This window comes from Panthera tigris, chromosome A1 (genome assembly GCF_018350195.1).
Source record: "Panthera tigris isolate Pti1 chromosome A1, P.tigris_Pti1_mat1.1, whole genome shotgun sequence".
NCBI lineage: Eukaryota > Metazoa > Chordata > Mammalia > Carnivora > Felidae > Panthera > Panthera tigris.
This window is the reverse complement of record NC_056660.1, coordinates 142,415,896-142,537,791: the sequence shown is the minus strand read 5'-3', so window position 1 is coordinate 142,537,791 and position 121,896 is coordinate 142,415,896. Positions and strand designations below refer to the sequence as shown.

General features: G+C 39.2%; 2 protein-coding genes, 2 long non-coding RNA genes and 1 pseudogene across 5 annotated transcripts; 4 read left to right on the top strand and 1 right to left on the bottom strand.

Annotated features, from left to right (window-relative positions):
• Nucleotides 1-3,607: 3,607 nt before the first annotated feature.
• On the top strand, nt 3,608-6,499 carry LOC122239482. The gene is made up of 4 exons (XR_006218670.1): nt 3,608-4,050; nt 4,970-5,636; nt 6,204-6,372; nt 6,461-6,499. It is a non-coding gene; the product is annotated as an uncharacterized LOC122239482 (long non-coding RNA).
• Nucleotides 6,500-7,127: 628 nt separating this feature from the next.
• On the top strand, nt 7,128-31,717 carry LOC122239483. Of its 2 annotated transcripts, none has more exons than XR_006218671.1 (3): nt 7,128-7,354; nt 7,860-7,946; nt 31,326-31,717. It is a non-coding gene; the product is annotated as an uncharacterized LOC122239483 (long non-coding RNA). The 2 variants fall into 2 exon arrangements; XR_006218672.1 differs by lacking the exon at nt 7,128-7,354 and adding an exon at nt 7,521-7,754.
• Nucleotides 20,349-114,837, bottom strand: JMY (junction mediating and regulatory protein, p53 cofactor). Its single transcript, XM_007079982.3, is given in 12 exon segments — nt 20,349-21,055; nt 25,434-25,744; nt 27,640-27,844; nt 27,847-28,239; nt 29,600-29,695; nt 35,327-35,413; nt 38,363-38,550; nt 39,265-39,430; nt 53,556-53,725; nt 61,749-61,899; nt 74,482-74,655; nt 113,245-114,837. Coding segments are annotated over 11 exon segments (2,967 nt in total). The 5' UTR covers nt 114,274-114,837; the 3' UTR covers nt 20,349-21,055; nt 25,434-25,436.
• Nucleotides 88,502-89,671, top strand: LOC102955688 (annotated as a pseudogene).
• On the top strand, nt 114,272-116,520 carry LOC122230585. Its single transcript, XM_042956565.1, has 4 exons — nt 114,272-114,290; nt 114,392-114,655; nt 114,816-115,149; nt 116,475-116,520. Exons 1-4 carry the CDS (start codon nt 114,272-114,274, stop codon nt 116,494-116,496), a joined length of 639 nt encoding a protein of 212 aa, XP_042812499.1. The 3' UTR covers nt 116,497-116,520.
• The last annotated feature ends 5,376 nt before the right edge of the window (nt 116,521-121,896 follow it).

Sequence of the window (121,896 nt, the reverse complement as noted above, 5' to 3'; positions counted from 1 at the left end):
CGAAGGGACACGTGCACCCCCATGTTTATAGCAGCACTATCAACAATAGCCAAAGTATGGAAAGAGCCCAAATGTCCATCGATGGATGAATGGAGAAAGAAAATGTGGTGTGTGTGTGTATATATACATATATATATATATATATATATATATATATACATATATATATATATGTATATATATATGTGTGTGTGTGTGTGTGTATATATATATGTATATATATATAATGGAGTATTATTTGGCAATCAAAAAGAATGAAATCTTGCCATTTGCAACTACGTGGATGGAACTGGAGGGTATTATGCTAAGTGAAATTAGAGAAAGACAAATATATGACTTCACTCATATGAGGACTTGAAGAGACAAAACAGCTGAACATAAGGGAAGGGAAACAAATAATATAAAAACAGGGAGGGGGACAGAACAGAAGAGACTCATAAATATGGAGAACAAACTGAGGGTTATGGGAGGGGTTGTGGGGGGGGGGTGGGCTAAATGGGTAAGGGGCACTAAGGAATCTATTCCTGAAATCATTGTTGCACTATATGCTAACTAATTTGGATGTAAATTTAAAAACAATTAAAAATTTTTAAAAGTACTATAGATAAAAAGAGTCATGCATAATAATATTGACAATGGAAAGCAAACATGAATTGATTTTTAAAAATTTTATTGATTTAAGTAACCTCTACATCCAGTGTGGACCTTGAATTCATAACCCCAATATTGGGAGTTGCATTCTCCCTGAACTGAGCCCCCCAAGTGCCCCCATGAATTGATATTTTAATTAGAATTTTGTTTTGCTTATGTTTTGGATTAAGAAAGAGATGTGGTCAGTTAATGATTCTATTCTATTGTTTTATTGCAAACAAGACTGAGAAAGGGAACAAGTATTTCCACACTGGATTCTTCTTGAATGAATTCAAGCGAAGTTTCATCAAAATGAAAAACTGCCAAGTAGCTTTGCATTTGGTAAAGGTGTGAGATTGCATCCACAGAGGTGCTGATTTGCTCCTCCTCCAGAAGGACCAGCCCTTTGAATGTGCAGTGCTGGCCTCAGGGGGAGTGTCTGCAAATGTCTGTTAAGTCCCAGGGACTTGAGGGGTTTTGTCAGAAGCTTATGCTAAACACTATTTTTTCCCACCGGATTCTAGGTAGAGAAACTATGTCATCCAGTGTAGATGACTAGATCATTTCTGAAAAATTTTTAAAAATATTTATTTATTTTTGAAAGAGAGAGAACATGAGTTGTAGAGGAGCAGAGAGAGGGAGACACAGAATATGAAGCAGGCTCCAAGCTCCGAGCTGTTGGCACAGAGCCCGACACAGGGCTCGAACCCACGAACCATAAGGTCATGATCTGAGCCAAAGTCAGATACTTAAACCGACTGAGCCACCCAGGCACTCCATAGATCTTTTCTAACTGACAGTCCACAAGCCTAACATTGTGAGCCAGCTCCCAGCTGTGCAGCTCTTCTCGACATTTCCTTCTGTGAAGAACCCTGTGTTCTCGTGTTTGCCCTGTAGTGTTCTTGACACTTGTGATTTGCCAGAATCTTTACCCTACCTTGCAGCTCTGTTTTTGGTGGGCGCCTTTATCTCCTCAGGCCTCAAGGTCCTCCTCTCCAGATGAGGGATAGGATCTATGACCTATTCCAACCTCTTCTTCCATCTCTAGAATATTCAATACATAAAGAGAAGGACTGAGTTAAGAACCAATGCCTTTAAAGTAACTGGGAAGTTTCTCTCATCTGAGGGCTAAGGGGCACTTGGCAATCACTTATTGTTGTCTCAAAATTTTGTGAACTTTCCTTAAACATACACTTATGTTCTAGCCTTTCTTCTAGCTATTGACTCCAGAGAAATAAAAACATGTCCAAAGACTTGCACATGAATCTTTAGGTTAATATTATCTATTCACTTTTTTATTGAAGTACAGTTAACACAACTACATTACTTTCAGTTGTACAACATAGTGATTCAACAAGTCTGTACGTCAATGCTGTGCTCACCCCAAGTGTATCCAGCATATGTCACCACGCCATTACAGTATCATCGACTACATTCCCTATGCTGTGCCATTTGCTCTCGTGACTTATTTCATAGCTGTAAGCCTGTATCTCCCACTTCCCTTCATCCATTTTCTTCATCCCTCACCCTCACCTTCTGGCTACCACTCAGTTTATTCTCTGTTTTTATGGGTTTGTTTCTGCTTTTTGTTCATTTGTGTTTTAGAGTCCATATATAAGTGAAATCATACGGTATTTTTCTTTGACTTATTTCACTTAGTATAATACCCCCGAGGTCCGTCCACGTTGTCTCAAATGGCAAGATCTCATCCTTTGTTATGGCTGCACAATATTCTATTGCGTGTATGTGAATGAGTGTGTGTGTGTGTGTGTGTGTGTGTGTGCGCGCCATATCTTTATCCATTCATCTATTGGTGGACACTTGGGTTGCTTCCATGTGGGTTGGATATAGTAAATGTTGCAATGATAGGGTGCATATATCTTTTCAGATTAGTGTTATTGTAGTCTTTGGGTAAATACCTCAGTGGAATTACTGGATCATGGGTATTTCCATTTTTAATTTCTTGAGGGACCTCCATACCGTCTTCCACAGTGGCTGCACCAACTTACATTCCCACCAACAGTGCACAGGGGTTCCTTTTCCTCCTCTTTCTTGCCAACACTTGTTGTTTCTTGTGTTTTTGATTTTAGCCATTCTGAAAGTGTGAAGTGATAACGTATTAGGGTTTTCGTTTGTATTTCCTTGATAATTACTGATGTTGGACATGTTTTTCATGTGTCTGTTGGCCATCTGTATATCTTCTTTAGAAAAATGTGTATTCAGGTCCTTTGCCCATTTTTAATTGAATTATTTGGGGCAGGGGGGTTAGTGTTGAGTTGTGTAAGTTCTTTATATATTTTGGATGTTAATTCTTTATCAGATATGTCATTTGCAAATATTTTCTCCCGTTCAGTATGTTATGTTTTCATTTTGTTGATGGTTTCCTTCGCTGAACTTGCACATGAATATTTACTCACAATAGCCCCAAACTGGAAGCAACCTAAATGCCCATTAACAGATGAATGAATAAACAACATGTAGTGTATCCATACAATATACTACTATTTCGCAATAAAAAGGAACAAACTACTGATACATGCAACATGAATGAATCTCATTCTGCTGAATGAAAGAAGCCAGACACAAGGATACAGGCTGTATGAGTCCATTTATGTAAAATTCTAGAGAATGCAAACTATTATAGTGACAAAAAGCATTTCACTTGCTGCCTGTGGACGGCAGAAGACAAGGGCTCTTTTGGTGGTGAACGAGATGTTCTGTGCTGTGACTAGGATGGTAGTTTCATGGGTGTCCACAACTGCCAACATTCATCAAATTGCACACTTTAAACGGACAGAACTTATATGTAAACCATTTCTCGAGGGTACTGAGGAAAAATTTTTGTAAGCTCTTGACTGTTAAATCTGAGGCTTGAAGAAAATAATTACTGGGCAACGGAGAAGTTTTGTGGGGCTATGACATCACAAAAGGGTTAATAATCTTAAACATTCCGGAAAGCCCTTTAATTTCTGGGCAGCGCATATGAATTTGTAGTGCAAAAATTTTACCTTCTGGTTTCCGGTGAGCCTCAGACAAAGGACTGCCTTGAGGACTTAGCAGGGCCCTGGGCTGGATGAGCCAGCCTGCTCTTTCTCCAGCCTTGTGCAGATTCCTGAGAGCCAGCTGGCTCAGCAAACAAAGGCCAGGTCTCCTGTCTTTTTAGCATGTCAGGCTTCTTAAGACCGATTTTCCTTCCCTCCGCCTGAGGTGGTATGTGTCCACCTGGGGAGATTCCGTTCCACTTTTTTGAAACTAGAAAGCTGTAGGCCACATTCTTCCTTTATAGGCCACCTGGAGCGACCTATTTTAGTTGGCTCCACTTACAGAATCACAGGATGTGAGAAATCACAGGATGTTAGAAAGAACTTGAGAGATCGTCCTGGCCAACATCCCAAAGGAGGAAACGGAAGTCCAGAGAAGGTTAGTGACTGGCATAGGCTCACACAGCCAGGGCAGGACTATCAATTACTGTCTTCCCAGGTGTCTCTGCTTCCTTAATGTTGGCTCTGACTTGCTGAGAAACTGCAACCCAAGATCCCTGGCTGTCAAAAACTAGGTCCGAAACCCAAGATCGACTTCAGTGTGCGGTACTTTTTTTAAGAACGAAAGTTGCAAAATGGTTGGATTCTAGCTGGAAGAAAGGCAGCAGAGAGTCAGTTCTGACCTCCTATGAGGAAACATAAGGATCAGACCTCAGCTTGGGAATGAATGAGAGGCATTTATGATTATCGTAGAACTTGGCAGCACTTACAAAAGCCTGTTCCATGGTGGAAGCGACCGTGTTAAATTTCCGTTCTCATTTGCATTTATAAAAGTAAAATAAAAGTATTTCTGGGATAGGAACAATCTTTGTGATTGGGAAATGCCTCTTGGTCATTATTGCTCTTTTCACTCTTCATATATTTTTCCTTGATGGCTATTGAAATAGCAGATATTTTAAACAGAGAGAACATTCATCATGGCGGATTCTTGAAGTTGAATCCGATTCTTCCAGTGAAGTAGCCACTGCCAGAAAGTAAATGAGACCTTTCTGGAAGCTCCACTAACAGTCCCACATGGCTCTAGTTTTAAACTAGAGTTTGGCAGGCCCAGGTCTCGGTGTCCTCAACCCTCTCCTCTCGCATCTGGCCCATAGGTGCCTGGGCAGGAGCTGGGGTACAGGCGGCTGAGGATTCCTTGGGGGTCGTGCCGCTCTTTCCCAGTGGTATCCCAGCAGCACCCTCAATGCTGGTGTTGGTTTGGGGGGGGGGGGCGCAGAGATGACAGCCATGTAGTTACCAGTGGTCTTGGACCTTTGCATTGCTTGCTGTACTGGTGACATGTTGTGTTCTTCATGCAGATTCCCCAGAATAGAAGTTGCAGAATTTGGCAGAATGATTAGGGTGGAAACTTCAGGAAGAAGACTTCGGGTTGTTAGAGAGAAGCTCCCCACTCCCTAAGCTGAAGAAGAAGCATCCGCACACCCTGCTTCCACCCGGGGACTCCCAGATTGCCACACAATAGCACCTCCCAGAGGTGTCAGCAGTGGTGAGACCCGCCCTTCCCAGAGATACTGTTTTCTGTGCCCCTTTTCTTGCCCTGGTGGTCATGCTGTGTTGTGGCTGCAGCGAAAACCTTTTGTGTGTCAGACATGATGGGCAGCGTGGACAAGTCACACTGGTGCCCAACACCTCCCACCACTGAGCACTGTGAGGGCAGAGACTTGGTCTTCTTTGCAACCTATCTCTACCCCCTCACATGGAGGATATCTGTATACCCACAAGGACATACCATCAGCGTGCAGCAAATCTTGCTGAATGACAGACAAAGTGACATGTTGAGCAAGTGGATGATGAAAGTTTCTGACCTTAAATGTGGACTAATCAGATAAGTGTACTAGTGATACAAGAAATCACGGAAGATGCTGTGGGAGAAGAACTGAAACTTCTTCTAGAAAATCCATTAATGACCAGAATAGATCTCTGGCTTTTTTCATGTGCGTTGGATAACAACCATGGAGAATTGAGGTGGGTACTTTTCACTTCACCTCCTCTAATCCTGTGATTTGAAATCATTACCGTCATTGGGGCCACAGGTATTTGGGGCACCTGGACTGGCTAATTTATTTTCTCCTCCATTTTCTCTTTATTAATTATAAATGTGGTCTTTTACTTACCTAAGAACCAGGGATAGGACAGCTATTTCGAATCATCTTAATTTTTATTTACTTTTTTTTTTAACTTTATTAATTTTGAGTGCGAGAGAGAGGCAGAGAGGCAGAGAGAGAATCCCAAGCAGGCTCCATGTTGTCAGCACAGAGCCCGATGTGGGGCTTGATCCTACTAACTGTGAGATCACGACCCGAGCCGAAATCAAGAGTCTGATGCTCAACGGACTGAGCCACCCACGTGCCCCTCTCGTACTGTTTTTTTTTTTAAATTAGCATACAAGTACGCTGTCGTGTCTCTTACTTTAAGGTTTACCTTTAATCCTCAGACCTATCAGTTGATTTCTTCTTTTTCACCGAAAAACTCTGAAAAAAATGGTGTCTTCGTGAATTTGCTCCACTTCCTAACTTTCCACTTGCTCTTCAGATTCCTCCATTGTGGCTTCTGCCCTGCCTGCTCCACCAAAATCGCTCTCTCCAAGCTAACCAGGGACCTCCAGCTTGCCACACCGGGGGGCATTTCTGCCTCTTCTTACTGGCACGCTCCTCACGGGACCAGCTGAGCATCCTTCTCTTGTACATGAAAGAAAATCCAAGTGAGTGTAGCGAGAAGAGTAAGTTTCTTGTACTGTTTTTCATTTTTAAAAGACTATTTTTTTTTCATGGCTATTTATTTTGAGACAGAGAGAAAGCATGAGCAGAAGACAGGCAGAGAGAGAGAGAGGGAGAGAGAGAATCCCAAGCAGGCTCCAGGCTCCAAGCTGCCAGCGCAGAGCCCAACGCGGAGCTCAAACTCAAGTACCGTGAGATCATGATCTGAGCTAAAATCAAGAGTCGGATGTTTAATCGACTGAGCCACCCAGCCTCCCCTCTTGTACTGTTTTTTTAAATAATTTTCTCCTCTCTGCTTTTTTCTACTCCCCAACGTCAGTCAGATATTGGATTAGCTGAATTAACCCTAACTATATTCTCTGTTGTTCATCTCTTTAGCTGTTTATTTGGCTCAATGAGTTCCTGCCCTCTAGCTTTTAAACCTTGCATTGAATTTGTCATATCACCTGTCACGGTTTTTGTTTGTGTCGTTCGTTGTTCTCAGAATATTCCTTTTTTTATTGCAACACATTCTTATTTCATGGGTGTAGTATTTCACCTTTTCCCGATAGAAGTAACTTTTTCCCCCTAGTCTCTGAATTGTCTATTTTCCAAGAGTTACTTTCCTTAGTTTGTTTTGGTCCCTCTCCATTGTGTGGAGATGTTCTGAAACTGTCTCTCCAATTCTAAGCAGTGTGTTCACATTCTACAGCAAAACCCTGGGGCGCTGGGTGAGGGATGTGGGGTGGAGCAGGCTGGCTGGTGGCTTTGGGGGGACATTGACCGGTCGGAGGCCAGCTTTGTCATCTGGTGACCCTCCTCCCATCCCCACATACAGATATCAACATGGGGTGGTCTTTTCTCTGCAGCCTTTTAGTTCCTCCAGAGAGGGATCTTCCAGATGCCTCTGGTGGCTATAGATGGCCAGCTGAGGCCCATCTCCTAACCAGGCAGGAGAAAGCAGCCAGGGGCCGCCTGGTTCTGAAGGTAGATTGTAACTTAATCCTCCAGCGTTCGGTGTCACCCTTGCCCTCCTCTTGTACTTGCGCTTAGATTCCAGATCCTTTCTGACTTGTTTATTCCAGACAATGAGCCTCTAGGTTCTTGGCTGGACAGGGGGCGGGAGAAATGGGGGGGGAGGGGGAATCTGTCGCGCCTGTTTGAGACGTTTCGCGCTCTCCTTTGCAGCCTCCGCCTTCATCCCCACCTTGCAGGGGAGGCGGTATCTCCACACGCCAGGCCCCTCTAGCTCTTGGCCAGTACTCCCCGCAGACTCTCCGGCAGCTCCCTCCCCGGCTGAGTCATTACTCACCCTGCTTCTTGCAGACGCTGACCTTCCTTGTCCCTAATTTTCTCTTTTGCTCTTCTTGATTGCTTCACTGTCATGGTAGGGATTTAGGAAGGAGTGTCAGTAAAAGCATGTTTCAGTCCATCATATTTAACCAGAAGTTCTTTGTCATTCTTTACATTTTTGGATGTTTTGATTCTTTAGGATTGTATTCCCACAGAACATCAGAAAATAGAAATTCTGCATTTTTCAGTGACACCCAATTTGCTCTACAAAAAGTAAAGCATGAAGGTAAGGGTTTGTTTTTGTTTTTGTTTTTTACTGTTAATATAAAATGTTGCCTCTTGTGTAATATTCCTTTTGTGACATGTGAATGAAATTACATTCCCTTAAAGAAGGTTCCCTTAAAGAAGGAAACATACAGGATTATTGCTGCCTTTCAGATTGTCCAGGAGCAATCTACTTCTAATCTCAGATGTTCTTGCTTCTAGCTTCCTCAAATCTTTGAGGTTCTTTGTGGGAAATTTTGGTATCCTCTTTTCAGGAGTATATAGCTAACGTTTACGTATGTGCAAGGCACTCTTCTATTTAATCCATGTAGCTACCGAATGAAGTTGATATTACGGTCTCCATTTTACAGATGAACCGATTGAAGCATGGAGAAGTAATCTGCCCAAATTCACACAGCTCAGCTAGGTGTCCTGAGTCGCAGATGTTGACCACTGTGCCATATGCCATGTTGCAACATCTTTGTATGTCACGAACTTGTTAAAGACCTGTCCACCTACTTCAAAGGAAACTCATGATATTAAAACACAGAGGAGTTCCTGTCTCTCCCTCTCTCTCTCCACACACACACACACATCCACACACACACACACAGCGAATTAAAAGGAACAGAGAACTGTGTAGACCAGAAGTTTGAGATGAGTTTTTTTTCCCTCCATTGGAGCACTAAATTTGCTCTGATTTCCTGGCAACTAATGAAAAAAAAAAGTGAAATGTTAGATTATATGGTTCTCATTGTTTTGTAGAGCAAGCATGCAAATTATTTTGCAGAGAAAAGTTTTTGGCAACTGAATTCTAGAAGCAATTTCTAGAATTCTAATAAAAGAATTCTATATTAAGGTTTTTTAAAAATCTTTTTTATTGTGAAATGTAATACTCAGAAAAATACATTAACATAAATGTACAGCTGACTGAATTGTTGGAAAGAGAGACACCACCTCCCCCCACCCTGGTCAAGAAATAGAAGCTTCACAGCCCCAAAGAAGCTCTCCTTGCCCACAAACATGACCATTATCATAATTTTTATGACAATCATCTCTTTGCTTATTTTTTTTTTTTACAGTTATACTACCTAAATAGCACACACACTGTATTTTTGCCTGTTTTTTTTTTTTTTTTTTAATCTTGATATGATTAGAATCACACATTATTCTTTTTGGCTTCTGTTGTTCAACTTTATGTCCGTGAGATTCATCCAAACTGGTCTGTGTAGCTACGTTCATTTTTATCGCACTATGGTACTTTACTTGGCTGTACGACATTTAGGACTCTCCCACAATTTGGCTACTCACTAGCTGGTGGACATTTGGGTTATTTGGGTTGTTGGCTACTATGGAGAATGCTGCTGTGAGCACTCTCATGTGTGTCTCCTGACTGAAGTGTGTGCATATATCAGCTGGGTCACAGGGCGAACATAGAGGATGTTTTTGTAGAGGATGCCTAGTGGTCTTCGCAAATGGTTGTACCATTTAAACCACCGCTAGTAATGTATGAAAGTTTTCTAAATTCTTTTTTTTTTTTAATTTTATTTAATGTTTATTTATTTTTGAGAGAGACAGAGACAGGATGTGAGTGGGTTAGGGGCAGAGAGAGAGAGGGAGACAAAGAATCCGAAGCAGGCTCCAGGCTCTGAGCTGTCAGCACAGAGCCTAATGTGGGGCTTGAACTCATGAGCTGTGAGATCATGACCTGAGCCGAGTCGGACGCTCAACCAACTGAGCTACGCAGGTGCCCCCTGAAAGTTTTCTAAATTCTTGAGAACACTTGAAATGCAGTCTTTTGCATTTTAACCATTCTTGAGGGTGTAATGGTATCTTAGTGTTCTCCTTATTACTTGTGACGTAGCCTTTTTTGTGTGCTCACCTTTTGAATCTCTTCTATGAATTCACTGCCCACTCAAGCTTCATGCCCAGGTTTCTACCACATTGTCTTCTTTTCCTTATCAGTTTTTAAACAGTGATAGCTGTTACAAGTTTAATTTTTACCTGATACCAGTATATAGAAATTGTTGATACCCAAATACTAAATCTTATCAAGTAATTCTTACTAAAACTCTTAATAGATTTTTTTAAATTTTCTACATACATAACCATAAATGTGCCCAACACTGTCATTTTCTTTCTGATCCTTCACCTTTTCTTTTTCTTGCCCGACTGCAATGTTAGTTCCCCTGATAGGGTGGTGAAAGGAAGCAGTGACAGAGGCCACCCTCGTCTTCTTCACAATCCGAAAAGGAGGCTCCATTGTCTGGTAGTGCATGAGGCCTGTTTGTCACTAGAAAAGAGAAATATTAGAGCAATGTTTATGGACTCTTCACTGCTTCAGGCTGAAAGTGATGCTTATTACTGCTTCTTTCATTTCATTGGACAGACAGGACCAGTTATGTAGCTCTTCTAACTGCACGGGTGCTAGCAAATGTAGGGAGAATCTGTAGATTACCTGGTTAGCAGAACCGTGACAGAGGATAAGGGGGGACCTACTCAAGGATGGGTGGGACATCCTCATGAGATGATATCTACATGGAAACCAGAAGGATGATGTATTCATTTCCTAGGACTGCTGTATTAAAGTACCAGAGACAGGGTGTCTTAACCAAGAGAAATTTATTGTCTCACCTGTGGTCTTTAGATGTTAGAAATCCAGAATCAAGGTGTCAGCAGGGGTAGTTCATTCTGAGGACTGTGAGGGAAGGATCTGTCCAGGCCTCTCTCCTCGCCTTGTACATGGCCATCTTTCCTGTGATATCTCTCCACATCATCGTCCCCCATGCATGTTCATATCTACATTTCCCCACTTACACAGATACCCTAGTGGATTGGGGCCCACTTTAACTTGACTACCGCTGTAAATACCCTATCTCCACCTTCTGAGGGTTAGGCCTTCAACGTATGTACTCTGAGGAGACAGATAAGTTGGTCATACTAAAAGGGGGGGAGAACAATTCTAGGAAGAGGACAGTTTGCCTAGGGCCTAAGATAAGAAACAGATTATTCATGTGGCTAGAACTCAGCAAGCCATGGGGCTGGTAGGAAGGGTCAAATCACAGCCAGCCTCGTTGGCAGTCCATAGGAAGACTTGCAATTTTATTCTAAGTGCAGTGGAAAGTAATTGGAGGTTTCTGTGGAAAGAGATGTGATCTAACCACTTTATGGGTGGAGAATATTGGAAGGTGTCAAGAGTGGCCACTCAGGAGGCCAGTGCAGTAGTTTAGTTGAGAGATGAAGGTGGTCTGGACAGAGAGTGATGACAGATGAGGGTGGTAAGGGACAGAGAAAGCAATGGAGGGAGGCCAGATATAATTTGGAGCTAGGCTTCATAGGACTTGTTGGAGAATTGGATGTGGAGGGTGAGGGTAAGAAAGACAGCAAGGAGAACTTGCAGTTTCCTAATTGCAGAACTGGATGAAGTGTGGAAGATGGGCAACCTGGGAAGGGTTGGGCTCAAGTTTCGACAAGATGGGGGTCAAGGGCACCATTCTGGACATGTTATATATGAGATATGCATGGGGCATCCAAATGAACAGACCATTAGGCAGCTGAATACATACAGATCTGGTGTTCTGAGAAGAGGTATAGATCAGAAAAAAGAAAAAACAAAAACAAAACTGGGAATCATCTAGACACATGTCATTTAGAGCCATGGGAAAGAGCACGGCTAACTAGGAAGAGAAAACAGTTATGAAGAACGTCTACGAACATTTAGAAATAGGTCTGTCTTCTTATCAACCATCCATGAAAGCCAAGGTATAAAGTCATTGTACTTGTATCTAATGCAGTGACTCACTGAACCCCTAATGCTGGGGTTGGTGAGGTAATAGGTCTAGTAACCCGCCTCCTGAGGACTCAACATAATGTGATACCACAGCTGAGATAACACGAGAGATTTATAGTTGACATTAGAAAACCTTCCAGCAAGTGCTGGGTCACAGTAAACTTATGGTTGCACTTTATGATGGTTGTCGGGCAACAGAGTTAACATTTCAAATGGTGTGGAACTGACCCATATATCTGCCCAGAGGTGGGTCACAGAGATAGTTTTAAAAAGTAATTTTAAAAAGTAATTTTTAAAGGTGGATCTGAACCACTGAAACACTTGAACATTTACTCAGAGAAGATCCCACAGGTTTTGGTTTTTCTTTAAGCATGAAAACGATCATTTTGGCCTACAACATGGCTGGGATGTTGGTGCCAACCGGACTACTTCGACCATAGAACCATAGTATGGCTTTTGCACAATGGAATTTTGTGTGTGTGTGAGGTTTGAGAGACAGCACACGCGTGCATGTGTGCATGCTCACGTGGGAGAGGAGCAGAGTGAGGGGGAGAGAGAATCCCAAGCAAGTTCTATGTCAGCACGGAGCCCGATGCCGGGGGCAGCTTCATGAACCGTGAGATCATGACCTGAGCCGAAATCCAGAGTTGGAAGCTTAACTTACCCACCAGGCGCCCCGCATAATGTAATTTTGAAAAAGATGATGTCACGATATGCTCTTGACGGCTACATGTGGTGAGTTTCTTCCCATCTTGTTATTCTTCTCCCAAGTCACTTAATGGTGTTAATTTATTCTTCTAGCTTAAGTATATATTTACACACTACCACACGAAAATTTAAAAATTCAGAGTAGGGCTTATTCTAAATCTTTCATAAGAAGTTTTAAGAATATAGGATTGATTCCTGCCAGACTTCGTTTCCTTTCCATTAAAAAAAAAAAAAAAAAGGTCGCAAACAACTTAAGGTTTCTTGCACTTTTCCAATTTCTCATCATCATTGGTTACAAAAAACCTCTGTTGATGGAGTTCAGTGCCCTTAGGGATAAATAACTAATTGTTCGTGGTAGTAAACTATTCCAACAGAAATCAACTAGCAGGTTTAATTGATGTAAGGCTTTTCTTCAAAAACCATCATATCCATAGTCTTGCAATGACTTGATTAAAGCATTAAGATTATTTCAACATAAAGGGTCTCCAGATCAGAGAGAATATGCAAGGCATTTACTGAGAGTTGAAAGAGCTCAAGTTGGCCCCAGTCAGTGGGGATGTTGTAGAATCATGTGGATAGAAAGAAATTGCTGAGACTAAAAGTGTCAGCATCTGCAGTTTAGAGACCTAACTGGATGGAAGTGAGAGAACTGTGTAGGCATATATGTATGTGGGGATACAGATGCTCCTGTGACTCCCCTTGTAGAAACTGTGTTGTGGGGAACAAGTTTCCTGCATCTACACTGCCTATTAGTCCTATGACTAACCATAATTATAGTCCGTGACTGACTTTATTTGAAGTCACATCTTGATGCCTTTGACTTTTTTCTGCCTCTTGAAAATTTTCATTGGTTTTCTCTAGCACATCTCAAAACAGGAGACTCAAGTCTAGTATTAGCTTAGAATGAGCTCTTTTCACAACAGTCTAAAACTAAAGCTGAACACTAGTTGAACCTTATAGGGTTAAGAGTGAAATTGGAAGTTGCTGTGGGGAATAATGGGTTAAATCAAAGCTGCCACTTAGTAGCCGTCACTATGGAGAACATCTAAACCTTTTTATTCCTTTTCTGTGCTTCAAATGAGGAATAACATTTGTAGAATTGTAAGGATTATATTGGCTTCTCTAATTCTTCCTCTTACACCTTTTTAAAAAATATGTATTTTTAAGAGAGTGTGCAGGTGAGCAGGGGAGGGGCAGAGAGGGAGACAGAGAATATGAAGCGATACTACACTGACAGCAGGGAGCACAGGGGCTCAAACACCAACTGTGAGACCTGAGCCAAAGTTGCATGCTTAACCGATTGAGCCACCCAGGTGCTCCACATCTTAACTTTCTTATTCCCCTACTTCCAGTGTTCTAAGAATGTTGACACATAGGGATGGTCATAGTTGCCTACATGCTTTCCAAATTAACAAGGGATGGAATTTAGATGGTGTCGATGTAAGAGAAACATTTTAGGCAGACACGTACAGGTAGAAAGGCAGGAGATGAGCATCTAAAATGGAAACAGTAGGACTAAAGGCTTGGAAAGGAGACCAAAGTCTGCCCACTGAAAGCCTTGTATATTGGCACATGTTTTACTGGCCAGAGGCAGGAAGTGTAGGACTGTACTGACTGCCCTGCAAACCTGGCCATTGGAATTAGTGACAGGGATGAATGTGAAATCAGAAAGACGCTTAATGCCCTGAGTATATGGAGTCATTCATAGCAACTGCCAAGAGCAGATGGAGGAGGCAAGAGGAAGAGAGGTAGCTGTGATTTGGAGAGACCCACGTGAACTCACACTGATTTTTGAGAGTGTGCGCCCAAGTGAGGGGCCGAGAGAGAGGGAGAGAGGGAGCGCAGAGCCTGGAGTGGGGCCTGTGCTCACGCAAGAGGATCTTGTTTTCTGGTTAGCAACAGAGTTGTGGTATCTTGTCTCTGTGCAAAGGGTATCCATGTAGTAACGTGGCAGAGGGACAGACGGCTTGGGAAATATGATCAAACTTTATTATCCATCAGTAACTGTTAGCATGTGATGGAATGTTGCTATTTTTGCACCAAAGAATCTCAAACCTCTCCCAAACAGCTTGAGCAAAGAATTCACAAGGTTTTCAACCAGCTTATGGAATTCAGCAAGGTCAGGATGTGGGACAGTTGCAAAGGACTGAGGAATTCTGTCGGGCCGAGATTTCCACGTTTTGTGTTTTTTTACCTGTCGTAGTAAAGGTGGCTAGTCCAACAGAGGGGTCACCCACTGAGGCTACCCTTAAGCCACCACACCATGACTTTCCTAAGGATGAACTAGATAATAGGATTCTTCTGAAGTCTTAAGAGTTTAATTCAAGAGGCAGAGGTGATAACTTGTCAGTTTGGCTAGACGTCCTCTAGTAATCAAACCCTTTGGGCTAGTTTCTGATGTATGTGCAGACAGAACACATGGAATTAAGGCCCCTTCCTTCAGAGAAATTTCTCACTTAATACAAAATTCTGAAGCTGGAAGAAGTACCAAATTCTACTGTGTTCAGCCTGTCATTTTAAAAATGGTAGTTTGGGGAAGGAACAAATAAATCACTTAATACCAGCCTGTGAACCTTTTCACATAGCCCTAGTAATAAAAAATCAGCAACAAAAATCCTCTAAGGGGGCAAAACTGATTTCAACTGCACCGGGAGAGATGGAACTGGAGCCCTTATTCAGGGACCAGGGTACCATCTGGGATCTAAGTCCCTTTAAGGACACCTGCCCTGAAATGTGTGCCTTGTGTATGTCGGGGGCCGCATCAGGTCAGCACTGGATAAGGGTATCTGCTGGGTTCCATTTAGGTCAGTCCCATGTTTAAGTGTAAAACCAATAATCTCAATTTAAATGGTCACAACTGCTTGCTAAAATGAAAGGTATTTAAAGACCTTCCAACTTTGAAAGCCAACATTGCCCAACGATGTGGACAGCTTTATAGATCACATAAATAAGGCTGTTATTATCACAAATTCAGCTACCGTTAAAACACTTCATTATAAATACTCAGGAAGAGGCACTGGTACAGGGGTACACCATCTCTGAAGCCTGTTTATCATCTTATAGCAAAAGCACACCACCAATGCATTTTTTTCTTTTTAAGTGTATTTATTTTGAGAGAGGGAGAGAGAATCCCAAGTCGGCTCCACACTGGGGAGGAGGGCTCGAACCCACAGATGGTAAGATCATGACCTGCACCAAAATCAAGAGGCGCTCAACTGACAGAGCCACCCAGGTGCCCCACCAATGTTATTTTAAACAAACAAAATGAAGTTAACTCAATAAATATCTTTTATTAAAGAAAAAGAGGAATATTGTTAAGCACCAAAACTGTATGTTGTTACATTGCATGTACAAGAGAAGGTGACTGCAATACTTGCTGTACAAGTACTTAACTCTGAAGTCGTAAGTGTAAAAAACAGGAAATACAAAGCAGTAATTACAATGCAGAAAAGTTGCACTAAAGAGCAAAAGGCAACAGTCAAAACAATTATTGGAGATTTCAGAGTATTGCTATAAATGCCTGCTTAGTTTTTTCTTTGTACTTTTAATACTTTAAAATATTAATGGAGCATATAAGTATTGTAAATTTGCAAGAGTGGCATTTACAATACACTGTGCATACTTCCATCTAATGTACGGTGTTAAAGCCATCTTTAAAAGCCAAGCACAATGTGCTAGTGTTTTGCTTCTACCATTATAATATTGCACAAAGCTAATAAAATAGTGAATTGGTCTGCCATTGTAATTTTCATTGAACCAGAAAGGCTAAAAAACATGTCAGTTTCATTAGCCCTTATGGGCTTTCATCATGCAAAATGATCTGTAGCCTTCGAATTTTCACAAACAATATATATATTATGGTTTCACACTTGGCAAGACATACAGTACAGTAAGAAACTCAATGAGACAGTGTTGATTCTGTCCGAGTCAAAGAAGTCAGAAGTCACTGTCTGGGTTGTATCGTCTACCCCTCTTGGTTCACAATTGAAGGGAAAATGCCATCTTGTGATCATGAAGACTTCTTAAAACCAATGTAATTAGTATTGGGAAAAGCTGTAACTTGTTACACTCTGATAGTTAACCATAGAACATGCAAGTTAAAAAAAAAAAAACAAAAACCCAAACGTCCCTTGTTAAAATTCAGCTCTATAACCAACACCCATACCTTTCTGTATACATCTAAAAATCACTTTGCACAGCCTTTCCTATCCACCCTTAATTCCCCCAAATTGAGGCACTCTTATAACCGACTTTAAAAAAAAAAAAAAAAAAAAAAAAAAACCAGAAAAACTTTCCCTTACCTCTCAAAACAAATGACTGCTTTGAGATTCAGTGTGAAAGAGTATTGATATAATATTTAACATGTCAACCTCAGAGGTATTTTCTGTACATGCACCTTAGTGGCATAATTAAAGAGGGAAGGGGAGAAACATTTAGAAATTTGGATTCTCAATTAAATTCCTCAAATACCAAGCTGTACATTTACTGTGGGCAAAACATTTTAGAATGAACACATCTTCAAAATAACCCAATGGGCAAACATTTCTCTCTCTCTCTCTCACACACACACACACACACACACACACTCTCCAAATTCCCTCTCACTGTACAAAAAACCTCTGTTTACATACATGATAGTTTAGGCAGCAATATAAACTCATTTTTTAAGAAAAGCTTTTAAATTAGATTATTTATAGGATAAAAAATACCATTGCTTTATTTTACAAAGCAATTTAAGCAGAGGTTCCTCCTCATGTGCTTTAACTAAAGAGCACTTTGTAGCAAAGTTCAGAAGTAACTACTGAATTGTTCAGCAGCACTAAATCAATGCAACACGCTCCAACAGTAAGGTGCTTCTACTTTTTTTACCTCTTCCCTCTGAAATCAATCGTGCTGGCCCATCCTCTAGCACTAAGCATAGCTCTTCTAAGCAATAAAGGTGAAATAAAATCTGTTTATAATGCACATTTAACTTTACATTATCATTTAAATTCAGTGCAAGAGTTAGGGACAACTTATTAGGGTTTCTGTTCTCCTTATCAAATGGTTGCATGTTAACAATGCATCTGCCACGATTTTTAAATGTTTTACAGCTGTTCAAGAAGATTTCTTAAAATAAACCTGGTTAAAGCATATGAAATTTCAACTTCCTGATAAGGCCGTCATGGACCCATTAGTGCTTTACAGATTGCTATCTCATGATACTTTTTTTTTTTTTTTTAAACCTGTACTTAGTGAAAGAAAAACTTGCCTTAGGCTAAAAGCACGGATTCACATTTATACACAAACTCAATGAATGCAATTAAAAAATGGCATCTTAGGGAATGTATAAAATTGTGTTAATTGTATCCTGGTCCCATTCCAAACAGAGGATGCTGCCCGTTCATTTTTGTTCCACTGATATATGAGTTTTAATTCTTGGTGCCTGCTATGATCTAAGTATGCTTTACAATTTAACACTCTTATCGCAAAGTGGTCGTGCCATGTTACCTAATATTGGTACACAGTTCAGCTTCGTAGAAACAAGGATTTCCACCCCCACCCCCCTCATTATACAGAGTAAATGAAAGTGCTGAAGATTTTCTATGGTTTCACGTAATGAGAAAAAACCCACATTCCCACTGTGGAAATCCTACACCTGATCCACTCTTAGAGCTGTGCCTAGTTGTTTTAAAAATACACATTAAGAAATCTTTCAGTTCTGCAATGAAGAACTAGGGAATGATTGTTTTCAATACTAACCACCAACTCAAAACCTATAAAACATAGAGCAAACAAGACAACTGCTCATCTTTTAAAAATCCTCTTTAGCCAGGCCTTTTGTCACACTGCTACCCCACAGTACCCCCCATATTGGAGATGGGTAGGAATACGTTTTCTGTGTGCCACACTGGTTATATACACAACAGTTTGAGTATTAAGTGGCACTCAAGTGGGCAGTAACATTAGCCTTACAATACCCCCAAGTTATCTATTTGTTTCCCCACTTAAAATATATTGCAGTCTAGACTGATAAATCAACTCGTAAACTGATTCGGCATAAGCAAGCAGCTGTTTGTGTATTCTTATGACAAATGATACACTGAGATAAAACTATCAAATATTTTAAACCATATAAATAGTACAGGCAAGTCCAGTACTTGAAACATGATCACCTGTAAATGTCATCCTAACTAAATATATAAAACCTTAATGTAAAGCGCAAAAATGCTCATTTTTTTTTTAAGGGCAGGTGGAGAAAAGGGGAATTTAACCATGCTTACATAATTTTGTTGGGTTCCAAAACCTCCTTAAAATTAACAGGTTGGGGGGAGAAAATAAAATTAACACGAGGATTCAACTGGTAATGTCATCTTGGACAAATGGACTGGAGTTATTTGAAATTTTAGCATTATTTACGAGAACTCCAAAGGATGGTGATCTGTACTAACTTGTACTTCTGTGGAAGGAGGAATTGGAATCTTAAGGACAGAAGATACGTGTACTGGAAAAGTTACTCAGCAGAGAATAAGCACAGCTGGTTGCTAACAAGACCGCACTTTAACCTGCTCATCATCAAGTGAGATGCCCTTCATGGAGTGCCACAGTGGGATGTGCTCAGAGGTATGGATGCACCTCCGAAGGATTCACAGGGGTCTGTACCCCTCCAATATTTGCCAGAGACTTACTAGAACATGGCTGTGAAAGACAAGTCCCAAGACCCATTTCTAAGAGAACCTGTCTTTTGATGGAATCCCAGCTCTAACACTAAATGGGGAGCAATTCCTGGCATAGAAAAATCCCAGTGCTTTTGCTGTACGTTTAATATTAGGTTCTCTTGTATTTTTCAGAATGTCAATGGATGAAAAAACGAACTGATCCATAAGCATCCAGAGGTTTGAAACTGATACGTGATTTTTTAAAGGTTTGCAAATTTGCTTAAAAAAAAAAAAATCAAACCAATCAGTCTTTGGTTGAAAAGAATGCTTCAGTTCTGTACTGAAGGAAACGGGAGGAGGGGAGGGTCCACACCCACCTCCCCACTGTGAGATGAACATTAAAATATATATCTCGTGTACAGATGTAATCTTCCAAGATAAGAAGTGGGAATAAAACATGAATAAAATATGAAACATGTGAAAATGCTGTGCAAAAGCTCCTACTCATCAGTAAGCAGGAAGTTTTCTCCTTAATTATTTTAAAGGAAGTAACATCTTAAAGGGACAAATCTGTGAGCATTTTTTTTCTCTCCATGAAAACCACTTTATACACGTTCAAGGACTTTTACTCTAGGACTGCTTTTCTGGGTCTAGGCCAGAGAAATGCCTCAGAAAAAATAAAAGTTCTTTTTGGTTCCTCAGTCCTTAACTCCCTTCATATAAAGGCCAACATGTGTCTTATACAGAATTACACTCTACAGAATACTATAGACTGGGTCCAACAGATCTACCTTCGGTCAAGACCCCAGCAGTCCTGCTGATAATTCATAATGGCTCCTTTCACATAAATGCATCTTTCAGGACTCCAATACAGCAAAATCAGCACCTAGAACTTTATACCTATGTTTTAAAAAGTCTCCTGACAGTAACAAAGGCTCTCTCCCAAAATCCCACTCAAAACATGTGAGGACAGTAAAATGCCAGCCCAGAAGGCTTTTCTGCCTGTCTAGTTTCTGCATTATTTGTAGAGCACATTTCACTGCGGAGCGTAACAAAGAGAAACTTAAATGTGCCCGTTACAAAGATTTAAGATCAGCATCCCTATTATTGAATCCTCTTTTTTGATTCTGAATAGGAAAGTCATGTTGCGTTACGCTAATCAAGCAATCGTTCAAACAAAAAGACTAAAAATAATTTGAAATATTATCAAGTTACAAAGTATTGCTTTTCATACACAAAGTTGCACATGAAATTCAAACTATTATAAATTCACAATTATGAAGAGCTATTTAAAAGCATGGAAATTTTTACTTCAAAACCTTACAAAGTGTAAGAGTGTGTGGTCTTTTAAAAATATGCCATGGTAAGTCTATCATGTTGTGGTAAACACATTAAATGCATCTCTGTGGTTATGTTATCTTTTCAGATGTTGAACATCTTTAAAATGTGAACATTTTCAGTGCATTTCCACCTGATTCTTTCCAATTCCTGTCCTATAGCTATCATGATACACTTCTTTTTCAGAGTGCTGCACTATTTATATAAGCTGGTATGGAAGAGGTGCGGTCTTTTCAAGCAGAGGACTATTCAGTGCACTTAAAGATGGATTTCAAAGCAGACTCAATACAGCTCACAGTAGATCTCTGTCAACCCAGTGTTCTTCCAACTCAGAGCAACCCCTAGCTTTACTGGCCACTACAAGGATGTAACTGGGTGGACAGGAGGGGAAGGTGCTTAAAAAAACCAGGCATGTCCAGAAGGCCTTTTCTTCACTGCATCAGGAGCACTGCACATCTAAAACTCATGTTAACCACCAACTACTGGAATGACTGGAAAAGTGATAACTTGCCAACTGTGCCTCCGTTTTTTCACACCACTGTGCCAATACACTTTGCATCTAATGGAATCCAATTAGGAAATCGCATGTTTAAAATTTTGTTTTCCAAAACAGTAAGAACTGATCTTCAACTGAATTTTTTCTTTCTGTTGAGTCACCTGTTTAGAAAAAAAATAATACAATGTATTAAAAAATGATGGCTTATTAAGGTCAGTGTGTATATATATGTTCCCACACAACTTCTCTAACACCCAGATGAACACTGATAAATAGCTTAGAAATACCCATTTGTAGAGATAGCATACAGGAGACACTTTTTTTAAAAAAAAGATACATTTCTATTCATAAAACAGTAAAAATGAAAACAAAATAACCCGAATATGGATTTTGATCACATAAGGTTGTAGGGTAGATTCACTTTTATTTCTTCTAACATTTTATGTCAAAACTATATGGTAAAAAGGAAAAAACAGTCTAAAATATTGGCGTCAAACTGCCAGCGTAGTAAGAATTGTTAAATGATATTTTAAAAATTCACTAGACTGTGAGTTTTTGTTCTATTGCTATTTAGAGGATAGCATTAGTACTGGTCTTTAAAGGGATCCTTGTGGTAGGGCTTTTTAAGTTTCAGAATAGTTGTGTTTGAGATCCATGGCTTACATATGGCATAGGAATAATTCTTTGAAAGACCTACTTGGCAGATAAAAACAGACATGCATTATTAGTTCTACGTTATTTAATACTATAGCTACATGTGGCTTTTGAGCACTTGAAATGTGGCTAGTCTGAGAAAATGGATTTTTAATGTGATGTAAATTGAAATCTGAAGCAGCATAAAATATTTGTTCATTAAATATAATTTTATTGTTTTGGTAAGACATTTCACATTTAACCACTGAACACTTATCATCAACACTGAGATGTGCTACTAGTTAAAATACACACTGGATTTTGAAGACCCAGGTACAAAACAAATGTGAAATACCTCGTGAATTTTTGATAGCAATAACATGTTGAAACATACGATTTTGGATACATCATATAAAATAAGTATTAATGAAATCAATTTCACGTTTCTTTTTACCTTTTTAATGTGACTTGAACTGTTTAAATTCCATCCATCCCTCAAACTGTATTTCTAACAGACAGTATTGTCATAGTTACTTCATAACTTTATGAAGGAACCCACAGAAAACAAAATAGAAAATAAAAAGCTTATATATGTATTTCATTCCGTTTAGAAATTTCCTTCAAGGACACTATTACCTATGGCTATCCCAAGAAGAGTTTTCAAGAAAGACAAAGCAGAACAGGATATCTTCACTTTCTATTTCATGAAGTTTTGAGAAATTATTTTATTTATTTATTTATTTAACAAGAGACAAGAGTGTGAGCAGGGGAGAGGCAGAGAGAGTGAGAGAGAGACACAGAATCTGAAGCAGGCTCCAGGCTCTGAGCTGTCAGCACAGAGCCCGACGCGGGGCTTGAACCCATGTATGTGAGATCATGACCTGCGCTGAAGTCGGGACACTCAAGCAACTGAGCTACCCAGGGGCCCTGAGAAATTATCTTCTTTGAAGAGCTAATGGTTTAAAATCTTAAACTAGGGGTGCCTGAGTGACTTGACCAGTTAAGTGTGCAACTCTTGATTTCAGCTCAGATCATAATCTTACAGTTCATGAGTTCTAGCCCTGCCGTTGGGCTCTGCGTTGGCAGTGTGGAGCCTGCTCAGGATTGATTCTCAATCTCCCTCTCCCTCTGCCCCTCCCCCCTGCTCTCTCTCTCTCTCTCTCTCTGAAAAAGAAACAAAATCTACAAAAAACTGATTAATAGGAAATACAAATTATAGCCTGTTTATCCATCTGTAGAGAAGCCATCTAAAAGTTCAGTCTTTAAAAATGATTTCCCAAGGGGCACCTGAGTGGCTCAGTTGGTTAAGTGTCTGACTCCAGCTTAGGCCATGATCTCACAGTTCGTGGGTTCAAGCCCCACATTGGGCTCTGTGCTGACAGCTCAGATCCTGGAGCCTGACTTTGGATTCGGTGTCTCCTCCTCTCTCTGCCCCTCTCTTGCTTGGCCTCTGTCTCCCTCTCTCAAAAATAAACAAACATTAAAAAAAAAATTTTTTTTTTTTAATGATTTCCCAAGACCACAAGACAAGGCAGTGAGAATAGCTCCTTTATCACTGCCTGCTCGAATTGGTAGGGATTACAACTAGTCTATGGTTTGCTTCTGGTGTAGGATGCATTGTTTTTTGTTTTGTTTTGTTTTTAAGTGACTTTGCAGATATCTGAGCTCATACATATTCTGGGACCATTTCATTGTTTCTCTCAATATTCTAACACATACAACAGTCATAAATAATCGGCCAAAAAAAGAGTTTTTAGGCAACTTTCAAAGTGATATTCATCCTGGGCATATTCTTAACGCCTGCTGTAAGGGTAAATTAGCAGTCCAAAGCTATAAATAACCATGGAGGCACTTGGACATACAAAATGCTGCTGCAATGTCTATGTCTTGGGCAGGATCCGGTGAGATGGCAGAAAACAGAAATGATGGGCTGGCCTGAGCAACAGCAGGTGGGTCACATACCCCAACTGGGCTACTGTGGGCAGCTGTATCAAAAGGACTAAACACTCGCTTATATGAAGGCCCAATCTGTGCTAAGATGGTAGTTTTAGGCATAGGCTTAGCAGCTCACTGAGAAGCTTCAAGCAGGAGACAAGACGACAGGTAACAAGCACTGTTAAGTGGGAGACAATCTACAAGATTGAAAAAGATTCCCAGTCACACACCCTGAGTCTCTAGCACTGAGTATACACAATAATATATTTGCTATCTTCTACAAAGCATAGTGTACATATGTTAAGCACAAATGGTTTGAAATTATTTTGGGACTCGAAAACACTGAATCATACAACATGATAATTAGGGCCTCTATAAATAACAGGGGGAAAAAGATACCAACAGCCCAATACCCATGGCATAACACTGGTGCTATCAAATGTTGTCTGGAGCATAACCACTTATTGAGATTTTTCACCCCCATTTTGTTAAAGCTACTGACAGTAGATCCTGAAGGGAAGTGGTACAGATGAGAGTATAACACAGGAACATCTAAATTTTCCTGATGGCCCCATGCCCAAAAGGAACAAGTGAAACTGCTTTTAGTAGTATTTTATTTGATATATCCAAAACAGTATCTTTTAGCATGTAATCAGTATAAAAACCTTAATGACATACTTTACCTTTTCTGTATGGAGTTTTCAAAATCCACATGTACGCCTGCATGTACCTCAGATCTACTCAGAATTCATGGGAGTGAAAGCCAGGAATCTGCATTTTTAATAATCTCTCAGGGAATTCTTACCATCAGGCATGTTTAAAAAGCACTGGCTAATAAGTAAGTTTATTATTCCTTTATCTATTCCCCTTCCAGAACTATGAGTCTTCCCCAGTTTGGTGAATATTGTGAAGCCCACAGAAACAGTCCATCAAGAGAGCAATTAAGATGCTTAATAGAATATATCTGCATAGTTGCATTACAGTTTGCACAAATAATATAATTTCAGTTATGACTAATATCAGTTCTCTATATACTATATATAGCATGTTATCTTTACTGACTCTATTTAGCAGAATTTGTGCCACAGTACTATGTAATTAGCTTCCTAAAATGTGGTAGAGTAACAACTCTATTACTTTAGGAAAATGTCCAATGTGTAGCCAATACCATGGGCATACCCAATAAGGTATGCATACACTTATTACATGTTTGTTGTTTTAGCTGCAATTTTATCTGGATTATGCAGTAACTGTGATAAGCCTTAAAATGATAATTTTAACCTTAATTTTAAAGGCTTAGAAAGCTAAATAACCAAACAATGCAGTAATTTTTCTGGATTGATCTCAGACAATTCCTCTCTGGGCAGCTAAGCAGATATCACAATTCAAGGTAGCAAGCACCTGAGTGGATCAGTTGGTTGGGGTCCTACTTCAACTCAGATCATGATCTCACAGTTCCTGAGTCTGAGCCCCACATAGGGCTCTTTGATGACAGCTCAGAGCCTAGAGCCTCCTTCAGATTCTGTGTCTCCTCCTCTCTCTGCCCCTCCCCCACTCATTCCCTCTTCCTCCCTCTCTTCTTCCCTCTCTCAAAATGAACATTAAAAAAAAAAAAAATCAAAATTCAATATATATAACAGTTTGTACCTGAAATACTTTGGTGAGGAAAGAGCTTTTGGGTTTTAAAGTAAGAGTAAGACTGCCACCTTACTGGAATCAGTCTATCCTCTTTATTTGGGCTATACTGTAGAAATTTTTAATGAGCAGGTATAAACCTGGCATTTATATAACTATCTTTGAAAAGTGCTTTACTGTTTGTTAGGTTTCTAGAAACTACACAAAACCTGAAGTTTACAGATCTATGGTCGATTCTATAGCTGAGCTATATAACAATAAACCTCATCAATAAAATATAACAGACCTCATCATCCACTATTAGTGAATGCTACTAAAGAAATTAAGACCATTTACTTGTTAGTTTTCCCAATCTGTGCAGGGTAAAGCCTCCTCTTCATCCTCTGACTCAGGGGACGCTTCTTTGATTCTTCTAAGAGCTTCATGGATGCTCCGTGTTAGAGGATCTGTGTCAGGCAAAAGTGTGAAGGATTCTCTCAAAACTTCCTTCTGTACCTTCTTCAATTTCACCCCTTTCCGTATTTGTGCCAAGATATTATTACTATCATCTTCATCAGGAAAAGGAGGCAGAGTTCGCTGTTCAACCTTTTTCAGATGAAAACTACCACGCTTCAAGGAAGCTAGCACCTCATCCATGGGTGAGCTCACTTTATAAAATGAAAGAGAAGAATTACAGTTAGGATCACAATTAGAGTCAAACTGATAACCTCTAGACTTTAGGACTGTGATAGCCAAGGACACTGAAAACAAAATGAACCATGAACCATGGACAGGTGTGCCAAAAACACATGAAATACCAATTGTACTTGTTTTAAAAAAAAAAAAAAAAAAAAAAAAAAAGCCGGGGCACTCCTGGATGTCTCAGTCGGTTAAGCCTCCAACTTCGATTCAGGTCATGATCTCACAGTTCCTGAGTCCGAGTCCCAAGTTGGGCTCTGTGCTGACAGTTCAGAACATGGAGCCTGCTTCAGATTCTGTGTCTTCCTCTCTCTCTGCCCCTCCCCCGCTCTCTCTCTCTCAAAAATAAAACCTAAAGGAAAAAAGCCAGACTCACCTTCCAAATTAGTATTTTTATAATTTCCCCTTAAGACACCTAAGCAGACTGGGAGCTGGGAGGTAGTCTTTAGGAATTTCATAGCTGAGACTCCCAAAGGCACCAGCACAATCTAAATTCAGAGAGCAATTTGAGTTACAAATGTAATTTTAAAGAACTAAGTTTTGATCCAGTATGGTTTTTTTTTTTTTTTAAGAGATTTTATTTTGTTTTTGTTTGTTTTTTAAGTAAACTCTACTCCTGATGTGGGGCTCAAATGCACAACACTGAGATCAAGAGTCACATGCTCTACCGACGGAGCCAGCTAGGTGCCCCTACTACGATGATTGTTCTGTTTTACCATTTAGTTGTTTTACATATGAAATTCTACTCCAGTTATGGTAAGAAATATTTTACTAAACGGTCTCTCAGATTAAAATGTAATATGCAAATTGTTTTATATAATGTTCTCCCAATGAAAGCTACAGAGAGGGATTATTCTCTGTTCTTTTCAAAAAGAGCTTTATTAAGGCATATCGGACACACAATAAATTGTCTATATTACTATCTTTCCTCTTTTTTTTTTTTTTTTTAATACAAAGAGTGTATCAAGGCCCTCAATAAATATGTGACCAAATGTTGCATGGTCCTGCCAAAGCCATCTTAGTGTTGACAGCCCTTCCCAACTGTCTTACTTTTTCTGTGAATACTGTGCTTGTATTTCCTAGGTTTAAAATCAGATTTTTGGGGCACCTGGGTGACTCAGTTGGTTAAGCATCCAACTCTTGGGGTGCCTGGGTGGCTCAGTCGGTTGAGCGTCCGACTTCAGCTCACGTCATGATCTCACGGTTCGTGAGTTCAAGCCCCGTGTCAGGCTCTGTGCTGATGGCTCAGAGCCTGGAGCCTGCTTCGGATTCTGTGTCTCCCTCTCTTTCTGCCCCTCCCCCGCTCATATTCTGTCAATCTCTCTCTCAAAAATAAATAAGCATTCAAAAAAATTAAAAAAAAAAAAAAAGCATCCAAGTCTTAATTTTGACTCAAGTCATGATCTTACGGTTGGTGACACTGAGCCCTGCATTAGGCTCTATGTTCACAGCAAAGAGCCCGCTTGGGATTTTCTCTTTCCCTTTCTCTCTGCCCCTCCCCTGCTTGTGCACATGTGCACTCTCTCAAAAATACATTTAAAAAATGACAAAAATGAAGTCAGATTTTCTTCCTAACACAAAAGGAGCCACTTACTATGTATTACCAGTTAGATTAAGTACCACCTCAGAATATATAATTTTTAAAACATCCCTAAGAGCTCAAGAAGGTACACATTTGTGTCTAGACTCATTTGTTGATGTGGGTTGGTAGAATTCTGCCAGGCTGTGACTTTGAAACCTATTTGCAATCAAATAATGCCCAAAGTAAAATAATGTTTTAAGCTTTGTTGGGTCCTATGAAATAAAAGGGCCTTTGATTATGACTCACTTTACTCAACAGATTAAAAATGTGTTTCTAACTTACCTCTCCTCCTCTGCAAACCTTCAGCAGTCTTTTTGAGCTTCTTCCTGGCACTGACCAGCTGACTACTGTCAAAGAGATGTGCTGAGGGGGCACTCGCAGACTTGGGGATCCTCTTCTCGTTCGCCTCTGTTCTAGGCAGACCTTTCTCCAGTGTCTCTGGGGAGGTGTCTTTAGCAACAGGCAGAGGTGGTGGGGGGGGGGGGGGGGAGGAGGTGGTGGCGGGGGAGGTGGTGTTGGAGGAAGAGGTGGGGGGAGTGGATCTATGGTAACGGAACCTGGTTCGAGGTCAGTATTATTCAAAAGTGGAAGAGAAACAGTGGGCGGCAGTTCAGAGGTAACACCACTGAGAGGTAATGAAGCGGCTTCAAGTTGTGCTAGCGAAGTATCTTCAAGGTGTGCGAGGCTTTGGGCTTCTGTTTTGTGTGATGACCCAAGCTCGCCTATTCCTTCCTCTGCCTTTGCACTTTTCTCTTCTACCTGTAGTGCTCCTGGCAGAGAGTCACACTGGTCCTCACAGGGCACAGGACTGGCTGTGCTTCTTCTTCTTGCATGAGCCAGTCGCAATCTGGTTGATTTAAGTATGACTTGGCCAGGGTACCTCTAAAAAAGTAGAATTGATTGTAACTGGTCAAATTAGTTTACAACAATCTATGAACTGATGGCTATTTTCTCCTTCAGGTCCAAGATGTTGTTTCGGAGCTGTTGTGATTTCAGGGGGAAATTCTTTGATACGGTTATACAGAAGACCAGAATACCAAAGCATAATCCCTTTCAACAGCCGTCATCCAACTCTATTTGCTTATCAAATCTTTTATCAAGGCCCTATTCCCTCTTATCCACTTAAGAAGTCAACTATTCAAAATTACCACAGGATTTAAAAAAGATCTTTAATTAGTGAAATCACTAGCTTAAGTGGAAAAATAATAGCAATATAAAATATCAAACATCAATGCTATTGGGGCGCCTGGGTGGCCCAGTTGGTTAAGCGTCCAACTTTGGCTCAGGCCATATCTCATGGTCTGTGAGTTTCAGCCCCATGCCAGGCTCTGTGCTGACAGCTCAGGGCCTGAAGCCTGCTTTGATTGTGTGTCTCCCTCTCTCTCTCTTTCCCTCCCCCATCTGCACTCTCACTCAACATTAAACATTAAAAAAATGGTTTTAATACATGCCATTGGTATATACTAAGCTATGGAACTATTAGTTTCTTACATGTATCTTCAAATGCTTACAGATTAAAACATTAATCTTTTTAAAAAGTTTCTTGGCATTTAAAAAAAAAACTCTCAAAACAGTATGTACATTTTATGATGGAAGGAGAGGGAATAAAATTTTTCAAGTACTGATATACATAACTCTCATTCTTTTATTATAATAAAACCTAGCATTAATGGATTTGGTGAACAACATTTACTCAACACAGGGTGGTCCACAACCACCATATACTCTCTTCACTATAATACTACAAGGATTTCATCAAGAGCTTCCTGCACCTATAAGGTGATCCCTCAGCACAGACAATAGAAGTAGATTCCTGAGCACTTATGACAACTGCCAAACCATTTCTGACGTAAGCTGATCCATTCTCTAATTCTGCCACTGGTCCCTCCCACAGATTACCACCATAAGGTTACTGAATGTGTTCTGGTGACAAGTTCATGCCTAAAATGGACAGTCACTTGTGAGCCTATTAATTTTATAAAACTCAAGAAGAATTCAGGTTTGGCACAGGCCCTGACCACTCCTCTTACACTACTAAAGTGGAAGGCCAACAGCACAAGAATATTAATTCCAGATACAACTGGAAGAAGGGTAGCCCTGTAATCAAACATTAATTTAAAATTTTATTTTCTAAATAATAAAAGGGAAAACCAAGTTTTTATCATAATCTTATAACAGGAGTGTGTATGCAGCTCTGCTTAAAAAGCAATGAAAAACAACAGATGGGCCACACTTTTATTACCTGTTTAAAAGTTCGAAGTCTGTCCAAAGTTCTTTGTCTCTCTTGGCTAACCCAGGCACTTTTTCTTTCTTCTTCATCATGTAATTTTTCTCTCTTCTGATAAAAAATTAACAGTAATTCCATTATGATGTGTCCCATTCATTTTTATTATTAATAGGGAAAAAAGAGAGCTCTCCCAGTTAAGTAAAATGGATAACTCCAATGAATGATTCATTAAACAGTGTTTATGGCATGAAACTACCAGTTTTAAATAGAAATCATGATTTTAAAATCCAGAATGATATGCTGACAAAAACAATACTGTTTCATTTTTGCATTTACCCACAATTAAAGATGTTTGCGCTGAAATAAAGTCAAATTTTCTCTGAACTAAAATTGTTCCTGTGGGGTTGTGGCTTAAACAGCTTAAGTGTAAAATACCTGTAGCTGCTATATTCTGCTAAATTAAATAGTTGACCTTAAAAACAAAATCAGCAACCACCTGGCCAGTAATTTAGACACTGCACATTAGTTCAACCAACATAACCAGCAGCTAGAAAAAGTATCTTGCATTTTACATGAATGACTTGGCTCAATATCACCCCTTAAAGTTGGGAGTTATCAGCACAGAAATTTAAAATTTTTTCCCATGTTAATGCTAACTAGTGCAGCAACTGTGGAAAACAGTATGGAGGCACCTCAAAAAATTAAAAGCAGAGACTCCTGAGTGGCTCAGTCCAGGGAGCCACCCGACTCAGTTTCAGTTCAGATCATGATCCCAGAGTCGTGGGATCAAACCCTGCATTGAGTTCCACACTGAAAGGGGAGCCTGCTTAAGATTCTGTGTCCCTCCCTCTGCTCCTCTACACCACTTATGCATTTTCTCTTTCTAAAAAAAAAAAAAAATTAATAAAAATAGAACTACTGTATTGTCTAGTAAGTAATTCCACTGCTGGGTATTTAACCAAAGAATACAAAAACACTAACTCAAAAAGAGATACACACCCCTATATTTATTGCACCATTATTTACAATGGCCACATTATGGAAGCAGCCCAAGTGTCCATTAATGGATAAAGAAGGTGTGGTATATATACATGGAATGGAATGTTACTCAGCCACAAAAATAATGAAAATTTTCCATCTGCAGCGACATGGATGAAGCTACGGAGTATAATACAAAGTGAAAAAAAATCTGAAAAAGACAAGTATATGATTTCACTCATCTGTGGAGTTGAAGAAATTTAAAAAATGAGCAAAGGAAAAAACACAAATCAAGAAACAGACTCTTAACTACAAAGAACAAACAGATGGTTATCAGAGCAGGTGGGGGGGGGGGCGGATGAAATAGGTGAAGGGGATTAAGAGTACATTTCATTTATCACGACGAGCAGTGAGTAATGTAAAGAATTGGTGAATCACTATACTGTACACCGGAAACAAATAGAACAGTGTATATTAACTATACTGGAATAAAAAAAATTATACTGTTCAAACAATGAAAAGATATCTAATTACATCTCATTTTGCAGAATATTAAAAGGCTATCGAGCTATGCAGATAGGTTTGGCTTTTATTCCTACTTTGTTTTAAAAACTTGGAGATACCTCCTACAAGACCAGTTAATGTTGTGTGCACAGGACAGTGGTCTCCAGTGTGTCATTAACTTGTCTCTCTTCCATTCATCCTGTTCAAATTCAATCTTCCATTATTCCCTTACATTACTACCTCTCTTCTTCCCCACCAGCTCCTCTAGTCAGAGTTACTGCTTCATTTGTCGTGGATGACCACATCGGAATCTACAGGGCGACTTGAATCTTCAGGCACAAAGTGAACATCCTGTTTCAGAAAACTCTGTTGCACACTCATCACCTGGTAAAGTCACTAGACTTCCACAATAAACAAAGACTGAATATTCAGGCAGAAGATGGGTTGAGGGAAGGGAGACCTCACGCCTCTCGACAGCAACAACATTCAATGTTTCCAGAAGTTTGACAGAGAGAAAATATGGCACTGTGACCTAGACAAACTGTTTCTGACTTAGAAAGGAAATGGACAAGCATTCCCAAAATATGCCAGAACACAGTATGATGACCATGAAACGTTCCGGAAGTAGTACCTGCATGAACGTTAACTAACTCCAAGAAAAATCAAAATAAAGTCAGGAATAGAAAAGTTGTGATAATCTATTTTGGTATTGATTTTTTTTCACGTTTTCCTGTATTGCTTTAATCTTTTATAATGATGATGCATATCTCTTTACAAACACAATGAGGTTTCTTTTTAAAAACGTATAGGAATGGCAGAGAAGCACTTTTGCAAGCCAGTAATTAAAACTGCTCATAATCGAAGGATTTTTAAAGTAAGAGTCAAGAAATTTAGAATGTTTTTATAAATATATATATATATGTATACACACACACACACACATATATATACATACACACAGCAAGATAATTACTCAGAAAAAAATTCACCTTGCTTAGATAATAGGACAGTATTACAAAATATTAACTAAAAAGCAAGAAAACTTCATCAATTCACAGAGTAAAAAAGATAGCATGTAAAATACCATCTAAGAGAGGGGCACCTGGGTCCCTCCGTCAGTTAAGTGTACAACTCTTGATTTTGGCTCAGGCCATGAACTCATGGTTCGTGGGATCAAGCCCTGTACCCGGGCTCTGTGTTGACAGTGCAAACCTCCTTGGGATTCTCTCTCCCTCTCTCTCTGCCACCCCCCCCCCCCCACTTACACTCTCTCTCTCAAAATAAATATTTAAAAATATACCACCCAAGAGAGTAAAATGGTAGGGGAAAAGCTGCTTAAGATAAGGAAATACCATTCTTCCATGAAATGCTTACCAATTATGTGTCAGCCAGGCCCTATATTAAGCCCTAGGAGAGAAGCAGGAATGAGTAAGTGGTGGTGAGGTAAGTGGCAGGCATGTTAAGCAGAGAGGGTTAGCTGTCAAGCACCAAGGAAGAAACTGACCCTACTGGAGGAGGAGGTGGTGAAAAGGAGGATAGTTCCTAGAAGAAAGCACAAGCAGTAATCTCTTAAACATTGGTCTTAGCAACATTTTCTAGATAGGTCTCCTAAGGCAAAGGAAACAAAACCAAAAATCAACTATTGGGGCTACACCAATATAAAAAGTTCTGGCAAAACCATCAACAGAACAAAGAGGCATCCTATTGAATCGAAGAATATATTTGCAAATGATATGTCCAATAAGGAGTTAATGTCCAAACTATATAAAGAATAGCAAGGAAAATAATAATCTGCTTTAAAAATGGGCAGAGGACATGCAAACGGCCAACAGACACATGAAAACATGCTCAATGTCAGTAATTATCACTAATCATCAAGGAAATACAAATGAGTACCAAAATGACGTATCACCTCACACCTGTCAGAATGGCTAGAATCAAAAAGAAGTAACAAGTGGTGGCAAGGATGTGGATAAAAGGAACCCTCATACACTGTTAGTGGGAATGTAAAATGGTACAACCACTATGGAAAATAATATGGAGATTCCTCAAAAAACTAAAAATAGAAATACCCTGGGGCGCCTTGGTGGCTCAGTCGGTTGAGCATCCAACTTTGGTTCAGGTCATGATCTGATGGTTCGTGAGTTCAAGACCCACATCGGGCTCTATGCTGTCGTTCAGAGCCTGCTTGGGATTCCTAACCCCCCCCACCCCCCACCATATAAAAGTCAGCTGCTTTCTAATATACTAGCAAGGAACATCTACTAGAGTTTGATATTAAAAACTATTTATATTACCATAAAAAAAAGATTTAGGCATAAATCTAATAGTTTAGGTATAAATCTAGTAAAATATAATAAATGGGGAGCTATTCCTTGTTTACACATAAGAAGACTCAATATTGTTAAGGTGTCAATTATTCCCAAACTTGACCTACAGATCTGACATAATCCTAAGCAAAATCTCAGTCGCTTATTTTGTGGAGACTGACAAGCTGATTGTAAGGTTTCTTTGGAGAGGCAAAAGACTTAGATGCGAGAACACAGAGCACAAGAGATCCAAACACAGCCAATCAACTGATCTTTAACAAAGGAGCAAAGGCAATCCAATGAAGAGAAGTAACAGCTTTTTCAACAAATGGTGTTGGAACTACTAGACATCCACCAAAAAAAAAAAAAAAAAAAAAAAAAATTAGCCACAGACCTTACACTCTTCATGTACATTAACTCAAAACAGATCACAGACCTGAATGTAACATGCAGAACTATAAAGCTCCAGCAACATAACCCAGGAGAAAATATAGATGACCTTGGTTTTGGTGAGGAGTTTTTAGATACAGCACCAAAAGTACAACTCATGAAAGAAATAACTGACAAGTTGGACTTCATTAACATTAAAATTAAAAAGTTCTATTCTGCAAGATATGTTTTCAAGGGAATGAAAACACAAGCCAGAAATAGGGGAAAAAATACTTGCAAAGTCCAGAATACACAAAGAATTCTTAAAACTCAGTAATAAGAAAACAACCTAATTAAAAATTGAGCAAAAGATCTGGACATAACCTCAGCAAAGCAGATGGATGACAAAAAAAGCATTATGAAAAGATACTCATCACGTGCCACTAGGAAATTGCAAACTAAAATAACCATCACGTACCACATGCCTATTAAGGGCTAAAATACAAAACACTGACAACACCAAATGCTGGTAGGGATGTGGAGCAACAGGAACCCTCTCGTCCACTGCTGGTGGCAATGCAAAACAGTACAGCCACTCTGCAAGACAGTTTGGCAGTTTCCCACAAAATTAAATAAACTCTTACATTATGATCCAGCAAATATTGCTCCTCAGGATTTACCCAAGAGATGAAAACTCATGTGCACACAAAAACCTGTATCAATGTTTACAGCAACTTTATTCATCACTGCCAACCCTTGGGAACAACCAACATGTCTCAGTAGGTCAATCGATAAACTATGGTACCGGGGCACCTGGTTGGTTCAGTCAATACAGCCTGTGCCTCTTCATCTCGAGGTTTTGAGTTCAAGCTCCACACTGAGTATGGAGCCTACATAAGACAAATTTTAAAAATAAATAAAGTGTGGTTATCCAGACAATGGATTACTATTCGGTGCTAAGAAGAAATGAGCTATCAAGCTATGAAAATGCATGGAGGAATCTTAAAAGCACAGTACTAAGGTAAACAAATCTAAAAAGGCTACATATTGTAGGATTCCAATTAAACATTCTGGAGAAGGCAAAACGGTGGAAACAGTAAAAAAGATCGGCGGTTGCCAGGGGTTTGAAGAGAAAGGGAGATGAATAGATGGAACACAGGACATTTTGAGGGCATTAAAAAACATTTTGTATGATATTATGATGGTGGATTCATATCGTTCCACGTTCGTCAAAAACAACAATAGCACCAAGAATGAACTCTAATGTAAACTCTGGACGTTAGGTGGTAATGATGTATCAGTGTTGGTCCACTGACTGTAACAAATGTACTACTCTTTGCTTGGTAGGGGAAGCTGTGAGTGTGTGGAGGTATATGGGAACTGTCTATTATCTTCTGCTCAGTATGTCTCAAACTGCTCTTAATGTGTGTGTATATGCATACGTATTGAACTGCAATTATACATATATATGGAATTAATGCTAATATCTAGTTGTTTACATTTTCTTATTCTCTATAAATTTTATCCACTTTGAGACAGGTAAAAAACCAGTTTTGTTCTAATTCTCCGAGTCCAAACTTACTAGTTGTACTGTGTGATGGGCTCTGTATTCATCTTCACTCCGAAGGCGTTGTTGGAACTTTTCATTGTGTTTTGCAATACAAATTTCCTATAAATACATAAAATGTGTTTTAATATAACTGAAACCTGAAAGACTCAAAACACCACACCAGGGCTTATTTTATTGGGTTTAATTTTAATCTTAACATGGTTTTCTACAGGAAAACACCAAACAATAAGCCACCTCTGATTGCTCAACTGGAGTACTGAAGCAGCATGAGCCAAATCATCAAGATCTTTAAAAAAAAAAAAATATATATATCAACTTCTCTAGAACTCATTTCTCTCCCTCTCTCTGTCTTTGATGGGGAGGGATGGGACAAGACAGAGTTGAAGAGGGTGTCCTTAGGTAATCTCACAGGTCTCTTTTAGTTCTGAAGTCTGTGGCCAAAAGATTCTAAGTCTTATTGTAGTCTTTATCTTTTTTAGGGAATCTCTACACCCAATGTGGGGCTCAAACTCACAACCCCAATATCAAGAGTCACATGCTCTACCCACTGAGCCAGCGAGGCCCCTTATTGTAGTCTTTAAACTATGCTGAGCAAGAAAAAAGGATTTACAACTTTTGGCTTAAAGTCTGTGTTCTTAAACTTTGATGGGTTAAAAAACATGACGTTGCCTGGAGGGCTTTAAATAATAACATGAAATCTGCATCTTATGGTTAGAGAATTCAGAAGGAAAAGAGACTGTCCAGAGGCACCTGGGCGGCTCAGTTAAGCATCTGAATCATCATTTTGGCTTAGGTCATGATCTCATGGTAGGTGGGATCAAGCCATGCATCAGGCTCTGTGCTGACGGAATAGAGCCTGCTTGGGATTCTCTCTCCCTCTCAACACCTCCCCTGCACATGTTCTCTCTCAAAGTAAATAAAGATTTAAAAAAAAGAAAGAGGGGAGCCTGGTGGTTCAGTCAGTTAAGCGTCCAACTCCTGATTTCGGCTCAGGACATGATCTCTCACAGTTCTTGAGATTGAGCCTCACATATTTGGATTCTCTCTCCATTCCTCCCTGTTAGCACTCTCTCTCTCTCGCTCTCTCTCAAAATAAATAAAAACATGATAATAAACTAGGAACTATGTGCTTCTTTACAAAATAATGCACTATTATCTGGAAACTTTATAGTAGCGTCATGCTAAGTCTTCATTTTCCCTGGGTCTTCCTGGAGAAGTATTCCAGGTAAAAAGGTGGCCATTAGTTTCCAACACTCTCAAAACTATACAAACTTTTAACCAGAGAAAGTGATATGATAAATGATCTTTTAAGCTGATGAACCAGCGTTTAAGGCATTTGTATCATATTTTTCACCCACATTGGGTTGACTCTAAGGCCTAACCAGTATGAATGAAGAAATTAACCTGTTTGGGGCAGTCTCCAGGGGATAACAAAGGTAGTATTGTATATAAGTAACAGGATATAGTGATACAATGACTCAGACTTCTATGTCACTCAGACCTAAGATAGACTTCTACCTTTGCCCCATATTAGCTGTTTTTCCTTGGGTGATCTGTTTAACTACCAGTAGCCTTGATTCCCTTGATTATAAAATGAGGATATAGGTCCATAATCCCTTATTTTCAGACTTTAGAAAGATGGTATGTTACATATACAGTATCCATTAACTCCAGCAAGATCTGAAGTAGCACCCTATAAGACTAAAACTAACATTGTTGCAGTGAAACATATGAATAGTCAAAGTAAGAGAGACTCTCAGATGGACAGCTTCCTCTCAGCTCTGGGTTTGTCACCACATCAAGTATGAGAATGTTTTTGATCTGTGGAGCTTTCTCAACTTTAGGCAAAAGAATATTATCTCATTTGACTATTGGTAGCATTAAAGAAAATAAAAATGCATAAAGAATATTCATCTTTACAAGTGTATTCACAGTGGCACCTGGGTGGCTCAGTCACTTAAACATCCAACTCTTGATTTGGCTCAGGTCATGATCTCACAGTTTTGAGACTGAGCCCCAAGTCTGGCTCTGCACTGGGCATGGAGCCTTCTTAAGATTCTCTCTCCCTCTGCAACTCCCCTGCTCACTCTCTCTCTCTTTAAAAAAAAAAAAAAGAAAAATCTAATCACAAAGTACAGACTTCAAGTCGTCATGGCATAGCCAGAGACCATCATTTTTTCAAGAGGAAAGGCAGGGCATGACTTAAAGTCACAAGTACTCCCCTGGGTATGAAATCCTACCGAGGATGCTGGATAGACCAAACACCTTGTGACAGTGAACATGTTGACATGTAGACAAGGAATATAGGACGTTGTTACACAGAAAGGCATACTTTCATTTTTTGTATCATAGAGGTTATCTTCTCATTATCTTTCTTTTTAGGACTTAGTGTTTCTAGTTTCCTCTCTTCTCAGCCATCTTTTATCACTCCTTTTACCCCCTGTAGTTCTCCCACCTCAGGTGGTGAGTGAGGGCTGGGGGTAGGTATGGCAGAAGGCAAGACCATTTAGAGCCCCTGACTCTGTGTGATGTGATGGGTTGCAGGAGGTCTGAGGCTGCTGGTCTAAATGGGCATATTCTCCAGGAGTGAACTTCCCTACCTCAGATTTAGATTAATAAGAGTGAAGAGTAAAGAATATGGATTAATTTCTTTATATATAGAATTCCTTAAAGACTGAGATCAGAATCAAGACATAATTATACAACAGGACTGGCCTCCTTAAATAATCAGGAGCAGAGAACTGCATTACATGACATCCTGCAACCCTGTCCTTTACCAGAGTCACTTATGGGGTGTCAGAGGTAAATAGCACATCATCACTGGCTGTTCTAATGTGTTTAACAAGGTGGTTTTCTCAGAAAACTCTATAATGTTAACATAATGGCTTGAATATTGACAAGAAGTAACTCTCACTTAGTTTTAAAACATGTAAGTGCTAGTGACAAATCATGTTACAATTATTAGATATGGGACAAGGATTAAGTATGACTAACAAAAAGTCTTAAAACTAAGGCTATATATTTGATAAATAACCTAAGCTATTATACCTTTTTATTTCTGAGGTAGGCTTTCTTGGCTGAAACTCGTCCACGCCTTGCTTCCAGCTGGCGTGCTTTCTGCTGAAGTTTCTGTAGCTCTTCTCTCTGTAAGTGCACAGACACTGCCATCTCTTCCTTCTCCAGCATGGCCTCCATGCTTTCGTAAGTGTCGTAATATACCACCTCATCTCTCTTTTCTGTAACAAAACAGCAACAAGGGGTAGTGGTTAAGAGCAGGAACTCATGGAGCCAGAAAGAACAGAGTTCTAAGCTACTTATTAACTCTGTAACCTCAGGCAAAGCCGTTACCTCTTGAGCTTCTTTGTAAAATAGCAATTGTTAGGAAATATACCTTCTAGGGTGAGTGTGTGTACAAAGTGCTCAGCAGTGTGTGGCACAGTTAAATGCTCGATAAATGTTAAGTATCATCATCCCTCAAATTCAAAATTTTTCTGGCTGAAACAACCTTACAAAGTGAGCATTTTACAAAGGTAATAGCATAGTTGCATTGCTGAGTCTACTAAATAACTTGAGTTTCAGAGCTCCTTTAAGAGGTTTTACGTTGGGGTGCCTGGATGGCTCTGTCGGTTCACTGTCTGACTTCAGCTCAGGTCATGATCGCACAGCTCTTGAGTTTGAGCCCTGCATCAGGCTCTGTGCAGACAGCTCACAGCCTGGAGCCTGATTCAGATTCTGTGTCTCCCGCTCTCTCTGCGCGACCCCCCCGGCCCCTCCCTCTTCTCCCTCTCCCTCTCAAAAATAAACATTAAAAAAATTAATAAATTAAAAAATAAAAGGCTTTACACTAAGACATTCTTAGTCTCAACAGAAGAACCAGCTGATGACTATGTGTATTTCCCCTATGTATTAATTTTTTTTCCTGGATTTATGTGGTTGAATGCACACCATACCCGATATAAGTCTTTTGATGCTTTCCAGTTGTGCGGTCAATAGTAACTCTTCACACTTCAGGATTTCAAACTGTACTTCATACAACTGAAGTTGCAGGTCATAATAATCAGCTTCTAACTGATCCAGCCGAGCTATGGCCTCTGTACCACCCTGCAAACTCTGCATCTGCATTGAAAATAAAAATAAGAACATTTCTAATTGGTTGGGACAAGGAAAACAAATCAGGTTAGGATTAGAAATGAAAACTAATCATACAGCATAAATCCACGAAGCAACTGTTCCAAGAAAGAACCTTATAAACAAGAAGATTTTTTTTAAAAGACAGAAAAACAGCAATAATCGAAACATATAGTTTTGGAAATAACTAGGCAAACATGGTAAAAAAATAACGTTTTTAAGTTTACTCATATCACAGGTCATATTTAGGATACTATATTATTCTAATTATTCTGACATAAATATTAATAGTGTTCTTTCCTCTCAAAAGTGGATGTACTAACCTATGCAGTTATTCCTTCCATATATGAATGAGATTATGTATGAATGAGTAAGATATGTAAATAAGATTCATCCATACTCAGATAGTTATAACCAGGGGGTAGAAGTCTGGTCACCCTACACATCCAGAGCTGTGAGCTGTGTTTTGCTCCATGGTCACAGCCTCATTAGCTTCTAGGAGCTGGTCACTGGGGGAGCAAGGTGAACAGCAGGACAGAAATAACTGTAGGAAAACCCCTGCAATCTACTAACAATGATAACTATTAGTATCTTTACATAAATGCAGTTAGGATCCTACATCCAACCTAAGGTGAGACTGAACGGTTACCACACAGGTCTCATAAAGTGGTGGGTGTTCTCGTATGAAGTTTGCTTGGTTGGTCGGTTGATTAGTTTTTGGTCCAGAAAGGAGAGGGAGAAGAGATTTTGCCAAGCAACCGAAGAAAATTACTATGAACAAAGTATGCTTCAGATACTAGTCCCCAACCCCACTATTTCCATGGATTCCTACTTGGATCTGTGAAGAAAGATGGCTCTAAGGAGGAGCTGACAGAATGGCTTTTCAGGAGTCATTGAAGGACAGGCATGTGAGAGAGTAAAGCATTCCTCTCAAAACATCTAAGAATATAGTACTACCACTTTAGCATATTAAATGTTCATGCTTAGAAACTGCAGGACACGGTCACAGGTATCAGTGTGCCCTGGAAGAACAAGCAACACTAGTGAGGAGGCCCTGGCCTCAAGTGGCATCCCAGGGGATGACTGCCAAAGGGGGTGGAGGAGAAACAGAGGAAAAGGAGGGAAATGTTTGTGAGCTCCTCTGAGGGGTCACCTGGGGCTCCCAGAATACCAAGGAGATACTTGGCTGGTACCCTCGGGACAGGCTTGGCAGCAAAGACAGTGAATTCTTATGGCTGCAAAATGATCCCTTCTGTCTGATGAGGTTGGTGAATCGTGTTAGCACATAAAGACAGTATGTTTAAACAAGAGTCCAGCCTGGGGCACCTGGGTGGCTCAGTCAAGTGTCTGCCTTTGGCTCACGTCATGATCTCATGGTTCATGAGTTCGAGCCCTGTGTCGGGCTCTCTGCTGTCAGTGTGGAGCCCCTGTTCCCTCTCTCTCTGACCCTCCCCTGCTCTCTCTCTCTCTCACTCAAAATAATAAACTAAAAAAAAAAAAAAAAAAAAAAAAAGACTAAACAAGAGTCCAGCCTTTCCTTTAAATTCTAGATATCCAACACAGTCTTACCTGAAGACTAGAATATTTTTTAGCATATAATTTCAAGGTCCTTTATTTTTTTTAAGGTTCATTTATTTTGAGAGAGAGGGAGAGGGAGAGGGAGAGGGAGAGGGAGAGGGAGAGGGAGAGGGAGAGGGAGAGGGAGAGGGAGAGGGAGAGGGAGGGAGGGAGGGAGGGAGGGAGGGAGGGAGGGAGGGAGGGAAGGAATCCCAAGCAGGCTCCATGCTGTCAGTGCACAGCCTGGCACAGGGCTCAATCCCACAAACCGATCCTACGAACCGTGAGATCATGACCAGAGTTGAAATCAAGAGTTGGATGCTTAACCAACTAAGCTACCCAGGTGCCCCTCAAGTTCCTTGTAAACTGCAAAGCAACACTTAGCCTGTAATCTAAATGTGCAATGGTATACACTTAACGGTATACATTTAATAATAATCAGGTTAAGTACCGTGCTCTTTCATAAATGTTATAAAATTTTTACATTGAATATTTAATGAATTGTAGGCCAATGATCCTGCTGCATTAGGAAATATTTTATGAGTGACAAACAGTAAATATGGAACAAACCACAAGATTCCATTACAGTGTCTCATGGAGGAGAATACTGACAAAATGAAATCCTGGTGTTTTGGTCCTAAGTCATAAAATATGAACGTGTCATTTCTTGTCTGAGACTTTCAGTCTCACTATAAATTACAAACATCCCTTTGCATACAACCTTGGGCTTCTTATCTAGCTCTGGAGACCAAAGCTCCAGAATGCATATTCCTCTGTTATTAGCACCCATACTTTCTGTGAGCACAGCATACAAACATGCGAAATACATAATGTTGGGGTGCCTGGGTGGCTCAGTTGGTTAAGCATCCAACTCTTGGGTTTTGACTCAGCTCATGATCTCACAGTTTGTGAGATCAAGTCCCACGTCAGGCTATGCACTGACAGCGCGGAGCCTGCTTGGGATTCTCTCTCTTCTTCTCTCTCTGTCCTTCCTCTGCTCACACACTCAGTCTGAAAAATAAATAAAAAAAAAACAAAAAACAAAAAAAAAACTAGTGAGAAGATTAAGCTTTAAAAAATAAATAAAATACATAATGTTAAAGGTTTTATTCTCTGGAAAATTATCATCAGTTAAGATAAAACCTTAGTGTGTATCAGTCTAAAACCTTCATGAACAGTGACACTGTTCAGATCAAGTCTGGAACTATTAGTTCCACCATCACTATCTCTAGTTCTCTCCAGCTGAAAGCAACCATTTGTCTGCCGTGTTCATATCACTGTGCTAGGGCTTCCCCTATACTCTACAAGTTTGACTCTTGTCCAATACTTTGCTTAAGGAAAAGAAAGCTGAAAGCCCCTTGTTGACATACTTTTACACTGTCAGCCAATATCAAATATCAAACTGAGAAAGGAAGGGGTGTATTCTTACAAGAAGTGACCTCATCGCCAACTTTCTGGTTTACTGAGTTCCATTCAAAGCAAGGAAGTCAAGAGGTAGATCTGCTATCGCAAGGTACAAAAATGAAAAAACCTCAGATGCAGAAGTGCAGGCAGAGGATCTACTGAATCCCAACCTCTGAAAGAACAAACAATGAAGCATTGGTGGGCATCATGACAAGTAAAAGGGTTGTAGGGACTGCAATAGAGAGGATTTTTTATGGGATAAACTAAGGAGAGAGAGATAAGAGACAAGGGAAATTTGGGAGGGTAAAATTGTGCTCTAAGGTTTATTTAAACTTTGACATGGAGGCAGTGAAAGACATGCAGAGTTATACGAAGTGTATGCTGCTCCAAATCCCTTCCCTAAAATATCTTAATTTCCAAACTGATTTTTCTCCTGGTATCTAATTCAGGGAACAGGCACAGAACTAAGGGAATGGGAATCAAGAGTACAAACAACACTAATTCTGGACAATGGAACAATGCAGAGAAGGTAGGTGCCATAGTTGGGGCACCTTTGTTATGCCCGGGGTCACTGCTTCCCTGGGCAATAAAGAAGCCTAGAAAGTAAGGTAAGTGCTCAAAGGAGACAATCAAATGCCAAGTTTTCACACTTTGCTATCTTGAAATTTTATTCAGTTCAACTTTTACCTTCTGAACAAACTTCTGGTATCAGGATATCAAGACCCTCAAAACAAACTGCCTTCCCAGTGTAATGCAGGTAATACCAGCAACATTGTGCCTGACCCAATCCTCCCAATTCCTAGAAGAATGGCCTTTCCACTAGACATAAGTAGGGAGCACCACTCTAATAAATATGGAAAAGAAAAAAAAAAGTTTTTATAGTAAATCTAGCAAGGAAATGAAGTACCAATCAACATCCAACATCCAACATCCACATAAGGACATTGTACATTACTAACCCCACTGATAATCATTCCCACTATGCACAATAACAGTGGTGTTCTTGTTTCCTATTTTGACTATACTATACCATGAAACAAGACATGAAGCAATTTATACAAACTAATGATGCCCCTATCTTGCCTTTCACTCTACTATGCTCGAAAAACTCCATGACATGTGAGGAGCTACAAAAATTAGAACTTTCAGAGTATCTGTGGGTGGAGTCATGCATTCAATAAATTCTCACTGGGCACCTGCTGGCTTGTCTGAGTTATGGAAAGTATAGCAGTTAGCAATAAATGAAATGAGGGTTCAGTCATCATCAAAACCACGTACCGCACAAGAGACATAACATTAAAGGCAAGCTCAGCAAGCTGTCAGTCAAGACTAGCCCTTTTACTATGTGGCAAGGATGAAAAGTACATGAGGATTGGTACAAACAAACCTGAGTATATGAGGTTCTACCAATAACAGCTTCACAAATATGGAGAATACATATAAACACAAGGAATTATCTAGAATTCCACATTTCAGAACTCTTTGAAAACTAAAAACAGCCATAATTTCTTTGATGTCAAAACCTAATCTCGTAATCCATTTGTAGGAAGCTATCCAGAAATGATGTGAATCCCTATTTATTCCATTTGATGAAAGTATGTTTCATTAATGGAATAACAACACTTGTCTGAAGTTATATGTCCTAATCTGTCTAAAATTTGGAAAACTTAGAACTCTAATAAAACATATCTGGCCTCAGAGATTTGAGACAATGGCTTATAGGCTTGTAGTATAAAGGGTTATGTTTTAGATTTAAGAGATAATATACATAAAACACTAAAGATAGGGCCAGAAACATTTTTAAACTTTTCTATTTATTTTTTTGTAATTAATATCAAAATATATTAAGATGACTAAAAGAGAATTTCGTAAGTAATATAAAAACTTTTACAGTATTACCTAGCTTTTTCTACTTCAAGACTTTGAAATTTCTAACATATAGATACAGAACAGACTATCTACATGTTTGTTAATAAATTAAAAACAAAAAAAGAGAGTCACTACCTGGACTAGCACCCTAGCTGCCCTACCTCTGTTCAGACTGTGTCCATCACACCAAAGCTTCTTGCTGTTGAAACTTCTTGGCAAGGTCCATTTGAAATACAACTGTCTGAAGCATGGGAATTGTATTTTTCCCATCTTTCTATTCCCTTCCTTGATACTTGCATAATATGTAACACAGATTAGAGTAATCGTGTCTAAGATTTATGGAGTTCTTACTCTATGTGCCAGGCATTATGCTAAATACTTTATATACATTAACCAATGAAATCATCACTTTCCTAAAAGGTATCTATTGATCTTATTTCATAGAGAGGTTAAGTAATTTACCCAAGGTTATGTAAGTAATAAGTTTGCAGAATCAGGATCTACATTATTCTGTCCAAATATGGTAGCCTAAAGTTACATGTGGCTATTTAAATATAAATTAAATTAAAATTCTGTTCCTCTGTCACATAAATCACTTTTCAAGAGCTCAATAGATAGATCTGAGTAGTAGGTACACTACTGAAAAGTGCAAATATAAAACACATCCATTGTTGTAGGAAGTTCTACTGAATAGCACTGTTGAGACCCTAAGCTTAGGTCCCCTAGGGTATACTATAAATGCTCCATAAATACTTAATGATTTAAAGAGAAATGACATGGGGGAATATAACCTTAAAAACAGTTTAGCTGTATGATTTTAGAAGAATAACAAAATTATGGATAGTGAGGATGCAGCCTCAGGATTGGTATGTATTTAGCTCAACATTCTAGCAGTAGATGTATGTTCATAGAGAGGAACTCAAGGAATCAAAGTTTCTAAAAAACGTATGGCGAATGGTTGGCATTCTCTGCCAAGAAAAGAAAGCACATTGATACCTTTCTTAGAACGTTCAACAAGGAAGGACTGTCATCCAAAAAGTTTTCTGGTTAATTCTCTGTTAAGCAGAGAACATGCTAAACGAGATGTGATTGTATTTTCTGATGTTTCATCCTAGCATCTCAATCTTGGCATCTCCTATTTCAATTAATAACTACAAACAGAATCCCCTTATTTCATTAATAATCCTTATTTTAATAATACTTTTTACACATATACTATTCCTAACCCTGTGTCATTTTATGTATTTTCGTTTTGTTCTGTGGCTGTGACTAATTAAACTCACCCTGGGTTCTTTCAAAGGTCTTGAGCCAAAGAGACATCAATGTTTTCAGGAGTTTTTGATGGGAAAATTTGAACACCAGTGGCAATCTGGGATCAAAGGTTCAAGTACAGATGATTTGCAAACCTGTTAAATTTGTCTGCAGAACTGTAAGTATATGCATATTTCTCTCAGTAAAGAGTTCCTAGGTTTCAAATTCTTTTTTATAGAGAGCGAGTGAGCAAGAGAGCACAGACATATGCAAGTGGGAGGGTGGGGAAAAGGGACACAGAGAATTGCAAGCTGGCTCCATGCTCAGAGCAGAGCCCAACAAGGGGCTCGATCCCATTACCCTGTGATCATGACCTGAGCCGAGGTCAACAGTGAGATGCTCAACCAACTGAGCCACCCGGGCATGCTCGTCCCCCCCCACCGCCTCCCACACACACACCATGCCAGCTTTCAAATTCTTAATAGTGCAGGAGTCTGGGACCTCAAAAGGGTAAGAATGACTACAATCAAGATCCAGAAACATTTATAAAGGAGACAGATTAAAAGAAATGGTATGTACTCCTAAAGCATATTTAAAGGAGTTAAAGAATTTAAATGTCAAATATAGTTTTGCTTATGTAGGTATAATTTAGTACTTAAGAATTTACAAGTTTAGCACTACACATATCAATTATTACTAAATATTTTTTAATATCTGATTTTTTTTTAATTTCTGATTTTAACTAAAAAAAATTTTCTTAATGTTTATTTATTTTTGAGACAGAGGGAGACAGAGTGTGAGTGGGGGAGGGGCAGAGAGAGAGGGAGACACAGAATCTGAAACAGGCTCCAGGCTCTGAGCTATCAGCACAGAGCCCGATGCGGGGCTCGAACTGATGCGGGGCTCGAACTGATGCGGGGCTCGAACTGATGCAGGGCTCGAACTCATGAACCGTGAGATCATGACCTGAGCCAAAGTCGGACACTTAACCGAATGAGCCACCCAGGCACTCCTCTGATTTTAATTTTTAAAGTATTTTATATTGTCACATCAGGAAGAAGTTTTCTCTTTAAAAACAAAAACAAAAACAAAAAAAACAAGACACAATATACTGTATTTTTTTTTAAAGAACAAAAGTCTCCCCATAATTTAAATAACAGAGCAGTACTGTATTATCAAGTGTTCAATGGAAAATCACCTGTTTGGGATGGACTTAATTCATATTTGCTCTGTTTCTCATGAGTAATGTGGTCACCTTAAATTAATGCTAATAAAACTGGTGTAGTACATCATAGATATACATAAAAAACACAATATGTACATTATATACACTCAAGCATAAACCTGGCAAGAATGACTGGTATGTTTACCAAACCCTTTGAAGAATTTAAACACAATCCAGAACATTAAGAAGGAGACCATTAAGGTAATGGGGTGGCCCCAGGGAAAATGACCCCACAGGTAATTATCCTAGACTCCTGGGGCCCATTTTAGCCCAGCCCTTCCTCTACAACCCTAGACCAACTCCAGTAAGAACAATGTTCTTACAATAGCAAACAGTCAGAAATCTTACCCTAAGCAGTTCTTTTAGGCACTCTATAATTCACTGTCAGCCTGGTTAGAACAACAAAGCTAGCACATGTGATAAAGACAAAGAATGGTACTCAACTTCCCAGGCAATAAAATGCTAGGATTAAAACACACACACACAAACCAAAAACCAAAAACCAAAAACCAAAACCTAGGATTTTACGTTTTAAAAGTTCTGGAACTTAGTATTTCAGACAGCTTGTGACATAAATGAGAAAGCTTACTAGGAAAAGGAGATTGCAATAGAAATGCTTCAGGGGAACATGAGTAGGACTGAAATCCTTGCAAAGAGATTCTGAATACAGGGTGAAAAAGTTCCAGGACAAGACAAGTTACAATTTTGCCTTTAACACTAGTAGCAAATAAAATATAAGGGGAAAAAAATCACAATTTAAAGTCATTAACAAAAAGATTTCTTTCTAGATCATACTCATTATACATTATAAGCTATCTCACTACTTTTTAACAAGAGTAGATAAGCATATGCACTTTTAAAATGTCAATAGGGACCAACTTAGCCAAAAAAATTTCATACAGCTGTACTAATAAAAGTGGAGACATTTTGTTTTTCCTTAGAGACTAAAATATACTACTGCCACATATAGCCAGTGTCCTAACAACCAATACAGTCAATCCATAGAATGGGAGCAAATATTTTCAAATTATGTATCTTATAAAAAACTTGTATATAGAATATATAAAGAAGTCTTTCAACTTAGTAATAAAGAAAACCACAATTTTAAAATGTAAAAGGTATGAACAGATGTTTCTCCAAAGAAGATAAATAAGTAGGGAATAAGCAAATGAAGAGATACTCAATATAAATACCATGAGGGAAATGCATCTAAAAACACAATGAGATACCACTTCACACTCAACCAAGATGCCATAATAAAAAAGACACATTTTAAGTGTTAATGATTGTGTAGAACAAGATGTGTAGAAATTCTAACTGTTGTACACTGCTGTTGGGAACAGTTGCTTAGGAAAACAGTCTGACAGTTCCTCAAAAAGTTAAACAGCAGTTTTCTCCTAGGGACATACCAAGATAAATGAAAACCCTATACTTGACAGGGTTCACAGCAGCATGGTTCATAATATCTCCAAAAGCAGAAAGAGTCCAAATGTTTATCAACTGATGAATGCACAAAATGTGGTAATAACAATGTAAAGATCATTCTATCAAAAAACTAAATTAAGCATGCATGGTTTCCCAAACAAAAACTAAAGCAGTTGTTGACCACACTAAGCCAACCCTGAAAGAAATCTTAAAAGGGGACTGTGGGTGTGTTGGGGGAGAAGGACAACAAAGACTAGAAAGGAACAGAGACACCAACTTTACACATAACACAAAGACTCTGAATTCGTATCTATCAATAGTCACTCCAAATATAAATGGACTACATGCTTCAATCAAAAGACACAGGGTATCAGAATGGATAAATAAAAACAAGACCCATCTATATGCTGCCTGTAAGAGACTCATTTTAGACCTAAAGACACCAGAAGATTGAAAGTGAAGGGACAGAGAAATATCTAGCATGCTAATGCACATAAAAAGCCAGAGTAGCCATACTTGTTATCAGACAAACTAGATTTTAAACCAAACACTGTTAAAAGAGATGAAAAAGAGGCATTACATCCTAATTAAGGGGTCTATCCAATAAGATCTAATGATTGTAACTATTTATGCCCCCAATGTGAAAGCACCCAAATACATAAATAAATTAATAATAAACAAAGAAATTCATTGATAAAAATACAAAAGCAGTAGGGGACTTTAACACACCATGTACAACAATGGATAGTTCACCTAAGCAGAAAATCAACATGAAAGTAATTGCCTTTTTTTTTTTAAAGTTTATTTATTTATTTATTTGGGGGGGGTGGGGGGAGAGGGAGAGGGAGAGGGAGGGAGGGAGAGAGGGGGAAGAATGAATGAATATGAATGAGTGGGGGAGGGACAGAGAAACAGGAAAGAGGATCCAAAATGGGCTCAGTGCTGACAGCAGACAGACTGATGGGGGGCTCAAACTCACAAACCAAGAGATCATGACATGAGCCAAAGTTGGATGCTTAACTGAGCGAGCCACCCAGGGGCCCTGAAACCATGGCTTTGAGTAACACATTGGACCAGATGGAGTTAACACATATTCTGAACATTTCATTCTAAAGTAGCAGAATACATGTTCTTTTTGAGGGCACAAAGAACATCCTTTAAGATCTCCTACTGGGTAACAAGCCCTCAACAAGTACAAAAAGACTGAGACAATACCACACATATTTTCAGACCACAATGATATGAACTTGAAGTCAACCAGAAGAAAAAATTTGGAAAGACCACAAATAACATGGAGGTTAAAGAACATACTACTAAAGAATTACTAAAGAATGAATGCAGTGGCTCAATCAGTTGAGTGTCGGACTTCGATTCAGGTCACAATCTCACAGTTCGTAAGTTTGAGCCCTGCATGGGGGCTCTCTGCTGTCAATGCAGAGCCTGCCTGGGATCCTCTGTTCCCTCCCACCCCTCTCTCTCTGCTGCTCACCCACTCACGTACTCTCTCTCTTAAAAGTAAATTAAAAAATTAAAAAATATATATATACATATATTTATTTATTTTACATATGGCCTACTGGTGAAAAGAAAGTGACTTCATGTTTTTCCAAAAATGACTTAATGACATAATGTATGATACAATACATTGCTGACAGTGCAGAGCCTACGTGGGATTCTCTCTCTCCTTCTCTCTCTGCCCCTCCCCTGCTTGAGCTCTCTCTCAAAATAAACATTAAGAAAAAGAGCACCAACTGAACAGTTGTGCCTAAACCATGAAATGTCATTATACACCATATAGGACACCATCTTAGGTTCATCCCTAACACGAGCTTTAATCTTCATTCATTTTTAAAACTACAGGTGACCCATGAACAACAAGGAGATTTGCTTCTTCTAATAGTTAGGAAAACTATCAGCAAATGACCATGTTGATTGAATACCCTTTCATAAGAAGCCATCTGCCCCTGATGAACACAGATGCAAAAATCCTCAACAAGATATTAGCCAACCAGATCCAACAATATATTAAAAAAATATATTAACCGCAACCAAGTGGGATTTATACCTGGGCAGCAGGGCTGGCTTAGTATCAGCAAAACAATCAATGTGATTAATTCACATCAATAAAAGAAAGAACAAGAACCACATGATCCTCTCAATAGATGCAGAGAAACCATTTAACAAAATACAGTATCCTTTCTTGATAAAAACCCTCAAGAAAGAAGGGATAGAAGGAGCATACCTCGAGACCATAAAAACCATATATGAATAAGACCCACCGCTAATATCGTCTATAATGGGGAAAAACTGAGTTTTCCCCCTAAGACCAGGAATAAGACAGGGATCTTCACTCTCACCATTGTTATTCAACATAGTATTGAGTGTATTAGCCTCAGCAATCAGACAACACAAAGAAATAAAAGGCATCCAAATCCGCCAGGAGGAGGTCACACTTCACTCTTTGCAGATGACCTAATACTCTATTATGGAAAACCCAAAATATTGCACCAAAAAACTGCTAGAACTGATCCATGAATTTAGCAAAGTGACAGGACATAAAATCAATGCACAGAAATTGGCTGCATTCCTATACACCAACAATGAAGCAACAGAAAGAGAAATCAAGGCATTGATCCCATTTAAAATTGTACCAAAACCCATAAAACACCTAGGAATAAATCTAAGCAAAGAGGTAAAAAATCTTTACACTGAAAACTTATGAAAGAAAGCTTATGAAAGAAATTGAAGAAGACACACACAAAAAAATGTAAAAATATTCCGTGCTCCTATCCAGAACAAACACTGTTAAAATGTCAATACTACCCAAAGCAATCTACATATTCAATGCCAATACCTATCAAAATAACACCAGCATTCTTCACAGAGCTAGAACAAATAATCCTAAAATTTGTAAGGAACCAGAAAAGACCCCGAATAGCCAAAGCAATCTTGAAAAAGAAAACCAAACCAGGAGGCATCACAATCTCTGACTTCAAGCTATACTACAAAGCTGTAATCATCAAGACAGTATGGTACTGGCAAAGAACAAACGCTCAGATCAGTGGAACAGAATAGAGAACCCAGAAATGGACCCACAAACATATGGCCAACTAATCTTTGACCAAGCAGGAAAGAACATCCAATGGAATAAAGACAGTCTCTTCAGCAAGTGGTCCTGGGAAAACTGGACAGCGACATTCAGAAGAATGAACCTGGAGTTTCTTACACTGTACACAAAAATAAACTCAACATGGATGAAAAACCTAAATGTAAGACAGGAAGCCATCAAAATCCTTGAGGAGAGAGCAGGTAAAAACCTCTGACCTTGGCTGCAGCAACTTCTTACTCAACATGTCTCCAGAGGCAAGGGAAATGAAAGCAAAAATGAACTACTGGGACCTCATCAAAATAAAAAAGATTCTCAACAGCAAAGGAAACGAACAGCAAAACTAAAAGGCAACCGACAGAATGGGAGAAGATATTTGCAAATGACATATCACATAAAGGGTTAGTATCCAAAACCTATAAAGAACTTATCAAACTCAACACCCAAAAAACAAATAATCCATGAGGAAATGAGCAAAAGACATGAATAGACACTTCTCCAAAGAAGACATCTAGATGGCCAACCAACACATGAAAAAACGCTCAACATCACTCATCCTCAGGGAAATACAAATCAAAACCACAATGAGATACCTCCTCACACCTGTCAGAATGGCTAACATTAACAACTCAAGCAACAACAGATGTTGGTGAGGATGCGGACTAAGAGGATCTCTTTTTGCACTGCTGGTGGGAATGCAAGCTGGTGCAGCCACTCTGGAAAACAGTATGCAGGTTCCCCCAAAAAACTAAAAATAGAACTACCCTACAACCCAGCAATTGCACTAAGTATTTATCCAAGGGACACAGGTATGCTGTTTCGAAGGGACACATGCACCCCAATGTTTTATAGCAGCACTATCGACAAGAGCCGAAGTATGGAAAGAGCCCAAATGTCCATCGATGGATGAATGGATAAAGAAGATGTGGTATACATATACAGTGGAGTATTACTCGGCTATCATAAAGAATGAAATCTTGCCATTTGCAACTACGTGGATGGAACTGGAGGGTATTATGCTAAGTGAAATTAGTCAGAGAAAGACAAATATCATATGACTACACTCATATGAGGACTTTAAGAGACAAAACAGATGAACATAAGGGAAGGGAAACAAAAATAATATAACAACAGGGAGGGGGACAAAACATAAGAGACTCTTAAATATGGAGAACAGAAGGTTGTTGGGGGGATTGTGGGAGGGGGTATGGGCTAAATGGGTAAGGGGCATTAAGGAATCTGTTCTGGAAATCATTATTGCACTATATGCTAACTAACTTGGATGTAAATTAAAAAATTTTTAAAAAGGCCATCTGTTCTGGTCAAATTTAATAATAAAGTGTTTAACAGTGTTTAAAGATAATGGCCTCAGAGGTAATAAAAATATTGTAATTAATGGTTTCAATATTTTCAAGCAAGACTGGGGGGGGCGGTTATTCCACATTGCACTGGACAGTATGAGGATACTAAAACCACTGATGAACAGGACGATAATGAAAAAGTAAATTTTAAAAGATCATTTAGATAAATTTTAAATATGTCTATCAGCAACCTTTTCAAGGATTTGAAAAACTGGTCTTTTTTTTGGGGGGGGGGAGGGTTCATGAAGAGGTCTTAAATTAAGTACAGTCAAGAAAACGGACCTCTTTTGAACCTGTTTTGTGTTCAGTAATAAAATGGGAAACTCCAAAAGGTAATGGTTCTGAATTAGGATTTTTCTTTATTGCTCTGGGCAGTGCAACTTTTTAAATAATTGTCAGAGCTTTAAGGGGTGTCTGGTGGCGGTTAAGTATCCGACTCTTGGTTTTACCTCAGGTCACAATCTCACAGTTTCACGAGTTCAACCCCCCATGTCAGGCTGTGTGTTGGCAGCACCAAGCCTGCTTGGGATCGTCTCCATCTCTCTCCTACCCCAGTTGCAAGGTCTCTGTCTCTCTAAACAAACAAACCTTTTTAGAAGATTTTAAAAAATAACTGTCAGACCTTTGAACCTTACAGTACAAAACATTTAAAAGACAACAATGAAATTCTAATGTCAACTTTTTAAATAGTGTACTGCTGCCTACAGTCACACCGCGACGCTTATGAGAATACCTTATACGTCTCTTACTAGTGGAAAACTCAAATCAGAAGCCCCCATCTTGAGTACCATCTCATGGAAACACTGCAAAATTAACTGCCTACAGAGTCAGAAAATGCCAGTCCTGTACAAATACAAAAATCAAATAGCAAATCTTATCTTCAAATATTATATATTTTTCTGATGGTTTTGTTACCTCTTCTTTGAGTGCATGTTTCCTCTGTTCCAAACAGATCTCTTTTGCTCTCATCATCTGCAAAGTCTCCTTAGAAACAGCATACTGGAGCTTTTCCATTCGTTCTGCAGCTGCTGCCCACGATGCTTTACCAAATTTCTTCTGATCTGCTCGCATTCGATCGTACACAGCTATTAATAATAATTTTTTAAAGAGACATTAAGACGTAAGACAACTTGATACTAAACAGTTTGAAAGTTTCAGACTTCACTAACCACACACTTAAACATACAAATCCTACTCCCTTAGGTTTCCTATATAGCAGCTCTAAAACACAACTCAACAGTATCTTAGATTCTAAAATCATCACTAAGAAATCTAAATAATCATCCTCAGAAATTTCTGAAGATAAAACTGATTTGTCAGATTTTAAGACTTTTGTTTAAAATATGTATTTTGAGAGAGAGTAAGCACACAAAAGCAGGGGAAAGTTTGGGGGGGGGGGGTAGAGAGAGAAGAGGAGAGAATATTAATCCCAAGCAGGCACTGCACTGTCAGCAGGGAGCCGGGTATGGGGCTCAATCCCATGAACTGTTGAGATAATGACCTGAGCGGAAATCAAGAGTCGGAGTTGGACGCTTAACCCAATGTGCCACTCGGGCACCCTGATTTTCAAACTTTTAAAAATATTCTTCCATATGTTTAGTGTCATTAAATTCTAAGTTTTTATACTTTATTCTACAAAGGTTTATACTTTTTCCTGGGTATGCTAATTGAAATCAGTCATAACTATTTAAGATTATTTATTTAAATCCATGTGTTAAATTTGATCATCCTGAGTCCTCCAAAAATACTACAATGATCTGATGGAGCAAAAAACAAATCCTAGATGTTATCATGGAGCTTACTCAGAGGTTAGAGCTGGAACGGCACAATCAAGACTCAAAGAAAACATCTAGTTTCATCTTCCACCTCCCCCAAAAAGAAAAAAGAACTTTTTATTTACAACAACAGAGCCCTATGTCAAGAGATACTTCTTGACATCAAACAGCTAGTATCTTCTAGTTAAAGAAGTTTATCACTAATAATATAGTACAGTAGTGGCTTATCCTGGGTCCTTACACAATAAAACCATCCTTATGCCCACCCACTTTAACAGGTCAGAGATACACTCGTTATAAAAGAGGTAGGCAATGTGATTAGCACTGAACATCATCTTTAAGTCAGTACACACTGATTAGTAGTATCTTCTATATGTCCAGAGGTAAATGATAATTAATTTTGTACTACCACTGTGTCCTAACCATCTTGTGCAAGGAAGTATATCTCAGTAATCTTTGTCTCAGAGTTTTATGAAATCTTAAAAAAAAAAATTTTCCAGTAACACAAGTACATACGTAAAACTTAAAACTGTACAGGCAGGGTTATAACTAATAAGAGCAGTTTCTCAGGCTCAGCTCTTCCCTACCCCCTAGTCTCAATGCCCAATGCTTTTAATTGTTTCTGGTGGTTATTTCAATTAAAAAAAAAAATACTGCTCTTTATGAATTTACAATTAAAAACTATCTTTTGAGTTCCTATTAGATAAGAAATTTTGCTGACTTACAATCGCCTCTGAATATAGTTAAATCAATTATTTTGATTTGTTTTCCTGTGGCCTTCAAGTGCTAACACAAAAGGGTTAATTTTTTAGTGCATAACTTTGCTCTGAATCTCAGTTTTAGGCGAACAAAATCTATTCATGTTGGCTGAACAAATGATTCTGCAATTTTAAATTTCTGACCATCTTTTAAAACTGTATTTTAATATTTCTGCAACCATAAGATCAACACAGTAGTACAATGTAGGGAGGAAAATGGATTTGAAGTGAAATAATTTTGAGTTAAATTCCCAATTCTACCTATAACTGACACATAACTTTTGGCAAGAAACTTAATTGTTCTTCGGTTCAATTCCATTGAGTTAGAAAAGGAAATATCGTACCTAAGTCTAAAAGCCTTTGTGGGAATTGAGAGAATGACAGTTACTTAAATGTCTCTTCCACTTCACATGGCACCATCAATTCCTCTCTACTTTAGTCTGAGGGGTAGCTCCCTGTCCTAATTCAGTCTCATGTTTTACCTACCACAACAGCTAGTCAATAACTTAGTCTTCTAATACCTTGACTAGAACATATTCTTACATCTCACTGTTAACTCACTTCATTTAGAATTATTCTCCAACATCTCAGAAATATGACAGTAATAAAGAAAATTGTGAGTGTACGATGTTTGCAATACCCCTAGAATAGGGGTGTCTCTACAACAGATTCTTCTCTCCTTATGATGGCAAGAAAAAAGATTCTTCCTAAGGAGACCATTTACATTATCAGAATAACAACTCTATTATAATGGTCTACAAAGATCAGTCAATGTAAATAAAAAAAAAAAAAGGCTCTGAAGGCAATGCAGTTCTGGTATTCACAAAGTATCATGTTAAATCTGTAAGAAAAAAAAAAGTTTAATGTGCTAACATGTATACTTGTCAGAAATGAGCCAATTTAAGATGTTTTTAAAAGCTGAGCAGAAATTGGGGTGCCTGGGTGGCTCAGTCAGTTAAGCATCCGACTTTGGCTCAGGTCATGATCTCACTGTTCATGAGTTCAAGCCCCACCATCAGGCTCTGTGCAGACAGCTCAGAGCCTGGAGCCTGTTTCGGATTCTGTGTCTCCCTCTCCCTCTGCCCCTCCCCTACTTCTGCACTATCTCTCTCTCAGAAAAATAAACATTAAACAAAAAGCTTGGGGCGCCTGGGTGGCTCAGTCAATTGAACGTCCGACTTCAACTCAGGTCATGATCTCTCAGTTCATAGGTTTAAGCCCCACGTCGGACTCTGTGATGACAGCACAGAGCCTGAACCTGCTTCGGATTTGGTCTCCTTCTCTCTCTACCCCTCCCCCAGTCGTGCACGGTCTCACTCTCTAAAAATAAACAAACGTAAAAAAAAAAAAAAAAAAAAAAAAACTAAACTAAAAAAAAAAGCTAAGCAAGAATATATCAAAATTAGGTTACATGTGGCTCTGTATAAGAAAGAAAAGAAGGGGCTGTTTTACTCTTCCTCTAAAAAGAGAAATTAGAAAGTCAACCTTGTTTTTGGAAACAAAGGAGGACTTTTACTCTCAGCAGCATAAAGCCAAAGAGAGATCTTCACTTCGTTTCTCTAACAGGGGGAAGGAAACACACTCAGGAAAGGAAAATTAAAAGTCCAAGCAAATATGTGTTTGGGTTCAAGGGCTTCCTGCTAGGATAAAGTCACCAGAATTGAGGTATAAAGAAGGCTACAGTGACTCTGATGAATTATTTGAAATCCTAGAATGATGTTAATCATATGTAAAAAATGTTTAGATTAAAACTGGAGAAGCACAGTATAAAGAACAATCATCAAAACTGTAAAGAACCAGAACCAACAAACTATAGGCCATATATGAGAACATATAATCACTGCAATCATGTAACAAACCATATATTAAAAAACTGATAGGCACACAAAGTGGCTGCAGAGGCAGTAGGATTACAGATGTGTGTGGGGGGGTTCCCCTCTAATATTCTAAATTTTCTGTAATGATGATATATTTTTAGCATAATGCAAACTTTTTTTAAATATTAAAAAGTGCATCTAGAAAGCAGACTCTAAACCAAATAGTATACATACAACTATTTCATATAGTTTACAGTAGGAAATGACATCTTTAAACATTTAAAGGAACTACCATTAATGTTTTAATGTATTGTTCTCTTAATTTTGTAAAATTAAAATTTTAGTTTTTAAAATTATCTTAATGCTCTAAGTTAAATACTCAGGAGTGGGACTGCTGGGTTATATGGTAAGCATATCTTTAACTTATATAAGAAACTGCATTCACTTTGCAGATTGCCTGTACAATTTTGCATTACCACCAGCAATAAAGGAAGGGTTCTTGTTACTCTGCGTCCTTTTCTGCTTTTGGTATTGTCAGTATTTTTTATTTTAGACATTCTAATAGGTGTGTATTGGTATCGCATTGTGGTTTTAATTTGCATTATACTAATGACTAATAGTCTTGGACATATTTTAAGTGCCATCTTTATCCTCTGTTCAAGCCCTTTCCACAGTTATTAACTGAATTGTTTTCTTATTGTTTAGTTTTAAGAGTTCTTTATATAGTCTGGATACAAGTCCTTTGTCAAATGTTTTTTGCAAATATTTTCTCTCGAATACTATCTTTTCATTCTCTTGGTAGTACCTGCCAGAGTAAAAGTTTCTAACTTTGGTGAAATTCATTTTATCAATTTTTTCTTTTATGGTTCATACTCCTCAATTACTTTAACAGTTTGTATTTGTAGTGCCACTGCTACAAACTCTGCTTAACTCTCTAGGTTACTAAGATTTTTCTCTTAGTTTTCTTCTGGAAGTTTCACAGTTTTCATTTAGATTTATTTTGAGTTCATTTTTGTACAAGGTGTGAGGTTTTGGTCAAGGTTCATGTTTCTACAAGTGGACGGCCAAGTGTTCCAATACCACTTATTGTTTCCCACTGAATTGTTTTATCAAAGAGTAAATGTCCATGTATTGTACATTTATTTCTTATTCTCCATTCTATTCCATTGATATACATGTCTATCTCTTCCATTAATACCATACCACAGTAGCTCTATAATTTGTAAAGTCAGGTAATGTGATTTTGCTTGTGGTTTTCTTTTTTCCTAAACTGCTTTATGTATTTTAGTTCCTCTATGCCCTTTCATGTACATTACAATTAGCTGGTTTATGTTTACAAGAAAAAGTCCTGCTGGTATTTCCATAGGTACTATAGGTGTCTATACATCACTTTGGGGAGAATGGAGATCATTACTATGTTGGATATTCCAATATGTGAACACAACATGTCTATCCATTTACTTATGATAAAGAAATCAAAGACCTGTTATGTAATTGTAAGCATTCAAATTCTGTACATGTTTTGGTAGAAAGTCACTTGTTTAACGAGTTTTAAAAAATAGATTCCATACAGTTTTCGACATAAACAATATTAACTAAAATGGGGACAATTTTATTTTTCTTGCCATATTACAATATTATATTATGTTGAACAGGGGTGGTGTTAAGAGTAAACATCCTTGACTTTGTACCTATTTTAAAATGGGGGAAACAATTCGGCCCTTCATTAAATGTGATGTTGGCTACAGGGTTTTTGTGGATGCCTTTTATCGAGTTATGGAAGTTCCTTTTCTATTCCTAGCTTGCTGAGTGTTTTCAACACACAGGATGTCCTATTTTGTCAAATGCTTTTTCGGCATCTAGTGATATGACTGACCGTGCAAGTTTTTTGAAAAGACTAAAGCTTCTCAACCTCAACACTTGTGACATTGTGTGCCACAAAATTCTTTGTGGTAGGTTGGGCCGTCCTGTATAACATAGGATGTTTAACATAATCTATGGCCTCTGCTAGATACTAGTTAACACCCTGTGTAGCTATGACAACCAAAAAGGTCTCCAGAGACTGCTAAATGTCCTTTTGTGATACATTTATCTCTAGTTAAAAACCACAGCTTTAACCTTCAATTTGGTGGATTACACTGATTGATGTTCAAATACTGAATCAAGAAAAATCCTACTTGGTCACAAAGGTTAATTTCTTAAAAAATTTGTACAATACTTTAAGTTTGCCAATATGTATGCAGGATGCTGATCTGTAGGGTTTTTTAATACTGTCTTTATGTAGTTTAGGATTTAGGATATTGCTGATCTCAGTCATATAAATTCGAAGTATTCCTTCCTCGTCTGTATTTTTGGAAGATCTTGTGTGAAGCTGGTCCTACTATTCAAATGTGGTAAAAATTTGCCAGTGTACCTCTTTAGGCATAGAGAATTCTTTTTCTAAAAGTTTTAACTACAAATCCGATTTCTTTAATAGTTATAGGGATATTCAGGTTATTGATTTCATCTTGAATTGATAATTTTATCTTCCTACAAAAAATTGTTGCATTGGACGGTGGGGGGTGGGTCCAGTCAGTTAAGCATCTCACTTTGGCTCAGGTCATGATCTCACAGTTGGTGGGTTCAAGCCCTGTGTTGGGCTCTGTGCTGACAGCTCAGAGTCTAGAGCCTGCTTCGGATTCTGTGTCTCCCTCTCTTTCTGTCCCTCCCCTGCTGGCACGCTGTCTCTCAAAACTACATGAACATTAAAAAAAAGAAGAAATTGTTGCATTGAATCAGATTTGCTGGATTTGAATGCACAGAGTTGTCTGCAATATTCCCTTATTATCTTTTTGGGCAAGGAGCACCTGCCTGGGTGGCTTAGTTGGTTGAACACCCGACTTGGGCTCAGGTCATGATCTTGTGGTTTTTGAGTTTGAGCCCTGTGTCTCACTCAGAGCCTGGAGTCTGCTTCAAATTCTGTGCCCTTCTCTCTCTCTCTGCCCTTCTCCCTTTTGCTCTCTCAAAAATTAACATTAAAAAAATTTTTTCAATAAAACACCCAGAAGTGAACTGAGAATTGTGTAGAATCTAAATTAAAAAAAAAAAAAAAAATATGAAACTCTCCCGAAGAAAACAAAAGATGTAAATAAAATGGCAAGATATACAAACTATACGATTTTTTTCAATCATATTAACATAAAAATAAAGTATTTACTCTTCTCATTAATATTAAAATCTGCCTGTCAAATTCTACAATATTACAGTTCTTATCAGAATTACATTAATTTTGGGGTGCCTGGGTGGCTCAGTCAGTTAAGCATCCAAGCCTTGATTTCGGTTCAGGCCATGATCTCATGGTTTGTGAGATGGAGCCCTACGCAGAGCCAGCTTGGAATTCTCTCTCCCTCTCTCTCTCTGACTCTCCTTTACTCATGCGTACTCTCTCAATCTCTCTCTCAAAATAAATTTAAAAAACATTTAAAAAATAAAATAGGGGCGCCTGGTTGGCTCAGTCAGTTAAACATCCTACTTTGGCTCAGGTCATGATCTCACAGTTCATGGTTTCCAGCCCCGCATCAAGCTCTGTGCTGACAGTTCAGAGCCTGGAGCCTGCTTCAGATTACATGTCTCCCTCTCTTTCTGCCCATCCCCCACTCATGCCCTGTCTCTCAAAAATAAATGAATGTTAAAAATAATTATAAATAAAATAAATAAAATAAAAGCTGGTGGTGTTTACAAATATAATTTGTATACAGAAAGTTAAAATTTAGGAATACTTATAACAGATGTCTTTTGAGTTAACATATAACATAAATATAATAAAAATATCAATGAATATAAGAATCTCTTATTCATCAATAGAAAAAAACAGCATACAAAAATAAGCAAATGTATGACTAATTGGAAATAAAGGATATGAAAATAGCATTTATTACATGAAAACAAAAAAGATCAACTTAGTAATAATCAAGGAAATGCAAAATTTAAAAACACAATACTATTTTTCACCTAGCAAACTATTTTGTGTATGTGTGTTAGTGACAATGTCAAATGATTCTGAAAAACCAAGGAAAGCATTCTCCTTTGGCACAGTGACATTCTGAAGGAATAAACTGCTTCAAATAAACCTTTTAAGCAAGTGTGGATTTGCTGAAGGAATAACCTAAAAGCTAAACTGTGTTAATGTCAGGTAAAAAATTAAAACAGCAAATAGCAGTGGTTTTAAACAGCTATTGAAGGATTTCTGTGGCCCCGTGGAAGGAAGCGGGAAGAAATGGACCTTGACAGACCTTGCCCTATGTATCTCTTCATTTGGCTTGTCTTGATTTGTATCCTTTAAAAATGGTAATTGTTTGTGCTTTCCTGAGTTCTGTGAGTCATTGTAACAAATTATCAAACCTAAAAAGGCTGTATGAACCCCCAAATTTGTAGCAGTTGGTGAGAAGTGCAGATGACCTCGGAATCCTCTATAATTCCAAGTTGTATCTTCAATGGGGGCAGTCTTGTTGGGAACTCTGCCTTTAAGCTGTGGGGTCTGTAATTTGTTAGTCAGAATTGAATTATGCTATAATAATACCCCATTACTATTTTTTCAGGTGAGGTATATGTAAACACATGCCCCAAAAAGAAACTTAATTTCTTGATAGTAATCTTTTTCAATGGCAAGACTATGAATGGTCTTTATACACTTTTCTACAAACCTGCTGCAAACATAAAATATTTAAACCACTCCTTTCCAAAAATATCTAACAAGGATAACTTTACTAGGAAACTCACCTTTTTGTGCTTTAGCTGTTATTTCAAAATATTTGACAGTAAGATCCTGAATAGACAAAACAGCCATATGAGCTTTTCGCTGCCAATCAGCATCTTCTTTTTGTAGACTTTCAATTCTTCGGGGACCCAGATAGTCATTCTCCATAGAAATCTTTAGAGGAAAAAAAGAAAAATTAAGAAGTCTATTTCTTTATTCACTCCTTAAACATTTACTGAATATTTAGACATCAGGCATTGTGCCTGGTGCCAAAACAAAGAACGTTTGTATTTTCTTGCTCTAGAGTATAAGCTATTAATTTACAAAACAATTAACCCATTATGTTAAAGACATATTTTTTTAAATGTTTATTTATTTTGAGAGAGAGTGAGAGCAGGGGAGGAGCAGAGAAAGAATCCTAAGCAGGCTCTGCACTGTCACCACAGAGCCTGGTGCAGAGCTTGAACCCACAAACCACGAGATCATGACCTGAGCTGAAACCAAGAGTCGGATGCTTAACAGACTGACCCACCCAGGTGCCCCTAAAGATATTTAATACAGAAATTTGTTTCCCATTCCTCTTTATATTCTTTTTCATCCTTCCCCTCCTCCAAATATAAGCAAAGGACATACAGCAAATGTTAAGATGTTATTTTTGGGTGCTGAGATAACAAGAAATGTATTACCTCCTTTATGATAGTTGCATTTTCAGGTTAAGAATTATTTGCGCCTCTAGGGGTGCCTGGGTGGCTCAGTCCATTAAGCGGCCAACTTCGGCTCAGGTCATGATCTCACAGTTCATGGGTTCAAGCCCTGTGTCAGGCTCTGTGATGACAGCTCAGAGACTGGAGCCTGCTTCGGATTCTGTGTGTGTGTGTCTCTCTCTCTCTCTGCCCCTGCCCCATTCATAGTCTCTCTCTCTTTGTCTCTCTCTCTCTCTCTCTCTCTCTCTCTCTCAAAGGTGAATAAATGCTAAAAAATTTTAAAGAATTATTTGTGCCACCAAAATACTTATAACTGACATAAATAAATAAAATAATTGAAAACTCAACTTGTTAAGACTGACAATAAATAAAAAATCAGTCCATCTATCTACTAACAATCTCTGGTCAGAAACAATAGACAAAAATTCACTACTGCTTGCAAGAGTTACAACTAAAACAAAAAGACAAAGAAAAGTTGAAAATCGAATTATGGACAGGGAGGTACCAGATGAGCACTAAAGTAAAATCACACAAGTGACAGTGCTCTCCATCCTGCTTTATCATACAGTGAAAAAAGACCGGTTAAAAAATTAAATGGGGGGGGGGGGGCGGTGAGGGTCATCTCGGTAGCTCCGCTGGTTAAGCGTCCAACTTTGGCTCAGGTCCTATCTCACAGTTTGTGGGTTCGAGCCCCACAGTGGGCTCTGCGCTGACCGAGGGGATTCTGCTTGGGACTCTCTTTCTCTCCCTGCACCACCCCCTTTCAAAATAAACTTAAAAAAATTAAATGAGAAATTAACACCTTACTAGGATGATGAAAAAAACAGACAAAGATATAAACTCATCCCTGGCACAATTCTGAAAAACTAATCAACTATCATGAGCCACCAAAAAATTTGTTTAAAAAATTCAGAAGTAGAATAATACAAGCCATATTCTCTAAATGGTGCAATAAACAAATTAAAAGAATAGCCTAAAGCCAAAATAAAATTTTAATCACCAGGAAATTTAACCTACAGGAAGGTTAACATTTGGTTTTACTCTTGAATAGAGGCGGAAATATATGAAAGAGCACATAATATAGAGCCCAGCACACACTGAGTAATGTATTAGCAGTGTTATGAATGGACAATGGCAAGCCACAAGGAGGGATCAAGAATGACTAGGGAAAAAAACTTTCATGTGGAACTGCCACTTCCTCAAAAAGTGAACAATGGAGGAGTGGCTGGTTTCAAAGGGGAGCAGATCAAGCATTTGATTTTACATATGTTAAGTTTGATTTTGCAAAGGTCATGGCTAGAAATATAAATTTGACAGATGATATTTATAGCCATGAGAGTGAATGAGGTTATCTAATGAAGTCAGGAGAAAAGGGCTCATGATGGAGCCCTAAGGAATTCCAACATTGTGAAACTGGGAGAACAACATACAGAAACCAAGCCAGAGGGAGTGGGGACACCAGGAAAAGTATGGACTCACGTAACAGAAATTAACCTTGTGCAGCACCGCTTGGGGGTCAAGTAGGGTGACAACTAGTATCCCAGATCTAACAGCATTAAGATCACTGAACTTAGCAACATCGGTTCTGAAGTATAGACAAACATCCTTTGCCTATTAACTCCCATCACATCCTCAGATCTCAGTTCTGGACATAAAGTTACTAGTTCATGAACTCTTCCCTGACTCCCCATTATAACCTCTTCAGTGCAACACATTTAACTTTCTTTCTTTCATAGCATTTACCATAATCATACTTTATATGATTTCGTGAGCTTTAAATATTGTTTTTTATTATTTTTTTAAATGTTTATTTACTTTTGAGAGACAGAGAGACACAGCGCAAGGCAGGGAGGGTCCGAGAGAGAGGGAGACACAGAATCTAAAGAAAGCTCCGGCCTCTGAGCTGTCAGCACAGAGCCCGATGTGAGGCTCGAACTCACATCTACGAGATCATGACCTGAGCTGAAGCCGGGCGCTTGACTGACTGAGCCACCCAGGCACCTCCTGTGAACTTTAAATATTAACTGCTTCCCCCTTTCAAAGTTCCATGAGGGCAGAGAATACATTTTGTGTGTGTGTGGCGGGGGGGGGGGGGGGGGGGGGGGGGGGGGCGGTATTAGGTTTTTTAATTTTTTTGCTCTTCACTAGCACAATGCCAGGCATAATCCAGGCAATCAAATGGATGAGTAAATTAAAAATTCACTCTACACCTGTTTTTGATGAGGAGAGAGATGTAGAAGTGTGTATAAATAAATACTCCTTTGACTGATTTGTCTGAGTAAACAGAAAAAAGGGTGGTGCTAGAAGAAGACAAAGCTTAAGGGTAGACCCTTTGCTTTTTGTTTTCTCTAATGAGAGATCACGGATGAGTAGTGACAAGAAATATCCAGCAGAGGAAAAACAAAGATACCAGGGGGGAAATGGGGCTAATTATAGAACATGGGAAAGGACAGGATTCCAAGTACTGGTGTAGTGATTTGCTCTTGGTAAATGTAGGGGTAGTTCCTCCATGGACATAAAGGAAGGCAGGTTTTGGATTTGGTAGAAGGATGAGGAGGAATTCCTGTTTGATTACCTCAATTTTCCCCTGTGAAGAAAGAATCCAGAAAATAGGTTGGTACAGAAGAGGGGAGGAGAGAAGATACAACTTGGCTGCTTTTAGATAGTAGGATGACAAACCATTTAGAAAGACTCAATAAGTAAACATTTTTTAAAAAGTAGCCAGGGTTAGTGTGGTCATGGTGAAAACAGGCAGAAACTCACATACTGCTGGTAGAACTATAAGCTCATGAAAAACTTCTCTGGGAAGTGTTTTATGATACCATACTCATGGACAGTATTTTTTAAAATACCATTTTCTTACCTATTTAAGAAAATGTCTTCAAAGAATAATAACTAAAAATGTTAATTGCAGTGCTGTTCAAAATAAAAAAATGTGTTCCAAATATCTAATAATAGAGAATGTTACTTATGATACACCTATAAAACAATTATGTACAAAAATAATGCTTATGAAGTTTTTAATAAAGGAAAATGAATGTTTTAATATTAAGACAAATCAAATCAGACATAATTTCAACTACATAAAATAATGTCCAGAAAAAAAAGAGAAAATATGTAGAATGTATTACTGATATCTTTTGTCTGATTATGGGTGACTATTTTTCTTCCTGTTTAAAATTTGTACTTTCCAAATCTTTATTGTATCTGTGTTGCTTTTACAATCATAAACTAAAAGGGTTCAAAACCATACCAACTAGACAAGCTGAAGGTTTGTATCCCAGAGGTTTCCTACTTCTGGCCAAGCAAATAATGAGCTCCTGTTTTCATATATGAGGACCAGCAAGAGGCAAAATTCTAAGACTTACCTCTTTTTTCCAGTGTGTGTAGGAGGGAGGGGAAGTGGAGATATGATCAGAACCTAAATGTCTTCCTTAATAGTTGGAAAACAGAATTTTGTGAGCTCCATTTCTGGAACTACAAAAATAGTGCCCAGTATAGACAATTAACTCAGTAGCAAAAGTTTAGATTCTTGATACTGGATTCCCTACTCACCTGGACTCGATTTTTTAAACTCACAGAAAACGATTACTCTATCTCCAATCACATACTGCTAAAGTTAAACATATATACTACTGGATGTGTTTTTTTTTGTTTTTTTTTTTTTAAGACTTTACTATGGCTAATATTTGGATTCATTCAATTATCTAACTTGAATAAAGAACCCACTGTACTGGGTGCTTCAGGGGAAATACTGTGAGGCACACAATCTCCTCCTAAGAAACTGAACAATCTAATTGGAGGGTGGGGTAAGCAAAGATATCTGTGATGTAGAGATCTGTCTTCAAATTAGCAGACCTGGGTCTGCTATTTATTAAGTGGGAGACCTTTGACAAAATCACTTAACATTCAATTATTCGTTCAAAATGATGACATGCTGTTTTCCCAGTGCCAGCATCATACCAGACACTAGGGACAGCAATATGTATTCAGCCTAGTTGAAGACAGAGGAACCGCAATAAAGAATTACAACAGAGTATGAAAAAATATCATGATCAAGTATACCTAAGATACCATGGCAAGCACCAGCTGTGCAGGGTGCAGTACTGAGTCTGGGAACAAAATTTCTAAAAGGAATTGTAAGTAAATTCTTAACAAATAAGTAGAATTTTATCCAAGTATTAAAAATGGTGAAGGATGTCTCTGAAAAAGAATAAAGGTATTTAAGACCTTTAAGAAAAATCAAAGGTTTGGAGGGAGAGAACTCATTTAGCTGTTTAGATCAGGATATACTTTACTGAGGTTCAAAACTACAGAGGGCTTTTTGAAAGAGGGGTATGATTTTGAGAGATACATATGGAATATATATACAGAAAGAGAACCACCCAAAAGGCCTACTGGAGGCAAGAATTAATCTCAGCAGAAGCCTAGAGGCAGTTTAAGTTCAGTGTGTGGTCACAGACAGTCCAGCATGGTTGCAGTTTAGGTAAAATAGATAAAAATAATGGGAGATAAGAATAGTGAAGGAGGTTGTGATCACTATTAGGGGGTCTTTAAATTTAAATGTCAGGCAAAGGAGTTTATAGGTGGTTTGACAGGCTAAAGGAAACCACTGTGGGATTCTTAGCAGTAAGTGGTATATTTAGACATTAGCTCACATAAAAGGCCCCCAAAAGGGGCACCTGGGTAGCTCAGTAGGTTAAGCACCCAACTCTGGATTTTGGCTCAGGTCATGATCTCACAGTTCATGGGATCAAGCCCTACACTGGGCTCTCAGCTGATAGCACAGAGTCTGTTTGAGATTCTCTCTGCCCTCTCCACCACCCCCCCCCCTTGTTGGCATGGGGGCACACACTCTCCCTCAAAAATAATTTAAATAATTAACTTAAGGGGGGAACCAGAAGACTTGTTATATATCCAACAAAACCATCAAGGTTTGTGCTTTGTTACAATTACCTCTGATTTTAAAACACTCAAATTAAAAGGCTTAAGATTAACATTCACAAGATTGGAATAGAGATTTAATATGTTGAATACTGCAGCCAAATTTTTAACGTTTACTCAGTACATTACGTTGGAAGTCCTTTTCTCTCTTTTTTTTTTTTTTAGTTTATTTTAATGTTTATTTTTGAAGGAGAGAGAGAGCAAGCGCAATCAGGGGAGGGTAGAGAGAGAGGGAAACAAAGAATCCGAAAGGCTCCAGGATTTGAGCTGTCAGCACAGAGCCTGACATGGGGCTCAAACTCACAAACCTGTGAGATCATGGCCTGAGCTGAAGTTGGATGATTAACCAACTGAGCCACCCAGGCTCCCCTAGAAATTCTTTTCAAAGACATGATTAAACTTTGTGCCCTTTAAAGGACTTGGTTTATCGTACCTAAGGCCATTGCTAGGTTACTAGGGTTTTTTTTTTCTAACTTTAAAAGTTTGAAGATGTGTGTAAATTCTTGTCTATCAGTTCCCAAGTTCATCCTTATGCCTTTTGATGCTGGGGTTAGGGCTCTGTAAACCACATTTAAGCCTTGTCAATACAAAGGGTTTAAGGAGGGAGAAGACATATGCTTCTTCCTACATTTATCACTTGACTTTCTTGTTTGCTACTCCCCTGAGTATCACCACTGACTCACATCTTCATTCCAGCATCTGCAATTACTTCCTGAAGCAGTTAACAGAATCCAGTTTATAGTTTCTCACCCTTAGTAGAACTAGCCTCACTTTGTGGCCCCTAAGGCCATCCAGCACCAGCCTACCCTATTCTTAGAAATATGGGTCTCTCCACTGAGCTCAGACACATGAGCACTTGACAAGCAATGCTACCTACCCCAGACTTCAACTCCACACAGTCCATTCTCTGTGCTAAAGTTAAAACTACCATCTCTTTCCTGTGTGCCGAAGCCACGAGTAGTGGCTGTTTTTGCAACTGTTAGCTCTCATATTTTAGAGTTATATTCTTAACTATCTGGGTAACAAGTTTATACCAACTTAACAATTATTCATATTAAGTTCCCTCTGCTGAAATAACTGGCATACTTTCCCAATCAAACCCCTAAAGACACAGCTATGGGATAGAAATTTAATAAATAGAACAGTGTTCAAACTTTAAAAATCTCAGATTAAACAGAAATCCTTTTCACTTGCATTGCTAAATACCATACAGAAGTGAGGAAACTTGCATTACAGCTTTTTAAAGAGAAAAAAAATTTAAAAATCTGGTGGTAATTATTTGAAGACAACTTGTGCTTTGTTGAATTATCTTTACCTTCACTGTACAGGTATATTCAAATATACACAACACAAACACGTTCACTATGCTTCTTTAATGCTGTTTAAAGGACTTCTGAAACTCAGTAGTTAATGCTGCAGACTTTTTAAAAGTATTATTATAGTTTATTGTACTGAAGACATTAAGCCAGGATACTAAGTTCTTTTCCTAACTTGGCAAGTTTGAAAATGTACGGCATTGGTCAGCTGGATCATGTGCTAAAAACAATGACATCTCTATTTTCAATTTCAGAGCTAGAAAGAAAACAGTGCCTGTTTTTAAAATGGAAAAAAAGTATGCGTCAGTTTAGGTAGCTATAGTGAGACTAATTTATAAATACAAATTTCTTGGTATCAATTACTTATTATGAAGTGCATCACTTCCTTGGATACTGGGTTTTATATGAGAAACTTAAGTGGTATTCTTGTCCACTGCTGAATTAGTGACTCAAGAAGAGGGGGAAAAGAAAACAAAATCTCCAATTCTCAGATGAAACAGATGCCAAGATCAACCTGTATAAATACTGATGTAGTAGTACCTTTAACACAAATTTTCCAAGCCCAGGAATCATGTGAATGTGACTAAGATAAACAAAATGAGGGGAACCTGGGTGGCTCAGTCGGTTAAGGGTCTGACCTCAGCTCAGAGCATGATCTCATGGTTCAAGCCCCACATCAGGCTCTGAGCTGACAGCTCGGAGCCTGCTTCAGATTCTATGGTTCCATTTCTCTCTGCCCCTCCCCTGCTCTTGCTCTCTTTCTCTCTCAAAAATAAAAAAGCACTAAAAAAAATTTTTTTTAATTAAAAAAAAAAAAACCTTTTAAATGAGATTAGATTTGGAAGCATTTGCTCACGTATTTTTATATACAAAGTAAATACTAAATGTGACATTCTCAGGAACAAGCATGAAATGATAGTTTTAAGGTGAGAAAATTAAAAGCAAAGAAGAGAAAGAAAAAGTAGCTCAGGTAAGAGATAAGTACCCTAATGCACATTGATGGCATAATATAGTTCACAGTTGGCATGCTTACAGTATATAGTTGTCCAATAGCGTAAAAACTGAACCCTGCACAAAGCACCCAGTCAAAGGGGGCACAGAGTGGTGACTCAAATTTAGCGCATCTTTTTGCCAAGCCATATACTGCTGCATATGCCCAGAAGAGGGCCCTTTTCTAACTTGTCTGCTAGAATATGGGCTGGGGAATGTGTATCTATTTTACATGAAGACACCTACAGATCTGCTTGGTCCTGGGGGAAAGGAAAGGGAGGAAGAGCACATTTAAGATACACGTAGGACACAATTGGCAAAACAAAGTGCCTGGCTACAAAGGGGAGAGAAGCATGGAGGATGCCTTCAAGATCCTAGTTTATTTACTTTCAGCAAGTATTAAAAGTTGGCCAAGGGGCGCCTGGGTGGCTCAGTTGGTTGAGCATTCGACTTTAGCTCAAGTCATGATCTTACTACTCATGAATTCAAGCCCTGCCGTCAGGCTCTGTGCTGACAGCTCACAGCTAGGAGCCTGGAGCCTGCTTCAGAGTCTGTGTCTCTCTGCCCCTCCCCCAACCCTGCTCATGTGCACTAGTGCTGTCAAATATAAACATTAAAAATATATATAAAAATAAAAGTTGGCCAATGTGTTTGAAGTGCTTTTAGCTAACTCACAAAGACAATAGGCCAACTCAGTAACTGACCTTGACTCATTATTATGCATGGTTTAAACATCTATATAGAATCATCTAGATTGAATCTCACTCTGCAGATGCAGAAAAACTAAGGCCCAGAGAGATTTTAACTTTGAGTTCAGTGTGTTCCTTCCCTTAGCTGTTTTAAGTTCTTTTAAACTTATGGTTCTCAAACTTCAGTACGTATCATAAACGCCTGGAAGTCTTGTTAAAGATTGCTGAGCCCCTCAGTGGAGTTTCAGTAGAGATCTGACCTAAGGACAGAAATCTGTATTTGTAACAAGGTTCCAGGTGATACTGATGCAACTAGTCTGGGGTTGTAGTTTTCAAAACCAATGTTTTTAAGTTTATCCATTTTGAAAGAGAAAGAGGGAGAGAGCTAGGAAAGGGCAGAAAAGGGGAGAGAGACAGAATGGCAATTCCAAGCAGGCACTGCACTTTCAGCACAGAGCACGATGTGGGGCTCAAACTCTTGAACTGTGAGATTATGACCGGAACCAAAGTCGGACGCTTTACCAACTGAGCCACACTGGCACCCCAAATCCTATTTATAGAGTATGTTTCATGAATATGTTCTAGATGTTTTGTGGCGTAAGAGAATTACTGAAAAATCTATATTAATTGCCATTTATGTAAATACAACTAAAACTATATTACAGTATATTTAATATAATACATAACTATTATAATTTTAAACATAAAAACATATAAACACATTATATACTCAGGGTGCCAAGTTAACTTTTCTATCACACTTTAATATGTAAGTCAATGAAAGCACTGGAAATTACCTTCTTTCTAAAGAATCTAGGGGGGCACCTGGGTGGGTCAGTCAGGTTAAGCAAGTGACTTCAGCTCAGGTGGTGATCTCTTTGTGAGTTCAAGCCTCACACCGAGATCTCTGCTGTCAGCACAGAGCCCACTTTGGATCCTGTGTCCTCTTCCCTCTGCCCTTCTCCTGTTTGTGCACACTCTCAGAAATATTTATTTAAAAAATATTAATAAATAATCTAGAGAGCAAAGGTCAAACTCCACAGGATCCTTTAGTGTTCTAGCCCCTGACCAACTTTCCTCTAACTTCCTGCAAACCCTTAGACCCATGACATAGCAAACAATTTACACCCTGTGGTATAACTAAAACAGCAAGCTTTGCAGTCAAACACACATGTGTTTCAATCTCAGTTACGCTATTTACTGGCATCCACCAATGATGCCAGGTGATAGTGAAGCCTTGGTAATTTCCTCAATAATTCATTTCGACTAAAACCATAAACACATGCCTATTCACTGTACCATTTCTGTTTTTATCTTTATCTGGAATAATCTCTATTCCAATCTCCACTGCATACATATATATCCCCTTCCTGCTGAATTCTTATTTAATCTTCAGGGGTTAAGTTCTCTATATAATCTTTCATTATATCTTTAGGTAGTTTTGATCACTCCAGTTTGTGTGCCTCTACATCAACTTTTACACGGTGCTCATTTTCCTATTTAAAAGAAAAAATCACCTTAAGTTATAATTTATGTATAACAAAATGTTCCCGATTTTTAAGTATAAATTTTGATGAAATTTCACAAGTTTAAATATCCATGGAACCATTACAATCAAAATTTAGACCTATCAATCACCCTAAGGATGCTGTTATACCTGTTCCCTCTCAGTCAATCTCCACCGCTCCACTCCCAGGCAACAAATGTTAAGCTTTCTGTTGATGTAGATCAGAACTATCATGTCCAGAATTTCACATAAATAGATTCATACAGTTCACACTGTGTCTTTTGTTCAGTATCATTTTGTCAACTATTTTATGCATTCTCTGTACACCCAAGAAACAACCACCACAATCGAGATAAAGAACATTTCTATCACCTCCAAAAGATTGCCCACGCCCCTTTGCCATCCATCCCTTCACACCAGTATATACTCCTTTGTATTTGGCTTCTTTGACTTAGCAAGATGTGAGGTTTATCCATGTTGTTGTGCCTATCGATAGTTAATTCCTTTGCGTTGCTGAGTATTATTCTCATATGGAAATACCACATTTTGCTTATCCATTCACCTGTTGATGGTTATCTGGACTTGTTCCTTAGAGGCTGTGAAGGTGGCATGAGTATTAGTGTATAGGCCTTTTTTGTGAACAGAGGTTTTCATTTCTCTTGTATAAATAACTAGGATTTGAACAGCTGAGTTGTAAGGTATGTATACATTTAACTTTGAAGAAACAGCCAAACTGTTTTCCAAAGTAATTTTACCAATATAAAATGTGCTAGCAATCTAAGAATTCCAGTTACTCTACACCTCACCAGCCCTTTCAAGTGCCAGAGCTTATTAAAATGTTTATTGAGAGAGAGAGAGAGAGAGAGAGAGCGCGCGCGCCCCCCCTCTCCCCTGCAGGGGGTAGGGCACATAGAGCCAAGAGAAAATTCCAAGCCGGCTCTGTACTGACAGCAGAGCCCAACACGGGGCTCAATATCATGAACTGTGAGACCATGACCTGAGCCAAAATCACTCAGTCATCCAGACACCCCAGAATTTTTAACTGTATTTATTCTAATAGGTGTGTATCTCATTATGGCTTTCAATAAGTAACTAGATAAGTAAATCAAGTCTTTAAGTCTATTTATTTTGAGAGAGAAACACAGCACAAGTGGAGGAGGGATAGGGGGGTGGGGAAAGAGACACTCCCAAGCAGGCTCTGCACTGACAGTAGAGAGCCTGATGAGGAGATGGAACTCAGGAACCTGGGAGATCATGACCCTGAGCCAAAATCAGAGAGTCAGACACTTAACTGACTGAGCCATGCAGATGCTGTCTTTAAGTGTTCTTTAAATATTTCTCCCAGTCTGTGGCTTGTCTTTTCATTTTCTTAACAATCTTTCAAAAAGTAGAAGTCTTTAATTTTGGTGAATTCCAACCTATCAATTTTTAGTTTACGGGTTCAAGGTTTCTAAATCCTGTCTACATGAACTTTTACCTTTCCTTCCTCCAAATTGTGAAAACTTTCTTCTGTTTTCTTATATAAGTTTTAGAACATGAGATTTTATGCTTAGGTCTAAGATGGCTTTCAAATTAATTTTTGTATAGGATATAAAGATTGAGATCGATTTTTATATATGGGTATACAGTTCTTCTAGTAACCATTTGTTGGAAATGGTTACTCCCAAATTGCTTTCTTAACCTGATGGAAAACTAACTTACTATATAACCATGCATCTATTTCTGGGTTCTAGTCTATTCATTTGATTTACATTTCTATCCTAAGCCAATACTACAATGTCTGGAATTCTCTAGCTTTTTAATTTTAAAAACAATTTTTTAAAATTTGGAATTCTCTAGCTTTTTACTAAGCTTTGAAATCAGGTAACAGAGGTCCCTAGGTGGCTCAGTGGGTTAAGCATCCAATTCTTGGTTTTGGCTCAGGTCATGATCTCGCAGTTCATGAGTTCAAACCCTACCATCGGGCTCCATGCTGGCAGTGCAGAGCCTGCTTGGATTCTCTCTCTCCCTCTCCCCCACTCATTCTGTCTCTCTCAAAATAAATACATATTTAAAAAAAAATTTTTTTTTAAAGAAATTAGGGGCGCTGAGTGGTGCAGTTGGTTAAGCATCTGACTTTGGCTCAGGTCATGATCTCATGGCTCGTGAGTTCAAGCATCTTCTCTCTCTCTCAAAATAAATAAAAAGTAACTAAGTAACTAACTAACTAACTAAACTAACTAACTAACATCTTCCCAGAAAAACTGTTCCCAAAACTTCTGGTAAGGAAGCTTAAGGCTATACAGTTCCCAAAGCATTCAACAGGAGGAATAGAAGGAGAAGAAAAGTACAAGAAAATGGGAGGAAGATGGGGATTTCTCAATGTATCTATAACTTTACTTTCTAGACTCTTCTCATCCCCGGGTACTTAACAGAATTGCCTCTGAGATTCTTTAAAATGAGGTGCTCAGGCTGTATAGAATCTCGACCTAGCAAAATAGAATCTCTGGGGAGGAAGGACCACCTATCAGTACTTTTAAAAAGCTCCTCTTATAATTAAGATGGATGGCCAGCCAGGCTGAGACTATAAAACAGGCAGGCTACTGTGTAGGTTAAAAAAAAAATACCTTTATCTGCTGTCTCCGTAGCATGGCAAGTTCTCTCATGTCTCGGAACGGCTGTAGTAAATACTGATATAGTTCAGTTGTGGCTTCTGCAAGGCTGCTATACGCTTCATCCTCCATTTGATACAAGTCCAGAAGCTCAACCATGCTTTCTGTATTCTTGTGCTTATCCAACAGCTGTGGAACAAGAAAGTTTTATTATAAAGAAATCTGATTATAATAGCCTATAAACATTTGCTTTTAACTCCCTCTCTTATCATCTTACGACCCTGGAATATTGAAACACAGATGGAACGAAAGGGACTAAATGCTTTTCATAACTCATCTCCATGCCCCAAGATGTGTTACTACTCAAGACCACGGCCTCAATCAGCTTTTCAAACTGCTCTCAGTTTTTCATAACTGAAAAAACTCTCTGAAAAAAGCTCTCAGCTTTTCATAACTCATCTCCATGCCCCAAGATGTGTTACTACTCAAGACCATGGCCTCAATCAGCTTTTCAATACTGCTCTCAGTATTATTCCTGTTGTATTTCCTGGGACTCCATACTATCTATCCACCTAGGCTTATATCCTTACAAAATTTTTCCCCACCTATGTCATAGCTTTCTCTGTTTTTATATTAAAAAAAAAAAAAAAAAAAAAAAAAAAGGGAGGTGGGGAGTCACATGGATGGCTCAGTCAGTTAAGCGTCCAATTTTGGCTCAGGTCCTTCCTGATTTTGCAGTTAGTGAGTTTGAGCCCTGAATCACACTCTGCGGTCAGCACAGAGCCTGCTTGGAATCTTCTGCCTCATGCTCTTTCTGTCCATCTCCCACTTGCTCGCTCTCTCTCGCTCAAAAATAAATTAAAAAAATGTTTTTCATTGCTAATATACACAGTAGTTAGTTATCAACCCCTGGCAATATTATTTACTAATTTCCCCAAATCTCCTTGCCACTCTGCTCCTCCTCCCAGTTTGGAACATTCCCAAATTAACTTTTGATAGCACAATGTAAGAATTAGAGAACTCAGTGACTCATTAAAAAGGAGTAACATCTGAACCATAGGGGTCCCAGAAGATGAAGAGAGAGAAAAAGGGGCAGAAGGTTTATGTGAGCAAATTATACAGGAAAACTTTCCTAATCTGGAGAAGGACACAGATGTCAAAATCCAAGAAGTACATAGAACTCCCACTAGATTCAACAAAAAATGACAATCAACAAGGCATACATATCATAGTCAAATTTCCAAAAAACACAGACAAAGAAAGAATTATGAAAGCAGCAAGGGAAAAAAAAGTCCTTAAACTATAAAGAAGACAGATCAGGTTCACAGCAGACCTATCCACAGAAACTTGGCAGGACAAAAACAGGAGTGGCAGGATGTATTCAACGTGCTGAATCGGAAAAATACGCAGCCAAGAATTCTTAATCCAGCAAGACTGTCATTCAAAACAGAGAGAGCAAAAGTTTCCCAAATGAAAACTAAAGGAATTTGTGACCACTAAACCAGCTCTAGAAGAAATTTTAAGGGGGACGCTTTGAGTCGAAAAAAGACAAAACAAAAAAGACCAAAAGCAACAAAGACTAGAAAGCACCAGGGAACATCATCAGAAACACCAACTCAACAGGCAACACAATGGTGCTAAATTCGTATTTTTCAGTACTCACCCTAAATGTCAATGGACTAAATAAATGCTCCACTGAAAAGACACAGGGTATCAAAATGGATAACAAAACAAGCTGTTTATATTATTTTTTTTTTTCAACGTTTTTTATTTATTTTTGGGACAGAGAGAGACAGAGCATGAACGGGGGAGGGTCAGAGAGAGAGGGAGACACAGAATCGGAAACAGGCTCCAGGCTCCGAGCCATCAGCCCAGAGCCTGGCCAGAGCCTGACGCGGGGCTCGAACTCACGGACCGCGAGATCGTGACCTGGCTGAAGTCGGACGCTTAACCGACTGTGCCACCCAGGCGCCCCCAAAACAAGCTGTTTAAAAGAGACTCATTTTAGACCTGTAGATTAAAAGTAAGTGCATAGAGACCCAGCTATCATGCTAATGGTTGTCAAAAGAAAGCTGGTATAGGCATATTTACATCAGACAAACTAGATTTTTAAATAAAGACTGTAACAAGAGATTAAGAAAGGCATTATATCATAAGGGGCCTATCCACCAAAAATATCTAATAATTGTAAATATTTATGCCCCCAACGCCGAAGCACCCAAATATATAAATCAATTAATCACAAACATAAAGAAACTCATTGTGGGGCGCCTGGGTGGCTCGTTCGTTGGGCAACTGACTTCAGCTCGGGTCATAATGTTACGGATCATGAGTTCGAGCTCCGCGTCGGGCTCTGTGCTGACAGCTGAGAACCTGGAGCCTGCTTCGGATTCTGTGTCTCCCCCTCTCTCTCCCCCTTCCCTGCTCACGCTCTGTGTCTCTTTGTCTCTCAATAACAAACATTAAAAAAAAATGTTTTTAATAAAATAAAAATAAAGAAACTCATTGATAATAATACAATAACAATAGGGGACTTCAACACTTCACTTACAACAATGGACATATCATCTAAGCAAAAAGTCAACAAAGAAACAATGGCTTTGAATGACACACGGGACCAGATGGACTTAAGAGATATATTCAGAGCATTTCATCCTAAAGCAGAATACACATTTTTTGAGTACACATGGAACATTCTCCAGAATAGATCACATACTGGTACAAAAATCAGCCTCAACAAGTACAAAAAAATCAAGATCATACCTTACATATTTTCAGACCACAACACTGTGAAACTCGAAATTAACCACTAGAAAAAATTTGGAAAAACCATGAATACTTGAAGATTAAAGAACATCCTACTAAAGAATGAATGGGTTACCCAATAAATTAAAGTGCTAATTAAAAAGTACATGGAAGCCAATGAAAATGAAAACATGACAGCCCAAAACCTCTTGGATGCAGCAAAGGTGGGCATTAAGAGGGAAGTATATAGCAATCCAGGCCTTCCTAAAGAAGAAATAAAGGTCTCAAATACACAAACTAACCTTACACGTAAAAAAAACTGGAAAAAGAAGAGCAAATAAAGCCAAAAAACGAGCAGAGAAAGAGAAGTAATAAAGATTAGAGCAGAAATCAACAATATCAAAAACAAAAACAAACAAAAACCAGTAGAACACATCAATGAAACCAGGAGCTGATTCTTTGAAAGAATTAACAAAATTGATAAAACCCTACCCAGTTTGATCCAACAGAAAAAGGAAAGGACCTCAATAAATAAAATCACGAATGAAAGAGGAGAGATCACAAACAACACTGCAGAAATACAAATGATAGTAAGAGAATATCATGAGCAAATATATGCCAAAAAATTGGGCAATCTAGAAGAAATGGACAAATTCCTAGAAACATATGAACTACCAAAACTGAAACAGGAAGAAACAAAATTTGAACAGACCCATAACCAGTAAAGAAACTGAATCAGTAAATCTCCAAACAAGAGTTCAGGGCCAGATGGCTTCCCAGAGGAATTCTACCAAAAATTTAAAGAGGAATTAACACCTATTCTTTTGAAGCTGTTCCAAAAAAACAGAAATGGAAGGAAAGCTTCCAAACTCATTTCTACGAGGCCAGCATTAACTTGATTTCAAATGCAGACCAAGACCTCACTAAAAAGGGGAAATACAGACTAACTTCCCTGATGAACATGGATGCAAAAATTCTCAACAAGACACTAGCAAAACAGATCCAATAATACACTAAAAGAATTATTCACCACGATCAAGTGGGATCTATTCCTGGAATGTAGGGCTGGTTCAGTATCTGCACATCAATGTGATACACCACATTAATTTTAAAAAAGGTTAAGAACCATATGATCCTCTCAATAGAGAGTGAGCATTTGATAAAACCCAGCAAGCTTTCTTGACAAAAACTGCTGATAAAGTAGGGATAGAAGGATCATACCTCCAGATCATAAAAGCCATATACAAAAGACCCACCACTAGTATCATCCTCAATGGGGGAAAAACAGAACTTTCCCCTAAGGTCAGCTACACCACAGGGATGTCCACACTCGCCACTGTTATTCAACATAGTATTGGAAGTCTTAGTCTCAGCAATCAGGCAACACAAAGAAATAAAAGGCATCCAAATCATCAAGGAGGAAGTCAAACTTTCACACTTCGCAGAAGACATGATACTCTATGTGGAAAACCCAGAAGAGTCCACCCAAAACCTGCTAGAACCAATACATGAATTCAGCAAAGTCGCAGGATATAAAATCAATGTACAGAAACTGGTTGTATATCTAAACAATGATGAAGGAGAAAGAGCAATCAAGGAATTGATCCCATTTACAACTGCAGAGCCTCAGGCTACACAGCTTTCTAGACTACTCACTCCACAAAGACTGACTACTGTGCAGAGTTACACTGGTAGTGGACAGCAGAAGAAAATCCTAACTTCAATTTCCAGGACTAGCACAGGCCCTCTCTCATTCTCCATTGTGCCTGTTTTGTCCTTCCTCTTCTTCATTCCCTTTATCTGCCTGGGCCTTCTTGGCATCACTTAGCACAGTAACTAAAGTTACTACAAGAACTAAAATTAGGCTTGGAGGCATCTGGCTGACTCATTGGAGGAGCGTGTGACTCCTGATCTCAGGGTTATGGATTTGAGCCCCATGTTAGGTGTAGAGATTACTTTAAAAAACAAAAACAAAAACAAAAACATAAACTTTAATTTTTTAAAATGTTTATTTTAATTTTGAGAGAGACAGAGACAGAGCATGAGCAGGGGAGGGGCACAGACAGACGGAGACACAGAACCTGAAGCAGACTCAGATGGGGGGGGGGGGGGAGGGAGAAGGGGGCTGAACTTGGGAATGGGGAGATCATGACCTGAGCTGAAGTTGAATACTTAACTGACTGAACCACCCAGGTGCCCCTACACTTTCTTTGTTTTATCTCCCTGAGATCTACCAGATTCTAAATGAAGACTGGCCAAAACCCTTTGTGTTTCTGGCAGAGAATGAGTAGTGTGGCCATTCTGCAATATGCTCAGGGATCATTCCATCTTAACAAGGCCTGTCCTCAAGAAAAACTATTTTACCATAGCCTTATGTACTAGGGTTTCACCAGACCCTAAATGACCTAGGGAAGAGAAATGCTCAACTCCTGTCTCACTAAGGAGTGGGGGTTGAGAAGTGGGATACTGAGAAGCACTTGTGAAAGTAATAGTCCCAGGGTACAGACAGGTTAAAAAGTATTCGTAAGTCTGTGATTAGCACTTCCCCTAATTCCTTACCGTTGCATCAGCAGACCTCCCGTGTAAAAGGAGAATAAAACCAAAAAAATTTCATACCTTAGGTTTTTATTTAAGAACTAACTAGGGAAGGAGCACCTGGGTGGCTCAGTCAATTAAGTGTCTGACTTTGGCTCAGATCACAATCTCACGGTTTGTGGGTTCAAGCCCCGCGTCGGGCTCTGTGTAAACAGCTCAGAATGTGGAGCCTGCTTCAGATTCTGTCTCTCCCCATCTCTCTGCTCCTCACCTGACTCTCTCTCTCTCTCAAAAATTAACAAACATTTAAAAAATTTAGAAGAACAAAATTACAGGGCATATTAGAAGTACAGTTTGAAGAGATAGAGCAAGCATCAAGACCATATGCAGGTATAGCAGGGATATGGGAACTATCAGACTGGGAATTGAAACTATAACTGATATGCTAAGGGAACTAATGGAAAGGCAGACAACATTCAAGAATGAACATATGAAATGTAAGCAGAGAGTTGGAAATACTAAGAATCAAAAGGAAATAAAATGAAAAAATATGTTTGGGGTACCTAGGTAGCTCAGTTGGTTAAGCATCCAACTCTCTTTTTTTTTTTAATTTTTATTTATTTTGAGAGAGTGTGAGCAGAAGGACAGAGAGAGACACACACAGAATCCAAAGCAGGCTCCAGGCAACTAACAGATAACAGTTTGCTCAAAATAGTAGCCATAATATATCCAGCAATTACATCTTATGCATTAATAAGATAAATTAAAAAAAAAAAAACAAACGACAGAAATGTTAAAAGGGACAGGAGGGAAGAACTGGGAACACCTTGTTACCAGGAACCTGTGCTACAATATGAAGTGCAACAGCACTATTTGAAAGAAAGCTTGGTTAGTATTGCAAATGTATATCCCAAAATTGAATGCAAGCACTAAAAAAAGTTTAAAAAAGTATCACAGATATGCTAAATTAAGGATATACTAATTGATAAAAAACCAGAATATAAGATGCTTAATTAATACCAGAATGCTCAAATAGCGGAAGATGGATAAAAGAAAAAAACAACATGGCAATAAACAGAAAATAGTAACAGGAGAGATATTACTCCAACTGTATCAATAATCATTTTAAACATCGATGTTTAAAATACACCAATTAAAAGACACTGTCAGGTGAATATAAAAACAAGATCCAACTATATGTTGTATAGAAGAAACTCACTTTAAATACACACACAGATAGGTTAAGGTGATAAAAACATACCATGCTAACACTAATCAAAAGAAAGTTGCAGTAGTTATACTACTTTCGACAAAGCAGACCTTGGAGCAAGGAAAATTATCAGAAAAAGGAGATCGGATAGAACTACAAGGCTATGATACTTGGAGACTTCAAGACCCCTTTATCAATAAGGACAGAGCCAACAGTCAGAAAATCAGTAAGGATATAGGTGAACTCAACAGCACCATGAATCAACTGGACATAATTGACATCTATTAACTACTTCATCCAACATATTCTTCTTGAGCTCACATGGAACATTTACCAAGACAGATCACATTCTGGGCCTAAAACACACCGTAACAAATTTGAAAGAAGTCACATGAAGTATGCTCTCAGACTAAAATGAAATTAAACTAGAAATCACTAACAGAAATATTGCTGGAAATCCCTAAAATACCTGGAAATTAAAGAACATGTATTTTTTTTTTAATGTTTATTTATTTTTGAGACAGAGAGACAGAGCATAAACGGGTGAGGGTCAGAGAGAGAAGGAGACACAGAATCCGAAGCAGGCTCCAGGCTCTGAGCTGCCAGCACAGAGCCCGACGCGGGGCTCGAACTCACGGACCGTGAGATCATGACCTGAGCCGAAGTCGGACGCTTAACCAACTGAGCCACCCAGGCGCCCCAAAGAACATAATTTTAAACAGTAGCTGGATCAAAGAAAGTCAAGAGAAATTTTAAAATACTTTTAACTAAATGAAAACAATTTATCAAAAATTCTGGGATGCATTAAAGGTGCTTAGAGGAAAGTTTATAGCACCGAATGCATGTATTACAAAAGTCTAAATCCAATAATCTAAGCCTTCACCTTAGAAAACCAAAAAAGCAAATTATAATTTTAAGAGTACATACGAATAAAATTTAGAGTTTAAATCAGTGAAATTAAAACGGGGAAATCAATAGAGAACAATGAACAAAAAAACTCTGGTTCTTTGAAAACATCAATAAAGTTGATAAACCTTTATCAAGGTTAGCAAAGAAAAAGAAAACAGTTACTAGAAAAATGGACATAACTACTGCTGCCATGAACTTTAAAAGGAATATTAAGATCTCTATGCCCACAAATTCAACAACCTAGGTGAAATGGATGAATTCCTTAAAAGATACACTCTAATAAAATTCACACCCAACAACAGATAATCAGAATAGGCCTATTACATACTCAAGAAGTTGAATTTATAATCAGTAACCTTCCAAATTAGAAAATACCAAGTCCAGACAGGTTCACTGGTAAATTCTCCCAATCAAAACATTACGAGAAAACTATAGATCAACATCGCTTATGAATGTAGATGCAAAAATCCTCAACAAAGTATTAGGGAGGTATATCCAACACTCAATAAGAAGATTATATATTACAACCAAATGTGATTTATTACAGGTATGCAAGACTAGTTCAACATTTTAAAAAAACCAATCAATGTAACCCATCACATTACAGTCTAAAGAAAAAAAAAAATCATATGACATCAACAGATGCAGGAAAAGTAGTGGAAAAAACCCAACACCATTCATGAAAAACACCACTAGCATACTAGGAATATAGGGAAACTTCCTTAACTTGATAAAGAACAACAAAAAACCTACAGCTAACATTTTTAACTGTGATAAACTAGATGCTTTCCCACAAGGGACAAGGCAAGGATGTCCCCGCGCATCATTCCTATTTAACATTGTACTGGCAGTCCTAGCTAATGCAATTAAGGAAAGAAATAAAACACATACAGATTAGGAAGAAACAACTGTCTTTATGTGGATGACACTGCTGTGTAGAAAATCCAAAGGACGAGACAAAACAAAAACAAAAACAAAAAATCCCACAAAACACAAAACCTTCCACATATCATTTACATTAGCAATAAAAAAAATGAAATACATGTCAATCAATGCACAAGACCTGTATGAGCAAAGTCACACAACTTTGATTAAGGAACTCAAAGAACAAGACAAATGGAAAAATATTCCACATATATGGATTGGAAGATTTCTGTTGTCAAGATGTCAGTTCTTTCCATCTTGATCTGTATAGACTAAATGCAATGCCAATCAAAGTATCATCAAGTTATTTTGCAGACATTAATACGCCAATTCTATAGTTTATACAGAAAGGCAAAACACCCAGAACAGCCAACCCAATATTAAAAAACAAAGTCAGAGAACTGACACTATACAACTTCATTAGTCACTAGAAAGCTACAGTAATCTAGACAGTGTGGTAATGAAAACACATCAACAGAGGAGAGTCCAAAACAAACCCACAGTCCAGTAAACTTTGACAAAGGAGCAAAGGCAATTCAATGAAGAAGAGTCTTTTCAACAAATGGTACAGAAACAAATGGGCATGTACAAGCAAAAGAGGGGGGGGGCTTATACCTTGCACAAAAATTAATGCAAAATGGACCATGCAAAACTATAAAACTCCTAGAAAATAGGAGAAAATCTTGGTGACCTTGGGTTTGACCGATGTTTTAGACATAACACTAAAAGCACAATCCATGAAGAAAAAAATTATTAAGCTAGACTTTGCTAAAACTAGTAACTTCTACAAAAGACCTACAAAAGAATGAAAACACAAGCTACAGACTGGGAGAAAACGCTTGCAGAATACATTTCTGATAAAACACTGTCATGCAAAATATACAAAAAAAACCCCTCCCAAACTCAACATTAAGAAAGCAACCCAGCAGTTTGAATAGTGGTGCGATGAAGTAGGAGGTGGGATCTCCCTGGCTATCTGACTAGTCTTTTCTCTGCCTTGTTTGAGCTTGAGCAGAATTTGAGATGGTAAGGCTGGGAAGGATTCCGGAAAGGCCAAGACAAAGGTGGTACCTCAACTGGCAGGAAATGCATCAAAAGACTTGAAGGTAAAGTGTATTACCCCTCATCACTTGCAACTTGTTATCCGTGGAGATGAGGAATTCTCTCACCAAAGCTATAATTGCTGGTGGTGGTGTCATTCCACACATCCACATATCTCTGATTGGGAAGAAAGGACAACAGAAGACTGTTTCAAGGATGCCTGGATTCCTTATTATCTCAGGATTCTAAATATTCTTATCTGAGGACTCTAAATACTTTTTTTTTTTTTTTTTTTTTTAACGTTTATTTTTGAGACAGAGAGAGACAGAACATGAACGGGGGAGGGTCAGAGAGAGGGAGACACAGAATCTGAAACAGGCTCCAGGCTCTGAGCTGTCAGCACAGAGCCCGACTCGGGGCTCGAACTCACTGACCGCGAGATCATGACCTGAGCTGAAGTCGGCCGCTCAACCGACTGAGCCACCCAGGCGCCCCTCTAAATACTCTTAATAGCTGTCCAGTGTTGGTGATTCCAGTGGACTGTATCTCTGTGAAAACACAATTTTGCCTTTTTATATTGTGCAAGTTGGAAGTTTAATTAGCTTTCCAACCAACCAAATTTCTGCATTCGAGTCTTAACCATCCATATTTAAGTGTCACTGGGGTTTCAAAGAAGCTACTGATTCTGAAGTAGTGGGTTTTGATTGAGTTGACTGTTTTTAAAAAACTGTTTGGATTTTAATTGTGATGCAGAAGTTATAGTAACAAACATTTGGTTTCGTACAGACATATTTCCACTCCAGTGGATAAGCTCAATAAAGGTCATATCCCAAACTAAAAAAAAAAAAAAAGGCAACCCAATTTAAAAATGAGCAAAAGATCTGAAAACACCTCAGGGCACCTGGGCGGCTGAGGTGGTTAAGTGTCTGACTCTTGGTTTCAGCTCAGGTCATGATCTCAGTTTGTGGGTTCAAGACCCATTTTGGGCTCTGTGCTGACACTACAGAGCCTGCTTGGGATTCTCTGTCTCCCTCTCTCTGCCCTCCTCCACTCACATTGTCTGTGTCTCTCTCAAAATAAATAAACAAACTAAAAAAGAACTTCCAAATTAAAAAATAAAAAAATCTTAAAAAAAAAAAAAAAAGATCTGAAGATATCTCATCAAATAAGATATACAGATGTCAGGTAAGCAGAGGAGATGTTCAATATCATACTATCATTTGGGATCTACAAATTAGACCAGTGAGATGCCACTACAGATCTGACAACACCAAATACTGGCAAGGAGGTGGAGCAATCAGAATTCCCACTCACTGCTGGTGGTAATGTATTCTTATCATCTGTTTTTAGGCATGTGCACATCAAGGATTATTAGATCTTCTTAGAGAATTAACCCTTTCATTATTATGTAATTCTCTTGATCCTTCATAATTTTCCTTGCTCCAAAGTCTGCTTTGTCTCAAATTAATATACCTACTTCACATTAATATAGCTACTTTAGCTTTCCTTTGGTAAGTGGTAGCATGGTATTTCTCAGAAAACTAAATATATTCTCACCATATAATCCAGCAATCCTGCTCCTTGATATTTACCAAAATGAGATGAAAACCTAAATCCAAACAAAACCTGCACATAAGTATTATAGGAGCTTTATTCATAAATGGAAACTTGGAAGCAAGAGATATCTTCCAATAAGTAAATGGATAAATAAACTGCGATACATCCATATACTGGAATACTCATTCAACAATTTAAAAAAATGAGCTGTCAAACTACAAAGACGGGGAGGAACCTTAGATACATACTGGTAAGTGACAAGAAGTCAATCTGAAAAGGCTACATATTGTCTGATTCCAATTACACGACATTCTGGAAAAAGCAAAACATGGAGACAGTAAAAAATCATCATCATCATCATCATCAACACTAGTTGCCAGGAGTTGGAGATGTAGCACACCCCAATGAATGAATAAGGGAAACATGGAATTTTCAGAGCAGCGAAAGTGTTCTTTCTGTATAATGTTGTAATGGTAGATACAGACATTCTGCACTTATCAGAATTGCATAACACAAAGAATGAACTCTAATGTAAACTATGCACTTTAATAACAGGGGAGACTGTGGACAGGAGGGGAATAAATGAGAACTCTATTTTCTGCTCAATTTTTCAGTAAACCTAAAATTGATATAAAGCAAAGCCTATTAATTTTTAACTGATACAAACCTTTTTTAAGAGACAGAAAGCCTTGGGGCGCCTGGGTGGCGCAGTCGGTTAAGCGTCCGACTTCAGCCAGGTCACGATCTCGCGGTCCGTGAGTTCGAGCCCCGCGTCAGGCTCTGGGCTGATGGCTCGGAGCCTGGAGCCTGTTTCCGATTCTGTGTCTCCCTCTCTCTCTGCCCCTCCCCCGTTCATGCTCTGTCTCTCTCTGCCCCAAAAATAAATAAAAAACGTTGAAAAAAAAAAAAATTAAAAAAAAAAAGAGACAGAAAGCCAAAATCAAGTTGGATACTCAACCGAGCCACGAAAATACCCCTAAAGACAATTTTGTATTTCACCGTATGTGTGCTTATTTTTAAAGTAAAACAACAACAAAAAAAAGATTTAAAAATAAATTCATAATAACCTATTAACACTGATTTTCATCTCTGCTAAGTCCTATTATTTCATAAGGTGATCAGATCAATGTCTTTTTCCGCTTTGTTAACAAGTAATTTTTACTTGTTTGGTTTTGTTAGTTTGTTTTAATATAAGTCAACTAGAACAAAAACAATCAACTCAGATATCAGTGACTAAACCGGTAACATATATGGGGCACCTAGGTGGCTGAGTAACTTAAGCATTCAATTTTGGCTCAGGTCATAATCTGTGGTTCCCAAGTTTGAGCCCCGCGTCGGGCTTTGTGCTGACAGCAAGCCTGGAACTTGTTTCAGATTCTGTATCTCCCTCTCTCTCTGCCCCTCCCCACCTCAAAAGTAAACAAACATTAAAAAAATTAAACTGATAATATATAAATGATTTAAAGATGTGGAAAGAAGCCAGGCCAAGTGGGATCTTGCTTTATGCTGAAAGCGAAGAGCTATCATTAAAGGTTTTTTGTTTTATTTTTCCCTCTCAAGACCTCTCTGGTTACAAGAAAATATCAGGGAATACTTTCCCAAGTAAAAGAACCTTATCTGTGCTCTGAATGATGAAAAGACAAACTAGACAAAGTGGGAAGGGAAGACTGGGTCAGAAAGACAGAGAGGAACATCCATGGAGATCATAAAACATGGTTAACAAACTGGAGAATAGAAAGGGAGAACACAATGGAAGAATTCTGGAGACACTAACAGACCCGGCTAGCCTTGAGTTATACAATGACAGTGAGAAAATATTGGAAGGGGGTACCAGTGTGCATGCAGAGGGATCAGTTCACAGGCTCCTAGATGAGTCCATGAAAGTTGGTGGAAGCTTACATTTTGGGGTAGAGAAAAACAAGATTCAAGAAATGCTTTGGAAATAAAAATCAACAGTACTTGGGCAAAGACTACTAGGCTTCTGACACTAATTGAGACAAACAAAGGAAGAGAGCCAAGTTTTTAGAGGCAATGATTAACAGATTCAGAGACACTATATCCAAATTGTTTTAGATATGCAAGAGGAGAGGTCATATAGGGGATGTACAACATCCAAGATAAACTATCTTTAAGAGGTCTAAAATCTAGGAGTACCTGAATGGCTCAGTCGGTTGAGCATCTGACTTTGGCTCAGGTCATCATCTCACAGTTCATGGGTTCAAGCCCGGCACTGGACTCTGTGCTGACAGCTCACAGCCTGAAGCCTGCCAAGGATTGTGTGTCTCTCTTTGTGCCCCTCCCCTGCTCGTGCTGTCTCTCTCAAAAATAAACATTAAAAAAAAATTTTTTTTAAGTCTAAAATCTAAATAGGGAAGCAAAGCAACAGATATAAAAGTAAAATACTGATTATTAAAGACAGTAAAATTTTAGAGAAAAGATGGATTAGATAGAGGAGGCTAGAGCAGTTGGAAAAGTTGTTCTAAAGCTAGGATTTGAACTGGGTCTTGAAGGATGGGAAGTGCTGGGTAGGTGAAGGAGAGCACCCCAGACTTGAGAAATCATGTGAATAAAAGCATCTCAGATGAGAATTCTGGGTAGGATGAATGAGGTAACCAAGTGTTATGTTCCCTGAAGTCTACTTACAAGATACACACTAGGGAAAAGAGCATCACACTGAGTCTGTAAATGCAGCACATTCCAAAGAGCAGTGAAACCATCTATGGAATAGGAATAAAGAATGTTGTCTGTGGTCAATTCGCCCTCTTTAATTTTTAGTTGGCAGAGTTCAACTTAGCTAAATAATCATATTTAAATGATGGTCATTTAGTACCTTGGTACTCAAAATATGCTCTGTGACTAGCAACACCAGCATCATGTGCAAACTTTTTAGGAATACAGAACCCCAGGGGCTACTCCAGATCCACAGAATCAGAATCTGCATTTTAGTTAAGATTGTCATGTGTTGAGCTGCACACCAAAGTTTGAGAAACTCTGCTTCCGTAACTAACCTTAATATACCCATATTAACAACATGAGGCAGAAGCATAAGTGAGCGGCAGGGCCGGCTGATGGTAACAAGGCTGAGAGGCTGTTCACAGAGCAAGTTGAAGGTGAATGCCAGAGGAATTTAGATCTCAGCTAAAGAGTATTCCAGTAACTCAACTTTCCACAAGTGGACCTTCTGAAAGTCATGATCTTCTTCAAAAAGATCTTCCTTGTGAGAAAAACAAACTTTTGCCCAGTTATCCTCTTGAATTACCAGAATAAAATCTCCAGTTCAACCAAGATAAAATGAATTTCCCAAACTCAGAAACATGCAGGATCTATTTGCTCCACCATAATTACAAATGGAATTCAAGGCAGGATAGTGGATTCAGCCTCTTCCATTTAAGATCAAACCTTTCACTGACGATTTTGAGGGGTAATGATGAGACTACTGGATTTGAAGATATTAATGACCCATCAGAAAGCTAACTAATGGCTAACATTAAGAACTCAGGCAACAACAGATGTTGGCGAGGATGCGGAGAAAGAGGATCTCTTTTGCATTGTTGGTGGCAATGCAAGCTGGTGCAGCCACTCTGGAAAACAGTATGGAGGTTCCTCAAAAAACTAAAAAGAGAACTACCCTATGACCCAGCAATTGCACTACTAGGCATTTATCCAAGGGATACAGGTGTGCTGTTTCGAGGGGACACATGCACCCCCATTTTTATAGCAGCACTATCAACAATGGCCGAAGTATGGAAAGAGCCCAAATGTCCATCGATGGATGAATGGATAAAAAAGATGTGGTATACACACACACACACACACACACACACACACACACACACACACACACACACACACAATGGAGTAGTACTCGGCAATCAAAAAGAATGAAATCTTGCCATTTGCAACTACGTGGATGGAACTGGAGGACATTATGCTAAGTGAAATTAGTCAGAGAAAGACAAATAACATATGACTTCACTCATATGAGGACTTTAAGAGACAAAACAGATGAACCTAAGGGAAGGGAAGCAAAAGTAATATAAAAACAGGGAGGGGGACAAAGTATAAGAGACTCATAAATATGGAGAACACAGGGTTACTGGAGAGGGTGTGGGAGGGGGCATGGGCTAAATAGGTAAGGGGCATTAAGGAATCTACTCCTGAAACCATTGTTGCACTATATGCTAACTAATTTGGATGTAAAATTTAAAAAATAATATAAATAAATAAATAAATAGTGAACTAATGGGAGAATCACACTTGATGATGGAATGTAAACTTGGTTAACTGTCGTCTATTGTGCCATTCATGAAATCAGAGGGGCAGCATCTTGCTTGTGTTCACAAACACAACATTAAAACCGAGACACAAGAAAAAATGAACAATAACATGAGGTTAAATGTCTCTGTAGTTATACAGACAATGGCAGATCTATTTTTTTTTTTTTAAGGTTTTATTTTATTTTTTGAGAGACAGATCATGAGCAGGGGAGGGGCAGAGAGAGAAGGAGACACAGAATCTGAAGCAGGCTCCAGACTGTGAGCTGTCACCACATGGCCGGACATGGGGCTCAAACCCACAAACAGGGTATCATGACCAAAGCCGAAATCGGACAACCAAATGAGCCACCCCCACGCCCCTAAATTTTCTTTAATCAAAAATTTTCCCTCTCATTTACTATTAGATCAATTAGCACTATAGGCATACCTCTTTTATTTATTGTGCTTCCCTTCACTATACTTCAGGTATTTTTGCTTTTAACAAATTCAAGGTTTGTGGCACTCCTGTATCATTCAAGTCTATCAGTGCCGTTTTTACAACAGCATGTACTTCATGTCGGTCATATTTTGGTAATTTTCACATTACTTCAAGGTTTTCCATTATTATTATCTTTGTTAGGTGATCTGTGATCAGCACTTTTGGATGTTGTTACTGTAATTGTTTTGGGGCACCATGAACCACACCCGCACAAGATGGTGAACCGAACTGATAAATGTTGTATGTTCTGAGTGCTCTACCAACTGGCCAACCCCCCAACTTTCTGCCTCTCCTCAGGCCTCCCTATTCCGAGACACATCAATACAGAAATTAGCCTAATTAATAGCCCTACAATGGTTTCAGGGTGTTCAAATGAACAGTCACATGTTTCTCACTTTAAATCAAATGCGAGAAATGATTAAGCTTAATCAAGAAGGCATGTTGAACACCAAGAGTGACCTCTCACAGTTAGCCAACTTGTGAATGTAAAGAAAGACTTAATAAAGGAAATTAAAAGCACTATTCCAGTGAACACACCAATGATAAGCAAAATAGCCTTACTGATATACAGAAAACTTTTAGTGGCCTGAGTAGATCAAACCAGTCACAACATTCACTTAAGCCAAAGCCTAAATCCAGACAAAGCCCTAACTCTTTTTAATTCTTTGAAGGCTGAGAGACATAAGGAAGCTGCAGAAGAGCAGTCTGAAGCTAGCAGAGGTTGATTTTCATAAGGTTTAAGGAGAGAAGCAGTCTCTCTCATAATATAAAGGTTCAAGGTGAAGCAGAAAGTATGCACATAGAAGTTACAGTAAGTTGTCCAGAAGATCCAGCTAAGTAAATCATGAAGGTGGCTACTTAAACAACAGAGTCCCAATACAGACAAACAGTCTTAGATTGTTACATTAGAAGAAGATGCCTTCTGGGACTTTCATAGCTAGGGAAGAGAACTTAGTGCCTGGCTTCAAAGTTTCAAAGGATAGACAGACTAACTTTCTTGTTAACAGTTAATGCAGCTGGTTGAAGCCAATGCTCACTTCACTTACCATTCCCAAAATACCAGGGCCCTTAAGAATTATGGTAGATCTACTCTGTGCAAATGCCAAAGTGTAGCCTGGATGACAACACATCTATTGATAATACGGTTTACTGAGTACTTTAACCTCACTGCTTAAAATATCTTCTGCTCAGAAAAAACAATTCCTTTCACAACATTGCACATGGACAATGCACCTGTCACCTATGAGTTCTCATGGAGATGAACAGTGAGATTAATATACTTTTCATGCCTGCTAACACTACATCCATTCTGCAGCCCATGAATTAACGAGTAATTTTGACTTTCAAGTCTTATTCTTTAAGAACTACGTTTCACAAGACTATAGTGGCAAAAGATAGTGATTCCTCTATGGATCTGGGCAAAGTCAAGTGAAAACCTCTGGAAAGGATTCACCATTCCAGACACCGTGAAGAACATTCACAATTCATGGAAAGAGGTCAAAATATCAACATGCACAGGAGTTTGGAAGAAGTTGATTCCAATCTCATGAATAATTTTGAGAGGTTCAAGACTTTGGTGGAGGAAGTAACCGCAGATGTGATGGAAATAGTAAGAGAACTAGAATTACAAGTGCAGCCTGGGGCACCTGGGTGGCTCAGTGGGTTGAACGTCCGACTTCAGCTCAGGTCATGATCTCCCAGTCTGTGAGTTCGAGCCCTGACTCAGGCTCTGTGCTGACAGCTCGGAGCCTGGAGCTTGCTTCCCATTCTGTGTCTCCCTCTCTCTCTGCCCCTCCCCTGTTCATGCTCTGTCTCTCTGTCAAAAATAAATAAACATTTTTTAAAAATTAAAAAAAAAAAAAAGTACAGCCTAAAGACGTGATCGAATTGCTACAATTTCGTGATAAAACAGATGAGGAGCTGCTTCTTATGGATTAGCAAAGAAAGTGGTTCCTTGAGACAGAAGATGCTATAATGACTGCTGAAATGACAACACAAGATTTAGTATATTACTTACTCTTAGGTAATGAAGCAAGAGCAGTGTTTGAGAGAAGTGACTCCAATTATGCAAGAAGTTCTAATATGGGTAAAATGTTATCAGTCAGTAACAGAAACTACAGAGAAATTGTTCATAAAAGGAAGAGTCAATTGATGCAGAATACTTCCCTTGTCTCATTTTAAGAAATAGCCACAGCCACCCTAACCTTCAGCAACCACCACCCTCATCAGTCAATAATCACAATACTAAGGCAAGACCCAAGGTGCCTGGGTGGCCCAGACCATTAAGCATCTGACTCTTGATTTCAGTTTAGGTCATGATCTCACGGTTCATGAGTTCGAGACCTATGTTGGGTTCAGTACGGATAGTGCGGAGCCTGCTTGAGATTCTGTCTCTCCCTCTCCCTTTCTCTCCGACCCAACTGGGCACTCTCACGTGCTCTTGCTCCCCTTCAAAATAAACTTAAAAAAATATATATACTAAAGCAAGACCCTCTATCAGCAAAAAGACTACAACTCGCTTCTAAAAGCTCAGAAAATGATTACCATTTTTCAGCAATGAAGTATTTTCAAATTAAGGTACATACATTGTTTTTGTTTTTGTTTTAGATGTAATGCTACTAAACACTCAACAGACTACAGTATAGTGGAAAAGTTTATATGCACTGGACAACCAAAATATTCATTTAACTTGTTTTACTGTGGTGGCCTAGAACCAAAACCACAGTATCTCTAAGGTATGCTCAGGTTTAAACTAAAATTTAGCCCCAACTCCCATTTCTCAAGGCTCAGTTCTCTACTGATGCATTTTTACATGGGAGGGGGGAAAAAAGCATTTTTAGCTATTCTTAAAAAAAAAAAGTTATGACTGAAGCTAATCACAGAAAAATCATTAAGACAGGTAAAGGGTGACAAATAAGTCTGGTCTTTTCTTTAGCACTGGCCAGGATCTTATCTCCAGTACGTAAGCCTTCATGTATTCAGTGAAGGTGGAAGTTTAAAGGCAATGGCCACTGATTTGAGATCATCAAATTAACTCTCTTCATTCTGATGACATGCTTGCTGTTTTTTATTATTATTAGCTTTTTACTCCTACAAACAAACAATAAAATGATCATAAAGATATTCTAGTTCTGGGGCACGTGGGAGGCTCAATCAGTTAAGCAACCTACCCACTCTTGATTTCAGCTCAGGTCATGATCTCATGGTTTGAGAGTTTGAGCCCTGCATCACACTCTGTTCTGACAGCAGGAGGCCTGCTTGGTGGTATTCTTGCTCTCTGCCCCTCCTCCACTCTCTCTTCTCAATAAACTTCTGAAAATATTAAAAAATAAAAACTGGCAATTTAAGAATGTAATTTAGAATGAACTGAAAAATTGCAACAGAAAAAGCATTCAATAAGCTTAGTTATAATTTGTATGCAGAAACCAACAACCCTATTATAGTAAAAACAGCTAGCAAGGATTCCATTTACAACAAAACAGCAACAAAAACAGAAAAATAGTAATAAACTTAAACCTCTTAAGAGGTTTATATAAACACATAAAATGTTTAAAGGTACCAAAAGATGATATAAATTTAAGACTAATAACAAAACTATCAATTCTTACTAAATTATAAATTTCACATGGTAAAAAAATAACTTGACTTTTTTATTGCATAAGAAAAGGCCAATTTTAAAGTTAAAAAAAAATCTGGGGCGCCTGGGTGGCTCAGTCGGTTGAGCTTCCAACTTGGGCTCAGGTCATGATCTCACGGGTGCTGAGTTCAAGCCCCGCATTGGGCTCTGTGCTGACGGCTCAGAGCCTGGAGCCTACTTTCAGTTCTGAATCTCCCTCTCTCTCTGCCCCTTCCCCGTTCACATGCGGTCTCTCTCTCAAAAATAAGCATTCAAAAAAATTTAAAAAAAAATTTTTTTTAATTATGAAGAATAACTGTGGAGGGGGCAATGGCCTTATTATTTGTATTATTACTATTGATATTATTTGATAAAAGCATCAAATACAAATACAATGAAGTATTAAAGAGTTCAGCTATATCAAAGTTTAATGCACAATAAATATGGTCATTCAAGAAATTGTGTGGTAACTCTCATTTATCAGGAAATACAGTAAGATGGATCTGTATCTTACTCCCTACACCAAAATAAATCTCAGCTAGATCAAGAATGTAAATGCAAATAACAAAATCATAAAACTAGAAGACATGTAAGGTTTTATTTGTTCTTGCTTTAAATAATCTCATCATGAGAGGCTTTAAAGCATGACTCAAAATCCAGAAACTATCAAAACAGACTAATAAATTTTGCTGCAAAAATTTTCATCTGGCTACAAAGGCATACAAAATAAAATCAAGAGGCAAATTATTTTTTAAAATTTTTTTAACATTTATTTATCTTTGAGACAGAGCAAGACAGAGCATGAGCAGAGAGAAAGGGAGACACAGAATCCAAAGCAGGCTCCAGGCTCCGAGCTGTCAGCACAGAGTCTGATGCAGGGCTTGAACTCACAAATGGGGAGATCACAACCTGAGCCAAAGTCAGACGCTTAACCGACAGCCACCCAGGCACCCCAAGAGGCAAATTATTAAAGGAAAAATACTTTCAACACATAGACAATTCCCACAAACAATACAAACATAGGTAAAGAATGTAATGGATTCAAAGAAATGACTCCTAAACAAATGAAAACTTACTCATAAGAGAATTGCAAAATAAATTACAAACTAAAACTTGTCACCAGTAAGACCAAAAAGTTTTGGAAAACATACTCTTGGTATGACTGGGTGGCTCAGTAGGTTAAGCATTTGACTCTATTTTTGGTTAAGGTCATGATCTCACAATTCAAGAGTTTGAGCCCCACATTGGGCTCTGTGCTGACAGTGCTCAGCCTGCTTGGGATTCTGTCTCCCTCTCCCCCCCCCCCCCCCACCCCCCACCCCCACACCTCCTCACCCCCCCACCTCCCACCTTCAGCGCACGTGCGCACATGCTTTCTCTCATAAATAAACATTTAAAAACATTTTTAAAAAATGAAAATACACTTTAGTGTTGAAAAGGATGTAGAAACAAAAGGCAACCTCCTTTTGTTTGAGAGGGAGTAAACTGGTGTACCTCTACAGAAAACAATTTTAATCAAAATGCATTCTTTGACCCAGAAATTCCCCTTATAGAAATCTACCTTAGCTCACAGATATACTAGTACATGTGGGAAAAGATACGCTATTTTAACAGCAACAGCAAAAAAAAAAAAAAAAAAAACCAAAAAAAAACCTATCAAAAAAAATATACATTCAGCAGAATACTATTTAGCCATTAAAAAAAAAATGCAGCCTGGGGCAGCTGGGTGGCTCAGTCGGTTAAGTGTCTGACTTCCGCTCAGGTCATGATCTAACGGTTCGTGGGTTCGAGCCCCGTATTGGGCTCGGTGCTAACAGCTCAGAGCCCAGAGCCTGTTTCAGATTCTGTGTCTCCCTCTCTGTATGTCCCTCCCCCACTCACGTTCTGTCTCCCTCTGTCTCAAAAATAAAAAACATTAAAAAAAATTAAACATAAAATTAAATGCAGCCTGTTAAGAGAAAAAAAAAAACAACAAACAAATATAACAGTATGTAGAATGCTACCATTTGAATCTTAAAAAGATGGGAAGTTATGTATGTCCTATGTATCTTTGTATATAGGACTAAATCTGAAAGACACACTAGAAATTTGATTGCCTCTGAGAATGGGAACCACAGACAGGGAAATGGAGGTGACTGGGGAGGAGATTTACATTTATACTTTTTTCAGTCATGATCAAGTAAATACATACTTTCTTTTTTAAGGTTTTTTGTTGTTTTATTTTTTTGAGAGAAAGAGAGAGAGAGCACACGCGCACACGGTCAGGGAGGGGCAGAGAGAGAGAGACAGAATTCCAAGCAGGCTCCGCAGGAACCCATAAACCCTGAGATTGTGACCCAAACCAAAATCAAGAGCCAGATGTTTAATGGGCCACCCAGGTACCCCTGTACTTTTTTTTTTTAAGCAAGTGTTTGTACTCTATTCCTTCTCTATGTCCCTAACTCTAAGGTATTCTGGCTTACACATCAAAAATAGGAAAATTAAATTTTCTCCTTTGCCACAACATCCAAAACTACTTAACTTTTTCCAAAGGATGAGGTATGAGAAATATGAAAATGATACGTTTCTCTTCCTGTGCCCACCCACCTACTATTCAAAAAGTAGCTAAGTCATGTGTTGAATCATCTATTTTTAGCTACAATTAAAAAGTAGAGTTATGAAAGTAACAGCAGCTGATCAATTTTTTTTTTTAATTTTGTAAATGTTTATTTTTGAGAGAGAGACAGAGTATGAGGGGGGAGGGGCAGAGAGAGACAGAGACAGAATCTGAAGCAGACTCCAAGCTATCAGCAGAGGCTTGAACCCACAAACCATGAGATCATGACCTTAGTCAAAGTTGGTCGCTTAACCGACTGAGCCACCCAGGCGCTCTGCAACTGATCAATTTCTAATCACAGCACAGTCCCAGAAAACCAGTTCTAACTGGTGGCAAAGGTGCTCACCTCCACCATGGCTTACCATCTCAAGGCTGTGGCATATCAAAAATGTAACTAGATTAAGGAAGAGTAAGAAAACTAGGGGGAAAAGTGAATGTGTAATAGCAACCAAAGAATGGATTAAAATGAATTTTTACAATAAATTAGAAACTATCCTTTTATAGTAAAGGTAGTAATTTCCTTCTTGCCAGAAAACGTATATTCATAGCCCTCTATCTTTTATTCCACTTAAAAGTGGATGACTTTCTTTGAGATAATGATTTTCTACCAAGTTTTAGGAAAGTTAAACTATTAAAAGAACGAGAAAACAAAACTATAGAACATCTCTCAATAATAAAGTTTCTGGAGTCATTTACCAGTGATCAAATGCTACCATTTAACAGTAAGACAATCCTCAGACACTAGGCTTCTTTGAGCTCTTCTTACAGAGACACTAAAGTAAATGTAATACACTAAACAGACACTATTTTCTGCCAACACAAAACGTTAAGTCACTATACGCTTATTAATTAAATCACATTACCACTCTACGTGGATGTGTAATTGACAAGACAAAAATCAGTTACTGCATCCAAATGTTAATATGTTTACATATTATTTGCAACATGGTTTTATTCTGAAGCAGAAAAGTACTTTAGAAGGCTATTATGCAGCAACTAAACTTAATACTCTTGCAGAGAAGCCCAAGGCATCTCACCTAACACTGCTAATTTATTAATTTGTTCTCTCTGCTATAAAGTTTCATGTTATTCCAACATTAGATTACCTTAAAACCAATTATAGCTCCAATTAGCAATCTATTTTAATCTAAATAGATTAAATATAGAGAAAAAATAGAGAAAATACTCAAAGTCTATGCATTTTAGAACTTCAAAAGATGCGAGGTGCCTGGTTGGCTCAGTCGGTTAAGCATCCAACTTCAGCTCAGGTCATGATCTCACAGTTGGTAGGTTCGAGCCCTGCAACCGGCTGTGTGCTGACAGCTCAGAGCCTGGAGCCTGTTTTAGATTCTGTGTCTCCCTCTCTCCCTGCCCCTCCCCCACTCACCCTCTGTCTCCCCGTCTCAAAAATAAACATTGAAAAAAAATTTTTTTTTAAAGAACTTCAAAAGATGCGATTTAGTAAGCATTAGACTTTAGTCTAAACCATTTCTTATAACCTATGATAAAAGAATTTAACTGATCAAAGAATATAATCACTAACCTATTATAATAACAATTTATTTTTTTATTTTGATAACCAAAACTCACAAAACCCTGGGAATAAATAAACTGTGCTGCAGACATTAGCAGGTTACAAACTGAGAAATGTGCAAGATATTATAAATAAAAAAAAAGTACAAAGAAATTGGATAGAGTTGGATTGTTTAGGATTAAGGATGTTTGTCATGTATAGGAAAGGCCTGAAGTTAAAATACAGAAAATGCAGGTTTGCTAAATTTGGAAATATTCACTGATGGACACAAACTGAGTCAGCATGTAGACTGATCTGAATGAGAATCATAACATGCCTGACACAAGAATGAATGGGCTCAAGGGCAGCCAACACAATAAGGAGATGCTCATAGCAGTAGGATGCAGAGGAAAGAAGAGACAGCAGGGAACAGGGGCACAGAAATACCAACTTGAGTTAATTTCTGCTTCAAGACCTGGCACATTTCATGCAATTCTAGAAAGTTATTTTGCTCTATTGATACACTTAAAAGAAATGAAGCACAATTGCATAAAGCATTAATTAAACAAACATATTAGCCTCGTAAGAACATTTTTCTTTCCCTTCTTTCTCGTTTCCCTAATGGATACTTTATTTTTGCTTCCTCTGATCTAATCCTGATAAGAACTAGGCTCTTAACCTATGAGGTCTCAATTATCCAGTATTTGAAATAAAACTCTGCTCTCCGCAAAATTTTTCGAGGGCAAAGGTTCTTAAAGGAGTCTGTGACAACAGTTAAAAAAAACTTAGAGCCTCCCTATAATCACTGCAAATAACCGTGCACCACTCCTCTCCCCAGTCCTATTCAACTTGGTTTCTTTGCCAATGATCAATACCAGTAGAGGAGGAGAGAGGGAGAAGACACCTCCTGTTTGTCTAACTAGGTATGGAGTCCCCATTCTGTACCTTCCCAAACTGAGTTCATTCAAGCGTTATTTCTCTAACTTCAGGATTAGAGGACTGCTACTATCCTTGAAGACCATGAAATTATTGAAGTTCTAGACATAAAATTTAGAAGCTAAACTCTCCTGTGTAGTTTCGTAACTTTGCTTCCTACTCTGTGTCAAACCCCAAGGCTGAGTGTCTTCTTATATTTTTTTAATTAGAAAGAGGTTTAAGAAGCAACATAATGAAATCTACAAATATCTTCACTTTTAAATTATTGCTAAGACATGCAAATAATTACCTGCTGGTAAAAAGGAGTGACTCTGGACTAGCACTAGGGTCCTCAGATAGGAGAGTCCTAACCCAGTAATGAAACTTGATGTGTGGCCCTTGGAACTCCCCTTAGGTCTATTAAATCTGTTTCTTCAAGTGAAAAGTAAGGACTAAACCCAAACATTTTCCACATTCACAAAGCACACTGCTCAACTCTGTTCTTGTTCTGTAAAACTGCTGAATCGTTTTTATGTTATTTTGTATGTTAATCACTGATTATCTATTAATAACTATTAAAGCTGAAACCGAGTTTTATCAAGTATAAGGGCTGCTGACAGTAATTACTCATTCTGGTATTTCAAACATTGATTTATAGCTTCTTTATTCCACAGAAGCGGTAAATTTGATTTTACTCCTGGAGAAACACATACCTTTAATCAAAATGTTAGCTACATACACATGTCATGTAGAGAAGCCAATTTTTTGAAGATTAAAGAACATTAACTGAGTACCTCCTGTATACAGAGACATTGGGGAATTTGAGGCACTAGAAAACAGTAACAAGAAAAACCATCTTTGTCTCTTAGGGGCATATAATGCACTTTAAAGGGCAGGAGAGGCTCAAATAGAGAAAAAGACAGGGCAGCAATTATCATATGTAACATAAGGCCTCTATGATCTCTGAATTTCTGACAGAAATTCCTGACAGTGGTCAGAAATGACTTGCTACCAGGGGGCACTTCATCTGGCCCTGGAAAGAAGGGTAGAATTTAGACCAAAAAAGGAAGACATTAGGGGGTAACAGGCTAACCAAAACATGGATGGCTCAGAATGTCAGGAATCTGGGCTCTGTCTACAAGGGCAGAGGTAAGCAATGGGAAGAGTGCAGTTTGTTCTCTGTGTGGTTTTGTTTTTAGAGAGAGCGCGAGCAGGGGAGGGGCAGAGAAAGAAGGAGAGAGAGAGAGAATCTCAAATGGGCTCCATGCTCAGCAGAGACAGAGGAGGCTCAATCCCACAACAAGATCATGACCTGAGCAGGAATCAAGAGTCCAACGCTCAACCGAGCCGCCAAGGCACCCCTGTGTATTTTATTCTTTACTACTAAAATTCCTATTTAGTATTTCTGAATCAAATGTATTTACAAATCAATGTGTACATAAAAGTGTTTTTTTTCCCTCACACTGAAGCAAATCTGTCATAAAATCAAACATATGTCATAATCAATAGCTTCTTAAAACCAACACCAGATTTGGAAGAACTGAGTAATAGTTCTGGGAATTGAGGGGAGTAAGGCATTTCCACAGAAACAGCAAAGACTCAGATTAAAGGTGCTGCTCCACAGAGATCCACAGACCAACTCAGGGATGGCAGGTGGAGGATGTGCTCTGGATAAATGGAATGAAAAGCAGCTCAACAGAGCACCCAGATCAAGGGAAAGTTGGAAATGTTAGACTTAGAACTCTAGGACGAGAGAAGCACCTGGGTGGTTGAATAAATTGAACATCAGACTCTTGAATTCAGCTTAGGTCATGATCCCAGGGTTATGGGATCAAGCCCTGTACTGGGTTCTGCACTGGGCATGGAGCCTGCTTAAGATATTCATTCTCTCTCTCTCTCTCTCACTGTCTCTCTCTCCCTCTGCCCCTCACGCCCCCCTCTTGCCCTCTCCCTAGAATAAATACATGCATGCATGCATACACACATACATACTACTCTAGGATGAGAGATGACCACAGGGTAGAAGAAGAATAAAACTCGACTTATCTTAAGACTCCAGGAGCACACATGCAAACACAGACATCAAACACCAGTTTTAAAAACAACCTATTCACACACTACATGAGAAAAATGACAAAATTTTAAAAATTATGAAAACTCAAAAACTTTATCTCCAAAAACCTTGACCTGTAGCACAAGTGATGTGCTGTAATCCTCCCTCTACCAATTTATTCCATTGCACTTTCCAAAATGGCTACTTGATTCTAAAGGTATTATTGCAGTATACGAGCCCTGCTGTACTTTTCATGTCATTAAGCTAGAAAAGAGGTTTAGGACTATCTCCAGAAAAAAAAAAAAAAAAAAAAATTGCACTGATAGTACTGTTCTTGTGTAATGACTGTGGTTAAGCTTGGCACATTATTTTCTATAATGGCTTCACATTTCAAAAAGTGAACATTATGAGACTGGTACAATTAGGTAGCTTACATATACAGAATTCAAGGGTGAGATGAAGCAAAATCTGTATTACCATCTAGACTCTGTATCCCAAATGCTTTACCTTCCCTGTAATAACAATTACAAATGCTATTTTATCTGTAGAAGAAAATATATGTTATTTATAGTAAAGGAAAAAACCAAAGGTATACCCAATTGTCCTAGAGCACATTAATTATCCACTCCTCTTCAACCAAAAAAAAAATGGAAATTCTCAAATTTGACTTGTTTAAAAAAAAAAAAAAAAAGTCAGGGCACCTGAGTGGGTCAGTCACTTAAGCATCCAACTTCAGCTCATGTCATGACCTCACAGTTCTTAGATTCAGACCCTGCATTGGGCTCTGCACTGACAGCTCAGAGCTTGGAGCCTAATTCAGATTCTTTGTCTCCTTCTATCTCTCTGTCCCACCCCCAACTGTGCTCTCTCTCAAAAATAAATATATAAACATTTTTAAAAATAAAAAATAGGGGCGCCTGGGTGGCTCAGTGGGTTAAGCATCCAACTTCTTCTCCGGTCATAATCTCACAGTTCATGGGTTCAAGCCCCAAGCCAGGCTCTGTGCTGACAACTCAGAGCCTGACACCCGCTTCTGATTCTGTGTCTCCCTCTCTCTCCATTCCTCCCCTGCTCATGTTGTCTCTCTCTCTCAAAAATAAATAAAGATTAAAACAAACAAAAACATAAATTAAGTTCAATTAGAATGACAGTATTTGGGGGTGCCTGGGTGGCTCAATCAGTTAATAGGCCACTCTTGAATTTGGCTCAGGTCATGATCTCTAGGTTCGTGCAATCAAGCCCTGTGTGGGGCTCTGCAATGAGAGCACAGAGCTGCTTGGGATTCTCTTCCTCCCTCTGCTCATCACCAACTCTCTCTCTTCTCTCAAAATAAATAAACTTAAAAAAAAATTGTAGTGAAGCTTAAAGAAAAGGGCTGTGTCTTTGTTTTCTATGGCACACCTAGCACCTGGCACAAAAGGATATGCTAAATAGATGACCAATGAGGAGATTTAAGGACTATAAGGACTTCCAGAAGTTAATCCTTACTATCTTCTTTTAAAAATATTACTTATTTATTTTTGAGAAACAGAGCATGAATGAGAGAGGGGTAGAGAGAAGGGGTGAGAGAGAATCCCACCCAGGCCCCGTACTGTCACCACAGATCTGGAAGCAGGCCTCAAGCTTACCTGAAGTGGGACTGGAGCTCAAGAACCATAAGATCACGACCTGAGCTGAAGTCGGAGGCTTCACCAACTGAGCCACCCAGGCACCCCAATCCTTACTATTTTCTTAAATAATTATTTCAGTTAGAGTATCTACAAATCAATTGTGATCAGGGTTGTCTGGGATACTTATAAACAAAAGGGATGGGGAATATTTAAAAAAAAAAAAAAAAAAAAAAGGAAGAGCTATAGAAAAGGCTGACTTTTAAAAAGACCATCCTATCCTGCAAAGTCGACCAAAATATTAATATTCACATGAGCCAGCAACAAGGGGTTTGGGAACCGGGGATTAGGAGTTTCTACTGGGGATACAGTAAGAGTTAAAAACAAACTGTCACACTTTTATTACCATTTTGATATTCATTTATATAATCTCCACCAAGATACATAAAATAGTCTTATTTGAAATTTGAAAGGTGCAATGTGTAATATAAAACCAATTCAAAAGCCAACTTCAAGGGGCGCCAGAGTGGCTCAGTCGGTTAAGCGACCAACTTCAGCTCAGGTCCTGATCTCGCAGTTTGTGAGTTCAGGCCCTGTGTCGGGCTCTGTGCTGACAGCTTAGAGCCTGGAGCTGCTTCGGATTCTGTGTCTCTGTCTCTCTCTCTGCCCGTCCCCTGCTCACATTCTGCCTCTATCTCTCAATAACAAATAAATGTTAAAAAATAAATAAAAATAAAAAGCCAACTTCAAGGCCCTCCAACAAGCACCCACAAAGGCTTCAAACTGTGGGCTGGCATGTAATTTCCTAAAATAAAGATATCCATTCCCACTAATTTTTCAAGTTTAAATACTGCTGAAGTTAATTCTTGACCCCTTTCTCTCTTAATCCTTCATTTCTTTAACCCTACCTTTCATAACCTTTTCATTTAGCAACCCCACTACCAAAATTCACATCACCTAATACAAGAGAAAAAAGGGGTAGGATTTCCAATTAAAAAAATAAAGAGAAGTTAACACACTTAATGCCCTCTTTCCCTGTCTAGCCAGAAAAAAATTAGCCAATAAGATAATTAAGAGGAATAAGTAATTAAAGGAAAGGGAGTAAAATATTCACTATTAGATGTTATGGACTAATTCTTTAAATGAGAATAAACAGCAGAATAGATAGGTAGATTTCAGGTCTTAACTCAGACTATATCAAATTCTCTAGCTCTACCATGGGGAGAAAAAAGCATTAGAAAATATTTTGGAGAGAAAATAAATCATCTTTAAAGTAAAATACACTTGTGAAAAGGAAAATCATCACACTGTCTAAACCAACTCACCCTTAGCAACCTTATATACGCAGAAGAATTTACAACAGAATATTTAAATATCAGTACATTTTTTCTTCCTGTGGTTATAAAAAATTGTATTTAATGTTTATTTTTGAGAGAAAGCACGACTGGGAGGGGGCAGTGAGAGAGGGAGGGAGAGCATCTGAAGTGAGTTCTGTGTTGACAGCAGAGTCCAATGCAGGGCTTGAACCCACAAATAGAACCCTGAGATCATGACCTGAGCGTATGTCAGACATTTTAGCTGAATGAACAACCCAGGCTCCACCAAAAATTATTATTTTTATAAATGATTCTTTTAAGACGGACATATGCATCCTATCTCACAAATGAGCTTCATGTACCATAAATGCAGGCACAAACTTAAATTAGCCTCCTATATAATCACGGTTTTCCAAAAACACTAAGCAGCCAAACACTGTTAATGTTTTCACCCAGGGATGAGACATTGACCGTGTGTTTACATTTGACAATGTTTATCAGTTAGCCTCACTCCGTTTCTACAGGAAAGAGGATGGGCCTATGGTTAAGAAAGCAGTATAGAATCAATCAGGCTTGAATCTGAATCTGGTCCACTTTTATGCCAGATGTTACCTTGGACAAATTTATCTACTCTCTTTGAACCTGTTTCCTCTACTGTAAAATCCCTACATCTTAGTATGATATGAAGATTAATATTAAGGGTTAACATTTACCAAGTGTTTTGCTGGGCATACAGCACTGTTCTAAGTACTTGAATAATTTTTTTTAACGTACACTTTTTCTTATTTTTTTATGTTCATTTTTAAAAAAATTTTTTTTAATGTTTATTTATTTTTGAGACAGAGAGAGACAGAGCATGAACGGGGGAGGGTCAGAGAGAAAGGGACACACAGAATCCAAAACAGGCTCCAGGCTCTGAGCTGTCAGCACAGAGCCCGACGCAGGGCTTCAACTCACGGACCGCGAGACCGTGACCTGAGTTGAAGTCGGACGCTTAACCGACTGAGCCACCCAGGCGCCCCTATGTTCATTTATTTTTGAGAGAGAGAGAGAGCACGCGTGCGCAGGGCACGGGGGGGGGGGGGAGGAGGGAGACAGAGACAGGGGATCAGAAGCAGGTTCTGTGCTAACAGCACAGCCCCAATGCAGGGCCGGAACTCACTAACTGTGAGATCATGACCTGAGCCAAAGTCGGATATTTACTGAGCCTAGGTGGGATGCTTAACCATTTGGGTCACCCAGGTGTCCCTACATTAGATCTATTTTTAAAGGCAGCAGTATTCTCCTCACTTTACAGATGAGGAGAGCCATATTCAGTTTACAACAGCAGTACTCCCTGGCTTTACAGAAGCAGCAACCAAGGAAGTAAGAATTAGTAAGGCCCATATTCACAAAGCTATTAAGTAGAGCAAAGACTCAAAAAAACTCAAATCCTACCTCTCAACTCCTATCTACATGCTAATTTAGATAATGTATTTAAATACTTCGGCACAGTGCTTGAGCAACAGAAAGCAGGGAGCATTCAATAAAGGTTACTTTGATGACTGAAATTAAAATCTCACATACATCACTTCACACAGGTCACTCTAGTCATGGCCCCACTGGTGTCAGTAAAGAGGAAAGAGACTCACCTAGATAGGAAGGTGAAGAGGAAGAAAAGCTTAAAGAAATAACTTTAGTTATTAAATGTTTAGTAACTAAACATTTGTTTCATTTTTTTAACATTTATTTATTTGAGAGAGACAGAGCGTTAATGGGGGACGACGGGCAGAAAGAGAGGGAGACACAGAATCTGAAGCAGGCTCCAGGCTCTGAGCTGTCAGCACAGAGCCCCATGCAGGGCTCGAACTCATGGACCGTGATATCATGACCTGAGCTGAGGTCAGATGCCCAACAGACTGAGCCACTCAGGCGCCCCTAGACATTTATTTTATAAATGTAACTTCAACTTATCTAAAACTGGGAAAAGCAGTTTTAATACTAGAAACCACAGGTAAATGCACCAAAGGAAAACAAAACAAAACACCTTCAACAACAGGTAATGAACAAAGGGAGCCCAAGAACACAAACCCAAGAACAGAAAGAAACACTTCTGCCCTCTTCTAATGCTCTCTGCACCCAAAAATGAATCAGGACTTTTTTCAGAGCCTAAAAAGATGTAGTAAAATGAAAAATGCTGTGACTCAAACATTTACCTTACAGCAGGGAGACCTACACCTGGATACAAGCACATAAAACAAATGGATCAGGTCCCAACACTTGCTACACGGGGACTGTAAATCACCCAGATCCTTTATCTCTAACCTCAGTCTCACCTCAGACATTAAGACAAAGGAGGGTAAGTGACAGCCCTAAGGTCAAGCCACTAGTATCAGAATTAGGAGAAAAATACACATTTTCCTGAGCCATGTTCAGTAAGTTTTCTTTCCCCTAAACACTAATTGAAGGCAGTGTAGTGAGAGCCTCTGTAAAAAATACCCTGCCTTAGGGGGCGCCTGGGTGGCTCGGTCGGTTAAGCGTCCGACTTCGGCTCAGGTCATGATCTCACGGTCCGTGAGTTCAAGCCCTGCGTCGGGCTCTGTGCTGACGGCTCGGAGCCTGGAGCCTGTTTCAGATTCTGTGTCTCCCTCTCTCTCTGCCCCTCCCCTGTTCATGCTCTGCCTCTCTGTCTCAAAAATAAATAAACGTTAAAAAAAAAAAAAAATTTTTTTTTTTAAATACCCTGCCTTAAAAAATAAGATGAAAATAAAAACAATGGGGTGCCTGCGTGGCTCAGTCGGGCATCCAACTCTTGATTTCTGCTCAGATCATGATCTCACAGTTCATTAGTTCAAGTGCCACATCAGGCTCTGCACTTATAGTGTTGAGCTTGCTTGGGATGTCTCGGTCTCCCCCCCCCCCGCCAAAAATAAACATTCTAAAAACCAAATCGATAAACATTAAAAAAAAAAAAAAAACCTGCCTCAACTAATTCCTAGCAGCAGGCCAATTTGGTGATGAACCATATTCAAAATTTCTTCTGAAGAAAATGACATTTTTATCACTGTATTCTCCCTATGTTTATGTTACCTAAATTCATTAATATTCATTATATAAACTAAGCCTCAAATCATCACCTTCAAATATTAAAGTTACAAATAAAACCCCATGTTAATGAAGTAACTTCAGGGACGTTTGGGTGGCTCAGTTAGCCGTCCAGCTCTTGGTTTTAGATGAGAACTTATGGTTCGTGAGATCAACCGAAGCCTGCTTGGGATTCCCCCTCTCCCTCCCTCTCCCTCTCTCTCTCTCTCTCTCTCTCCCACCCCACCCCCTCATACCTCCTCTGCTCGCTTTCTTTCTCTGTCTCGAAATAAACATTTAAAAACAATTTTTTTTAAATAAAGGAACTTCATGTATTTATCCTTAAGACCATTCTCCTCTAGCCCATCAGGCCTATTTTCATTTCACAGCCTATAGTATAAAACCTTCAACACAGAGTGAAAAGAGTCTATCATATATAATTATAACCATACAGAATTTAACATTCAAGGACAAACATAAAAAGGCAATTTTCTACACTTAAGAAAACTCACGAAATTTTCTAGGTTTTTGCTGAATGAATCCTTCTCTGCCCTTGTGGAGCTTTAACAACTTACTGCATTAAGGCTACTGAGAAATAACAGTTCTCTACAAGAAGCCTGAAAGTCCAAATGTACTTCACCACCTCTACCAAAAACTAAACAGCATCAAGAACTATAGTTTAGTCTTCATTGTCTTTTCTTACCCTTGCAACTTAAATTTTCTCCCATCAATCACTGAGGGAACTGGACAGATTTAAAGGGAGCGTGGCCTATTAAAGAGTGAAAAGAGCCATGAGAAACTTTCCATTACAAAAAAAGCAAGCACACGGACTTTTAAGCATCAATGGAAGACCACCTTTTGCTTTCAATTCCCACTTCTCACAATATTCCACAAAGTTCAAATAAAGCAGCAATGGAGAACACTGAGAGACTGATTAAAGTTACATGTGAAGATTTCAGGAGTGAAGATTGCTAATTCAAACCTAACAATTGTGTTTAACAAACCAAACCTCCCACTCACCTTCTCCCTTCTATCTCCCTGCCCCCCCCCCAAAAAAAACCCCTTGAACTCACATTGCTCAAGTGTTTGTCAAAGTTGGCCTTGTTTTATCAAGGAGGAAACATGCCTGATTTCATGCCTGTGAAATATGTGGTGGACTGGGCATCATGTGATGTTAACAGCAAGTAGAGAAATGAAGTGAACATGAACCGGTTATCATGAAGGCTGCTGCTATCCTGCCACCAGCCTCCATGTTTCTGCATTACAGATACACTAACCTAAAAGCATATATTCATCTCTTTTCTATACTTTTTCTTCAGTGATGTGAAAAATGGCCAAGTTTATTTCGGCACATGATTGAAGAAAATGATTAGTATCTAAGTCATTGTTTTCATAGCCTCTACCATTCAAGTCTTTCATCAACTTTCAAGAATCGCACAAAATTCACTTGGCTTCATTATTCCTCAACTGTGTTTACACTGTTTTTATGGGAATATACAAGCAGAACCGCTCTCCCCACTGCAACTATATTATGTCCTTTCTGAGCCTGCTTCTATTATTTATACCTAATCATGGGTCAAGGCACACCAGCCCAATGAAAGGCCAGCACCCTAAGGCTCTAAAAAGACTGACTTATCTACTCTATATATAGTTGAGATTTCAATGTGGCTCTAGAGTTTTGTAATCTTAGTTTTTCACAAAAATTAAGTCATAATTGGGAGAAGGGATGGTAAGCATTCTTCCTAGAGCTCCTGGCCCTTTACATTAAATAACCTCTCAAGTCAGGAGTCATCTATAGCTGAGTCATTTTAAGAGAGAAAGGAAAACAGCAATTAGGCACTCTTATCTAACATAAACCCACCCTTACACCCCTAGGGAACCTCTTTCTTCTGTAACACAACATGGAGACTCTGCCCCACACATACCTATCAAAAAGAACTTGAAATTAAACAAATGAGTTATTTAATTTAAAACACATTATTGAACTAATATTTTTAAATAGTACCATTCTCTCATTCTCAGGAGACTGACATCCCTTTTATTGTCTTCAATAAGGCACTGCAGAAAAAATATGTTTGGATTAAGACAAATCTAAATTTGAATTTGAGTTTGACCACAACTTAGCTGTTTAAGGTTGGCCAAATCCAACATCTTCAAGTCTCAACTTCAGCCCCAGTAAAATGGGTATAAAATACCACTTATCAAAAAAGAGAGTCGGGATGATGAAGAGATAGTAAATAAGAAACTCCAATACCTAAGTAGTTCCAATAAATACTAGTTACATTCCCTGCAATAAATGTTGAGGTGAAAACTCTGCAGAATCCTTATTACAAAACAAACAAAAAAACCAAAATAAACCCAAAAATGAACATTTCCTGAAGCCTCCTTTATACGTGCCAGACACATTGTTAAGCACTTTTTCATAGTATCTTACTTAAATCTCAAGATATCCTTTAAATATCTTCCCCTTTTCCCTGTTTTAAAAAGGTTAAATAACTAAGCAGGTCAGAGAAGTGGTGAGCCCTATTTGGAAGCCAGGTCTTTCTGACTCCAAACACTAGGTAGGCTCTGTCTACAGCATGCCTTACATGGCTACTTATGAAAACACATGCAGCTCTCAGTGTTTTGTTTTCTTACTGGAAATAAATTAAAATCACTGGGAAGAAGTTACCTGAGCAATTTTATAAGCATAATAAATTTCAAAGAGAACAATGATTATTAGATCTTAATCAAGCCTACTATCATAAAGTTTACTATCTAAAGGACCACAACCATTTCAACAATAGTTGTCCTTACACAGAAATTATTTACAAAATTCAGGTCATCACAGGTAAGTAAGCCATAGTATGGGCCACCCAAGCACATACACTATAATATGATCCTCAGTTCTGACCTACAACCAACACTACTGCTGCAACCATTCCAAGAGGCCCTGGTGGCACTGGGTTCAGGGATTGAGTGCCTGCTATATAAATAGCAGTACTTCACTAAACCCTTCTAAATTCCAAGACAAATCTAATCTACCCTGTAATAAATTTCAAGATTAAAGCTCTACTTACAATTCTTATGTCATCTAAAATTTTTTCATTAATATTGTGTCAACTGCAGCTCCTCAGATTATTTCTAGTCGACCCAACTTGTGAATCACTAATAAAACTTTTAGTAGAAAACCTAAGATTTTCATTCTTCACTATTCCACAAAACAAAGCTATAGGAGTATTTCTTATAACCCATATTAAATCATAAGTGTCTTCCAATACTTATACTCCAAGAGTTATGCCCAAAGTTTACAAAGCAAATGAATTACCAGTACAGTTTTAAAGCCCTTTCTGAGGAACACCTTGAAGAATCTGATAAAAGTCTTTCTCTCCAAAAATCCAAATATGTCTGTGCATATAAAACTTGGCTCACTACCTTAAAGCACCCCATTAAAGTCCATCTATATAGCTCCCCTCAATTTATAGGGAATTCATCAATGCCAGATAACAACCTCTTATTTAGAAAGTTCTTGACAGTTTTAAAACATTTTACTCCTACTTCTCAAACTGTACAGTCCCGTAAGGAATTTACATTTATCAATTTTTAAAATTTTATTTACCTACAACTATAAATCAAAAAGATTCTTCCAAATCCTTTAAATTCTCATAATACTAAAAAAACAAAAACAAACAAACAAAAAAAACAACCACCTCTCATGTTCTTGGTCCACAAATATTGAGTGCTCACAAGATGTGTGGCCCTGAACCAGGGATGGCAAAGAGAATTCCAAGATACTGTCAAGGCCAGTGACCTTGAAAAGTTTACAATCTAGCAGTACAGTCTGTTCCACTTAAAAAACAAAAAACAAAAAAAAAAATAAAAAACAAAAAAAACTCCTTTCAACAATTTACTGAGTATTTTGAACAAAAACAGGTGTGGTTTTTAAGCTAAAGCCTTTAAATAGATAGGAAAAGGAATATTATGGAGGAAAAAAAAGCAGAATAGACCCAGAGAAACTAAAAAGAGGGAAAACCATAACCAAAGACTAAATTTTCTAGTAACATGTATCTAAAAATGTGTTTAATTTACCAGGTACACCTGGCTTGAACACCTATAGCCACTTCCACAAATTAAGTCAACTTCAAAATTGGGAACAAAAAAACCATTCAATGAGAGGTAATAACTTAACAGAATCATTAGTACTAAACTGACAAAATTTCCATAAATATTTTACTTTAAAAAAGTTATTGCAAACTATTAAAATAGTAAAAAACTTAAGCAGTTAGGGAACAACAACAAAAACAAGGCTGGTGTGCTCTTAAACTCCCATTATCAAGCCCAGAGCAGACGTCACTAATTAAATCACACCACCCTTTTTTCCCCACTAAGCCTCATTTCTTTCAAAATAAAGTTCCAGTAGCTATCAGGGTGAGCACTATAAGTGAATTTGTTGTTACTGTTATTTTTCAAATACTGTTCAAGCCAACTCAATGAAGCACCAAAAATGTATGTACGTATTTAATGTCCAACGAATTTACAATAAACTTCATCTGAGTTGTTTTCCAGAACACAAAATACTCTTTAAAACTTTAAACCTCTCTCCGTTAAGGAGAATTTATTATGGTCAATATAACCTTAATTAGGAAAAGATATTCTTTTAAAACATGTAACACTCCACCCCCATGGAAGAGTTCCAGATAACTGTAATTAATTAACTACATTTTTTGGCAATCCTCATTTTTGACCCTATTTGAATTAAACCAGACAAAATTACTTTTTCTGAATATCAACAAAATTAAAACTAAACCTGCCTACATCTTCAGAAATGTAAGAATTGCAAAATTTAACAAAAAAGTGTAAGAGAAAGAAGCACTAATTTGTCCTTCCAGTTTAAAAAAAAAAATACAGGTCAGTTTTAACAAAACTCTAAAGAAAATATATGTGACCATTTAAAATTTGTTACTTCCTTCCAAAAAGAATTTAAGGGAGAACACAGATGCCAGAAGATGATAAGGTGGAAAATAAAAACAGATCACTGGAACTCTAGGATCACATTACCAGGTGGGTGATGCTTAGCACTAAATAAACTAACAGGAAGGAATGAAAACCTGAATTCAGTAAGTTTTAAGAGAGCACTGTGGGATTAGGGAAACAAAAAGTTATTTCCTAAGTCTCCAAGTCTAGCAATGAAAAATACATACTATTCTATGAAGAAACCAGGAGATGAGCATCCTAGCCGTAATAGCAGGATTCAAGTATTACATAAACACAGGCATGGTTAACAGATGACAACACAATGTCAGGAATATAAACACCATAAAAAGGAGCATTTCCGCACCCCACCTCTAACCTCAATTAGTAGTAACACTAAAAATAGTAGCTTTGAGGAAATATCTGTTAGTGTCCATTGGTAAAAACTAAAGTGTATCTTTTTTTCCCAAGATGTTTTATTTTTAAGTAATCTCTACACTCAACTTGGGGCTCCAACTCAACCAGGAGATCAATAGTTGCACACTCTATACAGACTGAACCATACAGACTACCTGAAAACTAAAATATATTTTGGAATACTCTTTTAGTAAAGTTCCTTCAGCAGAAGCTGTTCTGTAGGCAGGACCTCAAATTATGCATATCTTATCTTGCTTGTAGAGCTCCGCATGCATACCCATGCAGACTTTTTCCATTATTTCATGTAATTTTAAGCGTAAGAAAGTTTGAAAAGGCTTGATACTACTTTTACTCTTAGAAGGACACAAAGTATAATAAACATTCCTGCCCAGGACCTTTTTTTCCTCCCTAAAACAGGAATGAAACATGAGCCAGCTATCAAGACTTGAGAGATTCCGAGAGTGGTCATAAACCTTTAAAAATACATTTGCATCCAATGGAGAGTGGTGCCTTTTCAGTTAGACAGGCCACTCATTTGGAGGAAAACGAATTTAAAATTTGCCTAAGTTGCCAAACTACATATGAAGATAAAAAAAAAAGACCAAGTGTATTCCCAAAGACAAACTATTATGAGTAAATGAACAGGACCAGAAAAGTAGGGTTAACATTTGGGCAATTATTGCTGGAAAGAGACGCAAGAGAGAAACGAACACACGGTGTCCATTTACCTGACGCCTTTGGCCTCAGTGGCTCTAATTTTATTTCCAGCACGGAGGAGTAAACCGAACTCTTATTATATAGAACCTATTTGATAAACGGAAGAAGAAAATCTAAAGACTTATATCAAAGTTCCTTCAGAGGGCCAATTAAGGTAAAGCACGGTTTTCCTACCACTGAAAGGAATTAAGGGGGAGAACGGTAAGGAACCCATCTTCTTCCTCTTCTCTTGTCCAGAAAAACAAGTTTCCCAAATGCGCACAGTCCAGACTGAGGTTTCAACCCCCGGCAGTGAGTAACCAAAAGCAAGGACTGCTGCAGCCCAGACTAGGTTCTTACCTCCTGGATGCGCTTCCTGGCCCGCTGAAGCACTTCTTCGTAGCCCTTCTGCCGCAGCTCGCTAAGGCTTTCGTAATACTCCTCAGGGTCGTCGGTCTCAGTGAAAAGTACCTGGGACAGGATCTTCCAGCCGCAGGTGTCCAAGCCATGGCCCAGGTAGACCTGGAGCTGGTAACATAAAGTGTCGATCTCCTGCTCGGTCATCTCTGGGGCCCCCCCAAACAGCACGGTCCACATGCCAGAGGGCTCCTCGGGGAACACGGGTAGGCACTGCTCCAGCTGCGAGTTCACAGAACACAGCTGCTGGTGCACAGCACGCAGATCCTGGAAGGAGAAGAGCCCAGCCCAGCTACACTCCTCTGCCGGAGACTCCAGCTCGGCGGTAGGCGGCGGCTGCTCCGCGTCCGAGAGCGCCAGGGCTCCCGGGGCCACCTCGTCCTCCCTCACCATTTCCAGCACCTCGATCTCCTCGGAGACCGCCCCGCAGGCGCTCACTACTCGCACCGAGGACACCGTGGCCTCCGGAGGCGCCGAAGGGGCGGCCCCCGCCACATCTCTGCCTTCAGATCCCCTTCGAACCGGGCTAGTCTGGGCCCTCACTGGGCTTCTGAGAGGGCTCTCCGCCCCTTTGCCGGCCGGACTCCGCAGCAGCGGGTCCCCTCGAAGGCTGCGCGCACTCCGCGGAGAGCCGCCCTCCGCCCAGGCCGGACTCCTCCGGGGTCCCGGGCTCCTGCCCAGAATCGCAGAGGCCGTGGCCTCGGGCCGGCCCTTGCCAGCTGGACTGCCCGGCCCGCGGGTCCCGTCCGACGTGGATGCTCCGGGCTCCGCGCCCCCTCGCGCCCCCGCCTGCTCCCGGGAGCCGCTCCTCTGCCTCTGGGCCGTCCGGTTGTGGCAGGTTATGGCAAACTTGCCCTCAATCTCGTTCCAGGCCACAATGAAGACAAACTTGTGCTTCTCGCGCTCGTCGAACACATGGGGCCGCACGGCCACCCAGTCCGACTCGAGCGTCTCCTCCAGCGCGAAAGACATGGTGGCTCCGGAGCCAGGCCGCGGGGGAGGCGCCGAGGGCCCTGCCCGCCCGAAGACTCACCGGCTGGCTGCACCGCGCCCCCTGCTCACCCTCGCTGGGCGCCTTCGGCCATCTTAGCGCGCCAGCCGGCTCTCCCCGCTTGCTCGCCCGGCCCTCAGCACTCGAACCCGCCGCGCTTCTTTGTGGCGGGGCTCGCGGGAAAGACAATACGCGTCCCCGGAGCAGGTAGTTCACATGGTCACGTGCGGCTGGATCTGTTTACAAGCCCCGCGCTGCGGCGGCGCCTCGCGTCCGACCCGGCCGCCCCCAGCGCGAGGCCGCGGTGCTGCGTCTTCGGCTCTCTGAAGGTGAGGCGCGGGTCCCGCGGGGCCAGGCAGGCCGGTAGGCGGTCAAGACCAGCCGCTCGTCCAAGCGGATCTCCCCGCCCCTCCTCCTTCTTCTCTTCTTCCCGACCGCCCGGAGCCGGCCTGACGGAGAGACGCGTCTCCTAAACTCTGAGCTTCAGAATCGCCACAATGTTGCCATTTGGCTGCTGACGTAGGCTCCTCCACGAGGGACGTAAACACGGGCACGTGCCGCACGCTGGTGACGCGGCGGCGGCGCGCACACCCCGTGCGCGCGCGCCGGCTCCGCCCCTCGGCGTCCCCCGCCCTCGCCTGCAAGCGGCCGCGCGCGGGACTCTGTCCATCTTTCCGCTCAGCCTCCTTCTCCCAAGACTGGAGCCGGCAGTTGGCAGCAGTCTGCTGGCTCTGGAGACGGTCAGAGTGCCAGGTGTGCCTTGCGGTACAGGTGGCCTCTGAATCTCGAGAAGGAAGGAACAAAGGTGGAGGAACTGAGATTTTTCGAAGCCCCGTCATTCAAAGGGACCTTGAAATGTAAATGTGTTTCCTTTCGCTCTGGTGGAAGTCGGTATCGATAACTCCTATATTCAGAAAATACTCGGTAACATCACAGGAGCTATGTGCTAAACTTTACTAGGATACCCCGGATTGTTGGATTCTCCCTAGCACTCTTGAGACACCGTTTAAGATATGAAAGGAAATTGTCTGAAGACAACCCAAGAGAACTCCAAAACCAAATTAAATGAAATGAAAATTCAGTCTTGTCCTAATAGTATGAATGTTTACGTTCCAGTTCAGCCGTGTTTTACTGCTTCTGGTTTCATCATTGTGTACTGTTCTGTGAACCTCGTTTCGAAGTCACTGGCTTAAACCCTTTTGAAGTTGAATTCAATTATCAGAGATCACAGAATGCACATACAAAAAAAAAAAATCATGTAAATCTGAAGAATTCTGCTACTTATGCTGAATGATGACGAAACACATTTTTAAAATTGCCTGGTGGATCTTATCTAGTTTATATTATTGGCATTCTCTTTCGCATTAGTACTCCATTCATAGTGCAGCTATTCTGCATCCACAGTAAAGTACCATGGGAATTATTCTTTTACTTTTGTCCATATTTCATTTTTTTAAGTTTATTTATTTGTTTTGAGAGAGAGAGGGAGACAGATGATCCCAACAGGCTCTGTGCTGTCAGCTCAGAACCCGACTCCAAGCTCTAGCTCCTGTACTGTGAGATCATGACCTGAGCCCAAACCAAGAGTTGGAGGCTTAACCGACTAAGCCACCCAGGCACCCCATTTATGCAAAACCATTTGGATTAAAACCATTATCTAGGTTTACTTCAGTATACTGACATCTGAATAAACAGCCAAAAGTTTTAACCCTATCACTCAGGAGGACATTGTAGACCTGTAGATCTACTTGTACCGGGGGAAAAAAAAAAAAAAAATTGGGGCAGGATGAGCAAAAAGGGAAAAAGACAGATTTTTTAACTCCTTTTTTACTATTCTTTTTTTATTTTTTATTTATTTATTTATTTTTAATTTTTTTTTCCAACTTTTTTAATTTATTTTTGGGACAGAGAGAGACAGAGCATGAACAGGGGAGGGGCAGAGAGAGAGGGAGACACAGAATCGGAAACAGGCTCCAGGCTCTGAGCCATCAGCCCAGAGCCTGACGCGGGGCTCGAACTCACGGACCGCGCGGGGCTCGAACTCACGGACCGCGAGATCGTGACCTGGCTGAAGTCGGACGCTTAACCCACTGCGCCACCCAGGCGCCCCCCTTTTTTACTATTCTTTATGTGGAACCACAAATTTTCAAGTCTTGTAACCGAACTTGTGCCAACTCTCTAGTGCAAATAAATCAGAGATCTAACTTTCAAAAGGCAGGAAGAGAGACAGAAAACCCATTGCAAATCTGTATCACCAGGTAAGCAAACATTATTTTCCTGTCTTCTGCTAAAAATGTACCACTAAAAGTTTTTCTGATAAAAAGTGATGACATGATCACTAGCTGTCATAGTACATTACAGATAACTATGAATACCAAGAATGAGCATTAAAAGGATATGTTCATAGGAAATATTTTTATTATGTATATTAAAATTGCAATATTTATCCACAGATATTAACTTGTGTCTGATCACAATAGTGCAGGAGAACATTGTTTGGTGGTCACACAGGTATTAAGTATTTTCCCCAAATACTCTGGTCACTGTGTTTGATCAAAAGGGTTGTTTCGATGTTTCTCATTTCCTTGAAGTAATTGTTATCCTAGAAATGAAAAGAAAGAAACCAAAATTCCCATGGCAGCTTACTGTATACTACTCAACAATTCTTTATTTAGATATGCATCTGATTGTCAGTCAAGCAAGATCTTTGAGTACATAAATCACTCCCTAGGAGTCAGTAACACCATAGAAAACTACATCACCTTACCAGCTTTGAAAGGCCTTGAAAACAATTATCTGTGTGAATTTTTTTTTAACTATTGAGGACTGTTAGGTAATCTGCAAAATGATTTAACTCTGTAGGCCTTTTAATAAAGACTGTAATCATTTACATAGCAATATTCAAATTACATAGCATTTTCCTGCACATTTTCATTTTATCCTCACATCAATCATGTAATGTACTTATGAAAGGAACAAGTCTTTAGTTTAACATGCGAGAAAACAGCAGTTCTATTACTTTGGTCACACATCCCAGGACTGGGAACAGGGAATGGCTTGAGTTCAGAGGCCTAATGGATGTATCTGTCTCTGTTAGATTCTCTCAGAAGCAGATGCAAAAGTTTATGGGGGGCGGGGGAGGGGGCGGGCAGTAACACCCGTAAAAGAAAAGGGGCAGAAGCAGGACTGGGCAGGCTACTCCAACAGGGAGCTCCAGAACAAAGGTTATTCTTTAAACTTCCCCCATTGAGTAGAAATGATTAGGCCTTGCTCAGTCATTAACTGGGGACAACTCTGAGAAAAGCATAGGATGGTAACCAGAAATTGAAGACACAAACAGCTGGAGAGACTGTCAGCCAGCTAACCACATTCCTTGCAGCTGCAGAATGAGTCCTTTCTTAAAAGACGATCTGATTGACACATCCCCACATCTGCCAGTTTACCTTTTGTGTCCGTGGATCTACTTCATAACATATGTGGGGAGCGGCCCCGTCAGGGCTCTGGTTGGCTCCTCTTCCTGAGGGGAAAGTTAGAAGAAGGAAGTAAAGAGACTATAGCCTCCACAGCTGTGGTTGGTCTCACAGCCAAAACTGGTACTCATTAAGTCGCCTCTCCACTGCCTGCTCTAAAATCCCTCACTCTGTTGGCTTCAGTGGTTTACGTGGTGGTGTTTCCTAAACGCTCATTCGAGGGGTCTGAGCTCCTGGTGACCTTACCTGCATTTACCTGACCTTACCTCCATTACCACATCACTACATTTGTCACAATTAGGCAAGTACGTACCAAGAGGCACCCGGTCGCCACCTGAGTTCCATGCATGTTCCTCCCCTCTCCCATCAAGTAACACAAGCCCTGCCTCCTTCTGCTGGGTTAATTACCCCTAACAAGATGGTGATTCCTATTCTTGCCTGCTAGTTTCTGGCCACACAGAGCCCAAAGTGTTCAAGTGGCAGCTGTAGCTTATCGTTCAATAAGGTCTTGGCTATCTTGTGACAAGAGCATATGTATTTTGTGTTTTTTGTTTTTTTTAATTTTTTTTCAACGTTTTTTATTTATTTTTGGGACAGAGAGAGACAGAGCATGAACGGGGGAGGAGCAGAGAGAGAGGGAGACACAGAATCGGAAACAGGCTCCAGGCTACGAGCCATCAGCCCAGAGCCTGACGCAGGGCTCGAACTCACGGACCGCGAGATCATGACCTGGCTGAAGTCGGACGCTTAACCGACTGCGCCACCCAGGTTCCCCAAGAGCATATGTATTTTGAACATCAGGATCTCTAACCTTGCAGAATTCAGAGCTGTGGGGCCTTCAGTTGGTCACTCAAAGTGACGGGGAGGCCACTCCTGCTTCCATCCTTTGGTTCGTGGACCCGTGTATTCTTCCTCTTGGGGACATAGTGCTATATAAAGTTCTGTAATTCAATGTTTATATATGTCTTGGAGGATGGTACCCCCATCCTTTTGGGGTGTTGCCGCTGAGCTGATGCTACAGCTGTACCTCCAACATGCCACGCCAATACTCTATTTAGCCAGTAGCTTCTAGATGACACAGTATATGACATGATCACTGGACCTGTAAAATGAGTTCCCTGATTGGATCTTATGTTGTTTCATGTCTGTAGATCAGGCATTCTATAAGTGGCTTGATGGTGCACAGGAAAGGCAAACCCGTACCCAGATTAAGTTTCTAGTCCTGTGAGAAAAACCACTGCCTCTTCCAGGATGAAAATGGTCCCCTGTAGACCATTTGCTACCAAGTGGCCAGTTAGTCTCCACATTGATGTCTATTGCTGGCAGATTGATTCAAAGCAGACAATCACTAGATTGACCTTCGTAAGTGGAAGTCATGTTTTTTGACCCATGCAAAGCGTCTATCTCTTTCACTGTGATCATGTCATCTGTTTGCCTATCATGCCAGTGAATGTCAGCTAGTCAAGTTACTTTGTCTGCTTGGTCATTTGGGTCTCAGACCATGTGGGTGCTTTCTGATGGGTATTAAAATACAATATAAAAATCTTCACACCTTGTTCCCACTCTCATATGTCTGTCTACATGTCTCTTTTTCAGACCTCCTTATCTCTGATATTTGTATTTTTCTCCTTCCAGGCTTCTGACCGTTCCCCATTGGCCAGAGCCCATCTATGTTTTGCCTCTAGGCTACTTTCCCTTTCACACAAAGTGGATGACCAGATACATCTGAAGTTCTTCCCATTGGGAAGATTTTTCTTTCACAAAGAGTCTCATCACCATTTTTCACAGCCACCTTGAATAAGTTATATAATGCAGGCAGCATCCACTTTGGGTTTTTGCCTAATACTGAATCACCCATCCATAAACCAAGTGGGGGAGGGGGACTCCTTCTTCAGTTGATTGAATAGGAGATCCATGTGGCCACTGGTGTGAACTCAGAAGGGACACTCCTACATAGCGGATGCCATGAGGTCCTGGATCCACTGTTCATGCCCCTGGCAGTGTCATATTTTCCTGCTCATACTCAGTCTCAAATGTACCATATCCATCTAATGATGGATTGCTTACTTTATGACTTGTTCCTAACTGATGATGGGCAGTTCCAGACTGTGGTTGCTTGGCATCCCAAAGTCCAGCATTTCAGCTCTATCAGAGCCCGTAAGCATGCTAGGAGCTATTTTACAAAAGGGGCATAACTCTCTGCTGCAGATGGGGTGACCTTGTTCCATAACCCCACGAGCCTGAGTTGTGGTTGTTCCTTTGGGACTTGTCATTAACTTCTTGTCGTATCTTTTTGTACTACTGACATCTCAAATAGCATAGAGTGTGCTGAAATCATTGTTCTAAACAGCAGGGCTACTTGCTCTACAGTTAGGACCATTACCTCTAAAGTCCAAGAAGGCTTCACAGTCATTGTATTTCCTTCTTGTAACAGTGGATGCATGCTGCAGCAATTTTCCCTTTACTTTGAAGGGAATGTCTTGGCATGTTCCTGACTGTGGGATGTGCAGAAACTTTACTGAGTTGCCAAGTACCTGAATTTTTGTAGAGTGTGTCTCTCTCCGTCTGGAGTACATATGTCTTACTAATTCTCTAGCACTCTAGTACCCTCTTACTTACTCATCTGCCAGACTGTCATCATGTCATCAGTGTAATGAATCAATATGATGTTCTGTGATATGTCCAGATGGTCCAGATGTCTTCAGGCTACACGATGACAAATGGTGGGAGAGTTAACACAGCCCTGGAGCAAACCATTTCTGACCATCTTTCCTGACTGGTATAGAAGAATATACACTCACCAAACCAGTGGCTGCATACTACATACCATATTATCTGTCCTTGCAAAGAAACTACATCTGGCTGGATGGCTGCGATCAGGGCTCTTTCTTGGTTGAGCTAGCAGGAGTCTGCAAGATACATTTGGTTTCTGCAAGGACCAGACCAGCAAATTAAACAGAGATATGCGGGGGACCAGCATGCCTGCATCTTTAAGGGTGGCACTAATCTCTGCCATCCCTCTCCAGGGTTACACTGTTTCTGATGTAACACTATCTTGCTGCGAGTTAGGCAGTCTCAGAGGGTTCTGCTTGGCCTTCCCCACTATCAGAGCTCTCACCAACAGGTCCAATGTGTGGGTGACTCCAATCACCACATATATCAATCCCAATTATATATTGGAGGGCTTGGGAAATGAGTACCAGGTGAGTTCAGAGACCGAGTGGACCCAGACTTTGGGTAAGACTCTATTTATCACCTGGCCCTTGTATGTGTATCCTCACTATAATACAGAGCCTGTGACAAAGTTTTGGGTCTTTGAATATCAGTACCAACTTGGACCCTGTGTCCAACGGTACTTGAAATGTCTGAAAGTTTCCCCTTCTGCAGTGAACACTCACGCCATACATGGCCTAGTTCCCTTTGGAGAAGCACTGGGGAAATCTTTATGTATTACAGAGTCCTTCCCCCTGAGACCCAATCATCTCTTCAGTCATTGGGCACCAGGTCTGAAAACTGAAAAATGGTTCGGGTCCAGAGACTGGGCAAAGGACTTTTTTGGGGTAACTTCGTTCAACCTCCTACTCATCCACTCTTGCTCTGTTTTGACTATGTATATGAAGCAGTGCATTTTGGCTGTACAATTATTTTATCCTTCAAGACACTGTGTTCTCTTAACCCTCCCATAACTGTGGACACTGTGACCCTCTGGCTTCTGGTGGTGAAATACTACCACCAGCCTTTCTTACTCCAGGGCCTTTTCATCCTCACTGCTATCAGTGAGTTAAGTTCTGTAACTGCTTCTCCTGCCATTAGCCCTGGCCTCAGAAGAGAGCCACACTACACTTCATAGTGATGCTGGGGCACCATGTACTAGCTCATTTCTAACACTCTTGATAAATGGCAAATCCTTTGGACCTTCCTGGAAAACATAATCCTTCTCCTGGCCTCATGTAACCTTTAAGTTGTCATCACTTACATCCTTGAGCTAAATCCTAATCCTAAATATTTGTATCCTAAATCTTTGAGCACATAATTATTTCTTTTTATTCTTAATGACCTATCTAGAGAATCCTTTGAAACCCATACATTTAACCACTGTGTTACTGAAGATCCTCCAAGCAGATTCCAAGATTA

What these genes read in the sequence shown, in the direction of transcription:
- LOC122230585 (XM_042956565.1), top strand. An exon ending in CCGCGGGGCCAGGCAGGCCG is followed by an intron (nt 114,656 to 114,815) that starts GTAGGCGGTCAA and finishes CTGCTGACGTAG; the next exon opens with GCTCCTCCACGAGGGACGTA. An exon ending in ATTCAAAGGGACCTTGAAAT is followed by an intron (nt 115,150 to 116,474) that starts GTAAATGTGTTT and finishes CCAACTCTCTAG; the next exon opens with TGCAAATAAATCAGAGATCT.